The sequence below is a fragment of the Telopea speciosissima genome, chromosome 2 (assembly GCF_018873765.1).
Source record: "Telopea speciosissima isolate NSW1024214 ecotype Mountain lineage chromosome 2, Tspe_v1, whole genome shotgun sequence".
NCBI classification, from domain to species: Eukaryota; Viridiplantae; Streptophyta; class Magnoliopsida; order Proteales; family Proteaceae; genus Telopea; species Telopea speciosissima.
In genome coordinates this window covers 66530812-66642878 of record NC_057917.1, presented here as the reverse complement: position 1 = coordinate 66642878, position 112067 = coordinate 66530812, and the positions used below count along the sequence as shown (strand labels likewise).

Genomic DNA, 112067 nt, shown 5'->3' with positions numbered 1-112067 from the left:
ATATGCCAACACCGAGGCTTTATGCCTAAGGCGACATGCAAACACCGAGGCTTCGTGCCTAAGGCGATATGCCAACACCGAGGCTTCGTGCCTAAGGCGATATGCCAACATTGAGGCTTCGTGCCTAAGGCGATATGCCAACACTGAGGCTTTATGCCTAAGGCGATATGCCAACACTGAGGCTTCATGCCTAAGGCGATATTCCAACACTGAGGCTTCGTGCCTAAGGCGACATGCCAATATTGAGGCTTCGTGCCTAAGGCAATATGCCAACACTGAGGCTTCATGCCTAAGGCGATATGCCAACATTGAGGCTTTATGCCTAAGGCGACATGCCAACACTGAGGCTTCATGCCTAAGGCGACATGCCAACATTGAGGCTTCATGCCTAATTAAGGCGACATGCCAACATCGAGGCGTCAAGCCTAAGGCAACATGCCAACACCGAGGCTTCATGCCTAAGGCGCCATGCCACCGCCGAGGCTCTACGCCTAAGGCGTTAACCCCAAGGTCCGAGGATCACCAAGGCACGACGTCACTACCAAAATCTGAGGACTATCAAAGGTCAGAGAGCATCAACACGCAAACAATCACCAAGAGACAAGGCAATCAAAGAAAAGCAAAAGCGATCACATAGAAAAGTCATAGTAGTTACAACTCAAGTTCAAAAAAAAAAAAAAGGAAAAAGGTTGAGACATCTACAGGATCGGAGACGCCGTAAGGTCAAGGGATCACGAGTGGTGGGTCACCTCCGACCCACCGGAGACATCATGTCCGCCTCGGGAGGACGCGCAGCAGCACCCCTCGCGGGCAGCCTCCACCTCCTAACACCGGAGCGCTCTCACCACAGCTACACCCGGAAGCGCCACACCCACAGTGCCTCCTGAAGTCCGGACGCGTATCCACCTGCATAGATCGACCAACCAATCGGATGACACATACATTCAAATACCAACATGCCAATCAAGTACAAAAGACAATGCTCTTACCAGGACTCGGCTTCAGAGAGACAGAAGGCCTCCGAGTCCAACTCCTGGACGTGGAACGGATCGTGACCCAGCACACGGCAGGGAGTCACCCTCAAAATCACTCCTCAAGCCCTGATTGACCCTCTTGAGGTCAATAACTTCCCTAACAGTTCGTAATGGGCATCGGGGACCGTGGCAAAAAGAAGCGATCCCTCCAATACTTCACGTGACTAGTGATCCCCGTGAGAAGCTCCACATAGGCATAGGGCCCCTTGAGCACGCTGCGAGCAAAGTGATAGCATCCATGGTTCCCCTTCTTCAACGGATAAAAGTGGGAGAAAAGGGGAACAATGGCGGACGCCCAGCGGCGAAGAAGACATAGAAACCCAAGATCACCCTCCAAGAGTTGGGCAACACCTACCCAAGGGTGAGGTGCCAATGCTCTAACACTAACTCGACGAAGCGAGGGATAAGAAGGCGAAGGCCCCGGAGGAAAAATGAACGGTAGAGACAGATCTCCCCGCACGATGAGAGAAGGCATACTCGCTAGGCCCTGGAGCACGCAACATGACCTCGGCGGAATATAGAACACCTCACGGAGGGAAACCAAGTCGAAGGTGACAAGATGCTAGCAACAGGGCCTAACCTATCGCCGGGACCGGCGGCCAGGATGTCGCCCGAGGGTCGACGATCCCTACGGGGACCGGAGACACTAGAAGGTCCCACTCCTCCATCGATCACTAGGGAGGGTATAGAGGAGGAGTACCCACGAGAAGAAGGCGATCCTGGGAACGCTCCTCGAAGATCCAACCCGATCAAGCGGGCCAAGGTCACCGGAACGACATGAAGGACAAGAGGGGCGAACTACTTACTCGAGAAAGCAATCTCCCCGAAGCGGCAAGAAAATGAAAGGAATGTCACCGCAAAATATAAACAAGAGATCCATCACATACAAGAGGAAGAACAGGAAGAAGAGCGAGGGTCCATCACGCCCACGCCGCGGCCACCATAGGCGCGGCATCACCGGCAAGCGCGGCCACACCCGGCGCGCCACCCTCGCAAGGCGCAGCCCACACTCAGCGCGGCTTCACCTAGGCACCGCCTTACAAAAAAAAAAAAAAAAAGAAAAGAGAGCAAAAGGAAGAAAGAGGACCGATTTACCTCGGACAAAAGGTGACCGCCAGAAAGACAGGCACACGGTGACGACGTGGCCACACCACGAGGCACAATCAAGGGATAGAGGTCACAAGAGGCAAGGCACTCAAGCCAAGCACCACTCAAGCCTTCCAAGCAAACCAAGGCACCAAGATAACACAACCCCAACACAAGGACCCAAAATCAAGCAAAATGGATACTAGTGGAGGTGACCCAAAAACAAGCACATGGTGGGCACCAAAGAGAAGACCAAAGACAAAAAGGGGGAATTAAAGGAGAGCAAAAGGGGAGACAAAAAGTAAGAAAGAGAAATGAGAAGTGAAAGAAGAAGGGAGAGGAAGGAACATATACCTACAAAAACAAAAAGAAAAAGTGTAGGAGGTAAGGTTTGAACCCCCAACCTCTCCTACCTCATTAGTGGATTTACGCAAACCCCACAGGAAAGTCTATTCGCAGCAGACCCTCACTATGCAAAGACACCTACTCTCTTGGACATCCTATCCCAAGAGAGTGGGGGCAAATGATACATCCAATATTCACCGGGCCAATCAACGACCGCCACGTGTCACGCACGACCCGCTCCATAGCTAAGGGGCACGAACCGGGTCCCACCACTGCGGGCGCGGCCACCACTCGGGCGCGGCCCCGCATCGGCGCGACCTCCTCACCGGCGCGGCCTCACCCAGGCGGCCTCACCCGGCGCGGCCTCCTCTCCCGGCGCGGCCTCACCCGGCGCGGCCTCCTCACCAAGCGCGCCTCACCCAGCGCGCCTCCTCACCCAGCGCTGGCCTCACCCGAGCACGGCCTCACCCGAGCGCGGCCTCCTCACCCAGCGCGCCTCACCCGGCGCGGCCTCCTCACCAGGAGCGGCCTCACCCGAGGCCGCGGCCTCCTCACCAGGCGCGGCCACCACTTGGCGCGGCCTCACCTAGGCGCAGCCACACATCCAGCGCACCTCACCCAGCGCGGCTGCACCCAGGCACAATATCGTGGGCACGTGAGGTGGGGCCACCCATCTACGATCCGATCGTATCGCTAAGACTCATGTCACTACCAGGACTCTAGACCGCTTAGAGGTCACGTCATCCGACGGATTCAAGCACCAAGGACGTTATCACCACACGCGGTATCTATCCACCAAGGATCCCGATGCCACCAGACACTCCCTCCCACGGGGAGATGGCCAATCGGGATAGAGCCCCGTTACCCAGGGCCTCTATCCACTCAACGGCACAATCGCCATCAAACGGGGACTCTCCACACCGCCATACACCTCCATATGCTACTATAAAAGACAAGGTACGCAACCCCATCAGGGGACATCTAAACTCATACTGAATAATCACTATTCATCTATTTGCGCCAGGAGATCTAACTTTGGCATCGGAGAGCCCTAGGCCGGGACCACACCGGTTCTCTCTGATTGACCCCTTTGGTCCACTTGCAGGTGACGGCACTCGCAGGACCGCTCGACGATTTCTTGACGCAACAGACCCCATTAGAAATCCAGATGGCATTGTTTAGTTGTAAGGGAAATTAAAGAGAAAGAAAGTAAAAAATTTTAAACCTAAAAAAGAAACTTTGGTAATCATTATCCAACATGATTGTATAAACTACTTAAAACTTTTACCATATTTAATGATGATGCTTTTTAAATGTAATTTTTTATTTTACTTTTCAAATGTAAGGGATTTAGATGCAAAGTAAAATGATTTTTTTATAACAAAAAATGAAATGATTTTGGAGTTAGTAATATAATCATCTTGGACAATGATTACAAAAGTTACCTTTTTAGGTTTGAAATTTTCACTTTCCTTCCCTTTAATTTTCCTTGCAACCAAACAGATTGACTACTCAAGGATGCAAATGGTCTTTGACCCCATTACATCGAAATATGGCATAACCTATCTTAATCATAAGTCTGTTTTTTTTCTTGGCTCAATCTACCGAGGGCCCAAAGGTCACTAGGTAGACGCCAAACGGGGGGCTGGCAGGGGTGCCTTGAAGTGGGGGGGTGGGGGGGGGGGGATAATGCACGACAATACCAAATGTGGATCAAAGGGCTCGATCAACTGACCATGGCCCCAAGGATGCTTCAACAAGACATGCTAAACCACCAGACAAAGTTTGGGACCACTCCTAATCATATGTTAAGTTTTATGCTCAACGGAGTTTGCCATGTGGTGAATTCCTTTGCTTTTATTTTACTTTTTTTTTTTAATGCATAATATAGTCGCTTTAGAGTATGTCAAATAAAATTTGACAATTGGTCAACTTGATCCAGACCAACCTAACCAATAATCAAAATCACCACATCATCCTTCCACATGACATAACTCGGTGAGCTGTATAAGAAGCCCTTCCTTAGTAAACCGTGCAAATAATCTTTTACCTCAAAAAAAAAATAATTATCATTAGCATGCAAAGGTAAATTCTCCTTTACATTGTAAGCTTATCTTCACAATCATAATATCTGCCATGGGTAGTTAGTGGGCACCCACATTTTGGACATGCGGCCCATATCAATTTCTCTCACTATTTCATAAATCCAAGTGTATTTTGTAATATGAAAATATAAAGTTCTAAAAATTTGTTGGAAACTCAACTTTATTTGAAAGGCTGGACTATTGAAAATGACATTTTCCAATGAGCGGTGTCAAATAATTTGTATTATTTTTTTTTTGGGTCCTTTTAATATAATAAACAAATTTTTTTTTTCAATAAGGGTGAATATTATCATTTTAAATGTAAACTACAAAAAATGACAATGATACCTTTTGATAATGTCATAATAATGTCATAATGATATGTCACTGCCAAATTACTTTTGAAAACGTTTTAATACCCTTAAACAAGACAACGACAATTAAAAGGTGTCAACTTTTAAATACTAGAGATGTCATTTAAATACTCCCATTGAAACTACATGGAGATTTGAAATTGAACCCTAAAATTAACATGTGGCAAATCCATAGGATGTATAACGAGTCTAAAACTTTTTTTAATGATGTGAATCCCTCACATGACTCAAGAATTGTGAGCAACATCAATAAATTTAGGGAAATAAAACGATGTCGATCTGGTCACGTGGATCCTGTGTCTAGACATAGGAGCATGCAAAAGTATGCCTTACTATATGTTATTACTTAGAGGTGGCAATGGGTAAAGTATGACCAGGTAATGGTCTTACCTTACCCTTCAAGAAATGTATGGTTCTTCATCCCATGGGTCTAGGTAAAAAACTTTTCATCCAACAACCAATGATATTTTATCCAATGAGTATAGACAGTGAAGCATCATCAATGGCATTTAGATCAGATAGGGTAATTACCTAGTTGTCATTCTATGGAGGATAAAAGGGTAAGAGGCAGTGAACTCCCTTTCTCCTATTGAGATCAGATTAATTCCTTGTATGTGGAGTGTATCGATTCTTTACGTACGATTTCATAATAACAACATGTCTTTTTTCTTATACAAATGCTTCCTACAAGCACTCTTAGTGGCAATATAAAAAACATTTATGAAAGCAAAAGGACATGTGTCATAAAGAAAGCGTAAATAGAGATGAAACATATAGATGCCCATGACTATATTTCTGGCATGGTTCTAAGAATCAGAATTGGATCGTATGAATCATCAAATTTAAATCAAATCAATCTAGTCCAATCCCAATTCTTTTTTTGATCAAATGAATCACCTAATTAAAAATATCTTTACTTTTGTTTTTTTTCAAATCCAATTTCTAGGGTTCCCTTCAATTAATTCCAAACCAAATCCAGAATCAAAATCAATGGCAACCGATCCCATCCCCAATTCCATATTCTTGAACTATGATTTGAGGGTCATTCTTGCTTGTAGTGGTCTCATGGACTACCTCTCTTTTAAGTCATAGAAGTCTATAAGTAGGTTCTAATGCCAAGATAGTATTAGATGCTTCAGTTCCTTTCATTGCCTTGTGGAGTGGGGCCTAATATCTTGTAGCTTTCCCTCACCTCAAGGCACATCAACTCGACAACTCCCGTCTCTTTGCATTGAGAGCGACTCCACTTGACAAAGAAAGGTATTATCTACTGTGACTAATTGTCTTATTATTGCTATAAAAATTTGAATTTTTTTCTTCTCCCCTATCCGCTGCCTGTCACATGGGGGTGTGAAATGACGATTTAACACTTGAACAATGTGTTTGGGAGGGGGTTAGGTCGTTATTTTGCACCCCCATATGAGGAGACAGCACGGTCCTGTCCGGACAGTGGACAGGAGAGGATAATGATTCTAAAAATTTGGTCCAAGGACTTAGAGGGTTCATTCCCAAATCCTAATTCTTCTTTTTCGGATCAACACGATATTGAATGAGTGAATTGTTGAAAGTTCTGTGGTTATTTCTTTGTTGTCAAGGTCGTAGGTATTGATATTGGCATCAATACCCGTATCAGTCTTGGCCGATATTAATATTGATATCGATAAAAATTGATCGTATTGGGCTAAAGTGAACCATTTTACCTCTTAAAATATCGAAAACTTTTATTTTTAAACCATTTTACCATCCTTTGTACCGATACCACAATATCATATACCAATGATACTGATCGAGATACACCATAATTAATACGATACCGATACTTTGAAGCGTACAACCAACCCAATTCGGCAAACCTAGTGGTTCACCCATTTGTCCAATTTGATTGATCTAACCAGTTTGGTTTTTAAAAAACAAATGCTCAATAGCCAATCAATCCATTGTGAGACCCACCAGATAATATATTTGTGTACCTCCACTCGTATTAATGTATTTTAAAGATTATTTATTCATACAACATCAATTAATTAAATTAAAACCGGGGTGGTTATTTACTTATTTACCAAAAAAAAAAAAAAAAAAAAAAAGGGGAGGTGATTAAATTTTCTATTGGGTTAAGGTCAAACGTAATGTGAGACGTAGCTTTCTTAGGTGTAGTTCTTCGTCCTCTTTCAATTCTTTCTACTATTTAATTATCTTTAAATAATCATCTTCTATTTATATAATGTTAAACTTTGTTGTAAAGTAAGCTTAATTACAAGAAAGTTTGGTCAGAGGGGTCTACATAATGGAATAATACTAAATCAAATCAAACCCTACGTTACTCCCTCTTTCCTATTAATATTTTCTTGGTCTTACTCTTCTGTCTCCCTTTCACCTTATTCCTCGCACTTTAATAAAAGCATCTCTTATTTATGTAACTTGTACTCAAACTTCAAGAGGAAATTTATTGATTAATAATAATAAGGAGTCTTTTATACTGAATTAAAAATGAATTTGACTATTAGTTGCCTAATGTGACCTCATTATCTTTGTGATCCCAAATTACCAAAATATTCTAAGAGAAAGGTCTTTTTGGTCTAACAAGCCATCGTACTTTGGGGATACGGGAAGGATAGAGAATCAAGACTCTAATAAGGGTATTTCAGACACTTTGTACAATATGGGGAGTTTTATTCCTGTGTAGTTTGAAGCACTAGACCACATAATTCCTTTTTTTTGGTCCACCGACGGAGAATCTTTCTCCTAATTCCAATTTCATTAAATTTTGGGAAGTTCGATTAAAAAATTGCCACATGTCATGTTAGACAAGGCTCAAATTTGTGAATAAGTAGACCCCCGAGTCCCTATTCACAAGTCGATTTGCAATTCTATCGGAATTCACCACATGGTAAATTGAACTTTGAATATCTAGGGCCGTGAGAAAAGTGCATGATAGTGATCGCAATATCAAAGGTATGCATGGATATACATGTAGATGCATGCCAATACATTGGGAGTACACCAGGGAGAATATTAGATTATAGGAAACATGTTCTTGGAGCAAGCGGCATAGAGGAGTACACCATTGAGATGTGAAGGAATGGTTTCATATAAAGGGTAACGAGGTAATTTTCATGCGAGGAGGAGAGAGATAACTAAAGAGAGAAAGTACTAGCATAGTTTCCTCAAAAAACCTTTTCCATTGATTATATTAGGCTCCAAAATTTGATATATAGCTAATTCATATAACAATCCATCTATCTAATGATGTCTGCCAGACCACCGACGAATAATAGATACCTCCACTCATGGTAGATCTTCCTTTTGTTCATATGTATGGTATTCTGGACATAGGTGTGAACAAAGCATCATTCCGTCATTCGTAAATCTACAATAGCGATAACTCTTTCTTAAAACACTGTAGCAACAATAATCGGTCACATCATTTGTCCATTTGACAACATTTAAAGTGGGTGTTTCCTTTAAAAAAATTGATATTAACATTAATATACAAAATGTATATAAAACAACCCCCGCACTAGTGTGGGGGCCAATAAAAACGCACGAGGACATCTAACAGAGATGGGATTTTTCATTTCACGAAAAGCAAGATCTAGACTCTAGACATTGGAACCACACAACCTTCTATTTCCTTAATTGAATATGGGTCTATACTGTATAATCAAAGTCTAATTCGTTATCTTAGATTTATCCTGTAATCAATTTAGTGAATAGGCCAATACAATTAATTGAGGTACCATATATGCTCGTCACATTATTCTCGCCCTGAAATTAAATGACTGGTTTTACCATAGAAATAAAATAAAATTAAATGACTGGTAATCTTCATAATGATCACCATATCGGTAATCTTCACAATGATCACCATATCTTTCACCTCCATTTATCACGGATTACAATAGAGGTGACTTTCAGGCATCATAAAGAGAAAGCAGTACCTGGTAAGTATTTATTCGAATTCCAAAATGGGCAAAACAAAAAGCTAGTATACCAAACCCGATGATTTGACTGAACGAGGTTATTTTGGTCATTTGATATACCTTTCGTTTGTTTGTTCAATGGACCAATCGAATAAGGGTCAGTTATCACGGCGAGTGAAGGCCTTTTCTTTTATGTCGTGATTGAGTGGACCCGGGTTCACACTTATTAGCGTAAACAGGGAATCGAAACAATTGATTATCAGTTCTTTAGTAAATAAGATTCCAAAAGTCGTAGTTCTAAACAAGGTCTACATTCTTTTCGTAGTCCTCAGGGCTATCGTATTAATCAGAATAATAATGTCTCCCCACCGCTCCACGTGATCACCCAAACACGTTAAACTATGAATAAGATATTCAGATTTTCCTTTTTTTTCAGTTGAAGGAAATTTAAGGAAAAAGCTGATTTGCAGGTACGAGAATTTAGCGATTTCCATTAACAGCGGGCGACTCAAAAGCACAGTGGAAGAAAGCAAAAAACTTACGAAGGAGTTTTTCCCCTCACTTTGCTTCGTTCTGATGCCACCGGAGCTTTCTCTCCCTTTCTTTGCTTTTCTGTGATGCATATGCAGCTCTGCTTCTATTAGAGTTCGTCGATTCGTTATAGGTATTCCTCTCAATCTATATCTATATTTGGATTGCATTTGAATTTGGTCTCATTAAGCATAATTACGAGATTTATCGGTAATTCTGTACGAAAATTCTGATCTTGCTTACTCTAAATTCAGTACAACCGCAGTAATCTAGATCGTTATTGAAGTGTTTCTGGTCGCTTGTTCTTTCTTCTTGAAAAGAGGTTTTACAGGTAGTGAGAAGGGAATAAGCTTTTTCTTATTTGATTAGTTAAGATAGGCTTTGGATAAAATTAGTTTGCTTGCACAGTAGTTTACTAATACAAATGATTTTTTTTCTTCTTTTCCTAATTCGTCCCCCCTCCCTCCCCCTCCCAAAAAGGAAAATGAGTATTAGCTATCGTTGATCTTAGTTTTCAGTCATTGTCAATCAGATATTCAGTTAATTAACTAGTATTTTTGTTTGATTAGATGTTTCTTTTCTTGTTTATTTAACCTTCAGGGGACAATTGGAGCTTCATTTGGTTCTTGAAATCTTCCATTATATTGTTTATACCATGAAGGGCAATTGGCTGACAGTCTTAGGTTCTTTTGTTCGGAAATTCTAGTTTCGTAGAGGATGAAGAACGCAAATTTTTTTTTTTAAAAAATTGCAACAGAAAACTGTTTTGAGTTGTGCTATGGTTTCTTTCATGTTTTTGCCAATTGCCTTTTGTTGTTTATGAACTCTGTTTCGTTGGTTTGGATTTTGAATTGAAGGGGTGAGTATCTCTATTGAATACTCCAGATTTTTGGCAAGCTGAAGAATTTGATGGAAGAAAAGCAATTGGACTTCAATGCACCACTTTTATCTGTGAGGCGCTTCTCATCTTTCTCATCTACTTCAGCTTCTTCAGAGCGAAATGACAGTGAGAGGATCGAGAATTCCTGGCCCACGATATCTTCTCTTCCATATTACAAACCAGATATAAAATCTGGCCCCATTAAAAATGCTGGTTCTATTCCTTTTCTGTGGGAGCAGACTCCAGGAAGACCCAAGGATGGAGGAGGTCCCCGAGCACAACCTCTCAAACGGCCTCCACTTGCACCGAAGCTTCCACCTGGGAGAGTTTTGGATGTTAGACAACAGCCTACGAACAGTGAATCTAACGATAAAAATGCTGTTAGTCCCAAAAATGTTGTTAGTTCCAAAACCAGTAATGCTTTTCTTAGTAGTCATAGGGCTTCATCTTTGAGTGATAATGTAACTGAACTGGACAGTTCCAAAGAGATTGTGAAGAAAGGACAGGATGCTGAGACAGAGGAGGATGAGGATGAGACATTCACAGATGCACTTGACACACTGTCCCGTACTGAGTCATTCTTCTTAAACTGTAGCATAAGTGGTGTTAGTGGACTGGATGGCCCAGACATCAAGCCATCGGGAACCTTCTCAACAGATCCACAAACTCGGGATTTCATGATGGGTCGCTTCTTGCCTGCAGCCAAGGCAGTGGCTGCAGACACACCCCAGTACGCTTCAAGAAAACAACCTCTGGCACGAGAACATTCAAGACAGGTGACAAAAGTGGTTAATGGAGAAAGACGGAATCCAATCAACCAATATAGACCTAACCTCTTGCCACAATATACCCATGATGTAGTGGAAGAAGAAAGTGAAGATGAAGAAGATGGTGATGAGTATGATGACACGGGGAATTTATCAGCAAAAGCATGTGGACTACTTCCTCGGTTTTGCTTAAAGAATTCTGTGTTCCTGTTAAATCCAGTCCCAGGGATGAAAATTAGAGCCAGGGCACCCATGTCTTCTGTGGGTAATGTTAGAACACGGGCTAAGACTGCATATGCTGGAACTTGCACTAATAAAGATGATGAGGTAATCGTAGATCTCTCTCTTCCCCCCACCCCCCCCCCCCAAAAAAAAAAAAAAAAAAATAAAAAAAATAAAAAAAATTTGTACTTGTCCTACTACAAACATCTTTATTTGATTGTTCCTTTCATTTTACAGCACACGTGGGATGCTTTCTGTAAGCACAAATTTGTGAGGGAACTTAAACCACCTGGGCTACTTGAGGATGAGAGTAAGATGACAAGTGAATCCAACCAACTAACTGACTGGAGTGACTCTCAAACACCAGAAGGATCATCTCCCTACAGGCTTTCTGCAGGTGTTGGCATATCACCTTATCGGAATGAAGCACCTCAGTCTCCTTTCCATGAAGGATCGGGGTTTCTTGGAATTCCTAAAGAAGTAAAAAATTACAAAGCTTCTCGTTTTGATTCATCTAAGACAGGTCGTAACAACTTTCGGGAAACATTATCTCGTCATAGCAGTAAACCAGGTTCAGGCCCATTGAGCCCAATGGTAGAGAAAACTCTGTATGTAGACTCTGTGCAAATGGTGGAAACACCGAATTCAAATTCAAGTTCTTCAGATATGAGAGGTTTTATTGATATCACAGACAAGGATTCAGAAGTTCTGGCAGAAAGTAAGGGGGTGGATGAAACGCTTTCTGTTGAATCCTGTCTTAGAATTGTCGAAGACCTGAAGATTTCAAAGGAAATAGGAATCTTCCAACCAAAGATTCAGGAGGTTGATTCTGATTTTCCCTCCTCCTCTGACAGATCAACTCCTCGATGGAATGTGGACAGAGTAGAGAGCTTCAGACAGGACGGAGGTCTTGATCAGGAATCTAGACCTTTAGTTTTTTCAGAAATTCCTGATGATAGGAAACTGAATTTTAATGACCCACAACCTCTAGATTCAGTTGATCAGGGGAATTTTTATGCCATCTCTTTACCATCTCCCCTTCCTCCACCTTTGCCAAAATCGCCTTCTGAGTCTTGGCTTGGTCGTACCTTATCCATTTCCTCAAGGAATCCATCTTTACGGTCATACCAAGTTACCCAATCCCACCTCAAGAAGCAGGGCTCCAAGATATCCTCTGATAGTCCCAAGTGGGAGACAATTGTCAAAACTTCTAATGTTCACCTTGAACATTCACGTTTCTCACAGGTACATTTATTATTTTTGTCTTCGTAGTTATATGTATGATAATAGGAATACTGGTGACTAACTTAAGTGACACTAAAATTATTCTTCTTTTGTCAGGAACTAATAATACCTGCATCCCGGCAATCAGAAAGTTAGAAGTAAAAGCATCCTACTTGATGTCCTTCGGCTTACTCATTTGCTTTCATATTCCAAATTGAGATTTTATGAGTTCAAGGTGATTCTTCCCCACCCCCCTCACCATTTCAATTGTTTCTTTAAGATCGCTCATTTCCTAATCTTATTCACTATATGACAGGGCACTCAAACATTTGTAATTCCTTTTTATGATCAGAAGTACAGATGTAAGTTTGTTTATTCCCTTCTTGTATGTGCAGATGGTCAATAGTGACACTGAACCAGATTTTATTTTTTGTAAATTTTGTCAATGTTGTCAATTCATCAAACTTCAAGATTGTTGCTGGTTTCGGCTCTCATTTTGTGATTGAGCTGTAAAATGAATCAACAGCATTTATGTAACAGAATAGTATGCTGCCACCTTGGCAATGTACATAATGGTGCTATGCATGCCTCAGTCTTTGGATAATTTCATTTGCTTTCTTTCCTTCCCTTCCCTCCCTCCCTCCTGTAGCCGAATTTCCTCTTTTCCTCAGGAAAGATTATTTTTCTCTGCTTCTTTTGGTCCAATCTATCAGAGATTGTATGGAAAGTGTAGCTGGTTCTTTTGTACCCTTGGGTAACTGGCCATCTGTTGGTAGTTCGTCTGTTCGTGTATGATGCCAATATTATAGCAGAAAATCCAATAAATCCAAGTGTAATGCTTGTTGTATCGACTAAAGAGTTAGAATTTGAAGTTTCAGAAAGAGCTTTTGTTATTTTTCTAGTAGTGAGGGAATCTGTATTCAAAAGTTTCAGGTGCATGAACCTCTAAAAAAAGTATAAAAAATTTGTTTATTTTCTTAGAATCTTAGGCTCTCTTTGGTTGGATTCCTATTTCAATTTTAGATTGATTTCTTAAAATAAGTCAGCAAATAGTTTTTTGGTCAAGAAATTAAAATTGTTTGGTTGCATAAATCGAAAATATTTCAAGAGTAAAAAACCCATTTGGTAGTTCAATTTTGAGAATAGATTCTCTCTATTTATGATAATAATAATAATAATAATAATGATGATGATAATAAGAACAATAATAAAAATAAGTGTACCAGTGCATGAGGTTCCCGATACTGCAGGGTCTGGGTGCTGCAAATGTACTACACTCACTTCGTGGAGAGGCTGTTTCCATGTTTTGAACAAACAACTTGATGGTTGCAATAGCACAACTTAACCGTTGCACCAAGGCTCGCCCACTAATAATAAGGAATGATAATATTGATGATAATAATAATAATAATAATAATAATATAAGGCTATGAAATATAATCCAAAGGCAATGTTTCGTCCATACATAGCCAAAATGATATATACATATATGTGGGAAATGGCTGGGCACACTGCTGGTATACTGCAAGCTAGCGCCGCTGCCCCTCCTGTCTGATGCCCCGTCCCACTGCTCCTCCTGTATATAAATATATATGAAATCAATTGGAATAGAAATTATGGGGAGCTATTCAAGAATTCTATTCAATTGATTTCAATTTCTTTGAAATTGGGTGCCTAAATCATATCAAACAGCCCCTGAAATGGAAATAGAAATTCAACCAAAGAGAGCCTTGGAAGCAGGCCTAGTTTTCTTACACTTCCTGAAACCATTTTTACTATGGTACGGTTGCCTGGTGTCTAGGTATCGAAAGATGTATGGAAAATTGATTTCTAAAATTCTCTGCAGAAGGATTTGACTATGTAAAGGTATTAGAAGCAAATAAATTCTGTACACGTATTGGTGCAGGAGCAGTTCGTTGAACTGGGCTGAACCTGTTTGAATGATTGGGTTTTGGGTCTAGTAGGATAATTAGAGATTTATTTTATATATTAATATAATATGTAATCTTTAATTTATTTACTTTGTTTTATTTTTGCAGGAAGTCGGATACGTAGGAGTGATAGTTTCCTAGTCTAATATTACTTTTATTTCTGTTTTAGAATTTTTGGAGTCTTTTCTTGTTTATATGATGCTTGAATCTATCAAGGATTTCAGATTTGAAAAACGAAAATTTGAGTTTGAGATTGTCTCACGGTTGTGTGTGTTGTGCGAGGCCGGTGGCCTTCTTCTTCTTCTTCCCTATGTTTCAGAACCTCCTATCGTAGGTTTGTTCTTCAGCCCCCCTTTCATTCTTCTTAGACCTTCCTCCCCTCCCATTCTTATTCTTCTTTATTCCTCTTCCTATCCTCCCTCTCTCTTCTTTATTGTACCCTGTCTTTTCCTTGACCCTGTTACTGTCGAACCAACTGAACTGTAAGAGATTCGATCTCTCTAATGAGCTGTCCATTGAGTCCGAGAATTGGGCAAAGGAAGCCCTTCTCTATAGGCAACCTAAACTGTGGGGATCTTCCTCCCGAATCATTTTCTGCAGGGGTTTTAACCCACAATCAGATCTGAACTTTTTCTCCAACTGCAAGGTACAGTTTGCAGCCAGAAATAGTATTTTAATACTTGAGAATGGAATATATTGTTGAGTGATTCTCAAGGATTGGTAGTGAGATCTGTCACCTAAAATTTCAGATCGATCCATGGTTGCATGACTGGTTTGTTCACCTGAAACCAGCCCCGTTCTCCATCTTCTTTTTCTCTTGTTGGATGTTGAAGACAACCTCTCGTTTTTTCCCCTTTTCGATATATGTATTCCTTTTCTGGTTTTCCTAAACTGCCCCTCCCTTTCTTATTTCTAGTCTATCTTTATTTTATTTTTATTCCTAGTTTGCCCTATCTTTAATTCTTAATACTCAAACATTGTTTCCGAACCCCAGGATTACACCAATTTGGTATCAGAGCAAACCTGAACATGGATTCCTTTGTGCTCAAGTCTAGAGTCTGCTTGCCCGACAGAAAACTTGCTATTTTATTCATTGATGAAGGGCAAAGCGACAATTTTGTCTCATGGTCTGTGGTGGAGATGTTATAAAACACCAATGAGATCATCATTGAGTTTGAGGATGATCTCTTAGTCGAATTCTCCATTTCTCAGCATTGAAGTGTTTGGTGTTTCTCAGTGCATTATTAAATTGGGTCGAGAGTGGTTGGAAGAGCAAAGAGACATCATTGATTGCAACAGGTATTGTGGGTGAGGCAACAACAGGTTTTCATATTGAGTTTGTTATCCCAGTTGATATCCAAAGGCTGCAAGAGAACAAGAGAAGATGAGAATGAGAGGTAGAAGAAGAAGAAGAAGAAGAAGAAGAAGAAGAAGAAGAAAAGAAGAAGAGAAGTTGGCGGTAATGAGTTGTGGGAGAGAATAGATTTCTCTCCTCTGTATTGATTCACTTAGCCTCATAAGGGAAATTACATATATTTCCCCCATGCTAACATAAGATAGCCAAGGGAGGTAAAAACATGAAAAAGTAAAATCACAATACAACATAATAACACAGTACCCAAAGCACCCTTATTACATGAACTCTAAGCCTCCCTACATATTTCAAAACACAAATGCAACATAGAAGCTTCATATCTTGGATTTTGTTCGGATTGCAGACAAGGAGCAGCAAGCCCCCATTAGAGTGTTTTTATGTCTATCATTCTACAAAACTCACTCTAAACAATGGGGGAATTGATGTAGGAGCACTTCCTTAGATTGGGCCAAACTTGTTTGAGTACCTCTATCGAGAATTGGCCCCGGATTGGGATTTGGGTCTAGTGGGATAATTAGAGATTTATTTTCTATATTAGGTTAAATGTAATATTTAATTTATTTATTTTGTTTTATTTTGGTAGGAAGTTGGGTACGTAGAGGTTGTAGTTTTCGAGTCTAATATTACTTCTATTTTTGTTTTAGAATTGTAGGAATCTTTTCTTACTTATATGTTTCTTGTATCTACCAAAGATTTCAGATTTGAAGAATGACATAAGTTTGAGATTTTCTCACAGTTGTGAGTGTGGTGTGAGGCTGGTGGCCTTCTTCTTCTTCCCTATGTTTCAAAACCCTATTTGGGTTAGCTATGGGCCCACCCAATTGTACAATAGCCAAAAGTAGGAAGAAAATGACAATTTTGTAAATATATTGAAGTTACAAAAGAAGGTGGCAAATGGTAATTGTTAAGTTGTATACATGTCCACAAAGGTATTATTTGTCCCCTGCAGTATTCTGTTAGTGATCACGGTAGGGGGTTCTCCCTATCATGATGTAGTCTTAGTTTCCTTTATCTTTTATGCTTTTCAAGTTTCAGTGTTATTTTATAATTACCTTTTCTCTTACACAATGTATTGTCTTAGTAGTAGTCCTACTAAGATTCTATTTGATTTTCTGTTATAAATACAAGTAAGAGTGCCTTTGATAGATAGACTGAATCTATCGTGGGTTCAGCAAATCCTCTCTCTTCCGCTTGCAGTTACTGATTCCAGGTTATTGGTTTGTTTTATGGTATCAGAGTTGTAACTAGTACTTGCATTCCCTTGATATTAGTTTTGAGAGTTGTGCTAGGGTTTTCAAGCTATGAAGAAGAAGAAGAAAAAAAAAAATCTGAAAATCCTAGTTGCTGAAACATTAAAAAAATAAGTAGTAGGGTTTCTTACAAGTTGTTGCTGGTTTGCTCTCATTGATGTGCTTGAGTTGATATTATTACCAGAATGAAGTTCTCTGTGTTCATTGGCGTCTGACTGTAGTGTATGTTCAAGTCTGGTGCTGCTTTTAATATATACACACACACACACACACACACTCACACTCCAGCTTGGGGGGGAGTGTTTAGTTGTATGCATGTCCGTAAGGGTATCGTTGATTTGTCCCCTGCGGTATTCTGTTAGTGATCATGGTAGGGCGTTGTCCTATTGTGATGTAGTCTTCGTTTCCTTATTTTCTTTTTTGTCTTTAAATTTCCTTGTTAGTTTATAATTACTTTTAGTGTTGCACAATGTATTGTCTTAGTAGGAATCCTACTAAGACTGTTTGATTCTCTGTTATAAATACAACTAAGAGTGCCCATGGTAGATAGACTGAATCTATCGTGGGTTCAACAAATCTTCTCTCTTCCACTTGCAGGTATTGGTTCCAGGTTCTGGGTTTGTCACAGTAATAAAACTGAATATTAAAGGCTTGAGGTATAAAAGTAGAGGGACAGATGAGAAATTAAGAATTAGAGATGGAGAGCAAACTATGAATAAAAATAAAATAAAAAATAGACTAGAAATGAGAAATAAGGGAGGGGCAGTTTAAGGAAGCAAGAAAATGAGTAATTATATCGAAGACGGGGAGAAGACGGGAGGTTGTCTTCACCTTCCTACAAAGGAGAAAGAAGATGGAGAACAGGGCTGGTTTCAGGTGAACAACTCAGTCATGCAACCATGGATCGAACTGAAATTTTAGGTGAGAGATCCGTAATAACATTTCTTTGAGAATCACTCAACAACAGATTACAAAACTCAAGTATTAAAATATTATTTCTGGCTGCAACTGAACCTTGCGGTTGGAGAAAAGGTTAAGATCTTGTTGTGGGTATTGCAGATTCAGGAGGAAGATCCCTACGGCTTGGGTCGCCTATAGAAGGGCTTTCTTTTTCCCCAAATCTCAGACTCAATGGACAGCTCATTAGAGAGTTTGATCGAGTCTCTTACAGTTCAGTTGGTACAACAGTAACAGGGTAAAGGTTAGAACAGGGTACAATAAAAAAGAGAGAGGGAGGATAGGAAGAGGAATAAAGGAGAATAAGATTGGGAGGGAAGAAGGTCTAAGAAGAATGAAAGGGGGACGGGGCTGAAGAACACTCCTACGATAGGAGGTTCTGAAACACAGGGAAGAAGAAGAAGAGGAGAAGAAAAATGCCACCGGTCTCACAACACACTCACAACCATGAGATAGTCTCAAACTCAAATTTTCATTCTTCAAATCTGAAATCTTTGGTAGATACAAGCAGCATATAAATAAGTGAGGACTCCTACAATTATAAAACAGAAATAGAAGTAATATTAGACTAGGAATCTACCACTCCAACATATCCAACTTCCTACCAAAATAAATCAAAATAAATAAAATAAAATTATATTTTATCCTAATATAGAAAATAAATCTCTAATTATCCTACTAGACCCAAATCCCAATATGGGCGCGAATCTCGGTCGGGGCCCTCAAACAGGTTCGGCCCGGTCCAAGGAAGTGCTCTTGCATCATGTGTAGTATGAACAAAAAAATATAGCAGCATTAAAGAAGTAGTTTGTGATTGAAATTAACAAGGAACACGTGAGGAGCACAAACTTTCAATTATATAACATTAATATTAGGTTACTTTACATGGTTGATTTAAAGATCAGAGTTTAGCAGTGTAGCTTGACTATCAGAACACTTTCTTCTATGAAAGAAAAACAGGGCTCTGACCTGCCATCTGTCCAAAATGAGAAAAGGGGGAACAAAAAGCAAAGGGCTAAACATGATTAGAAGAATTATGTGGGTAGAAATAGATATGCTATGTGGTAGTCAATCATGTTGGATTACATCGTTTTGTGTTTGAGACCTCTTGGCACCACTTCTGGCCTTGCAAATTGTGTGTAACGAATGCTGAAATCTGCATTACATGTGCCTGGGTATGTTTTTTTTGTGCGAAAGGGGACTACAGAAGCCCCCAAAGGGGTAAAAGAAAGAAAAATGCAAATGCACACTAACCTCAAACAGGGGAGGCGGGCGGCTGGAGAAAGGAGGGAGAAAGACCTCAGGATACAACAATATGCCTGTTCCTTGGGGTGTCATTACAAGAAGTAGAACTAGCAGAGAGCTTGGCTTTAATGTCGAAGGAAATGGATTCCCAAATCTGATGAAGAGGCCGAGAGTTGGAGGTCCATTTTCTGATATTACGCTCCATCCAAATATGATTGATGATAGCACAAAAGGCCAACTTTCCAACTATGTCACAAATAGAGGAGCCAGCAAAAGTCATGTCCACCCAAATCCACTCCCTTGAGAAAGGGAGAATTCTCCTCCTACGGGGCCAGCATTTAGCAAGGATGCCTTTCCAAATGGACACAGAGAGGGGGTAGGCAAAGACAAGGTGGTTCAAATCTTCCACAACATTCCAGCAAAGGCAGCACAACGGAGAGACCGGGATCTGGCGGAGGTGAAGGACTGCATTGGGAGGCAGTTTGTGAAGATATGCCAAACAGTAAAGCTATGGCCAGGGATGTGGAGCTTGAACCAGAAGAGCTTTCTCCAAGGGGGCAAAGTACCTCTAGGTCTAATAAGGTTCCAGGCATCCTTAGAACTAAATAAGCCCGAGCTGGAAGGGGCCCAAGTAACACAATCACCCCTCCTTGAGGGTCTTCCAAGAATGGAAGGCAAAGCATCCCAAACTTCATTGAGCACTGGGTGGAGTGTGGGGGAGGGTCCCAATCATCATTGGTGATAATGTCCGTGACCAAAGATTGTTTGTTTAGAGCACAACTATAAATAGCTCTTGAACTAACAAAGTGGAGAAGAATTCCCCTTGGGTGCCAGTGATCCAACTAGAGAGTTGTAGAGGTACCATCACCAATCTTAGAGCAGATAGCTCCAAGGGCAGTAGGTCTAAGAGCAAGAATCTTGCGCTAAACCCAGGAGGCATCTGAAGAGGAGGAGATAGTCCAAATATAATCGGAGTGGAGTAGCCCAGAATAGATCCAATTGAGATGCTATGTATGTTATGTTTGGGTATAACATACATACCTAGTAATGCCAAGTTGAGATGCTAACACTTCTAAAGTCCCTAGTAATGCCAAGTTTCGGGAACACGGCCTATATCACATAATTTAATTTATTAAAATAAATGGTTATAAGCTAGATAAGAAATGTTGACAAATTATTCTTTATGTTATTACTGTTCCCCTCTTTTGATTTTATTGAAGCAAGGGGAAGTGGAATCTAAGGTCTTAGACTATACAGAATCACACTAGGTAGTTTATCAGATCATGTATCTCAAAAATGTTGTTCTCATCGCCTCATCTCCTCATCGGTAAGTGCAGTAGCCAATAGGTCAATCGATAAAATTTTGGTCGAGTCCTGTTTGAATAAATTTTCCCATGCAGTATGGAGAAGTGAAGTTTGACTCTTCTCTTTCTTAATGAGTATTTTTTTTTCTTGGTCAGCAATAAATACTGGAGTAGATTTAGGGGCGGGGGTGATTGGCAGAGACCTAAGTAGTAAGGAGAACAGGTGCGACCTCACAAATCTTTTTGCATTAGGGTGTGGTTCCTTAGGATGTCAATGACCTTTTCTCAGAGTTGGTATTTTGCTCTGTTTTGGAGTGGCAAACACTTTTTGAGATGTGTGTTTGTGCTGTAATTTGGAGCCCCAGGGAGGAGAGACTTCCACATTGCTTCCACTCTATTCAGGTTTATAGGTTGAGTCACCATCAGGGTCACACATTTAGCTTCTTATGGGTATTTACATGGACATATATCAAAATTTCTGCAAAATTTTTTTTATTCCTATGTCTATCCTTCTTTTGGCTGGGAGGGTTGGGGGGGGGGGGATACTAGTCAAGAGGAAAGCAAATATCCCCTAGTTGTGAAACCGGTAGTATTGCCAACATTTTGAAAATATAGAAAAAGGAAAAACATTTTGCTGCTGCTCTTCTATTATAAATCTTTTTTTTTTCAATTTTACTGAAATTTTTGGTAAACTCGGTCATTTCTCATCATGCAAATCTTGCATTTTGTTGGTGGGTAATGGGGGATTTTCCAGTGTTATCTACTTTCTAATGCCCTTTAAATTTCAACCTGGTGAGAGTATCTCCTGTGAGAGTACGAGTCTAGAAGTGAGATTACTAGATTATGATTTCAATGTAATTACTCTCTCATAGTGCAAGTTGTTTTTCCCCTATTGGTATGGCCTTTAAGCTAACTTTATGGTGAAGGATCTAATATTTCATACAACAAAGTTTGCATTATTAATCACTAGAAAAAGGTGTTATGGAGTCCTAACCATTTTACTTTTTATTTCAATTTTTAAAGTATTGGAATAGGCATGTTGGACCTGGCATATAAGACCATTACATGACTTGATCTGCCATATTTTACTTTATTTTTATTTTTATGAAAAGGGTCATGTTTGGACTTGTCAGCATTGAATGGATTCTCCTATGCAACAGTCAACCAATCCAACAATTTTCATAGTGTAAAAGACAGATTCCTTGTGTTCACCTCACTTATGGAAGGAAATACGTGACTGTCTATGACTGTTGACGTTCTTCTGAATTGTCTTATGCATAATTCAGTAGTTAAGCTTTTGAGTCTTCTCTTTGTCTCCACTTTCCAATTTAATATTTCCTTACAGCTGCTAACCTTCATCACCCATATGGATTCCCTTTTTTTAGTTGTAACTAGTAATCTGCTAATCATTAAGCCTCATTTTCTTCATTCAGTCTGTTCCCTACACCTCTCTTCCATCTTTGAACAAGTATTTTATTTGCTGAATTTTGTAACTGGAATTAGGCTTGTATTTGGTTGATAAATTTTCTGAATCAATCAGCAGATTAACTTGTAACCTTAAGTTCTCAAAACCCTAGGTGTGTCCTCTGTCAACGGGCTACGCATCTGATGTGGACAGGGGCACTAAATAGGTGGAAAAAATATACATTGCTAATACATTGGAACAGCACATTGAATGGGATAATCATATCCCTATCTGTTTTGTTTATTTTGAAAGTTGAATTGTTGCATCTCATTTACCTTGTCCATCAATAGCCCTATAAGCAAACATGACTAATAAAGATGAAACCGAAAACTCTACGAAGGCAAGTGATCAGATCATCCATCATTCCACATATAAGGATGGGGTAGCCTTACTCTGATTGAAGTTGAGATTTGAATACTGTTTTCTTTATCTTCCACTATTAAAATTATTACTAAATTTTAAATTGGCAGATCCTAGAGCTAACTAGATTCACAACTCTAGAAATATTAAGCTGCAGAATGACCAACTTAACACTGATAACAATACTTAAGCCCTGGCTGAACACTTTACCTGAGCTTTTAATAGGGTATGGAGTCGACCCCATTTAGTTGGGATAAGGGCCATAAGGCTGGTTTGTTGTTGTTCTAATAGGTTATGGAAGCTCTATACCCAGACCAGTTTGAAAGGTTGCAGTCATGATATGGAATAGTGTATCCACTTGCCAGTGTAGCTTTTCTATGTGCTATGGGACCTTCTTTGGTATATGTCTCTTTTCTAATAGTAAGACACTATGACCTTTTTTTTTCCCCAAAGGTTAAGAAAACACACTTTACATCTGGTTTAGATAAATTTTTTGTCTAGAAGATGCCAATGGTAAATCTGTGGGGTGCATACCAGAGACTTGACTCCAAAACCTGTCTTGACTTGAGGACTAACTGCTAAAAAAATATGCCTTTCAGGAAAAAACTTTAAGAAAAAGAGATGAGTTTTAGAATTGTGAGGTAGTTTTTTAAGGCAAGAATTTACTAACTTCAGTAAGTTTTTTAGTGCATAGGAAAGGAATTTATTTATAAAATATGATTTTCTTTCTTTTTCGTTGAGGGGGGTAAAAAAGGCATGAAACAAGAGTTGGAATGTATGTTTGTGTGAGCATGTGCACACATGCACGCATAACACCCCCCCCAAGGTATGTCTTTGTGCATATGCATGTGTTTTGGAAGCTGTCTTTGTAGACACCGGTTTGTTTGCTATTAATCTTCCATGTTTAGTTAACTTCAACAGAGTGAGGAATAATCTTCAGAATTTTACTTTTTCAGTAAATTATCTGCAAAATTTCCTTGAAGCATCAATAAGTGCGACCTTGTTGACCTTTTTGGAATGCAATAATTTCAGCTTGTGTTTGGCCTTCTTCTGAGATGTTTCACTTAGGAAAGCTTTATGAATTTACCTTTGGCACATGAAACTAAGATTATGTTAGATGATGAAATTATGTAGTGGATGAAGCTACTTGCTAGTCTTCTGTTACTGTTGAGTTACATTTATCCCTCGTGAAAATGTTGTCAAGACTTTATATATATCTTACTGTTACAACATTGTAACCTGAGAAAGGTGTCTATATATTCTTACTTTGAGGACAGTGATGATCAATGTTTTAACCCTCTCTTAAGGATTTCAACCACTTCTGTATTCACGTGGCTTTCATAATTCTTCAGGCCATGTTTTGTGATGTTTTCACCCACAACGCATTTTCTAGGTGCAAAATCTGTTGCAGTTACTCCTATAACTTTGTGAAAGTGCATGATCTTTACATATGAATTTACAAGGGTCAGTCTTTCATTGCGGCAATGATTTGCAGTGTTATACCATTTTCTATGAAGAAAATTTTCTGTACTCATTCCATTTTGTACGAAGATCAACCTTGACCAATTATCCTCAGGTGATCATCTCAATGAAGCAATTTCTGATCGGCTTGCAACCTATAAATGTCCCATGCCAGTGTTTGCAACATGATTTTTCATTGTTGAACATGTAAAGCTTCAACTTCATTCTACCTGGCCTATTTCTGTACTTGAATATGGATATGGGGTATTTCACCATGTGCTTTTGATTTGCAACTGATTTGGCATTAGGTGACCCACGAACCTGGAAGTTCTTAATTTCACTCCATAGATAAGATTTTGTGAAGATTTTTATTTGTTCTCTAATGTCTGGTTCAATTTATACTGCCTGTACAAATGAAATATATAGTCCACTCACTACTTTTCCTTTGCCCTCTTTTCTCCAGCAGATAAGTTCAATCTGCATGGCCTATTTCTGAACCCAAGGCATGTGATGATCTTCTGCACATAAAACTTTATTGACTATTTTGGGTATTGTTGTTGGAAAATGATTTGAAAAGAGCATGCATGTCATGATTGTATCAAGCAATCAAATATTGGATTGAAATTCAACTGGCACCCAGATATATACTAGATGAAGGGAAAAACTAATGGGATTGAGCCCCTCTCCAGGGAGTGCCTAAGGGGGGCATCCAGCCATTGGGCTGTGCTGCACACATCTTGATGGCTGACTGGGCGTGGGCTGGAATATGTGCAGCACAGCCCAGCCCTTAGATGTGCATGGGAAGAGGTTCTCTGGTCGGGGAACAGGTAGGATGAGAGGCGAAGGGTATTTTGTGAATTATGTTGAATTGAACGAGTTTTAATGCTTCTTGGTCAATTGATGAATTCAGACCACTACGGTCCATATTTAGTTGGCAGACCAGAAAAACTTGACAGCATCACGGGAGTTTTGTGCACTGTGTCTGATCCCAACTTACACAATGGGCTGGACTTTATACCTTCACCTAGATTTTCTAAGGTTTAGACTTAAGAAGAGATGTGGGAGTTTCACTAATTTTTTTTAGCCTAAGCCACCTACCAAAGGTAAAGCTACCACCCACATTGAGTAATTGATTATTTTTTTTGGTAAGAAGAGTAATTGATTAACTTAATTACCCATTTTGAACTCAAAAGTGTTCCTGATCTGAGGATCTAGCTGAAAAATTAGTTCTGTTTCCTTCATTATTTTATAAGATTTCATGTTTATTGGTCCACGTTAAGTCAGTTTCTATCATCTACTTCATCAGGGCCAAGGTGTGTCAACCGAGGCCACGACTGAAGCTAAGCTGATAAGGGTCCGAGAAGCTATAATTAAGGCTATGGTCCCCTTTGTCGACTGTCAAGTGTCAACCTGTTAAACCATGTTTCTACTTAATAATTTATTTTCTATAGATTTTTAAATGAATTTTTTTTTTTTTGGTAAAGAATTTTAAATGAAGATGAGCTTAGTAGCTCAATACTGTTTAAGAATTTTTTTTAAAAAATACTAGTATTAACCATTTTTTTTTTAATTTTTATGAAGATTCTAGACGTTGGTCATCCATTTCTTTGTCCACATTGATAAAGTTCTTGGACACAGTTTTTCTCCACTCAGAATTTGGGTCACCCATCATCTTAAGAGTTCAGAAACCCTATAAGGTTTTAGTATTTTTTAAAACCACCCTTGTGATGCACTCTCCCGCCCATCTTACATCTGTGGTGAAGAAAACTTGGTCCAAAATTTTTACTCCCAAGTAAAAAGAATTTCCCCCCCTCCTCGTCAAGGCAATGGCTATTTCCTCTGTTGTTTATGTTAGTTCCATAGCAAGGTATGATTTGCATTAACTTTCTATACATTGAAGTGGAATCTTTAAACTTGAACTAGCAGAAATAGATTCTTGGATGGCTGTTTCATAATTGAAGATTTTATTTTCTCATAAACAGCTTGAAGTTTCTTAGGTTGACTCAGTTGTGTTGTGTAGCATCTTCATTTGAGCTACGTGAGATATGTGGCCATTCCAATAAATAGATCATAGCTAAGGTCTCCTTACAAGTATTGGCCACATGTCCAACCTCATGTTTCATACATTCTGATCATGTGATTAGATTAGGTGTGACCCTTATTTCGTGGATGCAATTGGGACCATCAGTATAAAATTGGAAAAGCATTGTGCGTTAACAATCAATGCTTGGGCCAAGCCATGTTCAAATTTTAAACTTGAAACTTGAGAGAATCCTGTGGTAGTGTTTTGCTTTTGCATTTGGGGTCGGTCGGGTGTGAAGGTTCCATCCAGGCTTTGAATCTTCAATGAGCTGGGCTGGGGCTCATTTTGATTAAAATAATTCCCCAACCCAGGCCCGGCCCACTTGCCGTTCCTGGGCAAGTAACTGTATTCTCCCCGCTATAGTTTTCATGTGTCAACTTTCAATCCATTAGAGTACTTTGCCAATCGAACTGTCCGAAAAGATCAACCATTTTGACCGAAATCAGAAAAATTGATAAAATTCAATCCTTTTATAACCTTTTTTGTATATGAAAAATCGAGACTGGACCGAAATCAGAAAAACCGCTAAATTCACTCATTTTTACTTTTTTTAATGTATGTAAAACAAGACCGGACCAATAATAAACCCATAAGGGAACGTTAAAAGAAATCAATAACGAACCAAAACCGATTGGACAAATAGCTATCATATTCAGTTTGGCTTTGTATTCTGAATACTTTTTTGACCCGTTTTTTAATCTGACCCGGTATATAATAATAAAAAAACCAACCAAAAACCAGACCGAACCAATTGTTTGACACCCTTAAGATTATGGTGGGACATGTTGGAGTGGTCGCAAAATTTAACACATAGCTTATCTAGAAGATGCCTCATCTATCCAAATAAAAATCAGAATGGTCAAGCAGAATCATCATCAATATGTGAAAATTTTCAACCACTTGTGGTGGAGGAAACTTTTAAGAGAAAACCAAAAATTCTAACAACCAGGAATGTGAAGAATTTTAGACAGGAGATGTTGCAAGACGACATGGAAGCAGGTAAGTTTACTCCTTCCACTTTCCTTCAACGTCGATGTCCATGAACGTACCTTCTTTTTACCTTGAGGAGAAGAAAAGTACAACCGTTATCCTCATGATGTAGAAGTCTAGAAGGTTTCCTTAAATCTAATGCTATCAAAGCGGACTCTATGATCTAGAAACTTTCCTCTGGTCTCCCTGTTGTCAAGTTTGAACTTATTTAGGATTTTCTTTCTCTTTCTTCCTCCAATCCTTGTAGAAATTAGAGTTTTCTGTGGAAACAGTTAGTCTTTGTTGCTTTTTTTTTATACTTTTCAACCCCATTTTCTCCTTACAATCTGGTTTTTATTTTCTCTCACCAATATGATGTGATCATCAACAATGGAGTTGGCTCCTTCAACTGCAAGAATAGTGTTGACAAGAGATATGGTTCTAGTGCTTTTTATTTGGTAGAAAAACATTTTATTGATCATAGTCAACATGTAAAACTCATGGAAAGAGAAGAACATCACCATAATTCATGGATTGAAATTGGGTCAAATCGTCGTAACCGATAGAGCCCTCCAAGCTAGGGAGACAGCCACGCTATTAATCTCCCTCGGAACAAAGTTAAAATTACAAGCAATAAAGTATGAAGATAAAAATTGAAAGTCTTCAGTTTGCACTGTGACTGATGCTGCCAGATTATCAATTCTTGTCATCAATTTGTAAACAGATTTGCAGTTACCAACATGATAAGGCAGCAGTTGATAACCCATACGTGGATAGGCATTATGGGAAACACGTGGTGCAACATTAAGCTCATCTTGACAGTTAAAAAAACTGTCATCTTCTCCATCGCTAACTGTCGGAGTTGAACATCGATCATCTGAATTGGCAGAACAAGACCATAACAACAGTGAATTTTCCAATTGTCTCTGTGTTGAACTAAATCTACACAAAAAGGAATAAAATCCTAATGTAAGTCCCGTAGAGCACTCTCCCAATTCCAAATAGCCACGATCCGATCGATGAGAAGTGCTGGCATCATAAAATTATACACAATGATAAAGCAAATGGTCCGAGGAAAGGAGCAGTGGATGAGGTTTGAAGTGGCCATGGTTTGGCCATGAAGATGAAGCCATAATCATGCAATCTTATTCATGCAAACATAATCAAGCCATAATCATGCCATCTTATTCATGCAAACATAATCAATGATTGCAAAAGTGCAAGAAAATGATGAATTTCAAATTTGTAGAGAACACGTACAATGACGGACAGAGAACACGCACAAAAGCGAACAGGAAAAGTATAGGTAAGGGTTAGAATGTTAGATTGCCAAAGGAAGAAGGGAGGCCTGGAATTGAAAGAAGGGAGAGAGACATCCCAACTCCCAACCTTGCCGGCGAACCTTTTCATGTAAATTTTTTTGCTACGGTAATATGAATATATTTTCTAAAGGAGAAAGTTTTCCTCCACCGAACGTTCTACCGCACCATCCTAGGGTTCACAAACCCCTTTAAGGTTTTAGTATGTTTCCCAAAACACTCTCTTAATACCCTCCGTGCATCTAAACCTATACTGTGATTGAAGGAAAACTTGGCCTTTTTCTAAAAGGGGAAAAAAAAATGGGAAAGTTTTCATACACGGCTGTGTAAACCGTGTATGTGAGAGGGTCTCTCATAAAGAGTTGAAAAGTCATAAATCCCCATCCATTAATCAATGTCTTGAAACTCCCACCCTCTCACATACACGGTTTACACGACCGTGTATGAAAACTTTTCCCCCCAAAAAAAAAGACCACACCCCCTCTCCCTTTTTTTTTTTGGGTGGTTGGCTCTTGTTCATTCACATACAAATCTAGTGGTGGGATCCTTACAAGCACCAGGAAATTTCTCTTTCACATGAATGCATTTCTTGAAAATTACTTGACTATGAGTTTTTGATTGTTCTTTTTTTTGGTGAGCAGTCTTCGGCTGTTCACATATAGGCCATTTCTCCCCTTCAAATTATTTTGGTGGATGAAAAATCATCTTCCTTAGATTTCCTCAATTTGAAGTCAACTGCTGTGAAAGGGCTTTGTCATGGTTGCAATGATTCTCTCTCATGAGTCTCATGAGTAGCTTCGTCACGTGCAACACAAGTAGATCCATGTGTTTAGAAGATTCAATTCGACTCCTCTACTTCCACTTGCTCCTAGTGCCGTATGCGCCCTGCACACAAGTAAGGCAGAATGTACCGCCTTACCTCTGCCCGAGCGCCTTGCCCAATCGAGGGTAAGGCGATACTTTCCACCACGCTTGTGTGTAGAGACGCACAACAGTACTGGGCAGGCGGAAGTAGAGGAGTCGGATCCTTAGAAGATCCAACATCCATCTCACAATTTAACACTAGATGAGTCACCCTATGAATACCGTGGAATGAAAAAAAAAAAAAAAAAAAAAACCTTTCAAGAATTACATTTATTTATCAATGATATTTACATAAATATCCTTGGATATCTTTTTTCAATATGAACACCTTTCTATAGTATGAGTATCAAAGAGTACATAAAGGGAATATATAGTCAAAAATCCAAATTCAATTCATATCAATTAATTTGGATAATTCATATGGATAATTAGATACTAGATATAAAATCCATGTATGTCTATGCACGTCTATAATACTCTGTTATTATTGTGTATTCTAAGATAACTCCTGATTTTTAAGGCTTTGCTTTGCCATGTATGTGGCAAACTCTGGTAAGACTCAAACTTGATATGTGAAAGGAACCTAAGATCTATCTATCCACAAAATTTGGTGTCCATCTCATCTACCACATGACAGTGGTTGACATTTAAAGTAGCCATGTAACTTACATATTATAAGGACCAAACACCTTAAAATAATATAATCATTATAAAATTTGACTAGCAATATGAGTCTAAGATTCTTTTCACATGGTCCCACCAATCGACTCTGTATTTTCCACATGGCAAGGGAAATGTGTCTTTGTGGAGGTACACAACTACACACATAACCACCAATAGTTTTATTTATTTGTTTCCCTTTCACAAAACAAATATAATTGCAATATTATACGATACATCGAATCAAGGAATTTTTATCCTCTCAAGTGCGGTGAATTGTGCAGTGCATTGAATAGTGCATCTCACTTGTACATTGAATTTTTATCTTCCCAAATGCAATGACCACTGTCTGATGCGCACTGTACACTGCATGGCACTTGAGAGGATGAAAATCCTCAAACAAGATGAGTGGTGACTCAACATGGCTGCCAAAAAAGACAGAAAAAAGAAGTTTAGATTTGTAGCCAATTTGGGGGTAACAATTGAATGGCCCATATTAATCAGAAACTATTGAACTGTGTATCTTTTGATTTGGATGGTTGGCGTGTCTTAGTTTTAGGTAGAATAGAGATAAAATCCAAACCAAATAATAGCAAAAGAGGCGGCCTATCTATCATTCCAATGGGCCAAATTGCTGATGATCATGCCATCATGCCATGCCCACTCTTTATGGTTCAGAAGATTTCTTGGACTTAAATACCTCAGAATCAGATCCATCCACTCATCTTACTACTACTTGCTACACACAACCCAATATTTATGAATCAGCACCGACCCAAGACAGCAAAGCTTAATGCTACACGTGTCTTCTCAAAGTTTATTGTGGTTTTAGGTTTACATGAGATCAACAACAACTTGCCTCATTATTTTTTATTTTTGATTTTGGTGGAGGGAAACTTTATTGAAAACGATAAGGAGAGCCAATGACATCTTGATTACATAAATCCAAAAGTCATGGATTGGAAGGATCTTTATCACCTCCAGTTGGATGTCCGGTCCAGTTCCCCAGTTCCTCTAATAAAAGGAGGCTGAAATGACCTCTCTACCCATGCCCAAACACTCTGCCTGGGTGGGGTCTACCATCCCCCTATTAGAGGAACTGAGGAATTGGACCGGTCAGCAAACTGGAGGAGATAATTTTCCTGGATTGAAAAATGGCAAAACTATCCTGCTTGCCCAGGATAAAACCTTCAGAGCTAGGGAATCGGCTACCCGGTTCCATTCCCTAGAAACATGAGAAAAGCTAATGGCGCCAAAACTGGCCGCTAGAAACTGAACAGGAGCTTAATTATTTAGAAAGTAAGAACCTCACTCTCAAAGTCTCTTCCCGTCTCTGCATGACTAGGACTTGGGTTTCCTCCAGCCGGGTCCAGCCCAGCAAAAATAGGGGTGGTTTGGTCATTTCACAACCCCCCTTAAATGACCAAAACCTCCCTGTTTTGCTGTGCTGGACCCTCCAGCTCCGGACACAGCTGGAGGCCAGAGAGCCAAATTGGCGTGGTTCATAGTAATCATCAGATCTGAGAATTGAAGGATCCAGTCCAACTAAAACAGGGGGTGTGATCATTTCAAGGGGCGGCCCCCTGCCCGCCTGTGAAATAACCCAAACACCCTGAGCTGGAGGATCCAACCTAACCAAAAGAGGGGTGTTTGGGTCATTTCACAGGTGGGCCCCTATGAAATGATCCCACACCCCCTGTTTTGGCTCGGCTGGATCCTCCAGCTAGCTCCCGGTCACGGCTAATACACACACACACTCTCAAGTCTCAAGTCTATATATAACTTGGTTGCTAAGACTTGTTATATATTATTGCAGTCTTCGTTGTATTTAGTACACAATAATCATGTCGAGAACACAGAGACACAGCACCAAGTTGCCGGAAATGAAGAAGACTTCACCACCGGAATTCTCTAATTCCAGTGCTGTAAACTTGTGGAGAATTACAGATTCCGTTGCCCGTTTTGGTATGAATTCTTTCTTTTCTAGCTTCTTCTTTTTTTCTTTCCCTTGTCCCCTGTCCGGGAGTTGGGCTTTCCGTGTGGCTGCAGGACCAGACCAATTAGAGATGGCCAGTCCTCCGGTAACCCAGATTCAATTCAAACGGGGTTGGGAGAGGGTTGGGGTTTTAATTTAATTAATTTAATTAATGGTGCAGGTGAGAATGCGAGAAGAAGATTGGAATCGATGACCCAGAAACTAAGGGATATGGAGAAGCAGATGGAAGCATTTGAAGCCGATATACGTAAAGTGCATGCCTCTTCCATGCACGATTTGTCTTATTAAAATGATCGATCGATGGATCTGTCCATTGCGATTGAAATTCCCACTTGCGAGTGGATAATCAAGTAATTAAGTCTGTTAAACGATCATCAGTGATAAATTTATGATTATCAATTTTTTAGGGGTGGACCCCACCTCGGCAGTATGTTCGGGCAGGGGAAAGGGTAGTCCATATTGCACCCCCTCTTTCTTAGGAGGACTGGAAACTGGACCGGGCAGGAAACTCGAGGGGATAAAGAATTCAGGAGGAGTAAGAGGGGTAAGGGGGATAAGATTACTGCCATGAAATTTGGCATGTTCTGCTCCATTTGAACTATGATGAACCATAAAGAGAAACTTCTTTTGGCATGAAGTTGCAAAGGATGTTTTTCAATTTATTTCTATTAGAATTTTCCTACACCTGTAATATAGGGTTTTGCAACCATCCTAGGGTCTTAAAACATCCCCGTATTTATCAATGGTCGAACATATATCCCACTATTGTTGCGCAATACCCCTTCTCGCCCATCCAAAAACTACACGAATGCACAATCAAGGGATTCTCCTTCACCGTGGCTCAAGAAAAACTCGGTCATATATTATATGTCTGAAGTTATCTATTTGTTCTCATTTTCAAAATTAAAATAAAATAAAACAAAAATGCTTATCTATCCTTAAACTAGATGGATAAATGGAATAAAAGTTGTGTTCTCACTACCATCGAAGCTAAAATTATAAGTTCGAGTCACTCGACAAACCCTAAGTGGGAATTGTCGAACCTAAAAGGTCAGCATCTCCTCACAAATCTGGAATATAATAATAGCCTTAGCCTTAGCCTTAGCCTTAGCCTTAGCCTTATTCTTGGATAGGTACTCAAATTTATTATTAGTTTGTCTTGGTTGGAGTGTTGGACCCAGAGCAAAAGGGCAAATGACTTAAAATAATTAATTAGATTTCATTCTCATTCCGTACTCCAAATGTATAATCTTCTTTTGGTAGATCATTAATAAATCTGTTTTCTTGACCAAAAAATCTTTCCAATTGAATGGCTACCAAAACTCTAATTTATTTTTTTTAAATAAATGTGGAGACATATACTTAAGGTTCTTATTGAACCGTCACCTCCAAAAGGAAGACCAAAAGTGAATCGAGCAATCCAACTTTTGACCCAAGAGAGAGCAGTCCAAAAGGTAACTTATGTCAGGTGGGTCACTTATTAGTTGATGAAGTGGTATCCACGAGATGCATATGTTTATAGGAAGACCCGAAATAGAGAACCAGATCAAATCTGGATTCTAGATTCTAGACCAAGTTTCAACTTCAACCATCCCAGTCAAAGAAAGCCAGCCAAACAGAATAATTTGGTTCCAGCCTTATCTACTTGACTTTGAAAATTCTAGAATATTCAAAGATAGTTTTTAGTTTTTTTTTTTTTTTTTTTAAGAGAAGATAGATAATGCTTGTAATTTTGGAAGAATTTTTCGAATTTTTAATCAAGAATAATATGTTGGGCTCATAGGTTCTATTGGGCTTTTTCTTCCACCATATTTTGGACCTCTCTGCCTATGATTTAGTAGAATTTTCGGCTCTGCTCATTTTTGTCTGCATAATTAGGATTAAATTCCATCAGCCCTGGTCCATCAGTCTGGGTTCTAGGCATTAAGGACCAGTCCAGTACCCTAAGCTATATGTGTGTGTGCATCAAATCCATTTCAATAATGATTGATATTAACGTTTTATATGCGATGGTTGCCTTAGGTATGACTTTAAAGTGTTCACAATTAGAGAAAGAATCAGGTACTCTGTTCTTACGATTGTCACATTGTATATTCTTATAATGTGATTGTAGAACATGAGTGTGAGCATTCATATGGCATGTGTGTCAATTGATTCAATTTTGATTATTCAATTCGATTTCAGTTTGGTTCAAGAAATAGAATGCATAAACCAAAATCGAACCAAGAGGAGAATCGAAACATATATTCAAAACCGAACCAGTTTGATTTGATTTTTTATTCAATTTTAAAAATATTTTAAAAAGAGAGAGAGAGAATAGTTGTTTAGGGACTCTACTGGCTCTATCATTCCCGCATTCTCGGCTCCTATGGTGATTGATGATGCCATTACAGGAGAAGCCTTGGCCAGTAGGATGGCTCTGCAGTCAGTTTTGGAAGATAGTGAGCTTCGCTGTACAGCACTTATCCTGGAGTCTGACAACTCAACTTTGGTCAAGTTGATCTCTGATGCTCGGATAGTTCCACCTACGTCTCTCAAAACCATTATTGAGGATATCCGTCTGTTTATGGCCCAGCTAATCTCCAGTGATTGTAGCTGGATCCCTAGGGAAGCCAATACAGTGGCTCACTCCCTAGCTAGGAAAACCCTATCTCTGGCAAGTAAGATAGTTTGGCCACAATCCACTAATTGGATTCTTGATCTTTGTAATCAGGACACCATGTTCGAACCTTGCCCCACCTTGCAATAAATTCGGTGTTTACCAAAAAAAAAAAAAAATCATTGATAGTTATGTTTTATGCATCAAATAATTACTTTTTTTCCCATAAAAAACAAAAAAAAAATAAAAATTTATATTCTGCTTTCTCTTTTTTTGTCATTTAATCGAAGCATTGCAACGATATCTCTCAGTTACAGAAGTCGTTCTCCTCTTGCATTTTTTTGTATGTTCCGAGGTCCACCAATGTTGTGGCGGATTCCTTGGTTAGGTCTGCCTTGTCGGCCCCATCCCCGATTATTTGGCCTAGTACCACCCAGTGGCTCATTCAGCTTGGTTTAGCTGATGCTACTGCTTGTATGGATGTTGTTCTTCAATGAAATTTCTTTCTACCCAAAAAATAAAATAAAAATCGAAGCATTGCAACATGATGGCAGCTAGTGATTAATTAATGTCTAGAATGGTATATCTTTATTGTTAAAAAATAAAAAAAATCTAGAAACCGGTATTCATGTGACACGTTCCAATGCAAAAGCCTATTTGATACGATTCCATGTAAAACCAACGTTTTTAACGTGAAACCAAAATCGAACCAAACTGAATACGGTTTAAACTGTTTAAACAAAAACCGAACTGAACTTGTTTCAATTCGATTTTAAATGGCTGTATTCAATTTCTATTTTAAAATGACACCCTAATTATTCAAGATTCTTGTATGGAATACTATCGGTTAGTTTGTATAATAAGAATCTCTTATAGTTATTTTGTCCTTAAACCTGAGAAATCCCTACTGTCGCAGCTCCACATTATGCATCTGTTGTGTACCAAAAGTCAATGCCCACATGGTTTTGATGTATTCAAATTGCCTCCGGGCCTCAAGTCCTAGGGCTCTTAAGAATTAGCCCACTTATGTAAGTAACAGAATACAAGATATCATACCCCAACAGTAATTGCACCCTTATATATTAATTTACTAGATTTTCTATACTCATAGTTTGGTTTACTCTGGCCATATGAATTAGAAGTATTTTTAAAGACTACTGTGGTAGACTATTAATTTCATCTTCTACCAATTGTGAACTCAACACCACCCACCCCATCCTCGAATCGTTATTCCCTCCAATTCCTCCAATTCTTCACATGGGGGCAAAAATGACCACTCTATCCCCTGCTCAAAAACACTGCCTAAGATGGGGTCCACTCCTCCCTATTAGAGGAATTGGAGGTGATAATTATTCCCCCACCCCCAAAAAACAAAAACCAAAAAAAAAAAAAAAAACAATTTAAGTTGGTAGGGCATACATTATTGTAAGCAGCATAACAATATTGTTTCTTATGGCCTCTAAGACAAGTACTTACAAGGTCTCACCCAATGCTCAACTCGGCATGGTCAGATCCTAAGTACTCAGCCTCATTGTGGCCTTCCTTGCTACAATCAATTTGTTTGTAAAGACCAGTTTTTAATTTGGTCACTATCCATTATTTGTTTTTCACTAGGCTGTGCCTGTTCCCTTGATGAAGAAGGGAATAAAGATAGAGAAAGATTGATATTGACTTCTCTTGGTGGGCTGTCATGGCCCCCTTTCTTGTCTTCTTCCTTGAAGTTTTGGCTCAAACTCAGCTGCAAATTGGGCAACCATTTTTTCTCTTCTCTCTTGTTCTTCTTTATACCTGCAATCTCTTCTGCCTTTGGCTCATTTCCCAGAGACCTTTGTACCTGCATCTTGTGGAAGTCTTATTTCAGCTTTTAGCTCATATCAACAAAAAAGGGATACAGAAGTGCTCAAATATCATAATTGGTATAAAGGTTACCTCAAGCCTAAATGGGGGCTCATATTCTGGTTCAAAATCATCTGAAATGACTACAGGATCACATGAGTTGGAATGAGAAAGTTTGATGGTGATGCTATTGTTGTTGGTACTCCATTCAGAAGGTTGCATTGTTAGAGGTTGCGAACTAGTGGAGGTGGGTCCTGCACCCCATGAACGGTGAGATCCATGTGAGATGGCACCCCATGTGGGGAGATAATCCGGAGTACTCCCAGCCCAATCTATGTTTGCTGGGATTCTCCTATCCTTTCCTTGATTGACAATCATTTCTCGGGGTGGCCATCTCTTCTCCTCAAGAAAATGGCTACGCCGAGTAGGCCCAATCCCTGTAATTGCATTCCTAACATCAAACAGGTGTGAGGTTGATTGTTTTTCATCCTGTTTGAAGATTATATCATGATTAGAACTCCTGAATAATCCATGATCCTTCGTCGATTCCGTCATCGGCCTTTGAGCAGAACTCTGACTGAAAGCCCATTCTTGATGTCTATAAACAGCAGAAAAGGAGAGAAATTAAACAAAAGAAATCAGATCAAATGACTTCTCAATATATTAATCTAGATTTTCCTTTACTGTGATAATGTTGATTACCTGGAGGAGCTAACTGTAAAATCAAATGGCTGTTGGGAGAGGGGAGACTTAAATAAACTATGGACAGGATTAGGGTTATGGCTATTCTTGCATAGAAAAAGGCTATGACTGTCCATAGTGTAGTGTTGGTGAGGACCTGCCCTTTGGTAGAACATTTCAGGAAGGTGATCTAGACCTTGCATTGCCCTATTTGTGTGAGACAAAGCTGCAAAAGAAAATACAAAATTTTGTTCAGGTTAGTGCCTTGGAAGACTCATACTTTGAAGGAATTAATAAGCAGAAAATAAGATCAGATCTCACTGTTTACAGGAATTACCTTGACCAGACTCATCCAGCTTCTTACTTCGATACATCTGATATGGAAAATGAAAATTGGATATAAGAACTCAAAGTAAAAGGGATTATAAGGACATAAAATTATCTCCCAAGTCTAAAGGAAGATTCAAGTTATGTTCTCTATTGTATAATACCTGCAAGTGGCTTTTAACATGTGCAATGCTTAGTCCTCTCACATTCATCAACTGAAGAACTAACTTGGGAGTTGCTCCTGCACCCACCAAAGAAAATTGAAGTTGATGATGGTTTTGCTGTTTATATATATAGAAATGATTCAACAACAGCTGAAATTTAAACCATCCATTTCTTCCTACTCCATTCCCTTCCCATGTAGCAAGTTTAATGTTGTATTTGGTATGCATTCTAGGTCGATTTCACATTCTCGGGCGATAAAAACAACTATTTTTTTTATCATCTAAGAATGTGAAATCTACCTAGAATGCATATCAAACACAGCCTAAACTATTTGTACTCTTCCACTTTTCAAGGGGAATAAATTTTTTTTTGGGCCTATCTAACTACCCAATGCGACTTTAATTACAGCTACAAGTGAGAAGGGGAAGTTTGGGGGAGGGGGAGGAGGAAAGGATTCCGGATCCGCTCCTCTACATGGGAAAGGTCCCTATATCGTCCACGGAGTGTGGGTCCTGTTCCCCGTGTCAATGTGGATGGGGTGAAGATTGTCTCCATGTGGTTAATCGATCCAAACCTGGGAAAGGATTGCCTTATGGCACAAGGTGAAGATAGGAGAATCAAACCCATGACCTCCTGGGAACCTACACTCTACAGGCAAGGCACCAACCATGCCACAGGATGCGTCAGGTTCTTGTATGGCCTAAACCACACAAATGGAATCCAAGACTGAGTAGATTCTATCTGTGCGGTTCAGGCCGTACAAGAACCTATGCTGCCCTCGTTGTCTTGAGGCCATGTAATAGAAGTTAGCTAATTTGGTTGGTCTGGGTCTTGTCAATCAGCTCTCCACCAAATGCTTCCTAACACATTCCCATCAAAGTTTAAAGTTTTCTTGCATTGATGATGAACTTACTCTCTTGCCCACCAAGCTTTTCAACAGCATGAACAAAAGCAAGATGAAGATCAGGAGTCCAACGAAGCCTTGGCATTTTTGACCGAACGTATTGCCTAACTGTACTTGTCCTCTCACTCCCTTCCCCAGAGCTTGTGTTCTTCTGTGAATTCCCTCGACTGGCTGCTTCATCCTCCCCCTCCTCCTCCTCCTCCCTAGCAGTGTCAGTAGAACTGTTCTCTTCACTAATGGCTTCTTCATTTAAGTCAAAGGGTGATGGCCGCTTTTGGGACAACACTTGAGATGTGTTCTGAACTTGAGATGAATCACTTCCATTGTTGCTCTTTTGATCTCCATCAAAAACCTTTTTTCCCTCAGCCATTTCTACTCCTACTTCCTTTATATTTCTTCCGCCAAGTATTGATGGTAAACTTCTTCTATAGTTGCTACCTCACTAGTAGGAATGTTAGAAAGGGAAAGGAGAGACAAAAAGACATTAGAAATGCAAAATAATTTAATTAATTAAACAAGACAAATTAACTGAAAATTAAGAAAATATATAAATAGATGGTTTGACAAAAGTGTACACTTAAATTGAGGGCTGACTAACTTCCCATGTGGAAGATTTAAATATAATGTTGGAATCGCTTTCTGGCACTGTTTATGTGAGTAACTTTTTCCCACAAGTTAAAAGCTATTTTGGACATCTTATGATTTTGAAACTCCTCACTGACTTTTCTTAATTCCTTCCTTTACAAATTTCAGCTCCTTTGGATGAATTCACTCTAGGTGTTGTGTTTTAGTCTTTAGAAATGGACTCACCAAGAAAACCCTTGTTCATTACCATAGAGAAAAATGAGATTTCTCATGGAATACTGATTTCCATCCATCTATTTGGTTGTCTAGAAAGAAAAAGTATGAGCTCCATAAAATTTCTTGTTATCTTATCTCTCTCTCTCTCATAAAACCCTAAAATGTAATAAATTTCATGAGAAGATGCTTAACAGTATTCCTACAGAAGTCAAGGTGACAGTAGATATAATTAAGAAAAAAGAAACAGAAACCCTAATATAATAAATTTCCTCATGCAGAAGGTTTTAGCACCATTAAACAACTGGAAAACATATACTACTGCTAACTCAAAAGCATGAACATATGGGTTGGAAGAAAATCCTTTCGAAATTTGACTTGTGAATAATCCAAATCTAAACATGTTTATCCAATTAATAGTCAGTCACATCATCCTACCACATGGCTCAATAGTGAAACATTAGACTAATTTATGGGGAAGGGTTTTGTATACGCCTGCTTTCAGGAAATTGAAAGCTTCATATATATATACAGGAGGGTTGGGTTTTGGCATTCAAAAATGGGTTTCATATGCAGTTTATTTCAATGTGATAGTGTAAGGGAAACATGACATAAAACATTTCTATTCAATCCGAGAAAGTGAAGATCGAGAAACATGAAATCAAAATGATTAGATGTTTGGCATACCCAAAGGATGCAAAAATTCCTAGTCATGAATTGAAATTAAATTTGCTGTTTGGTTACAAGTATTCAGTGCACATGAAGAATGAAAGAAAGAAAGAAAGAATCAAGTGAGAGTACTGGTCGGTTAAGGTCAACAAGACTTACGTCCTTACTACAGTGCCTGTCGAGCACTTGATGTAGCCAAGCCTTTTTCTGTCAATCATTGTGCGTATAGACTTCTACTTCTGCAAAATTTTGGCCCAAAAAATACAGAGAAAAGATTAACACAAATCCAAACAGAAGTTGCAGCAAAATAATAAATAAACCGCAGGAACTCTACAAAACTAAAGAACATTAAATAAATGGCTACCCATTCTTTATGTTCTCAAGGAAGGAAAACAAATGTTAAGGATCAGATTTGTGTAAGAAGTCTCAGAGAGAGAGAGAGAGAGAGAGAGAGAGCATGATCTGTAGAATACCTTTGTTGAATTGAAGGTAGAGAACACTAAGAGAAAGCTTTAATAGAGTTGATAAACTTTAGATGATAATTAACTCAAAGACCAACTAAGAGAATCTCTAGAAGAATGAAGTTACCAAAAAAGAAAAACCATGTTCAGTATTTCCAAAATTTGTAGAAAACAGATCGATATATAATCAAAAGTAATTAGCAGAAGACTATATTAAACAAAAATAAACTAAAAAAGTTTAATAGGAATTGAATCCTAGAAGAGAAATATATATTAATTGTCTTTGAATTGGTTCTAATCTTTTCTCATAACCATAAAAAAACTCTTGCCCTAGAGAGTCCTTAATTAAGCAACAAAGAATCTTAAAATACATGAAAACAGTACCCTATCTTCTTCTGATCTCATGAACAAAATCTTCAAAAAACCAAGATGATGATCCCGATCACAGTAGAATTGTGTACCGACAGCGAAAAAGAAAGAAACAAATCAAATAATCTTCTTCAATATATTATCCATCAATGATAGATTTATACATGAAGGTAACTCATTTCTTCCTCCTACCAAGTTTTGTTCAGACAAAAAAAAAAAAAAAAAAAGCAGCTTCAAACATGAGGCCACCAGTTCAGTCCTTGAAAAACTGATGATCGATCATGAAGAGAAGAGGGGGAAAAAAGGATTGTCTTTGCAAGTCAAGATAGAGAGAAAGATAGTTTTAGGTGAACACATGAACACACACACACACACGCACACACGAGAGATAGAGAGAGAGAGAGAGAAATCTTACAAATGGAGTGAAACGTAGTAGTCTTGTTTGATGTACAGATGAGAGTAGAAAGGTTTTATGGTTGAATTTCAATTGGGGAATTCAAGCTTCATTCCTTTAGTCATCATCTCTATGGTTTTAAAAATCAATTCTCATCGTAAAATGTTTTAAAGATAAGAAAAAGCCTAAAAATTATATTCAATATAAGAGGACGATGGTCGGACCAGACACTCCACGTTCCCTCTCATTGAAATGTAAATAATAGTAGAAGAGTAATAATTTAATAATTTTAATAAAAACACTTAAATAGAAGGATTATAAGATACAGATTGCGACGACCCTTTTTGGACTGTTGGAGATCATGTGACTTCGAGCTTCTTTCTCGTTCTTTGACAGCTTGTCCACCTCTTTCTTTTTCTTTCTTTCTCTCTCGCAGTCTCGCCTACCCCTCCGTGATTATCTTAAATGGTTGACCACTGTTATGGACCTGCATGCACTGATTGCTATATCTCTATATACAGATTCTATCCTTCCTTTATTTTATTCTTTAAACTTAAATCCCACTAAGTTTAATTCCACCAAGAATGACAATATATATATATATATATATATATATATATAGAGAGAGAGAGAGAGAGAGAGAGAGTTAATTATCTTCTTCTTCATTAGGCAGAGTTAGTTAACCCAGATCGAGAGCAATAACCTGGTTGTAGAGAGTACTTAAATGAAAGTAAGTAGTTGGTATTTTCTGGGGATCCCACCCCTACCCAGTACTCTAGCTAAAACAGGTGATATCTGTGTCATTTTCGGCTTCTGCAGGCACAGTGTGATGATTTTTTTTTTTTTTTTGTTTTGTTTTGTTTTTGTTTTTGGGGTAAGACACACAGTGAGATGACTTGCACGAAACAATTCCCTAGCTACAATATCATATTAAAGTGTCAATTTGTGTAATATTCGGATATTAATTAGATTTAACTTTTAATTTCTTTTCACTCACCGGTAAGCCTCAATTTAAACCCTGACTTCAGTCTTACCTTACTGGCCAATATTTCCTACATCATTTGACTGCCTTTAGAGCTCATCCATCTTAATTATATATGTTTTTACTTCTTATATTTGAATGCCTCTTACTTAATAACATCAAATAAAAATTAAGAAAATTTGAGAAGGATGGTCAAGATATCATATTCAAGTCTTCAACTAATTAAACTCAGTTTATTTCATGGTTAAAGTCCTGGGACCAAGTTGATCTTTAGATTAAAAGAGTCTAGACTGTTGGGGTTCCATGCGGAAGGTAGAAGTAATAATCCCATATCGGATGTGAGTAACTCAATGTGGAGACTTACAGGTGCTTAGGCTCCCTCTCCTTAATGGCTAGCATTTGAGGATGAGTTCTATTCAAGTCCCTAACAAGTGGTCTCTAGACTTATATGTACTTGGGCACCCTCTCATTAACGGCCAATGAAAGCGCATGGAGGCATCCAACAAGGGTGGGGTTACTCTTTTCAAAGGGGGTGGGGCGGTCATTTCGCTCTTCCTATCTATGGGTGCAAGCCCCACACAGCCATATTCTTCCCATTATATATATAGGAAAAAGAATTTGGTCCAGGAATGTGGCCTATGCCAGTACTCCCATGAGTCTATCTCTCTCCTCCCCATATAAAAATACACATCTACCCCCTTGTTTTGAGGAGAAGAGAGACAGACACAAGGCAGTAAACTACTTCCCTATATAGAGAATATTTTTCTAGCATGACACAAAGAGGATCAAAATTTAATCCTTCTTGTTCCAAAAAGCAACACATGAAAAAGCTAACAACGTAACATCACAGTCTTGTTCAACTTTCCAAACCCTAGCTCTAATGATACTTTAGTTTTTTTTTTTTTTTAAAAAAATCAGTTAAAAACCCTAGATTTAAAGATACCACAGGTCATAGTTAGGGATGTAAATGGATCGGATGTGATCAGATTCAAATATTCCCTGGCTGAATACAAATACCTCTAAACGGATTCGGATGCAGACCGAATTCGGATTTTTGACCATTCGTTTACATCTCTGCCTTGTGTAACCCAGACCTTCCTTCCCTATGCGGATACAATTCACTCTCAATCCATATCTCTTAGACAATTATTCTCTTTTCATCATACTCTAGACCTGTTGAATCTTCAAAAATCCTCAAAATCATTATTTACTTAATTTTTTATTATTAAATACTTGGATTTTTTTTTCGAACGGATTTTTATTGGAGTATTCAGATTTTTTTTCTTCTAGATATCTGTAAGCGAAAACAGATGTCCTTAAACGGATATGGATTTGGATTCAAATTTCAGTTATCCATTTTTTACATCCCTAGTAGTCATAGTACATTTTTTGCGAGAATATATATATTTATATAATAGAAAAGCTGACAAGGCTGACTGAAAGACAAAATTGAAAGGAAAAGGTTTGAATTTTGACTATAAGAGAAAGATAGTTTGACAAGTTACTCCAAATGCTCTCTATCCTATAAATTTTTAATTCAACCAAAACCAATAATGCTTCTTGTTTCTTTGTAATATAGAGAAACATTTTTTGGGTCTCCCTCCACCACCCTCTTTGGGAAAGAAAATTATCACAAGGCACCATGCTTGCGTTCCCATATAGTCAAGCATTTTTATGCATAACGAGCAACAAAACAGCTCTTCAATTTCATAAGTCCAAGTTCATCAATAAACTATTATATATAATGAGACAAGTCTCAAATTCCTTATGGAGTTTCTTCTCAACTTATCTCCTTATAAGGTAAAAACCCAAAACTCTATTACCAAAGCAACTAAAAATAATAGTTAAGGAGAAGTTTTTTTTTATCTAGTCTAGCTAGAAGGTCTAGAGGATATCTCTAGACGGGCACAAATATATGCCTCGTGGTAGATTGCGTAGAGCTGAAATTTTAGGAACTAATAGACAAAATGGAGTTAGTCAAGTGACACTGTAAATTCTTGAATGTCCATGAAAAAAAATACTTTTCTAAAAATACATGGACAGCTGAAAATACAAGGAAATATACAAATACCAGGAAAGTATTTGATTGGATTTACATCTGAAATTTAATAAACGACACATCTAGATCTTTTCCTAGATACCCATATGGTCAAAATTACCAAGTTACCCTTCCATATAACAGAACTTAGTGCGGATTGGTGTAGAGATACCCTCTAAACTTGCCAGTGTAGAAAAAAATTTGCCAACTAGTAAAGGATCCGGATCCCTCTTTTATTGTTTAGTTTATTTTGAATTATCTAGTACATGGTATATATGCTTGCTTGATTTTCCTTTTATTGCCATCCCTATCAGAATGTACATATTTTAATTTTCTCAAGTTTTTTTATATTTACACTTGCTCTAAAGCCATTAGAAAACACCTTAGATAAAGGAAATAGTGTTCTCTATTTTCCCTCATTTTTTCTTCTTAGAAAAATAGTTCAAGAGTGGTTGGGAGTTTGGTAGGTGGGTAGGAAGAGTCCTTGAAGGGCATCTTCACAAGCATGTGCTAACATTCATTTGATGGATTCCTGATCATGAAGATCAAACTATGTCAGTGAGGACCTTGACAACATCGAAATGGATCGAATACTTATGAGTTGATCTCTGCCTCCACCAAATTCTTGTAGGACAATGTATTCCCTTCATATGTGGAGGAAATCAAATCAACTATATTTAAATGACATAGAAAAGCCAACCCTAATAGGTTTTTAGGAGGAAACCCTAGATCTATCAATTTCTGGGATCCAAAGTTGGATTGTAAATTAGTTTATAGATTTTAACTTAGAGCACATCCAAAAATCAGTATTTGTTTAATGAATGACTTAGGATGCTTGCCAACTAAAACCCTATGAAAAATAAAGGAGTTGTTATTTGGCAATAGGGAGAGGGTTGGGCGTGCCGCCAGCCATCGGTAAGCTAGCGGCATAAATCAATCACAGGTCTGGACACAGGAGGGAAAGGGGTTTTTCCAAAATTGGGAGGAGAGAGGATGACATATGTTGGAGAAGCTTGGTTAGTATTACGAACCCTTTGACAAGTAACTTTTTTTTAGATAAATAGATTGCTTTATTGCATAAAGAAAAAGAAATGTACATAGAAAAGGGTGGAAAATTATCTCCCCCATTCCCTGTCCGGCCCAGTTTCTCAGTCCCTCTAATAAGGGGGGGTGGATCCCACCCGGGCAGGGGTAGGATGGTCATTGCATCCCCTTGTTTGGGGGACTGGGAACAGGGCTGAGCAAGGAACTGGAGGGGATAAAGATCCGTGAAAATGGTTATCTTACTTCACTCTCAAGAACATGCCCTGAGAATCAAAGAAGACCCCAAAACAAGAGAGAATGCTCAAAAGAAAGGAGACAATATGGTTTGGGGGGAGGAACAGTTGCAGAAGAGAGAGAAGGTTGGGTATTCTTGCTGATGCCTAAGAAAGAGAGAGACTTGTCTGTATGAGTTATTCCCTCAAGTCGTCTACTTTCCCTATCCTTTTCCCTAATATCCAAGGACTTACTTTCTATGGTTTTGTTTGAGAAAATTCTGAAAGTTTTTGTCTTCACACACGAAGGGTCTCTTTTTTTAAATTTTAATTTTGTTTCAATTCACTGTGAAAACAAAACAGGTCCCAAAAGCCAGAATCATTTCAACGATTAGGTCGGGGTAAAAGACAATCCAAACACACTCGATAATTGTGTTGTTCTTGTGTGAACAGAGAGCACCGGAACCGTCAGAGATTCTAAACTTAAAAGAGCAATGAAGACAAATATTCGAAGGATTAAAATAAGAGTTATGAAAGAGTAAGATGAGTTGGGAACGAGAAGGAAATTGGGTCTCGTGAGGTGCCAAGAAAAATTAAGTAATTCCATCACCCTACGTAGTACATACCAAGAAAACACTTCTCATTTTTGTCTTCACGTGTGCATGGGAGTTGACATTCTTTTATTTTAATTCTTTTCCCCCAGCCAAAAGAATCTTTCAAAAGAATTACTCTATTTTCTTATTCCGTCTTGGCCTGGATAGAGACATTGCATCGCTAGCTGTGTGGGCTACACATTTTAACAAACACTTGGTGGGTGGGTGTAATTGCTTATGATCAGAGAGAAGTGAAGAATATATAGTATGGTCAAGATGTTACTACTTCTAAGCTTATACAATATAAACACATATAATAATTAAAAGATACAAATTCCATGGTTGGGACCCAATCTAGCTACCCATTAACCAAACAAATCATCTAGAATAGGATCTTACCGTACACGTTTAATACAACTGGTTAGATGGTCTAGATCATTTTACTTCTAGTTAGGTGAGAGTTTTGTTTTATGAAGTATTCCATATGGTCCCACTGATTGGGACTGATAAGAATCAAAGAATGTATAATTTTTACACCAATATTAATATTTGTTTGGTATATTAGAATTAATTTAAGTGTGATAGATGCTGTGACCTTAAACAAAACCCAACTGCGTATTGGCCACGGACTGACTTATGAGACTTGGACCATACATATATATATATTAGTTGAAGGGTCGTTAAGAGGTTATAGGGTTATATGGGTATTTCAATAAAGGATTTTTTCTCTATAATCAATTTAAGAGAGGTATGACGACAAACGGTAAAAACTCTATTCTCCATTGATAGTAAGACAGATCTCATCTCATCGTTTATTTACAATTTCCATTCCTTTTTTATCATTTTAAATATTTGTTGTTGTTTTTTTTTATTTATTTATATATATATATATAGATGAAGAATGACCCAACTGAGTCAATGGCCCTGCTGGACTGGACTAATCATCTTATATGTGACGTGTGATTCAGCTGATCAAGTAAGACCTAACCTAATATGTGAGGACCTAGGGATTTGAAAGGTATTTAATAAAATTAAAAGTATATATATATGAAATGTCATAAGATGGACTAATGAAGGGTGGTAAAAAATTCCCCCAATACCACCAAACAAACAAACCCTTGAAATGTGCTTGAGAAAAAAGATAGAAAAAAACTAGAGCTTGGAAAGGAAGGAGAGGGATAGAGGTCATATCGATCAAGAGTGAAGACTCAAGAAACTGTCCCACTAAAAATTATGCAAAAATCTTGTCAATCTCTATCTCTTTCGTAAGTAAGCATGTTTCGGGATTTTCCATACATTGGGAGACACATGTGACACAGCGAGAGACAGAGAGAGAGACAGAGAGAGAGAGACAGAGAGAGAGGGGTCCGTCCATGGGGCTAAGGCCCTAATTAGATTGGAATGAAAGTGCCTGCCTGCCTGTATACTTTCTGTTTCTGCAAACTTGTTTTGTGAGTTTCTAGACAGATATTCCAAACATGAAGTTCTGAACTGTGGCAAAACAGTCGCCGCAAACATAGGCATTTAATGCGATCTGAGAGAAAGAGAGAGAAAGAGAGAGAGAGAGAGAGACTGAAGGAGACTCGACTTGGAGTTGAGTTGGGTCACATGCCCATGTTTTCAGGGGGAATTTCTCTGGGGTAACCACAAATGTGAGTGTTAATCCTTTGTTAATAAAGTTCATCTTTGTTTGCTTATTATTAGTTAATAATCAATCCTTCAGAATTTCAAAAAATTCTCTTTTGATTAGAACAACTATTCTTTTCTTTTTAAGTTAAATGATGCTATGAAAGGCTAATTAATCTACTTACCTACCTGTAATATCGAGATGTGAGGAACCCCCCAGGCCTACTAATTAGGGTTGGCTTCTTTGATTCTGATTAACTAACACAGCGAGAGTAAGTACCACCTAGTCCATGGTATTGTATATATATTGATGAGCACATGGAGATCGAGATGTTAGGGATCAGGGGGGCCACAACGGAACTCAAGATGGGATTCTATCTCTCTAATAAATAAATAAATAAATAATAATACCCAATCCAATGCGAAGATCCTCCTGATCTTTAAATTGGAGAATTTCATTGGAATGGCTTTTTCCTTTTTTTTCTTTTTTCTTTTCTTTTAATTGTTATTATAATATTGTAAGATCTGATAAAGCTCATCTATATTGCATATATCTAAACTATTATGTATAAAGCTAGCTAGGATTAAGTACAATTATTATGTTTAAAATACTGGAAAATTATCCTCTTCAATTTTCTAAAGCTTGGCAATGCGACAGTGCTAGGTGGAGATGCCGACACGTGACAGCTTAAACATCCAACGATCCCACATAACATTTGATTTTTGGATGAGCACACTTTATTAGCAGTGGGAGATTGATCCATATGGGTCAAGCTGCACCACCTAAACTGATCAGGAGGAATCTAATTAAATGATCTTTTGGACCATAGTTATGAGAATCACACGAGACGTCACTGAACCAAGAAACAAATTGGCCAGGTCAATCCTGGAACAAGTACTACATGGGCGGCTACAGTTTGGCCTTTGATTGGTATTCTTCATCACTCATTCACTGCTCGGCTATGACTCTCTGATGCTCTTACCACAGTGACATTTTTCTATACGAGATCGATTTTGATGCCCCACTTTTGTAGATTCTACTGGACAAGAATGAACGTAGAGATCACCTCCTTTTCCAATACCCATTCACAACGCAAATTAGGACGAATAAACTGAGTTATCGAGCAATTGAACATCAATATAAAATCATGAATGAAAAAAATCCAAAACAAAAGAGATTGGGATTGTCGACACTACTAAAGGGTGTCTCCAAAAGACATGCCCAATCACTAGATCTGTTCTTCTGAGACATGTTTGATGATCATTCAAACATGTTTTCCAATAATCACATCCATTGATCAATTAGGTGACAATTAGAAAAATACATAACTCTCTAACAAGCCTTTTATATAAAGAAATTAATATTTTATATCATTAATTTGAAATCATATAAAATTTTCCAACAATTAGCAAGATATGCAATCTAGGAGCCGAGGGGTTTCTAATGTTTGGAAGGATAACTACCCAATTTGTCTTTTAAATGTTTGTGAAGCTCCAGTTATTACATCCTCTTTTAATTTTAATGGAAGTAAGTGTTCATGAACTCCTCCCCAGTCCCCATCCCTCAAATATTGTGCACCAAGAAAACCTTTAAACATGGCAGATCCTCAACCACCTCAGTGATGGATCATGTCTTAAAATCAAAAACCCTAATTCTCTTTTGCCTCTCATGACTCCCTCCATACGGAGAAAGTGATGATTAACATTTCCAAAAAAATATATATATATTCACTTTGCATTAGGGATTTAGGTATCCGCATTGGTATCGGCCGACCGACACTGATACCTAGCCGATATTAAATCAGTGATATGGTGCAGAAAGAGGATTAGAATGGTCACAATCCATGTTGGTATCTATATATCTAAGGGCAAAAGCATCAGATACATATTGTTATCGATATCAGTTTCGGAACTAAAACTATATTTTACATCCTCTAATGGTAAAAGTATAATAGTTTTGAATAGCACGAGTGAGTTACCAGGATCCCCCAAAGTTTTACATATGATGCTGAAATATCCCAAAAACATCGCATATATGGGATTGTAGATATTCAATGGTTTTCGAACGAACGTACAAGAAGATGAAGCATCAATGTTAAATGAATCCTTTCTTCATCTCTGAAATCAAAAGAACTGGGCACATGATGTCCGTGTTACTGCTAAAGTGGTGAATCAGCACCAGTCAGCAAGTTGCCCCATGGATTCACCGACCCTCAAGCAACCATTTCATTAACACCCATCCCATCTTGAATGTTGAAATCCAGCAACATCTGAATTGTTAGGGGAAAGTTTTCCTTCACCACGTGGCGAAGACTCACCACACCATCCTAGTATTACCTTATGGTTCAAAAACCCTATAGAGTTTTAATATGTTCTCCAAAATATCCTCTTGATACCCTCTTGACCACATCTGAAACCCCACAGTGAATGGATAACCATTCTCCGTGGCTTAAGGAAAACTTGGTCCTAATTGTTATACTCATATTAGACCTCATCTCAGATATTTTTGCTGATCTAGTTATTTTCCCCCTAGGTTAACTAATTTAGCTTTTTTTTATATGCATAGCCATTCGATGCTTTCATGGAAGTGTTATTCACATTTTTTTTTTAAAGACCATCTCAGAAAGTTATGTTTCTTTAGAGTCTTTTTTAATCCTTGGCTGTATGACAGCTTCGCTGCTTCAATGAAGTTTTAACTCCCATATAAAAGAAAAGGGAGGGAGGGAGGGAGGGAGGGAGGGAGCGAGGGAGGGGCCCAAGCCCTGTCTCAAGAATAATAGTTAGTCGCGATCTTCCTTCAAGTGGTTGCAGTTCCCCTGTCCAGTTGTGAAGTAAAAAGTCACCAAGCATGTAACATGGCTAAATGCTGTTTGGTTGAAGGAAAGTGATATTGAAAATTATGTTATCATTACTTAATATGATCGTGTAACTACTTAAATTTCATACCATATCTAGTAACTATATTTTTCAAAAAAAAAAAAATTGGATAGGTAGACTGCAAGGATAGTTTTTATTTTATATTTCAAATCGGATGTAAAGTACAATTTAATAACAAATTTTGGAAGGAATTGAAGTTACTGATCCAGTCATGTTAGGTATTGATTACAGAAGTTTTTTTTTTATGGGTTGGTTTAATTACAGTACCCTACCATTTAATTCCTTTGCAATCTGATGAAACCAAAATGAACAGTTTATGAAAGGCTGAAATAGTTGTAGATTGATAGTATAGTCGAGAACCACATTCTTTTGAAATAAAATCATGACAACCACAAGCACAAGATTACTGTTAGCATTACCAGAAATTCTTTCATTCTGCTGTGCCACTGCTGATGAAAATATCAAGACACAAGAACATATTGCGCACACAAGAATTCCTTAAAACAAAATATGAGCTTCACAAGTAATCAGCACATGCGATTAAAATGATGCTTCAACAAACCAACAGTGAGGAGATGAATATGAAATAGCAACAGCTAAAGGCAGGATTGAGGCCAGGAAGAAAACAGCACAGATATGCGAAGAATTAATATTTATAAGGAAGAAACAGCAATTCATCCCCTAGGCGTTGTTTATCAAAGAACTGATTGTTCCACTAACTAAAGGTATAATAATCATTAAATGGATGAATTTTACCAGTTTTAACATATATGTACAAACCAAATGAACAACTTACATTGCCAATTATAGTAATTATTATCACTTATCAACAGCCCATATACCAGTATTCACCTCAATGTTTCCTAATAATCAGAGCCCATCTTTTTACTTCTATGTTACACCCAACCCAATAATCCCTCAAGTTCTGATAATGGGGCCCTTGTACACCCCCCTCCGAACAACAAAGTTGTCAGGGGGTTGAAACTCTTCCAACCAAGTCACTTCGGAGGCGTCTATTCCACTTGACTCGTCGATGCCTTTAAAAAAAGGTCAATTGCAACAACAATGATGAGTTTTGGAATTGCAAACAGGAAATATATTTCATCCAGATAAAGGAACAGAGGAAGCATATGACAAATGTGTTAAAGGTATTGGAAGGTTACCTGGTAGATCCTTTCTTGGGGACTTACGGAAATAGGAGCAGTGCCGTCCATCTTCAGAAGAGTAAGGGGGTGACAGAATGTCAAAAAGAGCACAGTGTGTCACGGCTTTGAAAGAATGGATGTTGCCACCAGTACTTGGGTAAAGGATTGTTGTCCCACATGGAGCAGTCATCTCGCAATCCTTAACAAGCTTTGCAGGCCTCGCTGCATATTATCATTAATCATAACTTAAAAAGCAGCCACAAATAAAGAAGATGAATAGACTAAAGTGCAAAAAGACATCCTTGCTAAAGAAATACAGTCCAGATTCAATTAATGGAAGAAACACATGATGCAGCATCAATCAGATATTCATCAGTAACAGCACATTAAGAAAAAGCCATTACTTCAACCAACTTTCACCAACAATGGAGTCAGAGACAAAAGACCATAATATGCTGTTCTTTAATAAAGAGGAACAATAGTCACCCAAAGGTGCACCTTTCCGTCTAGAACTTCACCGTAACAAAAGATGAAAATCAAATTCCATTGTTATTGAAAACCCCACAAACATCGACATGATGCTGTACCTGTGCTATGTATGGGTCAAAGAAATTGAGAACATGGAAAAAATTGCAGTAGTAAGAAGAACATCCAAACATGACAAAAGATGCTACCAAGAAGAGAATATGATGGTCACAGCAGTGTGAAATGACTGCAGCCCTCGGTACTGTAATTGTATGCATCAATGATTTAGGTATCAGAAAAAGGGAATGGATTAGACCCAGATCATATTTGCCTGAGTCAGGACGGGAGATCAATGGAATCATGTGCTATTAGCTGGCTCAATCACTGCCAATCCTGAGGTAACTCAGCTTATACAATAACAATACCTAAATCCATGCTTGTTCCTTAGTCATGCTTAATATTCTTCCTTGTCCTGAATAATCCAACCAATGACAAAAGACAAAATAGAATTCTCCGTAGAACATTCTCTGTTGAAAAAAACGGAGCCAGAGAATGGTGATCTTAATTTTTATACTCAAGGCTTGGACGTGAAGGGTCACATTAATGTATCGCAGGCAGCTGATATCAAAAAATGTAGTATGCATAGATATCAGCAAAGCTTTGTTGTTCATTCCATAGTAGAGTTGACTGTCATTATATTTACCACGTTTAAATTTCCAGTTTCAATTCACCAAATACCTGAGGAATCATAACTAAAAGAAAGTTCAATAATAAAATCTCAGTATATCAGTAATAAATAAGCAGATCCGGCCATAATCTAGGACATCAATTCCAAACCTCCTTGAGGTGCATGTTGCAAGTGAAAAGAGAGCATCTCAAATAGCAAAGAAATTAGATCAGAGTACCCTGTAATTGACAAGAGCAAAACCAACTCAATGCTCAATATTTAAATTCACCCAGACAATGATGAGAAGGAAATAAAACCCCCAATTGATGAAATTTACAAATACATCCCCCCTGACAAGGAATCAACCAATTCATTGGCCCCTTACAGAGGTCAAGAAAACCAAAAAGAAAGTTGAACAGACGCTTCAAGGTTCTCAAGTCTGATAACTAACAACATCTTGTTATGAGGATCTTATCCCCAATGCAATTAATGACAATTCATCTCATGTAATCAAAGCATAAAAGCTGGAGAGAGAGAGTTAAATGACTAGTACATAGGCTCAGACTCTGGTATATGGCCCCAATTCCCTGTGAAAATGGTAATGGTTTTAGCAGGGGATAGTTGCAGACTGGGTGTTTAGGCTTCAAAGCAAGATGTTTGTCTTCACACCAGGCCCTTTTATCCACACCTAATTGATACTAGTTTCAAATGAATAGGGCGACAGAAGACCTGAGATCTACCCAATTGGTTCCGTGCAGATTCAATCAAGTTCAAATCAACCCAACAACATGCAATCCAGAAAGATGAAATCAGATTTGTGCAACTAAAATCCAAACTCACCAATTAAAACAGATACTAGGCATAGTTCATATCAGAATTACTCAATTCCCATGATGATGCCAAACGATCCAGGATAACATTGTAATGAAAAGCAAAGGCACAATATTTATGAACGAAGACAATAGCATTATATCATGATTAAGGCAAGTTGTCGTGATTGGGACAAGAGATTCATCAGGATTCTGTGAAGGAGAAGAATTAGAATAGATATACAGTCTCGTTAGAAAGGACAGCAAATCTATTACCAAAACAGGTCACTCAAAGTGATGATAAAGGGAAAAAAATAGATGATTAAACAATCAAAAACTTACACTGTAACAGTAAAATGACTGAGAATATTTTAATATATAAAAGAGCTGGAGTTTCCGTGCTTTCAGCATCAAACAACTCAACATGTAGAAAACAGCAGGAGTGATAGGGAACCAGATGTGTATGTTAAGAAAAAATGATAAAAGGGAAACAGGAGGACAATAGACTACAATCAAAGGCTGGCTTATGGATGACAGCAATCAAGAAACAACAAGGAGCAAAGGCTTTTCAAGAGAGAAGCCATATATATATACTTGATGAGCACGCAGTAGAGTTCCCAAAACACAAAACATACAGAGGAATCAAGAGAGGATGCAAGAGCAACAAATGAAAGAGAATTAAGACACTGATTTTTTATGACGGAGAAAACTCTTGGAGCAAGATTCGTAATCTCAGTATCGGCTGGATCGGATCGGGATCACCCAAACTCGGGCAAATGACACTTTTGCCCCTGTTTTTTTGTTTAAAAAACTATTTTATTACCTTTTTACCCTTGTTAGTACAGGTGGATTGGATTGGTCTCGGCCGATCTGATCCGAGATTACGAACCTTGCCTTGGAGGGAAAAACTCCAATGCAGGAGGATGCTGAGCCTGGATTTTCACTATATGAAGGAAGGAGGAATATATGACTTAAAACTCTTAGACGTGGAGGTCAGGACATTTCTCCACTAGTTACGCCTCCAATTGTTCATGACTCAACTATTTATACTCTTATGGACTTCAACTTGTTTTGAGCATAGTTCAAAAACTCGTCAAGATCTCGGAGATCTCGAGACGAGATTGCATACGAGATCTCAAACTTGGATAGTTTGGGTTGAGTTTATCGAAATTTCGACAAGATCTTGAAAATCTTGGATATTTCGATTTGCTCGAGAAGAAAATACTCTCATTTCTTCTCGAATACAATGATGTGGCATTCATCTGTCATGCAGACGGAAGACAATGCACGTCGACTCCATCGGACCATGAGTGGGCTCGATCCAGCATGTCATAGTTCATATCAGTAGACAATCACAAACTCACACTATTGTATTGTTGGGACATGGAAGACTAGGGAGTCTATGACATATGCATGGTTCACTATACTTGGGTGTCTAGGTAATATGCATTTTTCATTGTACTTTATAGTTTCTACCATAGTGGTCACGGCGTCTAGGTGACCCAAGGTGTTGGAGAGGGTCCAAAATCAAGTCGACACCAACTAGGTGACCAAGGCATCCAAGACACCCACCTAGGTGACCAAGGCGCCTGGACACCTTGACAACTATGGTTTCTACTTTAAGTCTTTAATTATTTCTTAAATAATTATTCAATATTATGTACCTTCATCTATTATTGCATAATTTACTTGTTTTACTTGCCAATTAAGTCTCATAGCACTCAAACAATGTGCAAAATAGGCAATATTACATAAGTGTTCGATGTTTACTGCCAACCAAGGGTACAAATCCAAAACACCAAATTGGGTGATTTTTTTACAATTTGAAGATTCATATATGTTTACTAGCCTAAAACAAGCTTCCCTTAAATTTTCAGAGCCAACTCTGGCCATTTGCCCACCGAAACATCAAAACGAAAAAAAAAAATGCACTATCTCGTCTTGTCTCGAGTCTCTTGACCTGGTCGAGACGAGTTTTTAGACCTTGGTTTTGAGTACACAGACTTAACAATATTACACTAACAAATAACGCTCACATCCATAATGTAACGTGACACAAAGACAATTTTTATCTTGACATAAAGTAATGATAGGACCTAAAGTAAAAGCAATCAACAAGACTTAACGCAAGACTCGACTCTACACTACATTAAGCAAACTTGATGAGCACACCGTGAGCTGTACAAAATCTTTAATCATTATTGGTGAAGCTTGTGGACAACGCAAAACCCATGTGATGATGGGACAAAAAGCCTGAAGATGCTTGATGACGAGACCCAAGGACTGAAAATGCCAGTTTCTCGAATACTGGAACATTCCGGAGCACACCAAGGAATGACAAGTTGTCATTATTCATACTGATTGGGCCAAGAATATCCAGCAAGGTCGGTCCCACAAGATTTTTACGTCCGTCTACTATACCACAGCTTGTAGAATACTTGATATGGGTCTTGCTGCTTAGCACGATCATTTGGAATCCTAGAGCTAATGAGTACATCAAAGGGTTGATGCCGCCTCAGTGGTTGCTCCTGAGTCTGATGAGTCTTGATATGAGTCTTCGTTGGTTCTATAACACACGTTCTGCTTCATATTGATAAATATAGTTCAAGAAATATTCTCAATCAGGATGATAAATGCTCACTTTGGAGACTATCAAAGAACTAATGGCAAGTGGTCTCGATCAATGTGGTTGAACCGGCAAAGATGGTTTATAACATTATTCCACTAAGTCCTATTTTCAATCCGAACTAAAGTTCTAGACAAAATATGTGAAGTCCAAAAATGTATGGTAGCATGAGGATCATCGACTATATAATTGTCATCAACCTGTCCTACGGATTTCATACTTTCATTAGCCAGTGAAACATGAGATTGGGTTATATAAAGTGACAAGAACATTCCCATCCACCAGGACTATATAGATAATCTAAGTATTGCTCAGGAGACATGAACCAGCTTAAGAAGTTTTTGAAAATGGTCTATGGTGGAACTAACTCAAGATGGATAATACATTGGTTCAGATATGCCAAGAGTCTCCGTATGTGGATATTCATGGCTATGACATAGAACTCACAAAGATATAACAAAAAGCATAATGCTCCAGGGAATAACTGATAATAATTATTAACTTCAAACACACAAAATGGATGGTTCGGATGGATTGACAAACCTCGGAGAGTCCACAGTTTATGATGGTAACCTCATGGAACTTGAACATCCCATGTTTACTTTGAGACTTACGAAGATGGTTCAATGTTTTCTCTTAGACCAGATAAGGAAAGTGGTCAATTTTCAAGGGTAATTTGGGAAGCACAGGGTGATGTCGAGAAAGAAAATCAACTAGAATACTTTTCATCCCTGTAATATGTTTGACTTCAAACTTCCACTTAGAGAACCAGTTTTCCCATTGTAGTAGCTGTGGATTAGGAAGGATCTTTTGGCAAAATTGGAACATCTTTGGAAAAGAAGGCATATCCATCTAAATTTGGAATTTCTTTCCCGTTAGAAAGAACTCAAATTTTTCAATACCCACATTAACACAGCAAGAATTTCTTTAAATGTAGAATGGTATTGCAGCTTTGATGGTCTGAAGGCTCCATTTTGGTATCCACAGATATTCATTTTTCCATCAATCATGGTACAAGATCTCGGCGAGATCTCGCTATTTTCTCGGTTTCGGCAGCTCTTGAGACGAGACCATAGTCGATACCAAAAGTATACAATATCTCGACCGAGATCTCGGTCGAACCAGACCAACTAAAATGTTATAAAAACCCCCCTCTCAGCGAGATTGCGACTCCTCTCGCCAGTCTCTATCTGTTGTGAAGGGAAAACCCAACTTTGGTGGATTTTTTGGGCAAATCTCAACTTCAAGTAAAGATTAAAGCCTGTAGATTCAACATTCAAGCTTCAACATCAAGAGAGGGAGTTGGTTTGCTTCTCAAGAACACCGTTAGGTAACTATTCATCTCAAAACAATTTTTTTCATAGAAACATGGTCAATACTTGTTTGTTGATTATATACTTATTATATGTGATACAATGTCCACCAATCTTGACGAAGGAGGAATTATTTTTCTGTTTTTAAATTATTTACTTACTTTTTTGTAAAATAAAATGATTTTCTTGCAAAAAAAAAATTTTGAACAAAATACGGAATTATGGATATGATGCCTAATGCTTAAATGGTTTATGGTTTGATGTATTTTAATTACTAATGCTAATTAAAGTTGTTTTACACCTCTACTTAATAGTGAAAATCCCGGCTGAGCATCATCCTGCTCTCGAGTTTTTCCCTCCAAGGGTTTTCTCCATCACCAAAATCAGTGTCTTAATTCGCTTTCATTTGTTGCTCTTGCATCCTCTCTTGATTCCTCTATGTAGGTTGAGTTTTTAGGGAACCCTACTGTTGTGCGAGTCCGTTCGTTTCACATGGACTATATGTACACATGATGCAGGTTCATCATAGGAATTGGCTTATTTATTTAGAAATAGGCCTAGGGTTAGATTATATACATGTTGGGCCTTTGTTCCCAAGGGTTTTCTATGTATTAGGCCACTTTAATGAGCCTAAACTAGGGGTATATAGGTTGCATACGGGATTAGCCCAATACTTAGTTTATTTTTATGTTTTTTAATTAAACCGGTTCAAATTGGTTGCATCCAATTGGTTCAATTTAAGTGATCAGGTGACTTAGTTAAGTGGTCATGTGACAACTTAAGTGGTCATGTGATGTAAGTTGGGCTGGATTAGGACTCTATAAGTCCAGCCATGTTTTGAGTCTATTTCTTTTAGTATTCTAGTTTCCTAGTCAATTTAAGTTACCTAATAGGTTAGGGATAGGGTTAGGCCATTCCTTTTTAGTGTCTAAGTCTATTTTTGAGTCTTCTATATAAATTTGTAAGGGAGGTCAACATTGAATACGAATTTGATAAATAAAAACTCAGCTTTATGCTTGCTGCCTTTGTTGCTGTTGTTGCTCCTTGTGAGTGTGCATCCTTGTGGATCTCAAGGTGGAAAGGGATCGGTGGACTCCAGTTGACTCCTTACGCCGTGACGGCTGGGAGGATCTCTCACTAAAGGTGGTTCCATCATTCTTTGTTCAAGCTGCTGCCAGTGGATTCCTGCTGTAAGTTTGAATTTTTAAATTCTGTTTTCAATCCTTTTCCTTCCCCCTAATCGATCCCCTTTTATTTTTGCTTGAATTCCATTAAACCCTAATTCCATTAAACTCTAGATCTTGCTGCTCAGCCATATTTGTCCATCAAAACCCTAATCCCCTCATCCTTCATTAATTTCCCCAAAACCCATAGTCGATCCTGACTTACTGCCCAGTTTTACAGAATTTTCAAAACACTTAAAACTCTATAACACCTACATTATTAGAGTCCTATAAACCTGCCTAGCCATACCCCCTAAGCCCCCCTTCCATTATCCTAACCTAAGCCCTAGATTTGAACTAAAACTGCAATTCTGTCCTACTGAAACTGCAGAACCAACAGCCCCTTAGTTCCTTGTTATTGGTCCTGGTTTAATTGGCTTCTAGTAGGGCTTTACCCTATCTAGAACTACATTAACACACATATGGGAAAAGGTTCCCCCCACTACCAGCTTGGGAAGGAATTCCCATGCCGGCACCATTATTGACCATCGGATAGGGCGATTTGCATCTTATCCATTCGTTGCCACTGCTGCTGCATCACCCACGATCCACCTCTGCTCATCCCTCCGCAACCCACCGCCATGGTGCCACTCATCCCTTTTCAACCCACCGTTGTTGCCGCTCATCTGTTTGCGAGCTCCACCTCCTCTTCTTCTTTTGCGTCACTCCCTGGTTCCTTAAATGGCATTCAACCAGTCGAGTGCCCTCAGGTGGCTCCCCTACAAACCACAAGCCCTTATCTCCGTCGGTAACAAGGCTCTTGAACCCTCCACTACCAACCTCCCCAATTCCTCTCTCTCTCTCTCTTTTTCCCCCGCACCCTCCTCTCTCTACATTCCCACTAAATCAGCAAAGGAGTTTCTAATTCGCTCATAGCATATGGTCTGCAAAGTCCTCTTTCAGAAAGCAATTTGCCTTCTATTCATTAAGTAAATTCATTGGGGTGTGGAAATTTAAACCACAACAGTTTTAACAGTCCTGTGGACAATGAGGTGCCATGTTTAGGGTTTATGATCAATCCCATAATAATAGCACAAGTAGTGAGAGATGGTATGCATTACTGTCACTAGGATTCAGGGATCTGCGCTATGAAAATTCTAGTCAGTGCATAATATCATATTCCTGTGGAAGGTGACCGTAAACCAAACAAAGAGTTTGGGGGATGATCTACCAATTTTTTTTCTTTGGTAAATGGGATGATCTATCACTTGAACAAGCAAAATTAGGACAAACAACCATCAAGCAAATCACAGTTGCTTATCTCTTACTATCATTTCAAGCATCAAAGTGTTGCGCAAATGAAGAAGCTTGGCAGTATATGATGAGAATCGACTTCACCAGAGAAGCTGCCAGAGCGCCGGACACCGGCCAAGTAACACACAAGGTCCCTTTAATCCTCCTCATCTGGAATCAAACCAAAAGAGTTGCACCCAATCCATCATATTCTTCCTTCAATGCCGCAGTTCTCTCTCTCTCTCTCTCTCTTTTCAGGATTAGGCTCTGGGAGTCTCACACAGGGATCGGAGGGCCGAGGTTGCCTGTTCTAGATGGGGAAGATATGTTGCTGCATTAGTCAAGAAGGTGACTCCAACTGTCGGCCTTGAAGAGGCATTGGAGATGGGGAGATGAAAAGGAAGCAAAGTTCACAGACAGATGAGCGGCAGTGGCAGTGGGTTGCAGAGAGATACGTGGCGATGCATCATGGGTGATGTACCGACAACGACAACGAATGGCTGAGATGCAAATCACCCTATCCAACGGCCAAATAATATGCTAGTGTGGGGATTCATTCCCAAGCTGGCAGTGTGGAGAACCTAGATATATACTATACTATACTATACTAATAATGAAAAGACTCTGTATTGGTCTTCCATCCATCAAGAATCACCTTCCTTTTACCATCACCTTTGTATTGTCATTGTTCTCAAAGGCGTCACCCTTGCAAAGATTAAAATATTGAGGGATTAAAATGAGAGAAAGAATGAGAAAGGGAGAAATGTAAGGAACCTTTCCCTGATCTGTCATGGTCCCCGTTATTTCCAGATATATAATATGGAAGTCTTTAACAAGAAGAAGGAAAGTGAGGGGGCAAGAAAATAGGTGAATCAATTACCGCGGGGTTTAGGTTCCAAGAGTCTCGGGGACCTTTGATGCTTCAAGCATGTGCATCTATGTAAAACTATCATTTCTCTTACTATGAGATTGATTGAAATAAAGAGGGAAAACATTTCAACAGAACTGAAGTGTCTAAGAAAATATGAGAAAGTAGATCGGTGAGGGTTGTGCTGTTGCTGTTGTTTTCTTTTTTTGTGTACCGGGGTGTTTGGTTTTTCTAGTGCATTGAATTGACTAATCTTACAAAAGCAAATTCCTTCACAGCATTTTCCAAACAAAAGGATCCTTGGAAAGAAAAACATAATTATTATTAGTTCAGACTTCAGAGAAAGCCATTTCAGGGCTCCTACAGAGCTCAGTAACAACAGTTCTAGACTCAAAAGCGCACCTTGAGATGGATCAGCAGGCTCAGGGAAATCAAGCCAATCATACGATTTCACATGTGATGAACCATATAGAAGCTTGCTCAAAACAGTCATCCCAGGATGATTGTGAAGGGGTATGATAGATGACGGTGGCATGCAGAATATCCCTATCTGCAAAAAAATAATAATAATAATAACAAAATAAATCCTAAAACATTAATTGTATTAATAAATTTTACCAATACAACTTTCAAGCATATCAAGCACATTTCACCCTACTGTAACCAGTGCAACTTATCAACAAAGTATTATTCAGTGATTTTCAAGAGCTTACAGAGAAGCTACTGCACTCATGCAAATGCAGATACTTTATTGGAGGCAGATACTGCTGGCTCCCATTACGTCCTTTCTTTCCATTTATACCGTGAGAAGAACCTTTCCACCCACGTACCAACTGTGCCTCCTGTTCAAGACCCACATCAGAAGGCCTCATCTTATCTGAAATAGAATCCAAAAGTGTTAGAAGTTGAGGTAGAAAAAATAAATTAAAATTACAAGGCTGCAATTCTAAACTCCCCCCCCCCCCAAAAAAAAAGTCAATAGACAATCTACGGGAAACTCAAAAGTCATGTATAAGTAAATAGCCTAAAGATTTCAATGTTGAATTATAATTATTAAAATTTAATTATACAAATATACTGCAAAAAGCATCATTCAGAAAATAAGTCAGCAACACTCATGTTGAAAAACCAATGCTCACAAAATGTTTAAGACATGTAGTTTATTTACTTAGGATTTTTCTTCTGCAACTGATCACTTCCCTCTCAATGTGCTACGGACCCCGTAGAACAGGATCTCATCATTTCTTGTTCTTCACCGGTACTGTAAAGAATGCCCTATTTGCCAAGGACACCATATCTAAGAACTTGTACTTTGAAACTCCTGTAGCCTTTAACTCAGTTCCAGGATCAAAGAGAGTCAGAAATTTTGAAAACTCATTTGAACACTTTCAGACTTGAGTCATGATGCTTTCTGGATACCTAAAATCACCATTTTGCAGGATCACCCACTTCTAAGTAAACTCTTTCTCTCTTAAAATCTCCACATGCTTAAATCTGCATGTAGTTTCTTTTGTTTTATGGGTGACATCAGGTTGTTTTGATTGGTGAGAAAAGAGAAGTGGCAAATTCCAAATTAGAATGAACTGTAGGTTTTAACAAAGCCAAACAAAAATAAAATGCACGGGACACAATTGTAGTGAAAACTAAGAATAGAAATGAAGATGTTAAGTTTATGGCCAAGAGGTACTGCACAGAAAACATAATCTTACCCTCGTTTAATAATCAATGAGGAGGCCGAGAAGATAATATTGCCCATAAGAATTAGACTTGGGTGAATGAAGTGGAGAGATGCTGCTTTTGTGAGGTGTGATATGGTCAATGCATTGGATGTTTGGAACAGAAACAAGGGTAATCCTTCTAGACTCTACCAGCAAAATATCAAATAAAAAACATAAAATGAATGCCCTCCTTGCTGGGTGGCAGAGTTTCAGGCCTTCGTTGTATCTGTTTCTCTTCAGTCTGGGTGTATGGCCTACCTTGTTGCTGTTGTTTCAACTCTCTCGACTCTAACACCAAAAACTTGAACTAGTACAATGCTTCAAATAAGAATCTACAAGGAATTCCAACAGGAAGGCCAAATTCAACTGGTATGATCCTCCAACTTCCTCTACAGCTCTTTTTTTTTTTATACTTTTCTTTTCTCCCTTTCTTTGGGGCTTGAGGTGGGTGCATGTATTGATGCATCCTTCGATATCATTGCCTTAACAATTCTTGGTCAGGCAGGTCAGCTAATAGTAACTGTGTATTGGAAAGATTAAGTAATAACATGACATGAGGAGTCAGGAACTGATGAACTAGAGGTTAATGTCTCCCATCTGTGCATTCCCTCTAACCAACAATAAAGAAGTGGATGCCAAGCAGAAAGATTTTTTTTCCTGGTCCAATCCTATCGAGGGACCATAGGCCAACTGGTGGGGGGAGTGCCGGGGGTGGTGGGTGGGGAGTCTCAAACTCGAGATCATGCCTGGGGCCCAGCATTCCACAAGCAGGGCACAAACCGACTGCTCTAAACAATCGCGGGCAAGTAGAAAGATTAAGGCATTTCTCGTTTTCAATTATTTTTCCTCTCCATCTCTTATGACCTAGAGATCAAACCCAGGTTAACTAAGAATGAAAAGCAATAGAGAATATATCATTTCAACAATCTAGCACCACTAATGCTTTCCAAACATATTCAAAGAGATATCAGATCATAATGTATGCAGATTGGAAAGGATATGAAAATAGTTGCACTAACAAGTTTTAAAAATCACATCAGATTCGGCAGAATCGGCTGATTTGACTCAGAATCAACCAACACCGATCCTAATTAACCCCAATTCTTCGTTTACTAAATCCAACAGAGTTAGGCCATTTAGGGCTGATTCTCGGACAACTAGGATCGGAATCAATGGAGACCGATCCCATAATACCTAATTCTGAGTTTTTAAACCTTGACCACTAATGCTTTTCAAGAAATATTTAAAGAGATAAATATCAGATCATACTGTACAAAGATTGGAACGGATATAAAAGTTGCACCACTAATGCATTCCAAGATCATATTTCAAGAGATGAATATCAGATCAAACTGTACAAAGATTGGAATGGATGTATCAAGTTCCTACATATAACACCATAAACCTCAAACCATCTAAGTCATTTTGCGGCATATTAAAACATTAGGCAGCCTATCCACCAGTAAGCAATAGGCTTGGTCTGGTTGCAAGTGAAAAAGAAGGGAAGGGAAATTGGTTTTAAAAAGAAAAAAGGAAACTTTTGTAATCATTACATAACATAATTGTATAACCTAATTAAATTTCTTATCACATTTAGTAATTATACTTTTCAGAAGTAATTTTTAGTGCAAAAGATCCTGCCGTCCACTTAACATACACCCTCTCACTGGGCTTTTTTATTTATTTTCTCTCTTCCCTAACCATTTTGGGCCCCATACTGATGATACCGTCCCGCACACTGCCATAGGTGTGGCGTGGGAGATTCCTCCTACACCGGCAGTATGGGAATCCTCCCCCTAATTTTATTTTATTTTTCAAAATCCAAGGGATTTAGATGCAAAGTAAAATTTTAATAACCAACTCTGGAATGCTTTGGAGTTAATGGCACAACCATGCAAGGTAATGGTTACAAAAGCATCTTTTTATGTTTGAATAATTTCACTTTCCATTCTCTTTATTTCCCTCACAACCATAGTTCGAGGTCTCGCCGAGATCTCGGTACATATCTCGGTATTCAAGATACAGAGTCGAAACCAGCCACAAAACAAGAAAATAACAGTCTCGAAATTTCGACCAACTCTCGGTGGACTCGACTGATTTTGTCAGTTTTTGAAGAATAACAACCCCCCCCCCAAATTTCCTATTTGCTCCAAATCTTATCCAAACAAGCTTGGAACAAAGGATCTGTTGCTCAACATTAACATTTGGAGGAGATTTGCTGCCCAACAACGTTTGGAGGAGACCTGTGTGGAATATGCCATATCAATAATTCAAAATATCTATACAGCGTACACTACCAACCTAGGTCCCTAAGTCAAACTACCATTTTGGGTGTGATTTCTGAAAACCTAAGGGTTACATTATGTTTATAGGGCCTAAAATAGGCTGTTGCAAGTCTGGTGACCTAATTAGGTCACATGGCCACAAAAACTAGGGGCCAAAATTTCAAAAAAAAAATGCATCATCTCGGCCGAGTAGTTACGTGCATTATTATAATCATTTAGGTAGTAGTTTAGGGAAGTTATTGACATTATATGTGAAGTTGAGTTGCGGTTATTTGTTGTAGTTATTTAGGGAAGCTATTGAAGTTGTATGTGAGGTGGAGTTGAACATGGGAGAAGTTTTAGGAGTTAGGGTGGAGTTAGTAAGTACTTGTTCAGCTATGCCTATTCAGTAGGTTAATATGAACTTGAAAGGAGACTTTTGAATCCCCAAACTACTCCGTTAACGAGTAGAAGTTGGCTCCTCAATAAGCCAAAAAAACTCACCTATTTTCTCTCTCCTTCGCTTTTCCTATTTCTTATCCATTCCCTCTTCTCTCTCTATCTCAATCCATCAAACCAAGATAGGTAGACATAGCCAACCAGCGTAGGTACCAGCTTGGTATCAGAGCCGGAATATGGACAGGCATATGGAAAAGCTTGAAGAAAAGGTGAGTACCCTCAACAAAGGACAGCGGCGGATTCTAAATAAGCAACAACATAATCTTACCAGACTTGAGGAGCTCATTGAGAAATTCACTACCTCCCAACCTACTACACAATACGAGGTGGGTGAAAGCTTCAGGGTTCCCGCCCCTCCTTCAGAAGTCCAACCATCACTCTAGCAAGCAGCTCCACAGTCAGCCAGCAGTCAACAAACATTTACACCGAAATTAGTCAAGTTGGACTTCCCTCGTTACAACAGCAACAAAGACACGACCACTTGTATGTGTAGAGCTGAGCAATTCCTTGAGTTCCACCAGACCTTGGAGGAAGAGCAGGTGGCATTAGCTTCTTTTCATTTGGAAGGAGATGCGCAACTATGGTACCAAGTTTTTAAGAAAGATGAAGGAATGGTATCGTGGCACGCCTTCTACAACACCCTTCATTCAAGGTTCGGTCCAACCCCATTCTACAATTTCTTCGAGGAACTAGCAAAATTGCAACAGATGGGTTCGATTCATGACTATCAATCCAGCTTTGAGAAGCTATAGCCTAAGTTAGGGCGACTCTCGCCACACTGACAAGTTAGCTTCTTTGTCGGTGGGTTGAAGGGACAAAGTAGGGCGGATGCGTTGGCCGGTAGACCAACTACCCTATCTGCAGCTATTGGATTGGCTCGATTGTACGAGGCCCGCGATCAGTCACTTGAGAGAAAGAGCATTCCACATGACATAGAACCTCTTCCCATTCGTCGACTCATGTCAACAGAGATATAAGAAAGACAGGCTAAGAGACTTTGTTACAACTGTAATGAGCGGTTCGTGCCTGGACATCGCTGCAGGAAATTGTTCTTGATCTAAGGTTGTTACAAAGAGGAGGATGCCACGTAGGAAGACATTGAGGCAATGCAACACCAATTTCCAGAACTCTGTCTTGAGGACAAGACCAAAGTCTAGCAGGGAGGAATATGTTACGTACATTACTATAGTTAATTAGGGAAGTTATTGAAACTATATGTGACGTGGAGTTGTGGTTATTTGCTGTAGTTATTTAGGGAAGTTATTGAAACTATATGTGACGGGTTTGAGTCTGGAAACAGCCTCTCTACAAAAGCAGGGGTAAGGCTGCGTACATTATGACCCTCCCCAGACCCGGCAGTGGCGGAAGGCTTAAGCACTGGGTATGCCCCTTTTTTTATTGAAGTTGTATATGAGGTGGAGTTGTACGTGGGAGATGTGGGAGAAGTTTTAGGAGTTAGGGTGGAGTTAGAAACTACTTGTTCGGCTATGCCTATTTAGTAGGCTAATATGAAATAGAAAGTATACTTTTGAATCCACAAACTACTCCGTTAACAAGTAAGAGGTTGGCTCCTCAATAAGCCAATTCCTATTTCCTCTCTCCTACTCCGCTTTTCCAAATTCTTATGCATTCCCCTCCTCTCTCTCTCTTTCTCTATCTCAATCCATCAAACCAAGATAGGTAGATGTAGCCAACCAGTGTACGTACCACAAGATCTCGGTATCTCGCCTAGACAACTCGGTTTTTGGGCTGGCTGAAACCATGCCCGAGACCGAGACCGAGACCTCGACCTCGAACCGTGTGCTTGCAACCAGACAGAGCCATAAGGAACTAAAAAATAGGGATGTCTTTTTTTTTTCACTGGGCTTAAAAAAAGCCGTAGCACGTTAATGGAGGCTGAAAAGCCAAAGTGGAAACCTGACTCACACTGAAATTGAGCTCACTGATTTGGACTCCAAATTCACATCTAGCGAAATTTTGCAGAACGGATGCAAGTAGTAGCAAATCATGAATTGGAATCAATATGGTGTAGGAAATGAAACCAACCAATCTGTTTCTTAAATGAACTGAAACAGATTATCACAACTGCTCCTAAACTGACATTGATTCAAAAAAGTATGAATTATAAGAAGCAATACCAAGCTACCAACTGCAGAAAAGTAGTTTCCTGACAAAGGATTGTAATCGGAAACTAGTAAATTCTTCATTGTCCTTTACTGCGGCTGTTTCCATCGTTGAAGTAGCCTTTCATCGCTAATAAGTAAGTCGAAGTCACTATCTACTGAAGTACCAAAGGTGCAGCCAGCCCGGAGACTAAGAAATTGATTTGCAACTGAAGGAAGGAGGGCGGCAGCATTCGTCCCTCAAATGGAGACCAGCTTTCAAGTTTCAATACTAATTGTTACGTTACACTCTCATTTTTCTAATCTAATTGAACAGCAACTCGACGTATGACTGTAGGAGGGTATACTCCATCCCTTAGCATCATGCTTGATGCAATGAAGGAACTTTTTAATCATAGAATTATGATTTCAAAGTCGAGACGCAACAATTAAGTCGACACTAGCTCTGAACATTAAAACAAATAAGTCGGGCAAAAGTAGCCAGAACCCCAGAGGAGCCAATCTCAAGTAAGTATCACGTATACCTACATTTTTTGTTTGATTTTTTATTTGTTGTTGTGGATTAATTATCTACAATATATTCTGGCCATAGCAGCTTCAGAAGAAATGGCATGTCCGTTATCCGTGAAAGATAGATTAATCATGACATAAAAGCAAAAAAAAATAAAAAAATGGAAACTAAAAGCCCCATTTTGTTCGCTCATGAATTAAATGAAGTTCAAATCCTAATCACAACGGAAGATGGTTTCCAAAAACTCCCACATTTATACAATAAAATTAACTTCCTTGTTACATCTCAATGAGAATAAGATAAGCAAGAGTTTTGGTATTTACAGGTCCTGTGCTGAGGATAATCTAGAAATCGGACTGTACAATTCATATCTAATTTATTCAATTGTTTTTTCAAGACAAGAAATCCACATATAGAGCTAATTTATAACACTCCATAAACCAATGCAGGAATAAGAAAAATACAAAGTTATATCATCAGCAAGATGATGCAGGACATAGTATAAAAGCATAAATTATGTAATATATTGACACAGAAAGAACTCCACCTGTAAATTTAAACTCATGGATGTTAAAAATTATTCAAGAAAATTAAAAAACAAAAAAAAAGGAAAAGGGGAACGACTTCAAATAAACAAGAAAGAAAACAAACTCTGGTCTTCCTACCTAACATAGCACGAATTTTTTCAAGAGCTTCTTCTGAAATTGGTCCATTCGGAGACAAGGATACTTTACAGGCTTCATAAAGTTTCTGTATAGCCGGCATAGTGTTTAGTCAGTTCCCCGAGAACTTCGTTCTGAGCAAGAAGTGCCGGCAAAAAGTTGACTTCAAAAGAAGCTTATTGATCAGTACAATCTCTAAACGGCCTGAGATGTTCTAGTACAGAAAAGACCACTCAACACAACCCCTGTTTCTGAGCAGCGATTTCGAGAAACAGTTTGGAAACATCTGGATCAGACTCCGTGAAACGAATTGGCAGTCATGGATCCGCAAGGTACCTGTAGTAACAACAAAATAATTATAATCGAAATAAAGTTCTTTTACTTTAACCGTAATAAAATTTTTAAGCTCCCATCGAAACTACAAACTGCAACGATTAATACAGACAAAAGCGGTTTTAGAAAAATAAAGAATCAACTTTGGGTTTCAACTAACATCTGAAACTCCTCGAAGTGAATAGCGACACGTTTCAAGTTTCAAAACTGCGTTCACATTTCTTTTAAGACCAACAGAGTGTGCCTTACCAGGTTATCACTGCGCTTCATGATCTATTCAAACCATCAAAATGAAGAACGAAGTACTCGATATTGAAAAAAAAGAAGCTTAATAAACCCTAGCATCGCCACGAATTCGAGGAGACATTTGGAAAGAAATGCAAATACAGAAAGCCCTCCACTTTAGGATTCTCGCCTGGAATCCATATCAGGAGGCTTACTCACGTCAAAACAAGCAATAATTCTCTCGATTTCTCAATCGATATGAAAGGAATAAAATCTCTGACGAAAGAGGAAAAGATTAAAGAAAGAAAAAATATCACTGGAAGGAAAATTAAGAACTACCAAAAACACCCAAACGGAAAAACAGGATTGTGTGCTTGTGTGTGCAGGGAATATAGAGAGAGAGAAGAAGAAGAAGAGGGATAGACAGGTTAACGTACCTGGGATGCGCAGGATATGGAACGATACCAGGTGGAATTCTAAGTTCTATGGCTCACAGAAGAGACACAGAAACATATATAAGGAAGTGATTAAGTGAAAGCGACAGGCAGAGAAGGTAACTATACAAGGGAGGGAAGATCGCGGGAGATAGTTGAAGATCTTCAAAAGGCCATCGCCTTTCGGGCTCCGCCTCTCCCGGCAGAGTCGCTCTCTCTCTCTCTGCGCGCTCTTCTGCGGACTCGGTACGGAGCTCCTGAGCTCTTTTAGGCATACGGAAAAAATAGTTAAAATTACTAAGTACTCCTCCTATCTGACTATCCTCAGCCAAAAAACCAAAAATATGTTAATGGGAAAACAGGATGTACACTATCATAATGTGATAATATTTTTTACCAAAAATAATGGAATTTAATACACTTAACATTTTAGGAGAAATGTTTCTTACCTGAGAAATGTTTTCTACAAGGGAGTGTAGCCTACACCAAGACACGGAGGGGGTGAAATGACCACCCCCACCCTCATGAAAAGCGAAAATGACCACCCACTAGTGGCCCCATGCACATGTAGGGCCCACACTCCTCATAAGATACAACTTTCCATTATTTTTATTATTGTTGGATCCCCTTTTTCACATCTGACTCCCTTTATCGCATCTGAGCCGTTTAATTCATCTCTCTCTCTCTCTCTCTCTCTCTATGTCCCCCATCTTTAATGTTGCAACACTGCCCTCCTGCCCCTACCGAGCTCAGTCGCCAATCTAAAGGAGATCCATAACTTCCACATCCTAAATCGTTATCCTCTCCTCTTACAGCACGGTGTTGTAATGCATCGTGCGGTAACACAGAGGCCATGTGGCACAACGGGCCCTATATGGTGCACATGGCCTCTGCGTTACAGCACCGTGCTGTAATAGGAGAAGATAAAAATTGCCCAAATCCCTGACGTTGCAACCCTGCCCTCATGCCTTCCTACCCACTGCCATCTCCCTCCCCTAGGGAGCTCAATTGTCAATCTAAAGAAGATCCATAACTCTCTTGGCGACGACACTTCTCTCATGTCGCTCCTCCTTGCTTATACCCATAGAACTGACTGTTCTCACCAAGAAGAAAATGATGGTACAACCGTAATATAATGTCGAAGTCGGTTCATAAGATGGAGAAGAAGAAGAGAAGAAATCGTAGGGATTGAGAAGATGCAGAGAATAGTACAATATCCCCCCCCCCCCCCAAAAAAAAGAAAGAGATGATGCAGATAAACACACTAGCCATAGAAGTGTTGATACATTGTTGAGTTGTAGACGAAGGTAGTATTTGCTAGGGGAAGGGGAGAGAAAGAGAGAAAAAATTTGTTGCTACACTTGTAGCAGGAATATTGTTCCTGCTACAAGGCTGGCAGCCAAGGAAATGAATAATTCATTTTCTCTATGGATTCATAAATACCCTCCTAGGTTTTGGTAGTTTCTAAAATAGCCTTTAAGATGTCATTTCCTTAGCTACCAGCCCTGTAGCAAGAATGAGTGTAGCAGCAAAATTTCATCTGAGAAAGAGAGGATGTTGCTTCAATTACCTGAGAGCTAAGAAAGATCGAGGAGAGAGACAGAATGCTAGCATGTACAATACCATTATACAACGCTAGCATTTAGATCCTTACTTTAAAGCAATAAATATGAATATCATTTCTTTTATAATCAAAATGAATGTTCTTTTCATATTATAATCACGTCCACTGCCTAGCTATTGACTTAGGTACCTAAAAGGGCGTATCCACTGCACGAGACTCCTACTATTGTCTTAGGTACCTAATAATTCTAATTACAGAACAGAACACATTGCCTTTTCCTTGGCACAATTACTTAATTGAATGGATTGGTCATTGAGGCTTTCATTTCTAGTTCATACTGTCCAACTTTTGAAATCTCTTGCCAAGGAAGGAGAAATAAAAGTGTTGTTATATTAAGAGAATAATTCGGATTCCATAATATAGGACTTCTGTGTTCAGGGAAATTTTTAAACAAAAAACTATCCATGATAATAGCATTTATGATTAGTTAAACCATTTAAATCATATATCTGATGTCTCAATGGTTAAATGTTAAAAATAAAATTGCTCCACCCCATGAAAGGCGGAAATGACTACATGCCATTGGCCCTTGTGTGCACGCAGGGGCCACAGTCCCTACATGAAACAATTTCCCATTATTTTATTTATTATTGAATCTCCCTTTTCGCACCTCATTCTTCATTGCCATCCCTCTCTCTCTCTCTCTCTCTCTCCACTATGTTCTCTGTAGAACGTTGCAACCCTGCCCTCCTGCCCACCGCCATCTTCCTCCCCTGGCGAGCTCAACTGCCAATCAAAAGGAGATCCATAACTCCCTTGGTGGTGACACTTCTCTCATGTCACTCCTCCTCGCTTATACCCGTAGAACCGACTATCCACCAAGAAGAAAATGATGGTACAACTGTAATGTTGAAGCCAATTCATAACATGGAGAAGATGCAGAGAATAGTATCCTCCCCCTCTCCCACCCCCCCCAAAAAAAAAAAAAAAACAAAAAAAAAAACAGAGATGATGCAGACAACAATGCAGAGAATAGTATACCCCCCTCCTGCCCACCGCCTTGTTTTTTTTAGATTAAAATGGTCACAATTTAGACTTCAATCTTTGAATGTAATATATCATTCATACAAGCGAATAATTTTAAGCCAAAATTTGAAAATGATGACATGTGCATATGTAGATACTAGTATCTATAAGAACTGAAAATTCCACAAAGAAGAATTCAACCTACTAAGAGTAGTCTCACCTTCATACAAGGTTTTAAAACTAAAATCAACAAGTATGATTGGTCTTCATTGATTCTGATCATATGGGAATAGGCCGGCAGTTAAACGGAATCGGGCCAAATCATAGAAAATGAAAACAAGAAGAAGAGGCATATATTTCCACAAATCTTTGGGTTTTGGAGATTTTGAATGAACATTCTTGTAGATCTAGCCACGTGAGGAATGATTCATCGATTGTCTAAGGAGGTCATGAGACCAATTTCATTAGCAGTTGTCTTCACTAAATTAAGTGATTGTATGGTTGTGAATGTGAGCAATTCCTAATTATTGTTAGGGGGAGGGTTTCCTACATGGGCATTGTAAGATGGACTCGACACCCTACACCAATGAAGTTCTTGAGAATGATTTCCTTCACAAGGGGTAAACATGATCAAAATATGAAAGAATGTCAATGTGGGCCCCATTGATTGAGAATGGTATATTAGAATCTTCATAGGTGCGGCACATGCTTCTTTTTCCCTATTATCAATATTACTACCATACAATACCAAATTCCTAATTTCCATATGACAACCAAACAACTCTATTGTCACAAATCACCCATTTCCACATGTTTTTTTGGAAATAAAAACGAGGTGGAATCTATTTAATTTACCAATTTGTCCTTTTAAATTTGATGTTTTACAATGACCATGTGATTTTATTTTTTTTTAATATCAAGGCAACTGTTTTTTCCTTGCTTTTCGGGTGCTTTGGGGGTGTGGGACTATATTGAAACTTAAAATCACTTTTTATTAGAAATTTGAATAATTCTGGTGCTTTCATATGAAAATTTTGATGTCTTATAGACAAGTTTTCAAAAAAAATTGTTTATTTGTTGAGGGCTCTGTTGTAGAGTCATCTACCCCTTCTCTCATTTTAAGGTAGGGCTCTGTCAATTCAGTATTGGATCCTAACTCCTGGCCATAACATAGGACTAGACCATTTAAATAAAAATGCTCTCTATCAGTCTTGTTGTAATATTTTTGTTTTTTTATAAAAGTGTAATCACACAAATCACACACTAATCCCAAAAGGTTAATCAATTTTTAGGACTGTAGAATGGTGGATTTACACAACACACACCACACTCACACACCCAATGTGGGACTAAACCCACACACCCCTTCTTTTTTTTATGAAAGTGTAATCACTCAAACCACACACCAATCCCAAAAGATTAACCGACTTTTAAGTCCGTGGAATGACGGATATACACAACACACACCACACTCATGTCTTGTTGTAATATTGTATATTATATGAGAAGGATTACAATGGTAGGTACACACATACAAGGGCTAGAATCAAAACCTTTGCTATGTTCCCCACAAACGCACCCAAAAAACATCTTTTTAGGTGGAAAGGAAGATATATATAAGATGGTGAGTATCATTTAGTTCTATTTCCATATCTTCACAGTAAACTTCTCTTAATTGTACAGTGTCCATTGAATGGCATTATCTGGCATAACCAAATTTTGAGATTGTAGGACCCAAGCTAGCCCAAAATCCTGTATTCCAATCTAAAATCTAAACAATATGTAGTAACATGATTAGGCTTTTGAAAGCTTGTCGAGTTTTAAACAAATTCTTTTAAGTAGGTTGGTATGGTTTGACTTTTAAATCCCAACACTTTATATTGTCAATAAAGAAGGTTTCAACTTTGCCTGGTATGGTTACTTTCCTTAGAAAATCCCCATTTATCACTTCCAAGAAACCAACTCTAAGTAAATAATTTTTTTTGGTTGCTAACCCCACACTAGGGTATATAAGTACCATTAGGGCCAAACAGGGACCCACAAGGAGTCCACGAGAAGTCAGCAAGGGGCTGTTGCGCCACACTTATTACTGCACTAATGTACTATTATTACTACTACTATCACGAAAGGTGTGGGATAGGGGGTCTAACTCTTGATCTTCCCTAGACTTTCGGTAGACCCAATTGTCTAGTTGCCTACTGGAAAATTATCACCTCCAGTTTGCTGACCGGCCCAGTTCCCCAGTTCCTCTAATAGGGGGATGGTGGACCCCATCCGGGCAGGGTGTTTGGGCATGGGTAGAGAGGTCATTTCAGCCCCCCTTTGTTAGAGGAACTGGGGAACTGGGCCAGTCAGCAAACTGGAGGTGATAAAGATCCGTTGCTTACTACTGAGCTAGAAACCCATCCCAAGCTTTATAAGCATTCTAAGATATAAATAGGTAGTCAGAATTTTGGATTTCATTGGAATTCATTTATTCATATATTTATTTAGATAGTTTAGTTGGATATTGGATACAAATTTGGTTACCTTTTGATAATCATATATGGATCAAGTATCAATTTTGAGAGTAACTACTTTTGTATTATAATTTAATGGTAAATTGTTATTGTCACAACAATCTGTTATTTTTCTAAATGTCACAAATCATTTATTTTGCCACGTAAACAAATAATATGTCCATTCTAGGGCAACCGTTGGATAGAGAGGACATGGGTTGGATAAGTCATGCGTCAAATTTCAGAGTCTAATTCAATCTAATAACTCTTTTTGTATTGGCACATATCCCGTGTATGTCTATGCACGTGTACTAGTATTCTAGACATTACTATACACTCTCCCAACTTTGAGTAGAAATAGACGCTTTTGATTTTGAAAAAAAAAAAACATAAAAATAAATAACTCATATTTGTATTTTGATTTTCAAGAACATCACATTTTATTGTTACATGAATAATTAATTATGTGATACTTTAAGCCTTTATCCCCACACAGGCAGAGCTTTAGAGTTTGCAAATATAACATAAATAATTGCACCCTAATATAGATGGAGGAGTGTAACATCCCTTCGCATTGCCTAAGAGAGGTTTGCAATAATGACTATTGAGCTTGTCTGACGATTGACACCAGAGGACTTATTCCATCAATTATTAATAGTTTACATTTTCATCTTCTTAGTTTTGGTGGGGAGGGGAGGGGAGGGGGGGGGGGGGGGTATAGAGTGGAACTTTGTAACTTAATAAATCATCTACACTCATACAACTTGCGTTGTAAAAACCAAAGGTGTGTGGGTGTGGTGTACGTTGTCCATATTCACCATTTCATGATCTCAAAAGCCTGTTAACCTTTTGGAATTAGTGCGTGATTTGTATGATTACCAAAAGAACCAAGGGTTCATTGAATTGGATGAAATTTAGAATCTTTCTCTCATCCCCCCCTAACCATTATGTATATTCACCATTTCATGATCTCAAAAGCCTGTTAACCGTTTGAGATTAGCGCATGATTTGTATGATTACCAAAAGAACCAAGGGTTCATTGGATTGGATGTACTTTAGAAACTTTCTGCTCATCCCCCACCCCCACCACCCCCACCCTCAAAACTCACATTACACATGTGTTCATTCTTTTTATGTCTTTTGTTTTTTTGTTTTTTTGCAAATGTGGGTCCCAAAAAACTGAACTTCTTGAGCACACGAGAGAAAACATTCATCATTTAGAAAGGGGGCATCCTGTTGGAATATATTCAATATTTCTTTTCTTAACCTCCACCCCCCTAAGACCTCATTTCTGTTTTTTGGGTAACACCTAAGACATGTGAAATGGGTGCATAAGGATGTTGTGCTCAGCCTGGAATACAATCATGAAGTTGAAAATATCGAAGATTCCTAGAGACTTATCATCAGAGAAGCTTCCTTGACCAATTGGGTAGATTATACATTATTACTAAGAACATGTGCACAAATAAACCCATCATATATACTTGGATCAGTTTGAGTGTTCAGCTTAAAAGGAATCATCTTCATGAGGAGGTGTTGCATGGTGGATGCAGCTTGGTTGAGTTTCTTTAGTACACATGATTTTTGTCACGTGGCAAGTGGGTCATGGTTCGTAGTATCTGTCTCATATCTATGGATTCGCCTGAATTGAATCGACATCGATTGAGGTCAACCTAATACCGATCCACTTATATGACCCGAAAATAAAAATATAATAATAAAAATCGATTTTGATTAAAAAGCAAGGGCAAATTGTCCGATCCAGCCCAATTCAAGATAAGATCAGTATTGGCCATGACCGATCCTGATCCGATACTAAGAAACTAAAACCATGAGGTGGGTTGGGGCCAGATTTGACTTAACTGGGACAGGGATGCAAGATTTGAAATTTTGGATTTCATTCTTTATTGAAACTGAATTATTTCCACTGAAATTTCGCATCTAAATTTTGAGTCATTTTGTTTCTGTTTCTTTGATATTTTTTGCAAAATTTCACTGAATTTGAACCTTGGTAGAAGGTAATCACGTCAATGAAAATGATTAAAAAATCTTTGACAAAAAAACAAGTGGTGAATTAATTGTGGGCCAATGCATCAAATTTCAAATAACGTGGATGTTTTAAAGAGTGAAACTTGATCAGCAACAGAAGTCCATGACTCGTGAGGTTGAAATGTCTATATCCCAAGTTGGATTTGACGATGGAAAACAAGAAGAAGTTGGGGGGAGGAGCTTTTATCATGGAATCATCGAAAACCCCTGCGCTCACTTCACTTCAGTTCAGTTGAACCTAAATTTGATAGACATATTGTCCACCTTAGTATCTATTCATCAGTCTTACATCTTTATTTCAAAGATTTTTGAAATGTGAAATTCTGTTGGAAAATAAGGAAAATATCTATACATAATTAATTAATTGGTCATATACTTGACATACACCCCGAAATTTTAGAGGTGGGCCTATTAAGGAGGTCTCCAAGCCTATCTGATGGTTGGCTAACCAAATTATCAGTCCACATAACTGAAAGTGTGGATGATTGGTAGCTACATAATTGAGATAGATCACCAAATTTTAGAGGTGGCCTCTAGATTTACCTAGATGTTCATTAATACTCAAATACATCATTTATTTAGAGAGGGGAGGACGCTCCCATGTAGGTAATACCGTTGAAGATAATGTTCTAATTCACTCAAGGAAGATATACAGGACTCGTTGGATCTCCTTGTAGATCAAGCCATTGATACACTTCACCCCACTACGCCTTGTAAGAGGCCTAACTGTAGGTTTTGTATGATGCTTGCAATGATATCTCTTTCAGCATCTTACGATGCCTTCCTTTTTTGGGTCTATCCTAACAAGGGCCCATAGGCCAACTACAACTACAACTAGAAGAGGTTTTTCTTCACCATATCATTCTAAGATTCACAAACCCTTCTAAGATTATTCATCAGAATACTCTTTCCATGTTCACCCACATGCATCTAAAGCCCCAAGGTGAATGACCCGTGTCGTAAGGAAAACTTGATCTCTTTGGTCCTACATCCCCCCCCCACCCCCCCCCCCCAAAAAAAAAAAAAAAATGAAGCTAGATAAAGGCATTAGTGCTCATCACTCCTATTTTTACATTTGTCGTACCTCACTCATTCTCTTTTGTTTTAAAAGGAGAGGCAATTGCTCTCAAGGAAGGTATGTTACGAAGTATAGCAGAGGCTTAATGACATTGAGATCGAATCGGACTACAAAGATCGGATCTCCTCCATCATACATACTCAACATCAACATAAGATTGAAGTAATGTCTATTATTCAGGATATATGACATCTATCATCATTTTTCAGATCATGTATGTTCTCTTATTGTCCTAGGGAGATAAATAGTGTGACTAACTCCAAGGCCTTGACTGTTGTGTGCCAATCATCTTGGTCTGATTCCACTCCTTGGTATCTGAGTTATGTAAATCGGATACTTTGCTCGGGACACACATGAATATATAATCCCTTTTCTATCCAAAAAATATAAAAAATAAAAAATAAATGAAATGAGTCCCACCATCAACCCCAAAGTGGGAGTGTACTATTTATGAGGGCAGGGTTTTTTATTTTTTAAGTAAGAGCCAGGGCCTTGGTTTAACATCTGGTTAACCTCTTCACTTGATAAGCCCAATTCTCATCGGGCCCATTGGCCCCAATGATCAGCCCAAAAATGTGGCTCGAGCTAGCAAATCTGTGGGCCCAAAAATATGACAAAACGAGGCCCTTGAATGAGACGCAGTAGGTTAAATCTGCACTTTATACTTTAAAGTGGTCTCAAATCAGAATCCTTGATCATCCAGCACATGGACCACCCTATACTCATCGAAGTTTTGGCTTATGGCAAAAGACAAAATTCATAGAGCCCTGGTCCATTTTATCCGTTCTTCCATGTAAGAGATTCCAATCGAACGGTTAAATAATCGTGTCAAAAAATGACAAATGGATAACATTTTTAAATCCTAAGGAACTACAGGTCAAGATGTTTTTTGCATCCTTAATAGGACATTGATTAGACCAGGCTCGGAGAGAGACGGAAAGCTCCGGCCACAGATCGTATATCAGAAACCCTAAAACTGAGACACAGACAGAGAAACATTTGTGATTTGTGAAGCGAAAAACAGAAGAAGCAGAGAAAAATGGCTGGAGTTGGTCCATTGACGCAAGACTGGGAACCCGTGGTGATCCGAAAGAAGGCTCCGACCGCCGCGGCTAAGAAGGATGAGAAGGCTGTTAACGCTGCTCGTCGCGTGGGTGCCGATATAGAAACCATCAAGAAGTGTAGGTTTTCGTTTGCTTCTATGAAGTTTGGTTTTTCGTCTTTCTCTTTCCTGCTTTCTTCTCTTCTTGTAGTCTATTTGGCTTTTATTTGTTTTCTGGAAAACTTTATAAGAACAATATTATAATGGAATACTAATTAAAAAATGTTCGACTGTGCTAGATCGTGTTATTTTTGAACTTGTGTTATTATATCGATTAAGAAATCGAGAATCAGGTATTGTTGAAGTATGGGTCTAAAGGTTTTAGGGGTTTGGTCAATTTATTGAGGAATTCCTATTAAAACTAGCGAATAGGTTTTTTCTTTTTCTGAAAACTAGATCTTATAATTAATTGTTGTTTGGAAAACTGCGTTGGCCACCGATGTTTTGTTATCTTTGGACGTTGGGAAAAAGAAAGAACTATGTCGCACATAACCAATGTGCAAGTTAACAAGCGTTAGGTTAGCTTTGTAGGCTAATCGATTGCTGACTTACGTGGTAAGCTCTGTTTGATCGACCAGAAACAAGAGCATGAATATCTGAGCTACAAGGGCCTACGAAGGTACACAAGGTGCATGCCTTTGTCAAGTGTTGCTAGGGCTGTATGCCTGGAAAACAATGGCTGGGATTTGCAATTTCATTCCTTTCAAGTTTTTCATTTTAAATTAAGTACACACCACATTGTTGAAGAAGAGTTTCTTGGATTTTTTTTCTCTCACTTAGACTAAGAGTATAAAAGGTTCCCGAGTGGAAGCTTAGTGCGACTAGGTCAGGCCAGCGCTGAATTGAATGTAACTTTATAAGATTAGCCTTGGGGATGGTATGACAGCTTGCAAAGCTTGATTCTGATTTAACTGCAGGGTCACACTTGTGTTGACAAGGATTAAGCCTTGATATACACAAACATCCCTTAAAATATGTGGTGTCTACTGGGCATCATTGATGCCCACGACCGTGGTGGATGACCTTGATTTGACACATCCTTCTATGGATTGGAACTATTCATATTTCCTTTTCCTTTCTCTTTCTCAATTTAGGCATTAGGGTTTTAATAATTGTTTGACACTTGCAATTTTAGTTAGTTATTTTTGTATGTAGTATAGCATTTATATCGGATGTCAGCTTCGAATTATTACTCTTTGTTGCTTCCTCCCCCCCTTTCTTTTTTACAGCTAATGCGGGGACAAACAAAGCTGCTTCTAGCAGTACTTCTTTAAACACAAGGAAGCTCGATGATGAAACTGAAAATCTTGCTCGTGAGTATTTTCAACTTGTTCATTCTCTAGCTCCAAATAGGCATTATGATGGCTTGTTTTAGTTGTATCAATAGCTGTTATCTGCCAGTGGTGTAGTGGATTGTGAATGTCTTGATACAATTTTTTTTCTTTTTTCCTTTAATGGTTCATATGGTCATCTGACTTGCTAGATCGGTCAAGCATTTCCTGTTTTCAACAGAAAACACCTTATTTAATTTGTACAAAGTACTTAATTGATACAACCAGTAAATCCCTGGAGTATATGAATTCCACTCCTCTCCCAAAGCGTAAGAACTGGTTGGGCATTTAACTGTTCAAGCATGACTTGAACAGTGTACACGTTTGTGGCAAGGTTGAAATGTCCTGGAGATATATTGAAGGTGTTGGATATTGATCTAATAGAATAAAATAGTGACACATTTATGGTTTGCAGCTGATGTTAGTTTTCTTATCATCTACTAGGTTTTCCTTTTTGGGGTTCCAACCCCCCCTCCAAAAAATTAATAATTTTTGAGCAGTCTAATTATGTATTAATTTATTTGGGTACCAATCATCAAAATTCAGTTTATATTCAGATCTGCTATTGATAACCATGTGTTTCTTAGTGATGGTGTTGTTGCTTGATCTTCCATTTGAAGGGGCATTCTTAGTAAATATTTACCTTCTTCCCCATATTCTATAATTGTTTACATATTATGTCATTAAATTTTTTTTTATTATCAAAAGATAGAATTTATGAATTATTTCTTGTAACTGTGCATAACAAAAATTACGTATTCTGAATCAAAAGTAAATGAATGGAAAAAAATGGTTGGGTGGAGATTTTGGGGAGAGCTAGAGATTTTTGGTGGATGTGGAAGAAGAAAATAAGATGTTAATATGCAGGTAGAGAAGGAGACGAGATGATGTAGTTCAAAAGAACTAGAAGGCCAGAAGAAAACCAGGCCATCAAACTGAGTCAATAATGGACTAATATGTTTAATTTTGAGTGTCCAATGGGTTGTATGGGCCATAGGACTAATAATTTTGGGGTTTGCTATTGTAATGAGCCAATTCTATAAGTCCAAATGTTTAAGTCCTATATGGGATTAAGTAGTTAGTTTCTATTCTCCAGTCAGTCCAACTGTTGGATTAGATCCATGTTTTGTGGGTTTATTACCTTATTCTGTAGTGTCCTTTGACCTGGATTACAACCCCATCAGATTGTTCCGTTTCGAGTTATTTCAAATCACCCTATCCTTACCTGTGGGTTTTATCTGAACCTACTTCATGTTAACACGATTGCATGATTTCGTATCAGAGCTATGGAGGGACAGCATATCTACTACGTTGATGGGACGATAGGTTGCTGAATTCTACATTATATTGAAGGATGATCGTGTGGGTCTGATTTGACATCACTACAAAATTTGTGGAGGAGTTTTTTTCAAGATAAAAGAGCTGATCTAGTTTCAAAGGAACAAGAAAGCCAACGACAAATCGGGCTATCAAACTGGGTCAAGAATGGACTAATATGTTTAATTTTGAGTGTCCAATGGGTTATATGAACCGTGAGCTTAATATTTTTTGGGTTTACTATTATAATGAGCCAATTCTATAAGCTCAAATTTTAGAGATTTAAGTCCTATATGGGATTAAGAAGTTGGTGATGTAGATTGAAGCATGAAGGAAAGGACCAAAACACTGTTCACATATACAGTGTGTGGGCCCATATGGAGGAGATTTAATGGGGATATTAGTTGCTACTTCTTTAGTATAAGTACCTACTTTATAGTTTCTATCTATTTTGGAGTTTCTATTTCTGTGTAATTTTTAGTTATTAGCTTAGATTTTATTTGTCTTTAATACCTTTTTTATTTTTGTTAATAGCTACTATCTTAGTTAGCTTTTTGTACAAGTCTCAATATTGCTTTGTAAGAGGCTTGCTATTTTGCTTTCTTTCCTTTTTGGTTGTAGCAACTTACACTATATATGTAATGGACTTATTGGGTCTTCCCCACAATTTAATGAAGATGAAGTGTAGGAGATATATGTCAGAATATTGAGAGATCAAACCTCATTACTTTCAATCCAGCCATCAGAATTGGCTGTAAATTTGAGGTATTCATCAATTTCTAGTACCCTTCACTCGACTGGAAGGTCTGTTCCATCTGTGGAGTTTACTTACTAAATCTGCAACCTGTTAAATTCTGGTGTTCTGTTATTTCTATTGCTGGGAATTGGGAAAATATTGTACTGTTGATCATTTTGGGAGATCCTACTGTGAGTTAGGGTCAAAGTTGCCTAACTGAACCCTAATTCTACATTAGTTAGTTTCTATTTTGTAATGTTCTGGAATAGCTTATATTTTGAAGAGGGACTCCAGTTGCAAGGGATTCTCCCTACCATACATAGGGGTGTCTTATTTTGCTTATTTCCATGAAGTTATAAATAAAGAGAAGGGGATCATACCCACTACCAACGATTTTGACAAAACTATAGCTCTTTACTGTGATTTTCTTTTAGATGCAATGGCAACCTCGCTGGGATGCCCAGTTGGACTGGTGAGATGTTAGTCAAGTTCTAGGTGAGAGGCTAAGTACATATCCTTCTATTCTTTTATCTCTATTTCCAGTTTTTGTTTCACCTTATTCTCAGGTCTGATTTCTGATTCTGGTTATGCATCAAACTGAGACTTTTCTTCGTGACATCAGCTACTGTTTTCCAAAGTGGCCTGCGTATATGTACATGCTGAATTTTGTCACTCCTCCTCCTTCCCCCCGCGATGGAAATAACAGGACGCAGACTGACCTTTATATCTCTCTCAATGACTCATTTGTGCGCAAAGACCTTTTTACTTTGCGATCTGCATAGGGTTTCTTGGATCCCTTGGTGGACTCCCCCACTTCCCATTTGGGTCCCTTATAAATAGGGGACACCTCACACCTTCCAAGGCACACCTTATAGTGCTTAAATCACCCTTCCCTTGATCCTGAAGTGCGTTCCGAAGCCCCTGCTGCCCAAACGCCCCTAAAGTCCCAAAAATCCTCAGTTTCTTAAGGAGTGTAGTTCTTCAAGAGAGTGAGACGAGCAGTCAGTCCCCTCCCCCTGAGTTGGGAGCTGACTAAAAGTACGTGTTGGGAGCAAAGGGGCCCTCCCCTTTCGGCCCTCATCAAGGGTCGTACTCAGGTATAGTAACTTTCCCTCTATTTAATTTAATATGATGTAGATCAATAGAGCAGTATGGGGGTAGTGTAAATTAGAATAAATATGCATGCTTGGGGGTGACATGTAGTTCCTTTCCTTGTATAGTAGTGTATAACGATAAATCTAATTTAGCCATTCATGTTGGTGTAGGACAAGTAATTGGGGAGAATGTTCGAATCTTAGCATCTAGTAGTGGAAAGACCGGCACATACTGGGCGGAGTGGGTGCCTAACACCTTCCTACCTCCGTAACTTGGCCCTTACTCAGACCTTGACCAGTTCATATGGAATCAATCTTAGCTCTCCCCTGACCAGGGATTGAGCCTCCCCTCACGCGTCCTAGGCCCTCCTCCTAGGTGGTAGCTCCTTTTATCATGCATATTCCAATCCCCATTATCCCGTCGACGCCAAAAGGAATTTTAGGTCTTGGTACCTACAATGTGTGTTATGGACTTATTCTTCCACAGGTACTGCTTGGATTCTACCTCGGTTACTAAATACTTATAACTTCTGTCTTCTGGTCAGCCTATTTCTATTTCCTTAATACTGTTTCTGCAGAGTTCCAACTTTAGTTTCTGATTTCTGAGATATATTACTTATCCCCACAGGTTTCGAAATGTTTTTGGAAAGTTTCTATTTTACAGTCAGTGCCATAACTCCAGATCCAACTGTTGGATTGGAATTTTGAACCATATTTCGAGGGTTTATTCCCCTATTTGGTAGTGTCCTTTGACCTGGATTACAGCCCCATAAGATTGCTCAGTTTTGAGTTATTTGAAATCTCCCTATTCTAGTCCCAAGGATGTGTCCTGCAATCCTTACCTGTGGTTTTCATCTGAACCTACTTTAGGTTAACCGGATCGCATTGTGGGAGAGAGGAAGTTAGAAGGGAGACATATGGTAATGAGGTAGAGTTTTGACATTAAGTTCTAGCTTGGGAAGGATGATAAAGACAATATAACGGGCTGAAATTGGGAGTAGCTGAGTAGGAGATAATTTTTTTTTGGGGAGGGGGGTGGGGGGTGGGGGATGGGGGCGGTGGACGAAGAAGAATGATTGAGTTGTGAAGAATAGGTCTAGATACAAATGGTACATCTGCTCATTGGTTCAGTGGCAGGGAGCCATGGCATGGGAGTTAACTTTATGATAAGTACGTGTAGATTAACACCCAATGGCTAAATAGGATTCCCCTCTGGTCTAATTCTCCCTATATCTTTTATGGGTGGATTGGTTTAGTTGGCAATTTAGATTCCATTTATGCTATATAGAATTTAGGTTCCATTATATCTGAAATGTAATTCTCTTACTAATCTCCTATCTGGCCCATTTTGCTTCTATTGGTACCATGTGAAATGATCTCTGAAGTATCTCTCCAAATCTTTTGTCCTAGTTTGTTAGTCACTTGACATAGTTGTGGCTCTGTGACAGTATGCCTTGTATTATATCAGTTTCTTGACACTACACAAGGTTACGTTGAGTTTTTTGATTAATATGTGTATACACTGTCTTATGTTTTGTTTAATTATATGTTGGTTTTCTCAGATTAGATCATTACTAGCATAGTTATATTATGGCAAGGGGTTTGCTGCCAGGCTGCATGGCCCCTGCCCCCAATGCGGGGGCCAATGGGAACGTGCACATGGGCATCCAAGGGCTGGGGCAGGGTGATCATTTCACTGCCCCATGTGAGAGGGCACAGGTCCCGTGGAACTCTCTTTTTCCCTTGTATTATATTGAATTGATATGAATTCTATGTTTCATATAAGTATTAATTATATAGATTATCATTGTTATATTACATATTCTGCACCTAAGCAGGCTCCTAGTCACATTGACAACTATAGCTAATGATTATTTCATGTTTCAGTTGTATTTGATAATATGCTTTTATTTTTGTAACCAGATGAACGTGTGCCCTCAGAACTCAAGAAAGCCATCCAGCAAGCTCGAATGGACAAGAAGCTCACTCAAGCTCAGCTTGCACAAGTAACTTTCTACTTCCTCGTTCTTTACCCCTTGTCTTTTTTTTTATTTGTAAAAGAGGGACTGGGGTTGGGGGGTGGGGGGGGGGGGAAGGATAGTTCTCTGGTTCAGAACCTAAAGCTGGCATTTCTTATCTGTAGATGATGAATGAGAAGCCCCAAGTGATCCAAGAGTACGAATCTGGTAAAGCCATCCCAAATCAACAAATTCTTACCAAACTCGAGAGGGTTCTCGGAGTGAAACTGCGAGGAAAGAAGTAGAAGTTTTCCATGTAAACAGAACCAGGAGGAAAGTTGAGTTGGTGGTAAGGTTGTGCATGCTACTAGTTTAGTCTAAAGTTAATTGTCGAGTCCAAGTGTTTTTTGTACACCCTGAACAGTCTGTTACTGTCGTTTGAGGTATCACTGTAATTAAACTATCTCATTTGACTCTTGTTGCAAGTGTTTTGTACTTGGTAACTGGTGGGATCAGCATCTTGTTCATTAGGGGCTTTGTTCCGTCTTACAGTCGATATTTCCCTTGACAATTGAGTTTGGCTTTCCAATCCTCCCGAATTAGTGTAAAGATCTATAAATCAATAAAGTTCTTAAAAACATACCTGCTGTTGTCTGATGCTAAGTTTCTGCTGTACTGGTTGCATCAGGTGGAGGTTTCCGTGTCTCAGATATCTTGGGCTCTAGCTTGCACGGTTTGAGGAAGCGGCAGATTGGAATTGATGGAATCAGCCTTTTGGTTGATTGGAATGGGCCCTTGCTGGATTTTGTAGGGTTCTGTCTGATTCCAATCGATTCGGAATTGGCGGAGGCCGATCCAGTTGTGTCGCTGACTTGAACCATGCTGGCTTGGGTTGATGAACAATTAAAAGGTGTTTATCTTGGTTTGCTTAATTTTATTTTAGAACAAAAGAAAATTTGAATCTTTCCACTCAATGCCAACAATATCTGATCTATCTACATTTTGTACAGGTTTTCATATTTTGGGGAATTGAATACTAATATTATATGAAAAATTCATCATTTTACACCTAATGGGGATGAAATTTTGTGGGAAGTAAAACCCCAGTGTTGAGTTCACATGTGTAGTTTTCAGAGAAGGCGGCGTGGACTACATGGGTACATGGGCAAATAAACCGTTGAATTTCAGTTGCTAAATATAAGTTATTTTAAAGAAAGGGTTTTGTACAAATGCTCCCCCTGAAAATGCCCATTTGTCCAAATGCCCTCTCTTATAATTTTTTTAATTGCAGACTCCTCTTATTTTCAAAACAGTGTAGCACTTTGGTCTAATCTGTTAGTCTGGATGTTATGTTCAAATGGCTGGACTTTTTTTTATCATTATGCCTTGGTAGAATGATCAAATTGTCCTCATTAAACACTCAACCCTCCAACTCTTCTTCCAAACCCATCTTCCAAATCCTAGCAGCGAAGATGGAAACCTATGCATAAACAGATCAATCTACCTGTACCAGAAAAAAACAACTCAATAAATTCCCATATCGTCAGGGACAACAATTCCAATATTTCAACTCGAAATCTCTTACTCTTTTTTGTTTATCACCTTAATAAATCAATTGGAAAACATGGAAACCTATGCATCCACTTTCAAAGTGGCGAAGAAGACAAGAACCGTCGTTGGGCTGAAGAGTGAAGCCAGTGGCCCCTTCCCACTGGGTCTTTTATTAATATTATTACTGGTCCAACTACCTTTACTGTTCATCATCATCATCACCTGTGTTTGTTGTTTGGTCATGGCTTCTGGAACTGGGTTCACAATTGGAACCGTAATAGACTTCTCAGTTATGCTATAACCACCATTTTCTGGGCAATTGATTCAGTTTTACATGTGCGTTAGGTAATCCCAATTCTTGATTTTCAAAAAAATTTAAACATTTAGATTACTAAATGGGTACAAAAGATGAAATTTTAATCTTCGAAAAACTTTTTTCTAATCTAGTTTATAAAGAAAGGAATAGAGAAAGGAAGAACAACTTCAAAGTAAAGTTCACCTTTGGACGATCTATCCCCATTAGTTGTTGCAGTATCTCTCCTCTCTGTGACCTTTTCCGGGAAAAGCTTCTCTATAACTTAAAATATTTTCCCTTTTTTCTTTTTAATAAAAAAATTCAAGAAGAATATAACTATCGAAGAAGGTATCAAGCAAATGAAAACAAATGAGAAATCAATAATCAAGGGGGAAAAACTAATCCTGTGTATAATAGTTGACAATTTTGAAGACTTCAATAGAGATAAATCCCGAACTTTGATTCAGAGAGAGAGAGAGAGAGAGAGGGAGGGAGGGAGGGAGAGAGAGAGAGAAAGAGGTTCTCTTACAGTGAATCTTGAATTAGGAGAGATGTCTTTATCGGTGACATGAGACAACCTTTCAATATTTACAATAAAATTTGGGAAAATTACATGATTAGTTAATTTTAAGTTTTTATTTACAAAACTATTCATCTTATGTTTGAATTAACAAAAATAGACAAAAACAAGTTAAGGTTTACAAAACTGAACAAAATAGTGTCTCTCCCTCCCACACTTACTTTTTAGACATTTTTACCTCTGCAATTGCCTTTTCGCCCAAGCATCCTTCATTCCCTGCAACCCCACCCCTGTCCCAGCCACCGCCATTCTCTGTTATCCCAAGTAACAGAGGAAAAAAAAAAGAGATTTTTTCAAAGGGAAACTATCGAGGAAGATGAAGGATGAAGGAGAGTCACTGTTTTGTCTAGTTTTGTAAAACTAAACTTGTTTTTGTCTATTTTTGTTAACTCAAACATAGGGTGGACATTTTTGTACATGAAAACCCAAAAGTAGCTAATCATGTAATTTTCTCATAAAGTTTTCATTTTTATCGCCTCTATCTGGTAAGCCTTCTTGGTTGGAAATCGCCATTTTCAGTATTTTTTCCAGTCAACCAAAGTTGCAGGATTTCAGTCGAATCCCCAAACTAATCCCATATGGAAACCGCTTTCAGTTCTGATTTCAGCCGAATCCCCAAACTTCAACGCCATTAAAAGGCTTTCTGTGAACTTCGCCGCTAGGGTTTGAAAGAAAGGTTTAGAAGATGAGTTGCAGGGTTGAGTGTTTAATGAGGGCAATTTGGTCATTCTATCATATCAAGAGCATAATGATAAAAAAAGTCCAACCGTTTGAACATAACGTCCGAGACTAATGGATTGGACCAAAGTGCTACACTGTTTTAAAAGTATGGAGAGTTTGCAATTAGAAAAGTTGTAAAAGGGCATTTGAACAAATAGGCATTTTCAGGAGGGCATTTGTAAAGAACCCTTAAAGAAATGGATGAATGGAATATGTGGGATTTAAAAAAATGCCACATGGAGGGGTGTGGGGAGAGTATGATTCAATTACTATGAAATTTGACATGGCAAATGCAGACCATTTCTTACTTAGATGTCCAGCAGTTGAAATTGTCATGTTGCACAAATATACGTACGATATCAAAACTTTTTCTGCCTTTGTTCTCATACAAGTTGGGAAATTAAATGTCTCTAATTTTTTGGATTGCCTGTTTGAGAGCCATGTTGAAGTTGATGTAGGAAGTTATATTTGGATGATAAGACTAAGACTAAGCATGATGTGTCAAGTTTTGGTGGATTGGTGATCCAACTCAGCCATATGAGGTGTACCCTGCCATATTACACTTTCCTTGGTTTGAGCACTGGTATATGTCATCATGCTTTGATAGAAAGAATTTATATTACAATCTGTAAAGGATCCAAGCACCGGTTGAAAATTTAAATTTATTTATTTTTTTCAAATTTTCTCACTCATTTAAAGGGATTTGCAATATCCAGGCCTAAGCACGCGCATTCATATTGATGTCGGAAGTCATCTGCATCATTCAAGTTTCTCGTGACTCAAAGGAAGGGTAGGTTCATATAGATGTGAGGAGAGAAACTCTTTATGAGATCTCATTATTCTCGCCATGTTTCCTGATTCAACTTCGATTATTGTGGTCTCAGACTTGGTCTGGCGTTTTGACATGTCTTGGCTGTTGTCATTTGATCAAAACCTCTCATCTGCATTTGGTGCTTGCCATGCACCCCCACCAACCCCCACAATTGGGCTTCCCACTTGCGCCCCTCCCCCACCTAGTGGCCTATGGGCCCTCCATAAGTTGAGCAAAAGAAAAAAAAAAAAAAAAAATTCCTCGATGAACTTAGCAAAAACCCAATGATAATTGCTACCCACCTGCTTACGTTTAAGGCTTTAAGGCTTTAGGATTATTTTTAAGAATGGTTGATATTGATTTTATTCTCAATTTGTTTTTTAATACATATACGGATACAAATGATAAAAAAACAAGGGGTTAGCCAAGGTCAATCAGGGTTCAGTTCGACAGCCTGAGCTGAGGTATCTGAGTTTGACCTCAGAGCCTAATTGAGCTTGGGCTGAGCTAAGAGGACTTAGGGTTCGCACAAGGGTTTTAAAATACTTAGTCCAATTTGACCCTGTTGTACATCTATTTTTATTGTTTTCTATATCTATGATACCTATAGAGTATGCTATTGTGGTTTATAGTAAAATCAACTTAGAAAAACTTAGGCCCCGTTTGTTTGACGGGAACTTAGGTGGGATGAGAGAATTGGGGTGATAATGTATTGATGTGACATTTCAAAATACCATCTCAATCTTGTTTGTTTAACTTGGGGTGGTGAATTTACAAAAGTTCATAGAACACCATTAAATGTTTTTTTACGTTGAAACGTGGCACTTGAAAACCCCACTCCTATGCTATCCAGAATCCCACAAAAAAACCTCTTAAAAAAAAAAAACCAAAACAAAAGATCGCACAAAAATACAAAGTACTTTGGTGACTGTTTATAAGAAAAATAAAAATCCTACCCTTGTTCCCCAACCCCACAACATTCTCACCCCATCTTCCCCATCAAACAAATAGGGTCTTATATAATTTTACTGAATAACTAAATGCAAATGTTGAGAGTTGTAGAATCTTTAAACACTAGTTCATCTCGTTGATCGGTACGATTGTGTGGTTTCTCTCATATGGGGGTCTGAAATGACCATTCCACCCCATGATCGAACACACTGTCCGGGTGGAGTCCACCCCCCTTTTATTAGAGACACTAAGAAATCGTATCGGGCCAGGGAATCGCAGGTGATAAAAATGCGTCCATCATGCTGGATCTAAAAACACATAAGAAATTGACTTACTATAAGTGAATTAATGAATGGTTGATTTGAAGACAATTACATGTTACAGTTTCACGCAATTAGGTATAAGCAGGTGACGTGTTTAACAATTAACAAAGGAGGGTTCATCATTTGACTTATCACTACCTAAAACTAGTGGGACTGCGTCAAATTGACTCTTTTTGCATATTAATATGTTATTTTGCCTTGGGTCAGTTGGGTGGTCCTCCACAAATCACAATACAATATTGATTCCCAAAAGCTTTCTCCATATTGGGGACTCGGATATTTGCCACAAGACCCTTGGAATTGTCTAAGCATTGAAGTCTAAGCTAAGCAAAGTCATCGGCAATTATTATGGGGATAATTAACTATTTCTCATTATTAGATACTATCTTAGCGTAGGACTACAACCACCCACCTACCCATATTCTACATTTAGGAAGATAGGGCCTCATGTCTAAAGGTGTGCTTTAAGCCTTTAACATTGGGTGTTGTATATAACTAAGTTGCATCATTAAGGTGAAAGATATGTGGTTTTTGTGGGAAGTAGTTTTCTGTCTGGGAGTGTGGTCTCCGCCAGCACTCTCATGTATTTATCCCTCTCCTCTTTAAAATAAGGGGGTAAAGGTGTTTTTTCATATGGAGAGAAAAGAGAAAGACTCATGGGAGTTCTGATGTAGGCCACACTCTCGGACAGAGTTATTTTTTCCGTGGTTTATATATAGAACATGCAAAGTATCTCATGATGTGTGGGTCTTCTATACTACACGTCTCTTTCAAAGTTCAAATTCTTCATTCAATCAATTGGTTTTAGGAATCGGATCACGAAATCGGTAGACCCCGATCCCAATTAATTCTGATTTCTAATATATTCTTATCTATATTTTTTGGGAAACCATTCTCTGTGGGGGAGCACAGAGGCCATGTGCGTGTGGCAAACAATGAGAGCGCGTGTGCTAGCATCTTGGGGGCGGTCATTTCGCCCCCCCTACAGAGAATATTTTCCCGTAGTTTTTAATAAATCAATGAAACTTATCTCATGTAATTAAATTTAGGGAAAACGATTCTCACGCAAACAATGTAGATGTGAAATCCAAAGAGATACAAAATTTTTGAATTACCCTCATGTAAACCATAAAGTCCCCCCCAACCCAACTTGCCTTGGCCCAAGAAACATAGACAAACACAAGGTGAGGGAACTCCTTTGGGCCTTACGAGCTTTCAACGACCCTTTGGAGGCAGCCCACAAACCCAATCCATACAATACATTACAATGAACAAATGACATGTGTGGCTTCCCCCTCCCCTCCCCCCGCGGCAGCATAGAGAACATTTTTTTCATATTTTTTAATCATTTTTCTTTCTTTTACTTCGTAAAATAACATAAAATCAATGGAACTTAACTCATGTAATTCAATTTAGGAAAAAATATTCTCACACAAATGATGTAGAATCGAAATCCAAACAAATACAATTTCCCCAAATTACCCTCATGTAAATCCTAAAACTTTTCCTCAAGAGTTGTTGCTCCCACGTAGATCACCCAACTTGTTATGGCCCAAGAAACATAGATAAATACCCGACTCCTCTGTGCCTTACGGGTTTTCAACGAGCCTTCGAAGGCAACTCTAGAACCCAATCCACATAATACATAGACCATCAACAAGCGACATGGGGATCCCTCCCCACACTCTCTCACATAGTCATGGTTCCTACCTATATCCTCTCTCCTTAGAGACACCATGTACACCCCCTACTGAATCAAACTATTCTTGCACCGTGAATGGTATGGCGTGGTATCTCCCCTCCATGCCGACGGTGTGGAGAAGTTTGGGAACCATTGCCGTCGATACTAGCTTTAGAAGACCTGTATTGACGGATGATTTTATAACCTGATCACTTGTTTGCTGACCATTTCAACATTGTTGATACGATATATATATTTTTTCATATCCAAGAAAAAGAAAAAAGAAAAAAAACTATACTTTGACAAAGTCAGTTGCTTTGAGCTTCAATCAAGCCTACAACATTTTATGTCTATTTCTTTCGGAATTGGGACCCAAACATTACTTTCTAGAATTAGTCTTTTCGAGTTTCGAAACCGACAACTATGTCTTTTCATCAAAAAAAGACAACTATGCATGATTTAGTAATACCCGATAGTGATAGTGGCATATATATATATATATTATTTGGGAATTATAATTTATATAAATATAAATTGGTTTATGGTTAGCTTGTCAATAGAGCCCGTGATGAACTCATGAAATGATTATATAAATAATTTTAAGATTTGGATAATCTGAAAAAGGCTGAGTTTTCCTTCAGCCACAGTCAAAAGGACTGCAACCTTTAATGTCCCTAGGAAATGGTGGACCCTCCAACAGGAAAAGATGTTAATGTTGTCCGCTTAACAAATGTTCTCTTGTAAGGGTTTTTTTCCCCTATATGATACCATTTCGTGTGCTTCCATTGGTATAGGGTGGGAGATTAATCCACCTATACAAATATTATCCCACACAATCCATTAAATGGAAGTGTTGATGAGAATTAATTTATGGACAAGAGATTGATACGTTGGCAAGGTGCCCTTGTATCATACCCCCACCAATTTGGGAGGTGGGGGTGTGAGATGTTTCGTCAAATAAGGGAAAAGGAGATGGAAGAAAGTATGTCAGATGAAAGAGGGAAAAGAAAGAGAAACTGTGAGAAAATTGTACACATTGAATATGTGTACAAATTTTTCTTTGAATATATGAAGGGGTCCAAGTCCTAACAATTATTTGAATCCTACTTATTTAAGGGGTTTTTTTTATTTTTTTTATTTTTGATAAAGATCTTTTTTATTTTTTTGATAAAAATTGGCCAAGACTAACAACTCACAAATAAAAAGTCATGAACTCAACTTTCCTTGGGGTCTACCCTTAAGAAGTCGGGAGTTCAATTGTCCTTGGGGCCTACCTATTAGAACAAGTGCTTATTTCAAACCTATTGTGGTCCATATCTTTTAATGACAACCATGGATATAGAAGAATTTCTTATGTCATCATTAACATTTAAAAAATCTAAACCGGATCAAAATCGGCCATGATTGATCCTGATTCTAGCTATTTTGGAGCAGTTGATTCTAGGGATTTTTTGGATCATATCATTGGGTTTTAGATCTAAAGGATTAATTCCATTGGTAGGGAACAATTTGATCTCAATTTCAAGTTTAAAATCTTTGGTCACCATTGGTTGAATCATTGATTCTACTTTCTAGTGAGTCTAGAATGTTTTTTCTTTTGGTAACAATGAGTCTAGAATGTGGGTACCATAGAATGATGCTTTCTTATTCTCAACATAAGAAAGCAAGGTTGAAGATGACAATTCTTTTGTTTTACTTTCTCAGCTGTTTTTTTACCAACCAGCAAAGCTTAACTCCAGTAATAAGAAAGTTTTAAGTGGTTTGAGAAGAGAAGGTAAAATTGGGCTTAATTCTATCATCTATTTGTTTTGCCACCAATCGTCCAATGCTCTGTAAATGGGTAAGCATCTGCCACAGCTTTTGCAGAGCACCAATATATGGAACTTCTGAGTAATAATAATGTTGACGTTTACTGTGATTGAAGCCTTTTTTCGTTTTTTTTTTTTTTTAATCATTTATGCTCCAAATTAAGCAGTACTTATAAAGGTCTCATCTCTGATCTGCTAGTGACCAATTTTTACTATCGACGAATGTTCTCTGTGCCACAGGCGCAGGCTGCGCCCAGACACATGGGGGTGGACGCAATGACCATCCTGCCCCCCTAAGTGACAGGCCTATGTGTCTGGATGCAGCCTGCACTGCGGCACAGAGAACATGAGCCCAATTTATATGTTTGGGGCTTATTTTTACATTCTTTGCCAGCCTTTGTAACCTTAGGAGCCAAATGGATCAATCAATAAGGCAAAGTGCCCATGCCTTCTCCTTTTCAGATTGAGTTGTTTTCGCTACAACCACAACTAAACAACTAATGGTTGAGGAATACTCTGTCCCCGTATTCTTGTTCAGGGGTTAGGTGTAGACCTAATGAGATTCCTAGCTTTATGGTAGCCCCAAATCATTACACCGGCACCCAACTGGTCAAGTTCTTTCTTTGAAAATGCAATCCCTCGTTATTCTTTGGGCTCCATTTGGTTGCAAGGAAAATTGAAAAAAAGTCAAATGAAAATTTTTAAAATTTTTTTAAGGAATTTTATTTTGAAAGGGTTCTCTGAGCAAGCAATGTACATTACATCCCTTTATGTTATTTTTCTAAATTATTGTTTTTTTTTTTTTAAATTGATATATAATAATACATGTGAGGAGGTGCACTGTATGCCTTAGGCTCAAATAGTCTTTTTTTTTTTTTGTATACTAAATTTTTGGTAATCATTACCCAATCTGATTGTATGAACTTAATTTTCTTACATATTTAGTAATGATATTTTTGAGATGTAATTTGTATTTTACATTTGAAATCCAATGGATTTAGATGTAAAATAAAGTAAAATGTAATAACCAAATGTAGAACAATTTGGAGTTAGTGATATAACCATGTGGGGTAATGATAACAAAAGTTTCTTTATTAGGTTTGAAATTTTCACTGCCCTTCCCTTCAATTTCCTTGTGATCAAATGGAGACTTAGGGATATCTAATTGGGTAACATGAGTCTCTCAAATACTTCGGATAATGTTATTATTATATGTTGACGTATCTTCAGTTACATTTCCTAATCGAAATCGATATCACATGTAATGGTTTCCTAATCGAATTCCATCTCATGTTATCTCTTGTACAAGAAAGCTTTTTCTTTTTCTTCCCTTGATATTAATCAAATGGTTATCATTATTGGCACTAAAAAAACATGTATTGGGAAGACAAGTGAAATCTATTTTTTATTTAAAAAAAAAAACTTTTGTAACCATGACTGTATAATCTATTTAATTCTTATCATGTTTGATAATTAAAATTTTTAGAAATAATCTTTATTTTCCTTTTCAAATTCAAGAGAGTAGTTTGATTGGAAAGCAAAGTAAAATATAGTGATCAAATTTGGAATTATTTGGAGTTAATTACATAATTATGTTAGGTAGTGATTACAAAAGTTTTCATTTTAATTTTGATTTAGTTTTTAATCTCTTTCCCTTTATTTCCTTTGCAACCAGATGTAGCCTTCATGTTTTTAGCAATTCAAATACTCTAAAAATACCTAATTCTCTAGACATCTTCGAAACTTTGTTTCAATACGAATTTTAATTTTTTTAGTATGTTAAGAATAATGATATGAACAACATGTCTCTAATGGTATAATTATTTAATTCATGTTACATTATCAAAATATCGCACCAGGGTATGTTTGGTTGGCAAGAATTAAATATAAAAAAAATGAAATTTTTTGAAAAAAGAAGAGAGAAAGAGACATACAACTCATGATTAGTGTAATCATTATTTTTTAAAATTTTGGAAAAGAATAAAGAAAGACCAATAAATTCATCATTAATGTTATCATTATTATGTCATATTATATATATATATATATATATATATTTCTTTTCTATCCATTTCTTGCCAACCAAACATAGCCATTGACATATTATGTTGTCAATTGCAATTGGATTCTCACGTTTATTGAAATATGTTATTATCAAACGAAAGACATTATTGCAATACAATACACTATAAGGCTCCATTTGTTTTGTTGGGGATTGTGAGATGAGAAAGTTTAGGATAAATCCCACATTTTGGAGAGAGAGAGAGACAGAGAGAGGTGGATCCAAAAAACCTCTGATAGGAATAACCACCTAAGTTCACATTTTTTTCCACCTGGACATCCAAATATCTCAATTTATCATACTTTTTGGAAAGTCTTTAGATTTTTCCACACTATTCATTTCCAGTCCACCAACTCCTCCCTCATGAAACTTGAGTTATAGCTTGTGATGCATGATACTGATGCTAGCACGAGTGACGAGGGTGGATGGCAAGTTAGTTTTTCCTATGTGAATGGAATTCACTACTAAACAAGCATAGGAGTAGATATCCAATTGAAGTTCAGTTGAAGCCATTATAACTTTTATTTTTATTTTTAACAATTAAAAAAGTTTTTTTAGTCACAAGTTACTAGAAATGTTGCCTACATAATCATCTAACAACTAATAGTATTTGAATCAAAAGAAGTAGTTTTCTATCCAGAAGTGTGGCCTATGCCAGCACTCCCATGTGTCTATCTCTCTCCTCCTCAAAACAAAGGTGTAGAGATGTCTTTTCATATGGGGAGGAGATAGATAGACTCATGGGAGTGCTGGCATATGCCACACTCCCAGACAGAGAACTTTCTCCCTTGAATCAATATGAGTTCCTTCCATGTGATGGTAATGTTTTTAGAAAGATACATTTTAAGAGGTAGTTTCCTTCGAGACTAGATTAGATCAGGTTCTCGTACGAGAACCATTCTCATTTCCTTCACCCATGGCGATTGGAGAATCTACTGTCAATGGGTTTTGGATGTCTTAAAATGGGATTGAAAACAATGGGAGGGCATTATCGATTTCATAGAGCAATAATGACCTTAGAAAAATTTTTACCCTAAGGCCAGCCTGCCCAATCCCCTATGCGCGCTGGAGAGGATCTGGACTCTGGGGGGATTAAAAATAGATATAGGCCCATAAATGTCAAACATGGCCTACAGAGACTCTACATAGGATATTTTCCACCGATCCTGCTGTTCAAAATTTTCGAATGATGAAATAGACGTTTAAAAGAAATAAATTAAAAAAAAAAAGGTGAAATCGACGACTCAAAAGGAAAGACTAGCCGCTGCATTTGAATTGCTTTAAAATTGTGGTTTTTTAGTTTGACAACAATTTCGCAGCAATTACGATTTACGAAAGAGAGGGATTGCCTTTGTAATCTAATTAATACTCCATTAATTATCATCTTTATCTTGTCTCTCCTTTTGATTTCTTCGTCTTCGTCTCCGTCTCCGTCTCCGTCTCGGTTCGGTTTCGATAAATCTCTCTCTCTCTCTCTCTCTCATTCTCCATCGCTCTCAGGCCATTAGCCTCTAGCCTATGAAGATTTTAGGACCAGAAGAAGGTAGCAGCAAGTAATGTCTCTGAGAAGGGTATTTCGGTCCCGGAAGGGCCTTTCGAGTTGCTCTCAGGATCTCAGAACCCTAAAAGCAGAAGGGATCGAAGCAGACCAACAAAAGCTCGGAGGCAGTGATGATGAAGAAACCAAGGAAGGAATTGTAGCTTCTCCGGATGAGGATTGCTGGTCCAAAATGCTTCCCGAGCTTCTCGGGGAGATCATCCAGCGAGTCGAGATCAGCGAAGACCGGTGGCCCGTCCGGAAGAACGTTGTCTCCTGTGCCTGTGTCTGCAAGAGATGGAGAGACGTCACCAGAGGGATCGTTAGGTCTCCCCTCCAAAGCGGGAAGATCACTTTCCCTTCTTCTCTCAAGCAGGTTTTGCCTTTTCATTCCCTTTTAAAATAAAAAATAAAAAAATCTCTTGTTTGGTGATTCCTTCGGGTTTTGGTGTATCTCGTCCAAGTTGGGTGTTTAGATCTGTCTTTGGAACTCTTTGTTACATTCCTGGTTTTTATAGTTTGATCTTTTTTCCCCTGTTGAGAAATGAGAACCTTCTTCACCCATCAGTATGTTTTCGATTTTGTGTAATGCTTTGTAAGGTTTAACGCTAGTATTATGTTAAAAGTTGATATTTCGTATTGGATTATCGGTCTGATTTGAAGTTTGTTTTGTTAGTTTATGTTTATTTGAATTTCGGGTGATGTGTGCTTCTTGGGTTATTGATTTCGCATTCTCAAAGGACATTTTGATTATTGTTACTTCTTTTTCAGTATTAGGATAGTTATTGGTTCCGGGATTGATGTGTGATTCATTTTTACAAAAAATGCAGCCGGGGCCTCGTGACACTCCCCTTCAATGTTATATCAAACGGAACAAAAAGACCTCCACTTTCTATCTTTATCTTGGGCTGACTCCAAGTAAGTAAATTTAATGGAATGCCTTTCTTATGGATTCACGGTCTTATTAGAACTTTCTTCTGTGGACTTAACCTTTTGTTGCTCAATTCGTTTGAATTGAATACCATCTGTACATTTGACTTACTAATACTGAACATGAAAGTGGTAATTTTACTCCTGTGATATTATAACTGAACACTCAATTTTACTCATCTCATGATCATCTGAACCCTCTAGATGAGCCATTTATGTTTATACAAGTAAATCTGTTTCATTTCCTGCTCTACAAGTCTGTTTGATATGTTTCAGGTGTAGTTGGGAATAAACACATTGAATTAATTTGTTCATGTGCATGTTATTTGAAACAATCCCTTCTAGTTGTCAACACATCCTCTACATTTAGGTCGGAGCAGTATTTGACAGGAAAATATCAATGCAGGTGAGCTTAGCTGACCTTTAAAGATTATAACCGTATGGTTGCTTGTTCTAGTACCTTCCTATGGTAGGATCTGCTTTACACAGAAAAGTTAGATGGTGGGAGATGCTAAGTTCTACACCGTTTTTGTTGTTTTTTTATTCTTCTTGATATCTTATGAGTTTTTCATGATCACTGTTGTACTCCTGAAGATTTGGTGACGGCATCATAATGTTTGAATAACATCTATTTGTTCCCTTTTGGAATTGTCCGGAGCCTGGAGACACTTGTTTCTCTCTTGAAACATTTATTTTCCCTTTTAAAGCCCAACGGATTCTTCCTCAGATTGTACGAGAGCCAGATATTGTGCAGAGTAGAAAGGAGGATTTCAGAATTTAGATCCACCTAAATATGCAAATGGGATTTTCAGAAGTGTTGAAGTGTATCCATTAAAGACAAATCAAACACTGTAACACTAGAAATTATTGAAATCCCATTCATCACAGGGGAAACTGTTAAATAGTGGGATTGGAAATTAGGAGTCAGGAGGAGTCGGGAAAGAACCTCAATTTCATTTTACTTTAGGAAATTGGAGGACCCGATACTTGTTTGGGATTTATTTTTAGTGAAAGAAGTGAGAGGATTGAAAAGGAGTGTCCTAACATGCAGATTCGGTGGGAGATGGAGTCAGCTGAAAATGACAAGAGTTGCAGGCGAAACATTCCTTGAGCCTTTCAAACCTATGCCAAGTGTGGGTGGCAAAATATTCAGCTCTGGAGTTCATATTTCCTGGAAATTGTTGTCTTTTGAGTTATTTGGTGGTTTGGAAGGAGAGAAGTATTTGAATTTTTAACAAGAGAATGTCATTGGATGATTAACAAGTAAGAACATATTTCTGTTGTTGTTGTTTTCAGTGTTATCTTTTTTGTTGTCTCCATAAGCAGTTTAATGGAGTCACTATTGTGTTTTCTTGAATAAAGTATGTCATCTAGGGAAGCAAAAAAGATCGTGGTATGTTGCCCTGGCCCTCATAAATTACTGTCTATAAACCCAAACCTGCTGCAGTAAGGATTTAGGACCTACTTTATGGCTTATGGACCTCTGTGCAACTCTGCTGGTGCCGGCCCTTCTCCAAAATTCATGCATAAAGTGGGTCTTGGTGGCATGTCATCCTAGGAGTAATATAGGTTGGGTAGTGATTGGGAAATTTGGGAACACTAGAAGATATAGGCTGTACGACTTTCTGGTAAGGCTAAAAATTGATAGTTATATTATTTTATTTGAAGTGAGGAATCATTAGCCGAAGAAGACCCTGGTCAATCCATGTGGCCTTCTTGATGAACGTCAGTGACAGAGTCATTGTAAATTGGTCCGCGGGCATCATGATAAGTAAAGATTTAAGAGCTTAAAGGTTAGGGAGGGTATTGGGGCTGGCCCCCACTTTTGGGCTTTATATTTATTATATTACTGTAATAAAACCAAAAGACTAAGGCCTAACCCAAACCAATAGTAAACCCTAGCCCAAATTTAAACCGGACCTGCATTATTCGCTCCTTGTTAGAAAAAGACTCATCCTTAAGTCTTGTTGTGTCATAGCACCACCATCAATCGATTGGCATCCTTGAACATTCAGTTTGATAGGACAGTCATTCTACAGTTTGCCCAAATAAACTCAGCAACATTTGGCTTCATCATTATTTGTAGAGGAAGAAGGAAACCAATGGTATTGATCTCTTCGAACTCTGTTCCCTCAATTGGAGTCCGTTCTTGGGGTTCCACAACTTCAATCGGACTGGCGATCAAATCCTCAACTACAATCTCGGTCGTGGCTTTCTCTTGAACCTTCATGTGCACTTCCAATGATTCTTTAAGCAATTCAATTATAACTTCACTTTTTTTTGAACTCTTCAGTGGGCTCTGTATAATATTTCTAAATTCTGTAAAAGAAGCCCTTATGTCTTGCATACTCTCTTAGAATGAATAAAATCATCTTTCACCGAAAGGATTAAGTCACAGATGCATTGATCAATCTTCATAATGAAACCTTATAGGTTAGGCTCTGACACCAAATTGATGCAGATGGATTAGATCAACCTGTGGGTAATGGTCCAAAGAGATACCTAAGGCTATGATTTGTTGAGAAGAGTGGCAACAGATCTGGCTTTAGATCTATGATCAGAAAGAATGGAAAGAATATTCCAGATCTGATGATCAGATTTGATTATGCAAGATAACAGAAACTGAGGAGCATAGCTGTCATGCGTGTAGGCGACCCAAGGCGTTGGGGGGCCTAGACGCCTAGGCATCCCTAGGTGATGCCTTGACAACTATGCTGAGGAGTGAATTTTGATAATATCAGAAATTTAATCAGTAGAGCTTTGAGAGGTCGTTGGGATAAACAGGGGAGAGAAAACAACGAATAGATGAAAAGTTTATAATATATTTGTTTAGCCAGTAGATGACCTGTTCGATGCTTGAGATCTAATCCAAGAATAGCCTGTGACAGCCAAGAGAAGAGAGAGAGAAGTTGTTGGTGAGAAAAGAGATCAACGGGAGAAAGAAAGAGAGGAACAAAGAGAGGAAGAGATAGTTAGCTTGTAGCCTTAACTAAGCAAGAAGGGAGAAGATGGAAGGTAGAAGGAGGAAAGGAGGAGATGAAGAAGAGAAGGAAAGGAAAGAGACAGATATCGGGTAAATGAGTTTAAGTGGTAAAAACCACTTTTACTCTACTCTATATTGCCATTGACTTAAAGAATGTAGAATCACGTAGGTGCCCTTACATATATTACAGCTTACTACAAATGACTACACAACTTACCCAAAAATACCCTTACAACCATAATTCTAACACTCCCCCTCAAGTTAGGGAGTAGATATCAACCATCCCAGCTTGCTCAAGAGAGAATGGAACTGTAGAGCATGTATCCCTTTAGTTAACAAGTCAGCTAACTGATCCCCTGTCCTCACAAAGAGTGTGCCAATACATTTTGAGTCAATCTTCTTACTTCATGTGCTTTGTGAGATCATGTTGAACAGGGATGTGAGCAATACTGATGGCTACCTTATTGTCGCAATATAATCTCATGAAACCATGATTTTTAAACCCTAACTCTTGAACTAACTTCATCAACCATAGAAATTCACAGATACCATGAGCCATGGCTTTAAATGCTGCTTCTGCACTTGATCTTGCGACAACAAATTGCTTCTTGTTTCTCTAAGTGACCAAGTTTCCACAGACAAAGAAAGATACATTATCCTGATGTAGATCTCCTATTAGTACAGAACCAACCTAATCTGCATCAGTGAAGCAATTGAGGATACGATATGCAGCCTCCGTATGACCTGTCCTAGGAGCATGCATGAATTGACTAACCACCTCAACTGTATATGCAATATCTAGATGAGTCAGTGAGAGATAAATTAACTTCCCCATTAACGTCTGGTTTCTTCTTGCATCAACTAGAGGATGGCCGCTATCATCTCCTCTATGATTTGGATCAATGGGTGTGGCCACAGGTTTACAGCCCAATAGCCCTTTCTCCTTCAAGAGATTCAACACATACTTTGCCAGATGTGAATCCCTCTTCTTGACCTTGACACCTCAATGCCTAAGAAATACTTCAAGACACCAAGGATTTTAATTTCAAACTGTTGAGCCAAGTAAGTTTTAAGCCTCGTTCTTGATCATTCTCTGTCACCACAATATCATCAACACAAACAATTAGTGTTGTAATTCTACCATTCTCTTCTAATCTGCTCGACTTTGAGAGTACCCATTCCTCAAAATGGATTGCCTAAACCTTTCAAACCAGGCCTTTGGTGATTGCCAAGGCTATAAAGGGCCTTCTTGAGGCGGCACACCTTTCCTTCAGCTGTAGGGAATTTAAACTCAAGATGAATTTGCATGTATATTTCCTCTTCGAAGTCTTCATGAAGAAAGACATTCTTCACATCAAATTGATATAGTGGCCAGTCTTGGTTTGGTGTTAGAGACAAATCATCAAATGTGGCAAGCAGAAGCAAGGGGCTAGCCTTGGCACAATGGTTAAGCTGCGTTATTGCAACCTGTTGGTTGTGGGTTCAAAACTTGGAAACAGCCTCTCCTGCGAAGCAGGGCATAAGTTTGCATACATTTGCCTCTCCCAGACCATGCAGTAGCGGGAGCCTCATTCACTGGGACACTAAAATGTGGCAAGCAGAACAATAATGAATGTGTATCACTTTATGGAACTATATCAAAGGCGTAAGTTTTGTGCAGGAATTTCGGGATGAGGAGAGCATTTTCTTCTCTCTTTTGGGACATTTTTCTTAGAAAGAGAGAGGAACAAGGTAACTTACACATGAAGGAAAATTACTGGCTTCTGAATAGTTGGCACTATATAGTAACAGGAGCATTTCTCTGAAGTTCATGTTTGCTTTTCTGAGGGTTGCAAACTTCAAATTCTTAGGAACTCCTAAGAAAGAATTTTGTTTTGAGAATAAAAAATTTCTCTCTTTTTCCTGCCTAAATTTCGAAATAAGCTGTTATATTGGCTGGTTGATTGCTTTTTGCCTGGTAATCTTAATCGAGCTTTCTGGGGTTGTTGTTGCAGCATTGATGGATAAAGGGAAATTCCTTTTAGCGGCACGAAGATTTAGGCATGGTGCTCACACTGAATATATAATCTCTCTTGATGATGATGATCTGTCCCAAGGAAGTAATGCTTATGTTGGGAAGCTGAGGTAAAGGCTGTGGCAAAACTTTGTTTTTTCTTACAATGCACTTCCATTGAACGTATTGCCCTCTTAATAATGAACATCAACATATCTTGAGAAGATATTCTATTCTTCTTGATTCATTGAAGCTATTAACTTTTGGGTTTTTTATGGTAATTTTTAGAAGGGATGTTAGTTTTTTACATCTATTAGGTCATCCTATATTCAATATTTTATGTACATATAACATTTTATATTACCTAATAAAAAAGGTGTATCTAAGAAGAACGAAGCTTAATGTATCTTAGAATATGTTACTGGTTACATGAATGTATTATGTATACATATCTGTATCTAATTTCGTGGGAAAAAGATTGTTTGGGCCCACCCTTGGCTTGATACCCTCTGAATGAAGCACCTTTTTGGGGCAAAAGGTTCCTTCATTGTTGTGGACAGATCCTTCTTTTCACGATCACCTGATTTGCCACGTGGTATGGTTGGCCGGGGCTCATATTTTGTGACAGGTAGACCCCTAGGTCCCCTGCTCAAATGTTAAGCTATTCACTTGTGGTGTTAAGGCTGGAATAGAGAATGATTCCAGTTCATTGTGTAGTATGTTATCCCTTTTTTTATGGGATTTCTCTTCGGTTAGTATTTTCATTGTAATTAGCTTCTCAGCTAGAGTTGAGGGTGGGGTAATTTCAGCCCAGTTGGAGTTGCCAAGTAGCAAATAGAGCTTCAAAAAATTCGAGGAAATGGGAGAGTGCAAGGTACTGATCAATGTATGATACACATGGGATATATGGTTGAATTTGAGTTAAATTTTACATGTGACGATCCAGCTCGTCCCCCGTCTATACAGTGGTTTGAAATTGTCACATGACTCACATCATCCTGCCACATGGCAGAATTATGGGTCCCGTGGAGATAAGCCTCTCTACAGTTGAGCATGTAAAAACAAAAATGTTCTTTCCATTCAACTATTTGTTAGATAGGGTACACTTCAGATTGCAGGACTCACTAGATGTTAAATCCTGTTTCTCAAATTTCCCAAAGGTATTGGACTCTAGCTGTAAAAATTGGCTCTCCAAAGGTCAAAGACAGCCACAAGTGGCCTTCATTTTGCCACATGGTGAACTGTGTCTAGGCTTGTTTTTGATGCATGGGCTGATGTGAACAACACATTCACACTTTCTTGGTGCCAACTAACCTGCGGCACATTGTTGCATCGATACATACAACGGTAGGTAGTTTGTTTAGTTAAATGTAATATTCTGAAAGATATTTTTGATCAAATTAGTTCATCAGTGACATCTAGACAGAGCATACCTGATGCAGTACACAGCTAGCATAGGAGGAGAAAGAACCAAAATGGCCAGTCCACTCAGGCCCGTAATTAGGCCCAATGACTAAAGTATAACCAGCCCATATTAGGGCATGACTTAAGTTATAGTCAGGCCCATATTTGGGCCCATTTGATGTTTATAACTTAAGCCCTTACAGAACCATCAACCAGCAGCCTTTGTGACGAGAACATCATCCAGGGAGTTAGTACATATCAGAGGAGACGCTGACGTACACAGCAACATATCACTTCATTGTGGCTAGATGTCCCTTATTAACTTGTGTGGATGCATATTTCTGTTTACTTATGTGTAGCTTGTTTTATTTTGTTGTATTTTATTTTATTTGGTGTCAAAACTGTTGCACTAATGTTGCAAGGGAGTTATTAGGGAGTGATTGCTGGAGAAGTAGTTATTGCTGAAAAAGTAGTTATTAGAGAGTTGTTTCTCCTTTTTTACATTTTGGGTTTTATTAGAAGACTGTATTTTAATATTTGGATGGATATTTGATCAGTTTCATACAGCACTGGAGTGGATATTTGATTAAAGTAGTTGGAAAATATGGTCTGATGGAAAATATTCTATTTAGTGTTAACGGTACTAATTCACAAGGCAATCATCCAGTACTTAACGGATGTTTGAATTAAGGTAGTTGGAAAAAATGATGTCTGGTAACAATAGAACATGTAACAAAGCCAACAAAATTTTATTCTTGCCAAGCTTAAATATGGTCCTTGGTTCTGTATTCTTTCTCATGAATTCCTTCCTGTTATCTCTTCAGGCCAATGTATTGAATTTTTTCCCAAATACTTTTGCTCCCTTATCCATACATCATTATTGTTAGTTCTATATGTATTCTGTTTTTCTAACATGAACCACTCTGATGTGCACCTCAGAGTCTACATCCATAATGCTGTCCCTGCTGCACATAAGTCGATTTTGTTTCACACAACTTACTGCAGAATAACTGGTTAATGTATGTTGGTTTGGTGCTGCTTGGAAAATGGTGGTGGCAAACTGGCAAACACATTTTTAATCGAAGATACATTTCCAGCAAAAGCATATTAAGATTGACATTATACATCATGCTTCCACACCTCACTTGGTTCATGAGCTTTGTACCCCTCTTCCCCCCCCCCCCCCCCAAGAAAAAAAAAAATTGAAGGAAAATAAGTTTTTCAACTCTAGATTAAGCACATCTATGAAAACCATATTCCTTCAAGAATCTTTTTTTTCTTCTTCTGCTGAATCTCCGATTTTATTTACAGCTCGGACTTCCTTGGCACCAAATTCACAATCTATGACAGCCAGCCACCGTATACTGGCGCTAAGCCCTCAAGCAATAGAGCAAGTCGTCGATTTGCAAATAAGCAAATCAGTCCCCAGGTCCCAGCAGGCAACTTTGAGATTGGGCAGGTCTCCTACAAGTTCAACCTTTTGAAGTCCAGAGGGCCTAGAAGGATGCTCTGCACACTGCAGTGTCCGTTGGTGAAAGAAAATTCCCATGAAGGGTCCGAGAAGAGCTCTGTAATACAGAGCCCAGCTGCTTCTGAGTCTATGATTCTGAGGAACAAGGCTCCAAGATGGCATGAGCACTTGCAGTGCTGGTGCCTGAACTTCCATGGACGCGTTACAGTTGCTTCTGTAAAAAATTTTCAGTTGGTTGCATCTGTGGACCCCAGTCAGCCGGATGGGAAAGGGGATGAAGACATTGTACTGTTGCAGTTCGGGAAGGTTGGGGATGATGTGTTCACAATGGATTACAGGCAGCCCTTGTCAGCTTTTCAGGCATTTGCAATCTGTCTCACTAGCTTTGGTACGAAACTTGCCTGTGAGTAAAATTTGTATGTTATTATTACCTTCTTTGTATTCAAGGAATATGATGGTGTTGCTAGCAGCAGCCTGTGGATGTTATAATGTTTGGCTTTATATTTCAATAATTCTATACTATAAGAGCAATTTGCTTCACAATTTACTTTGGTCAAGTATGGATGTGAGAAGTGACAATGTTTTCTCGAATCATAGTTTTCGATTCAACCCAGGTGTCGACTCATTTTGGGATGGTTAAACCATTGAGTCAAATGTGTTGACCCAGGTGTCAACCCATTTAATATATTTAGATATTATATATTGTAATCTATAATATGCTCATTTAATATTTGTAGTTGAAATAATATCAATATATGCAGATATGCGGTCTATCATATATGCTATACAAGAATGGGATATTGACAGCATTTTTATAAAGGTGGCAAACTCGGAAGAAATCCAACTTTGGATTGGATAATGTGTTGGCACTTTTGGAAATGGTCCAAACCTTGATCCAGTTGGAATCAAGATTTTGGATTGATTTGGTAGATCCAGCTATCTAGGGTTTTGCTCCTATATTGGTCAAGTTTATTATCCAGCTTAGTTTTGTGATCAGATACTCGGTAAATCAGGTAGACGCTCTGGGTTTAACCATGTTTAACCCAAATCCTGGGTTAAATGGGTGGATGGATGCTTGAAATTTTTGGACTGGCAAGATAGGGCGAAAGAATGCTGACCGGTGATGTGTCTGGGCATGTACCTGTGCCCAGACACAGCTCAATGCGAAAAGATTGGTGCTGCCCCTTAGGAAGGCAGAAAGGACCAGGGGCAGCGCTGATCTTTTTGCGCTGAGCTGTCTGGTGCAGGTATACACCTAGGCACAACACTGGTTAGCGTTATTTTTCCCGGCAAGATATAAGCCATTGTTTTACCTTATTTTTATTCATGAATTAAGTGTGTTCTAACTTATAAGGAGAATTTGTTAGGACTTAGGAGGGAGCGAAGGCCAGCTACAACTTAAGGGCAGCTATAGGATATCTACAAGTGTTTTTTGCTTTGAGTTGGGGTTTAAAGCTTACACCTTATAAATTGTAAGAAACAGACAAACAGTCCATGCCCTTCATTCCACACCCCTATTTTGAAGTTGTAGGCCAAGATGGCATTGATATGTGAAATTGGTTCAAATGTCGCTACAGTTTCTGCAACCAGATAGAAACCATGAGTTTTCTCCTTTACAAGATGTGTTAATTGCTTCTGGACTATCAAATAATCCTAAGTTTGCTTTCCAAGTGCGTGCTTAGAAGTCTATTGCCTTCTATTTTTGTAAGTATTTTTTTGGGGTAGAAAACATCTTGATTTTATGTTTGATCTAGGGACTCGGATTGAAGATCCAAAAATTATGCAATGTTTTCAGAGAGAGAGAGAGAGAGAGCAGTTTTTCGTCTTCTTTGTGATCATTTTCATCAACCACTGTAAGCAATTCTAAAGCCTTGTTAACAATTTATTAAAGTGTTTCAAAATTCAAAAGCTTGATTAATTTAGGATTCTCCAAATATTAAGTTGATTGACACTTCTAAGTAAGTCAATTTAAAAACAATTAATTAATTTTAGAAGTATTAAATATACAAAAAACTGCAAAAAAAAAGAGAAAAAAGAAAAAAGAAAAGTAGTTCATCTAAGAGTTTAGTAAATTGTTCAATCAATTGGTTAATATAATCAAATACAAAATTTTAAACTGAGCAAATGAGTGATTTAAGGGTAAAACATTTTAGAATGGCATACTTTGATAAGTTACCAAGGCAGCCTAAATATCTATTAGGTGGTTAATGATAATCGAATTTTGGTATAGGTAGACCCCAAAGTACCTTGCTCGTATATAAAGTTTTAGGTCAAACAAAGTTTGCCAAATGACAAAATAAAGTTTTGAAAATTCAAGATTATGAGATAATTATACAAGTGGCAAGAGTATACATATACATGGATGCATGAACGTATTTGATTGATTAAGTTATGAAATTTAACACATTGCTAATCTAGATAATGTACTATCTATCCAACGGTCAACATTGCCACATCAGCATTCCGTGTGGCACAATAAGGATAGATAGCTTGAAACAAATAATTTTAATACTTGTTAATTTAGCCTCTGAATTTGATCTAATAAGAATTCTCCTCCTCAACAATTGACCAATAATCGTCGTTGTCATGATTGAGAAACAATCAATGCAACCAATAATTTGTATTAGTAAGTTCCTACTGGGCCAGTGCCAAGGGTCTTGTGCATTATTTGGACGAATTTGGATCCTCTACTGCCGAGCTGCCGGGCAGGACCGTGCTGCCTTGACACGGGGCTACGTGCAATGTCCGCCTTACCCCTGCCCAATCGCCTTGCCCTAGTGGAGGTAGGGCGGTAATTGCACGCAGCCCCGTGTCTAGGCAGCACGGTCCTGCCGGGCAGCTCGGCAGTAGAGGATCTGGATCCTACTTGGACTACTACTAATTTTCCAGTCTATTCTTGCACTCATTTGTTATGTCTACTCATTTTGTCCAAATTACCACTCTTTTCTTCTATTTAATTGAGTTTGAGGTTTAAAGTTTTATCCATTGAAGATTAACTTGAGACGCTAAACACTTAAGATAAGTTAAATATGGATGCATCTTGAGGTAATATAAGTGGTAAATTAAGAAGTTGCAATCTTCTTCTTTTTTATATTGTGCTTTATTTAGTACTCAAAGTTTTGTTTTTAAGTCAAGATAAAAAATGATTTTTAAAATAAATGAATGTGACTTTGCATTGTATATTTTCTTGCATCTTTTTGCTGAATACACTAGTGATATGATTTTTCCCTTGTTGAAAAAGAAGTGTTATATTAAAAGGTTAAAAAGTAAACTACACAACTTCTCTTTCACCAACCTTGATTACTACAAGATTTTTCTGCTAAATATATCATTTAATTTTTTAGGATGAGAGATCGTTGCTTGGTCGTGTGGCATTTACATCAACACGGGAGCCAATGAAAGCGCTCACGAAGGTATCAACATGGATAATATTTTTATTTCACAGGGGACGGGATGGTAATTTTGCACTCTCGTGTCTGAGCATAGGTTCCACTTGACCATGCAACGTTCTTATTTTTATATTTTATTATTATTTTTTATATATATTATATATTTATCGGGTGAGGGATCTACATGTTGTCCACTTATATTGACATCTTATATGCCACCAGTTTGAGGCATCAAAATAATGTATTTAATGATTTAATGAGAAGAGAGAAAAGAGAGAGGGGAGAGTAAGGTTCTTAATCTCGGGATCGGTCAAGGCTGAAAGTGATCCGATACCAATCCGGATAAGTCAAAAGTGGCAAAAATCTCTGCATCCCCTTTGGCTAGAACATGTTTGAGGTATTCTTTTTTGAACTAAATTTCCCTCCACTCATAGAAGGCGGTTCACCCACCATCCTAAGGTTCACAAATCCTTCCTAGGGTTTTGTATGTTCTAAAATACCCTCCCGATACCCATTCCCGTCATCTCCTACCCCATTGTGAATGATGAATGGGATCTCATTCACTGTAGGTGGAGGGAAACTCAATCCTTTTTTATATGGGTAATTTACACATACCACCCCTGAGGTTCGACGAAAGGATGATTTTACACCCCAGTTTTGAAAAATTCTGCGTACCCCCCTGAGGTTTACAAACGGTAATAAATAAGCCAATTCCGTCATTTTATGACTAACACCATTAAAAACATGGGGTGAAATGGCAAAATTGCCATAGCAAAGAAAAAAAAAACCCTGCAATTCATCCTCCCCAATCGATCTTCCCCAAATCGACTGGCGAAGATGAGTTGCTCTCTCCTCCTAATTGAATCTCTAATACTAATTGCTAAGAGGAGTTATCGAGGGTACCTTCGTTTTCTTTGCTGACGGAGATCTCAGAACCTTCTATTGATTCCTCCTCCAAATCCTCGGGTTCCCCTACGAGCCACTGGGTTTCAAATCTGGTTCCATACATAGCATCGTGGTTTCTGTTCTGAACATCTCTGTGGTTGCAAAATTTGATTTTGATAATGTTTTCTTAGAGTCCTATGGCATGTATGGTTTCAAAAAACCCAGTTTCAGATTCCGTTTTCAAATCCTAATTTCAGGTTTCTCTTCTACTACTGAATTGAGTTACTCACAGCAACCATCTTTCCCCCTGCCGCCATCTCCATTTTTTTTTGGATTATTGTACACGTGAGATATTGAAATAGATCATTATCTACCTCCCAATGGAAACAGAGCACGAGAAGGTGATTTCTCTTTCGAAAGTTGCAGCCCCCTCATCCAAAATACCAAGGAATCTCTTGAATCCATGCCACCATAGCTCCAAAACCCATTATAATATTAAAAGTAATCTCCAGAAATCAATGTGGGTGATAGCTACAAAACAGTTTTGGTTTCAAGGAAGTATATCACAGAAAGATTGGAGTTAGGGCACGAGAAGTTTAGGATTCGAAAATCCATCTAGATACAACCATGGAAAGGGAGGTTAACCTTCCAGCCCCACCTACAACTTCCCATTTAATTCACTCTCAATGGTGAATTCGGTAGAAGGATACCCATCTAATTAAGGTCCCATTGTTCAGACCGAGATGAAGAAATCGAGTTAGTGTCTAGGGCTGCTTGATCCAACCAAGTCATTAGAAATCGAACCCTATGATCACTCTCTTTTCAGATCCTTCGAACCCTCTCTGCCAAACCCCATCTCTCCAAAACCCTAACTTTGTCCGCCTGAAACCCTTCTCTTCTTCTTTCATTCCTCGATTCCAACCTCCGTCGAGGGCCCAAGCTTGCGAATTTAGAAATGGTGAGGGTTAGGGAGATGGAGCAAACAGGTTGCTAGAAAATTTAGGGAAGTCGGAGAGGTTTCTGCATAAAACTTGCAACTCATATCGAAGATAAGGTGCAGGGGTTTTTTTTTTTTTTTCAAAGGTAATTCCGTCAATTCAAATCTAAATTTTAACACAGTTAGTCATGAACTGGGTAATGATTGTTATCGTTTGCCAACCTCAGGGGATTATGCAAAAATTTTCAAAATTAGAAGGTAAAATCATTCTTTCATCAAACTTCAGAGATGGTATGCGTAAATTATTATCCTTTTTATATTTACAACTTTGACCATACCACACCTCTAAAATTCATCCCCACCGTCACATCCTCCTCCGACAGTGCAATGGACGTGGTCTTCCGGCCGGAGAAGGTCAGATTCAGCTACTGTGCACCACCACCAAGGAGCGGAGCTCCGTCGGGCCACCCGCTGTCACCCTTCTAGAGTCCTACAAATCTCCTCGAATAAGAGCTTGCCATGTGGTCAAACTTATCAGGTATGCCAGTTGTGCCGGCAATAGATGCATCAAAATATTATGTTTTAGAAAAAAAAAAAAAAGAAAATGGTTTATCCATCAATTACTTCATTGCAACAACAATTGT

At 38.4% G+C, this 112067-nt stretch overlaps 5 protein-coding genes and 1 long non-coding RNA gene across 8 annotated transcripts; 3 read left to right on the top strand and 3 right to left on the bottom strand.

Annotated features, from left to right (window-relative positions):
* The first annotated feature begins 9250 nt into the window (after window positions 1-9250).
* LOC122651777 lies at window positions 9251-24373 on the top strand. 2 transcript variants are annotated; one of them, XM_043845307.1, is made up of 6 exons: window positions 9251-9507; window positions 10232-11348; window positions 11481-12488; window positions 12585-12704; window positions 12787-12829; window positions 24282-24373. In XM_043845307.1, the coding sequence occupies exons 2-4, from the start codon at window positions 10284-10286 to the stop codon at window positions 12621-12623; spliced, it is 2112 nt and encodes a 703-aa protein (XP_043701242.1). In that variant the 5' UTR covers window positions 9251-9507; window positions 10232-10283; the 3' UTR covers window positions 12624-12704; window positions 12787-12829; window positions 24282-24373. The 2 variants fall into 2 exon arrangements, with proteins under 2 accessions (XP_043701242.1, XP_043701243.1); XM_043845308.1 differs by lacking the exon at window positions 24282-24373 and having other exon boundaries at window positions 9252-9507; window positions 10232-11343; window positions 11479-12488; window positions 12787-13071.
* LOC122651778 lies at window positions 16049-32326 on the bottom strand. Its single transcript, XR_006331511.1, has 4 exons — window positions 32316-32326; window positions 25452-25463; window positions 22146-22152; window positions 16049-16176 (listed from the first exon to the last, which is right to left on the bottom strand). It is a non-coding gene; the product is annotated as an uncharacterized LOC122651778 (long non-coding RNA).
* A 3372-nt stretch (window positions 32327-35698) lies between these two features.
* Window positions 35699-39917, bottom strand: LOC122651014. The gene is made up of 7 exons (XM_043844358.1): window positions 39845-39917; window positions 38228-38660; window positions 37314-37390; window positions 37160-37196; window positions 36844-37048; window positions 36235-36739; window positions 35699-36139 (listed from the first exon to the last, which is right to left on the bottom strand). The coding sequence occupies exons 2-7, from the start codon at window positions 38586-38588 to the stop codon at window positions 35858-35860; spliced, it is 1467 nt and encodes a 488-aa protein (XP_043700293.1). The 5' UTR covers window positions 38589-38660; window positions 39845-39917; the 3' UTR covers window positions 35699-35857.
* An 11135-nt stretch (window positions 39918-51052) lies between these two features.
* Window positions 51053-69426, bottom strand: LOC122652679 (plant cysteine oxidase 4-like). Of its 2 annotated transcripts, none has more exons than XM_043846487.1 (6): window positions 69363-69426; window positions 68371-68703; window positions 61344-61507; window positions 61033-61180; window positions 51445-51648; window positions 51053-51318 (listed from the first exon to the last, which is right to left on the bottom strand). In XM_043846487.1, exons 2-6 carry the CDS (start codon window positions 68468-68470, stop codon window positions 51200-51202), a joined length of 735 nt encoding a protein of 244 aa, XP_043702422.1. In that variant the 5' UTR covers window positions 68471-68703; window positions 69363-69426; the 3' UTR covers window positions 51053-51199. The 2 variants fall into 2 exon arrangements, with proteins under 2 accessions (XP_043702422.1, XP_043702423.1); XM_043846488.1 differs by lacking the exon at window positions 69363-69426 and adding an exon at window positions 69038-69269.
* Window positions 69427-78490: 9064 nt separating this feature from the next.
* LOC122652771 (multiprotein-bridging factor 1a) lies at window positions 78491-85762 on the top strand. The gene is made up of 4 exons (XM_043846621.1): window positions 78491-78755; window positions 79906-79989; window positions 85078-85160; window positions 85298-85762. Exons 1-4 carry the CDS (start codon window positions 78614-78616, stop codon window positions 85415-85417), a joined length of 429 nt encoding a protein of 142 aa, XP_043702556.1. The 5' UTR covers window positions 78491-78613; the 3' UTR covers window positions 85418-85762.
* Window positions 85763-97409: 11647 nt separating this feature from the next.
* LOC122653221 (tubby-like F-box protein 7) lies at window positions 97410-106755 on the top strand. Its single transcript, XM_043847172.1, has 4 exons — window positions 97410-97807; window positions 98262-98349; window positions 103339-103468; window positions 106053-106755. Exons 1-4 carry the CDS (start codon window positions 97451-97453, stop codon window positions 106621-106623), a joined length of 1146 nt encoding a protein of 381 aa, XP_043703107.1. The 5' UTR covers window positions 97410-97450; the 3' UTR covers window positions 106624-106755.
* The last annotated feature ends 5312 nt before the right edge of the window (window positions 106756-112067 follow it).

What these genes read in the sequence shown, in the direction of transcription:
- LOC122651777 (XM_043845307.1), top strand. Translation starts at nt 10,284, where the DNA reads ATGGAAGAAAAGCAATTGGACTTCAATGCACCACTTTTATCTGTGAGG. An exon ending in GCACTAATAAAGATGATGAG is followed by an intron (nt 11,349 to 11,480) that starts GTAATCGTAGAT and finishes TTCATTTTACAG; the next exon opens with CACACGTGGGATGCTTTCTG. An exon ending in AACATTCACGTTTCTCACAG is followed by an intron (nt 12,489 to 12,584) that starts GTACATTTATTA and finishes TTCTTTTGTCAG; the next exon opens with GAACTAATAATACCTGCATC.
- LOC122651014 (XM_043844358.1), bottom strand. Translation starts at nt 38,588, where the DNA reads ATGGCTGAGGGAAAAAAGGTTTTTGATGGAGATCAAAAGAGCAACAAT. An exon ending in ATGTTAAAAGCCACTTGCAG is followed by an intron (nt 37,197 to 37,313) that starts GTATTATACAAT and finishes TTTCCATATCAG; the next exon opens with ATGTATCGAAGTAAGAAGCT. An exon ending in TTTACAGTTAGCTCCTCCAG is followed by an intron (nt 36,740 to 36,843) that starts GTAATCAACATT and finishes TGCTGTTTATAG; the next exon opens with ACATCAAGAATGGGCTTTCA.
- LOC122652679 (XM_043846487.1), bottom strand. Translation starts at nt 68,470, where the DNA reads ATGCCGGCTATACAGAAACTTTATGAAGCCTGTAAAGTATCCTTGTCT. An exon ending in ATGAGTGCAGTAGCTTCTCT is followed by an intron (nt 61,181 to 61,343) that starts GTAAGCTCTTGA and finishes ATTTTTTTGCAG; the next exon opens with ATAGGGATATTCTGCATGCC. An exon ending in CCCAAGAAAGGATCTACCAG is followed by an intron (nt 51,319 to 51,444) that starts GTAACCTTCCAA and finishes CTTTTTTTAAAG; the next exon opens with GCATCGACGAGTCAAGTGGA.
- LOC122652771 (XM_043846621.1), top strand. Translation starts at nt 78,614, where the DNA reads ATGGCTGGAGTTGGTCCATTGACGCAAGACTGGGAACCCGTGGTGATC. An exon ending in TATAGAAACCATCAAGAAGT is followed by an intron (nt 78,756 to 79,905) that starts GTAGGTTTTCGT and finishes TCTTTTTTACAG; the next exon opens with CTAATGCGGGGACAAACAAA. An exon ending in TGAAACTGAAAATCTTGCTC is followed by an intron (nt 79,990 to 85,077) that starts GTGAGTATTTTC and finishes TTTTGTAACCAG; the next exon opens with ATGAACGTGTGCCCTCAGAA.
- LOC122653221 (XM_043847172.1), top strand. Translation starts at nt 97,451, where the DNA reads ATGTCTCTGAGAAGGGTATTTCGGTCCCGGAAGGGCCTTTCGAGTTGC. An exon ending in TTATCTTGGGCTGACTCCAA is followed by an intron (nt 98,350 to 103,338) that starts GTAAGTAAATTT and finishes TTGTTGTTGCAG; the next exon opens with CATTGATGGATAAAGGGAAA. An exon ending in GCTTATGTTGGGAAGCTGAG is followed by an intron (nt 103,469 to 106,052) that starts GTAAAGGCTGTG and finishes TTTTATTTACAG; the next exon opens with CTCGGACTTCCTTGGCACCA.